General features: G+C 43.2%; 2 protein-coding genes across 3 annotated transcripts; both read left to right on the top strand.

Moving 5' to 3' along the window:
* Positions 1 to 73,508: 73,508 nt before the first annotated feature.
* On the top strand, positions 73,509 to 84,376 carry LOC121569636 (ectonucleoside triphosphate diphosphohydrolase 6-like). Of its 2 annotated transcripts, none has more exons than XM_041880775.1 (14): positions 73,509 to 73,685; positions 74,130 to 74,457; positions 75,314 to 75,390; positions 75,518 to 75,661; positions 76,588 to 76,663; positions 78,350 to 78,385; positions 78,894 to 78,982; positions 80,195 to 80,271; positions 82,257 to 82,321; positions 82,881 to 82,985; positions 83,138 to 83,278; positions 83,410 to 83,466; positions 83,692 to 83,804; positions 83,929 to 84,376. In XM_041880775.1, exons 1-14 carry the CDS (start codon positions 73,662 to 73,664, stop codon positions 84,010 to 84,012), a joined length of 1,416 nt encoding a protein of 471 aa, XP_041736709.1. In that variant the 5' UTR covers positions 73,509 to 73,661; the 3' UTR covers positions 84,013 to 84,376. The 2 variants fall into 2 exon arrangements, with proteins under 2 accessions (XP_041736709.1, XP_041736700.1); XM_041880766.1 differs by having other exon boundaries at positions 80,192 to 80,271.
* A 14,233-nt stretch (positions 84,377 to 98,609) lies between these two features.
* LOC121569647 (glycogen phosphorylase, brain form) lies at positions 98,610 to 138,230 on the top strand. Its single transcript, XM_041880787.1, has 20 exons — positions 98,610 to 99,014; positions 102,913 to 103,014; positions 118,169 to 118,247; positions 118,376 to 118,479; positions 118,573 to 118,704; positions 118,981 to 119,092; positions 123,670 to 123,752; positions 127,250 to 127,393; positions 127,578 to 127,670; positions 133,020 to 133,166; positions 133,504 to 133,667; positions 133,875 to 133,989; positions 134,233 to 134,334; positions 134,424 to 134,571; positions 135,012 to 135,070; positions 135,267 to 135,408; positions 135,748 to 135,955; positions 136,167 to 136,301; positions 136,499 to 136,565; positions 137,095 to 138,230. Exons 1-20 carry the CDS (start codon positions 98,772 to 98,774, stop codon positions 137,257 to 137,259), a joined length of 2,544 nt encoding a protein of 847 aa, XP_041736721.1. The 5' UTR covers positions 98,610 to 98,771; the 3' UTR covers positions 137,260 to 138,230.
* The last annotated feature ends 5,949 nt before the right edge of the window (positions 138,231 to 144,179 follow it).

Here is a 144,179-nt window from a genome sequence, read left to right as displayed (position 1 = left end):
TCTGGCAGACAGACAAATCTTCTCTGGGGTGGGGGCATGGATGGATGGGTGTGACCGCATGTTGCACACTTGACAAACGTGTCGTGTAAGCAGACCGACTGGGCTGAGTCCAGATGTTTGAGCCTTTCTATTAAGATTCATCAGGATTTGTAATCACCAAGAACATGAGACACTGCTGTCGTAACATAGCAATGGAGAGAGCTCCTTATTCCTTCATCAGCCAATGTAAGGGATCCCCTGCTGTTCTCTTCCTGATCTCGTTGTCTCTGCATCAGGACAGTCTCTTATGCGACTGCTTATTTTGCTCTCAAAGACATGTGGAGTCACGCTGTGAGACATCTCTTTGAACACCCCACCCTCCACAATCACATGGCTGAGACTCCCCTTCCAGCAATCTTTATCTCAGGAAACTCTGCCACTAAGGGTCTAAGCCGTTGGGGAGGGTGGTTCTAAGCTGACATATGGAATTGTTTTAAGAAGGTCATACCATGGATCACTTAGCTATTGGATTTAGAATTTTAGGACCCCTTTAGGTATTAAATTTTTTTTTTACAGACGTTTTCGTGAGAAGACCGATTTTCGGGATGTCTCCTGGTCTGACAAACAGCGCTGTAGCTCTGCCACTTTCCACCGCAGATGTGGAAGGGTGACATAGGCGGATGTGGTGGATTGAGACGCAGCCCATGCAAAAAAACAGATACCTCTAGCTTAAAGTTATGGATTTTGATGGGGATTTTCTATTTATTTTACTTAGATTGACACACCGGCGCGTCAATAGACTCTAGGGGTTATGGCGAAGCAGATGTCGTAGTTGTGCCAACCTCACTAAAAGCATACTCTATTGCACATAACACACATACAGTATGCATGCATGCAAGTGCACACATACATACACATACACACACATAATACACCACCCTGCTGCCAGCACAAAACAGCACATGAATGGAGTGCAAAATAATTTTGTACATCTGTTTGTTTGTTTTGCTTTTGTACAGTATAATCTTCTGTATAATCATAATGAAACAATGATGCAACTACAACGATTGCTAAGCTTGTGCAGATTTACAAAGGGTATACGAAGTGTCAACCTCGGTTTTGATTGTATGATTTAAAAATGTACTTACAGTGTTTAGGTTTAGCGCTCATCCAAAATCTACGAAAGTGTGTGTGTGTTTGTGTGTGTGTGTGTGTGTGTGTGTGTGTGTGTGTGTGTGTGTGTGTGTGTGTGTGTGTGTGTGTGGGTGGGTGTGTGCGTGGCATGGGGTAAGGTCGCATAAGCCGCTGCTCACTTGAGAAACCTATGTCGTATTTAATTTTCAACATGGATTATAATTATATCAAGAAGAGGATTCATTGATTTTGGGGGATGAATAATGTTCAGATTAAGGTTTTTAGATTCTTAGCTCTTCAGAGCTTTTATTCTGATCCAGATTTCTGTCGGTTTAGTACTTTGTTATCTTTCTTTCATATCTGACATTTTTTTGAGTTTTTTCGGTTTTTGGTTTTGTAATTAATTGCTTGTGTTCTGTAAGCACAGCAACATTAATTCCATTGGATGACTTCATGATAGATTTAAAAGGGGCCTGTGCGTGCATCTGTTAAAATCAGCTCCTGTCCGTAATCATCACCAATAAGGGGAGGCCATCCTCAAAAGGTCACAGCATGTGTGATGGAGGCATTAGGCCACATTTCATTATTTATCTTGTCTTCTTGCTCTCACGTTAATGTATATATAATATATAAATGTATGTATTTTTCTCTATTGTAAACAAGCTTTTATACAACCTTCAATGGTTGCTTTTTATTCTCCATTGTTTAGTTTTTTACAAAAACATAACAGACATCCCGTCAATCACTTTATCAGAGAATATTTAGGCTCTATAGTTAATACAAATATATATATGAAATGTTATTTTAGCAACAGTTTCATTTCCCATCTCTGAATAACAAACTCTGATCTACAATAAACGCTATATCTTCTTATTGATTCTGAGAAAGAAAGCCAAGGACGACAACAACAACAAAAACAACAGTACAATAAAAGCATATAAAGTGCCTTCAGAATGGATTCACACCCCTTTCTTTTTTCCACATTTTGTTGTGTTCCAGTCTGACTAAATTGAGATTTTGTGTAATTGATCTACGCACAATACCCTATAATGTCAAAGTGGAATTTCCGAAAAAAATAAAATATGAACAGCTGAAATGTTTTGAGTCAATAAGTATTCAACCCTTTCTTATGGCAAGCCTAAATAAGTTCAGAAGTAAAAATGTTCTTAACAAATCACATAATAAGTTGCATGGACTCCTTCTGTGTTCGATAGTTGTGTTTAACATGATTTTTTAATGACTACCATATATCTTAACCCCACAAGTACAATTATCTGTAAGGTCCTTCAATCGAGTAGTGAATTTCAAGACCAGGGAGGTTTTTCAATGCCTCCCAAAGAAGGGCACCGATTGGTAGATGTGTAAAAAAAAAAGCAGACACTGAATATCCCTTTGAGCATGGTGAAGTTATTGATTAGGCTTTGGATGGTGTATCAATACACCCAGTAACTACAAAGATACAGCCATCCTTCCTAACTCAGTTGCCGGAGAGGAAGGAAACTGATCAGGCATTTCACCATGAGGCCAATTACAGAGTTTCATGGTTGTGATATGAGAAAACTGAGGATGGATCAACAACATTGTAGTTATTCCATAATACAAACCTAAATGACAGAGTGAAAATAAGGAAGCTTGTACAGAATAAAAATATTCCAAAATATGCATCCTGTTTGCAACAAGGCACTTAAGTAATACTGCAAAAAATGTGGTAAAGAAATTAACTTTTTGTCCTGAATACAAAGTGTTATGTTTGGGGCAAATCCAACACAACACATCACTGAGTACCACTCTTCATATTTTCAAGCAGCTGCATCATGTTATGCGTATGCGTGTCATCGGTAAGGGAGTTTTTTTTGTTGATAAAAAGAAACAGAATACAGCACAGGTACAATCCTAGAGGAAAACCTGGTTCAGTCTGTTTTCCAACAGACACTGGGAGATGAATTCACCTTTCAGCAGGACAATAACCTAAAACCCAAGGCCAAATCTACACTGGAGTTGCTTACCAAAACGACATTGAATGTTCCTGAGTGGCCTAGTTACAGTTTGTACTTAAATTGGCTTGAAAATCTATGGCAAGACTTGAAAATGGCTTTCTAGCAATGATCAACAAACAACTTGACAGAGCTTGAAGAATTTTAAAAAGAATAATGGGCAAATATTGTACAATCCAGGTGTGCAAAGCTCTTAGAGACTCACCCAAAAAGACTCAAAGCTGTAATCGCTGCCAAAGGTGATTCTAACATGTATTGTCTCAGGGGTGAGAATACTTATCTAATCAAGATATATTTGTGTTTTATTTGGTAATAAATTTTTAATAAATATTAAAAATGTTCTTCCACTTTGACATTACATAGTATTTTGTGTAGATCGTTGACCAAAAATGAAATTAAATCCATTTTAATCCCACTTTGTAACACAACAAAATGCAGAAAAAGTCAAGGGGTGGGAATACTTTCTGAAGGCACTGTAGAAATAGACAAATGACAACAAAAACAACAGCAGTACAACTAAAGTATATAGTCTGTGCTGAGCACTGCAAATCGTTACTTAGGAAGGGGTGTTACAGAAAAGCGCAGGGAAGCTGCTTGCTGCTGTCTCCCCTGAGAATGGAGACAGTGTCCTTTACGTGCCCACCTGGGAACAAGAGACTGAGACGGATTGAGAACATAGCTTACACATCACAGAACATCAATAGAGGAAAAGGTAATCTGTTCAGTGCATCTATAACAAATAGGTGAATTTAGTTTGAAGGCAAATTTGTATCAGAGTATAAGCAAGTGTGATTGGAAGTGTCATACCCTTGGTAGAGCTGTATTTTGCATGATGTTAATCAAATTTGTGCAGTATATTTTGTGCAGTTTATATTTAGACTTACTCCCGTCATTTCATTGCGTGGTGTGGTTCAAATAGTTAGAAATAGTGGCTAAGGTGGAAGAAGGCACAAAAAGATCTACATTATGACAAATTACATAAGATTTCCTCCAACCTTGCTACACCCATACTGTACAGTGGGTGCATGGTTAAGAGAATGATTGAAAAACATAAATCCAAAATGTTCATTGAAAACATGAAAAGCACCAATGGATTTGAAGAAAGAACAACAAAGCAGTACAACAATGTTTACAGCATCACATTAACATAAAACCATAACAATTTAATAAACTAATTACACAATTAACATACAGTTATTTCATCACATTAATTCTACTTTGCTACCCTATATGACCGTATATGACTGAAATAATTGAATCCAAAGGGCATCGTAAGCAATAGCAGCAATTGCAGCCCTATAATTCTCCTCCCAGACAGTGATAATGCCTGAGGTCACCAACACAAAGGATGCTGAACACCAGGCCTTCTTGGTTGTGTTGTTAATTGTTCTGCTGGTCCATTGTTTATCTGAGACTATGGCAGAGGATACAATAGTCTGGCCACGCTTCATCCACCCACAAATCAACCCTACGCAGTCTGACTTTGGCCCAGTAATTATAAAATAAATGCACATTTATGCAAATAGCCCAGGATAGATTAACCTAATTTGGTCATGTAAACAACTCCTCGAGTGGGATTAAAGTTTTGTCAATTAGACAATGGTTTATAATGACCCTTAGTAGTCTGGAAGTCTGGGTGCAGTTATCTAATGGGCATGCCCCCTCATTATATAGTCCATAATCTCACCCTTAAAGTGAGGCCAAGCCAGACATGACACACTCATACTATACAATCATGTCTGCTGGCATTAGCAGTAATGGCTAATGATTAAGGGTTACCACTGTACTGACACCATGTCATAGCCATTTCTTAAACACCAAGCAGCAACCGTCCAGCCACGCTTTTGGGGAGCCATGTTGGTGCACAAATCATAATTGGTACGCGTGCCAGTCTGACAAAAAAAGCAACAAAGCACACACATATGCTAATTTCCAATCTCTTCAATTAACCAACATTTTCCTCCAAAAGTGTCTGAATAACATTTATGTATGCAAAATACTAATTGGCATTTGAGGAAACAATACGGAAATGTATGACCACTTGTAGAATATTTTTTTTTCCAAACTGACTATGCTACTACAACTGTCTTCCATAACATTAGAATGAGGTCAAGTAAGAAAACTGTAAACGTCAGACAAGGATCACATTTTTGCACAACTAAAACTATATTGGCCTTTGAAACTGAACCACATTATATAATACTTTTCATATGCATTTCAAGAAAAGTGCAGAAAAGTAGCTTAACATTGATAACACAATTCAAAACCAGTACGTTTCTAGGATAAATCCAATAAAATGATTCTACCATGTTTGAATGGACATGAATTTTTTACTTTCTTGAGTGTATGGATCCAAAGGGGCAGTCCTTTGTTGCAAAAAACTGAAATCATAAAATCTTGATTGAATAGGGCCATAAAATTGTATTTGCAGTCCAGCTGGATCCAGCATTTCCTTGTACTTTTTTTTACATTGAACATTTTTCAAAAGTAATATCATAACACATCAATTTATTTGAAACCCACAGCAAGAAAGAGGTGTTGCTTTGCATTCCTTACAGTGTTGATCCTGCCTTTTTGTTCCATCTCTTGACAGACGTTCTTTGTATTTTTCTTTTTCTTTCCGTTTTCGTCCTGTTGTCTTTCTTTGTGGATAAACAATACATGACTGTTCAGGTCAAATGTGTGTCTGAAGCTTTTCCCGCCGTCAGCACAATTACAGTAAAAGAAAGTATCCTGTGTGAGTCATTATGTTCAGTTAGGTGTCTCTTCCTCTTGAAGCTTTTCCCACAGTCAGCACAGTTGAATAGTTTTATCTTCTGTATGAGTCAGTATATGCCTGTTCAGATACTCCTTGCTATTGAAGCCTTTCCCGCAATCCCCACAGATAAACGGTTTCTGTCCTGTGTGAGTATGTATATAATTGTTAAGGTACTCTCTGTGACTAAAGCTTTTCCCGCAGTCACCACAGATAAATGGTTTCTCTCCTGTGTGAGTCAGCATATGCCTGTTAAGGTTAACCTTGCGAGTAAAGCATTTTCCGCAGTCACCACAGCTAAATGGTTTCTCTCCTGTGTGACTTAGTATGTGCATCTTCAGGGCCTTCAGGGCCGCCTATAGATTGAAGCTTTCCCCCAGTCCCCACAGCTAAATGGTTCTCTCCTGTGTGAGTCAGTATATGCACAATTAGTTTCCCCTTGCAATTGAAGCTTTTTCCGCTGTCACCACAGCTAAATGGTTTCGTTCCTGTGTTGGCCTGTATATGCCTGTTCAAGGTCTTCTTGCTATTGAATCTTTTTCCACAGTCACCACATTTAAGTGGTTTTATCCTCTGAGTGAATCCTCGAGTGCGTCTTCAGCCGGACAGTCTGAGTGAAGCATTTGCCAAAGTCAAACGTGGTGCTGGGTTTAGTGCTGGGTTTCCTCAATGGTGTGTTGGGATCCAATGGTGGTCCCACTGGGTCACTGCTTACGGCTGAGCTGTGACGGGAGGCATTGCTTTGATTATCTGGATGGTCAAAGGATATGTTGAGACCCTTTAGTTGGGTCACAGTGCCAAAAGATTTGAGAATGACATGGTTTAGAGTCACTCTAAAACACTCTCTGTTCTCCACAGTCTGGGTTTGGGGAAGAGTAAAGGACTGAAGCGGGTCCTCCTGAACACATTAACTTTCACCCCGGGAAAGAGTGAATATGGAGCCTTTGGTGTCAAAGAGCCCTTGAAGCTGCTCTTCCTCCTGACTGGTCATGAGTTCCTCCTGTTCCTCCTTAATTTGTGTGTGCTCTTGGTCCTCCTGCACCAGACTCGGGCTCCAGTCCTTATCACAGTGCTGCTGCTCAGAGGTAACCTCCTCAGACACAGCGAGAGAGAACTGGAGGGAGTCTATTCTACATCATTGTATCTCTGGTGGGATCCGCAGCATCTTCATAGCCGGTTATTCTCCTCATTGGATCGGGCAATCTCCTCATGGTACTCCATGGCAGCCGCCATCAAATGCTCATTAAAAAGAAAAGACTGGAGTTTAGCCATTTTGAGTGGATCTTTGAGTTGGGTAGTCAGTTGAATGGTGAAGAGAACCAATGGTGGACTACGGGGTCGCTGCTTACGGCTGAGCTGTGACTGGAGTCATTATTTTGATTATCTGAAGAGTCACAGGAAATGTCGAGACCTTTTAGTAATCAAGATATCAGCCGCCATTAAAAGGTATTTAAAAAACACACTCAAACACCGGAGTTTAGCCATTTTGAGTGGACCCTTGAGTTGGGTACTCAGTTCAATGGATCTTTAGTCCACACAATGAATGTTCAAAATCAAAACAGCATGTCTCCAATTCTAATTCTGTGTTGTCCTCTTCTTTTTTATGTTTTTTAGCGATTGGCAAGCTTAGAAATGGACAATAGCGACGCCCACTAGATGGGGTTCTGGGCTGGAATAGATAAGAAACAAAATGTGCACTCCTTGGAAAGTGGGTACTGTGATGCCACGAGAGGCTACCGCTTCCAGCGGGGTTGCCCAAGTAGTGCAAGGAGTCCAGGTTCAACCAAAACAAGGATTTTTATTAAAGGTCTTCGGCAACTAACGAAATTATAACACAATTCTCTTCTTCTCCGAGCCCACCTTCCAGACCGTGTCTCTCCCCTTCCAAAACAACTCCAGCTTATCAGCCCCTGATTGGTTTCAGCTGCGTGGGAAGATTGGCCACAGAGGGTTGGAGTTCCCGACCATACCAGCAGATGGAGCCATAGCTGTCTGGGTTTGCAGCCATCTCAGGGGGATGTAACGTCCCTCCAGGACACAGCCTCTCGTGACATCACACATCCCCCTCCTCGGGACCGACGTCCTCGTCGGGGTAAAGGCAGTGAAGAAGGCATCACGCCGGGAGAGGGCGTCCGCATTTCCGTGGTGCTTGCCAGCCCTGTGGACAACCGAAAAGTTAAACGGTTGCAAGCTCAAAAACCATCTGGTTACTCTACTGTTTGATTCCTTGTTCTTGGCCATCCACTGCAGAGGGGCGTGATCAGATACCACCATGAAACGTCGGCCCAGGAGATAGAACCGAAGGGACTCCAGGGCCCAGACTACAGCCAGACATTCCTTCTCCACCGTTGAATAGTTCTTCTCTCTTGGAAGTAACTTCCTGCTTAGGTAGAGAATGGGATGTTCTTCCCCGTCATGTGCCTGGGTGAGGACAGCACCCAGACCCACCTCCGAAGCATCCGCTTGGACCATGAATTCCTTCTTGAAGTCTGGTGCCACCAGGATCGGACTGGAGCAGAGTGCTCGCTTCAGGTTGCGGAAAGCCGCCTCCGCCGCAGGGTTCCACTTCACCATTCGTGAGTGGCGTTTGGTCGTCAGCTCCGTCAATGGTGCCGCTATGGTAGCAAAATCTGCAATAAAGCGTCTATAGTAGCCAGCGAGGCCCAAAAATGACCTTACTTGCTTCTTGTTGATGGGCTGCGGCCAGTCCTGTATGGCCCGCAGTTTGGCTTCCTGTGGTTTGACCAACCCCCGCCCAATGGTGTACCCCAGGTAGTTTGTCTCACTGAAGGCCACCTTGCACTTCTTCGGGTTTGCCGTGAGCCCTGCTTCCCTGAGCGAATCCAGCACCGCTTGTACCCGGGGTAGGTGGCTGGCCCAATCCTGACTTTGTATAACCCCATCATCCAAATAAGCCGCTGCGTACCTCTTGTGGGGCGCAAGGACTCGATCCATCAGGCGTTGGAACGTGGCAGGTGCCCCGTGGAGACCAAACGGAAGTCGGGTATACTGGTAGAGCCCCTCCGGGGTGGCAAAGGCTGTCTTCTCCTTAGACGCCGGGGTCAAGGGCACCTGCCAGTAGCCTTTTGTGAGATCAAGAGTGGTTATGAAACGAGCATGCCCCAAGGAGTCTATTAAATCATCGACACGAGGCATTGGGTATGCATCAAATTCAGACACTTCATTCAACTTTCGATAGTCATTACAAAATCGTACTGAACCGTCTGGCTTGGGAACTAGTACTATGGGACTTGCCCAGGCACTGTGGGACTCTTCGATTACTCCCAACTCCCGCATCTTCCTTACCTCCTTCTGTATAACCACTTTACGAGCCTCTGGCACGCGGTACGGGCGCTGGTTTACCGTTCGGCCAGGCATGGTGCGGATCTCATGTTGGACCACCTCTGTGTGACCGGGAAGGGAGGAGAAGACATCCTGGTTCTGCTCCACGAGTTCCAGGGCCATCTGTCGTTGATGTGGGGACAGATTTGGACCCAGCTGAACCTCTTCTCGCGCCGGTTCCTGGGTCTCTGTGGGGGTAGAGAGCTAAACAGCGCCTCTCTGGCGTGCCACTTCTTTAAAAGGTTAACATGATAAATCTGCTCAGTTTTCCTCTTATCTGGTTGCCTCACCTTGTAGTTTACTTCTCCCATGCGTTCAATGACCTCATATGGTCCTTGCCAGGTTGCCAGGAATTTGCACTCAACGGTTGGCACCAGGACCAGCACTCTGTCCCCCGGCTTAAACTCCCTGGGCTGAGCAGATCTGTTGTAGGAGGCTTGCTGTTGCCGCTGACTGGCCTCCATGTGTTCCCGCATCATGGGATAGATGGCCTTCATTCTCTCCCTCATAGCCCCTACATGGTCGATCAGTGTCCGCTGTTGGCATGGCTGCTCCTCCCAGGCCTCCTTGGCGATGTCGAGCAGTCCTCTGGGTCTGTAGGAAAGCAAGAGCTCAAAGGGTGAAAAACCAGTAGAAGACTGAGGTACCTCTCTCACCGCAAACAATATGTATGGTAACAGCTGATCCCAGTTGCGCCCATCTTCCCCTACCGCTTTCCGCAGCATGGATTTTAGTGTTTTGTTAAAACGTTCGACTAGGCCATCTGTCTGGGGGTGGTAGACCGAGGTTCTCAGCTGTTTGATTTTCAGTAAAGCACAGAGTTCTTTCATCACCCTGGACATGAATGGAGTCCCTTGGTCCGTCAATATCTCTTTTGGGATTCCCAGACTAGTTGAGAGACGGAACAGCTCCTTGGCGATTTGTCTGGATGTAGCCTTCCTCAGCGGAATGGCCTCCGGGTACCGGGACGCATAGTCCAGAATGACCAGAATGTATTGATGTCCCCTGGCACTTTTCGGTAAGGGCCCGACTATGTCTAATCCAATCCTCTCAAAAGGAGTTTCGATAATGGGCAAGGGAATGAGCGGGTTTCTATATGTGGGCTTTGGCGCAACCTGCTGACACTCAGGGCAACTACGGCAGTAGTTCTCTATCTCTTTGTGTACTCCTGGCCAAAAGAAACGTTGCATGATTCTTTCCTTAGTCTTCTCTACCCCCAAGTGGGCCCCTAGCGGGTGTGTGTGGGCTAGGTTGAGTACTGTGGCCCGATAGGGCTGTGGCACGAGGAGCTGTTCATGCACTTCCTCATTTTTCTTGACTATCTGATATACTAACCCCCGGTTTACTGCGAAATGGGGGTAAGTAGGGGTTGTCTTATCACCTAACACTACACCTTCTAATACCTGCACATTTCTTAAGGCATTTGCAAGAGTAGGATCTTGTAATTGAGCCGTACCATACTGGCCTGTGAGAGGGGGAAGCTCTTGGGTGCCTGGGACGTCTTCTTCACTGGAGAACGGAGCACTTTCCTGGGCTGCGTTCTCTTCTCCCGTATCCGGACCAGTCTCGGTGTCGGTCTGGGCACCTGCCATCCCTATCAGAGCCCGGGCGGGAGTGAGTAACTCGGAGGATTGCACCGGAGCCTTCCCAGGATGAGTCTTGCCTCTCCGTTTCCGAGGTACTCGGGTTATCCTCTCCTGAGACTCTCTCCAGAGTGGGTAAAAGGCTGGGCAGTCTCGTCCAATTAGGACAGGGACGGGGAGGGAATCAACCACCCCCGCCGTCGTGTGTATGGTTCCCCGTGTGCTGGTCATTGTAAGTTCAGTAATGGGGTATTCTCTGGTGTCCCCATGGACACAGGAAACTGGGAGGACTTTCCCCGGGGTCAGACACGTTGGGCCCACCAAATCCTTACGCACCAGGGTGGCCCGGCTACCAGAATCCAGTAAGGCCTCCACATCATGGTGATTCACAGTTACCGGGCAGGTGGGGGGTCGATCTGGGCCGCCATCTACGACTCCCAAGAGCGAGGCAAAACGATGTGGGGGTGCTGAGCTGGAGGACTCCGCAGTGGGCATAGGTTCATCGGCTGGTTTCCCACACTGCCAGGAGATATGTCCCATCTCCCCACACCGGTAACACTGTCGAGGTTCCCCATCCTGGTGTACTCTTCTTGGACCCGCCTGGTTTCTGCCTCCCCTGGAGCCGGGATAAGTCCTGACGCGGCGGGGTTCGAGACCTTGGGGTCCTTTGGACGGGTTTTCCCCATTTGTGGTGGGGCCGCACTCCTGGGGTTTTTCCGGGAAGCATTCAGCATCTCCGCGGTGGCCTGGTACTTTTCCACAGCTTCCACGGTCAGATCAGCCGTGGTCAAGGCCTGTTGACTGATGAACCGTTTTGCCTCATAAGGCAGGGCGCGTAGGTAACGATCCACCACAACGGCCTCCACCACCGCCGCTGCTGTATTCCTCTGCGGATCCAGCCATTTCCTTGCGATTCGGACAAGTTCATGCATCTGCGCCCGAGGAGGTTGGTCTGGTTGGAAGGTCCAACTGTGAAAGCGCTGGGCCATACCAAACCTTGTGAGTCCATATCTGCTGAGGATCTCAGACTTCAGGGCATCATAGTCAGTAACCTGGTCAGGGCCCAGGTCCCGGACAGCATTCAGCGCTTCCCCGGTTAGGAAGGGGGCTAACAGACCAACCCACTGTTGCTTGGGCCAGGCTTCCCTAGTGGCCGTGGCCTCAAATGCATGCAGGTATGCCTCAATGTCATCGGTAGCTCCCATCTTAGATATAAAGTCACTTGCCTTTATTGGGCGGGTATTTTGGACCACCCTCTGTCTCTGCAACTGCAATTCCTCTGCCTTCAGAAGGTTGGCTTTCTTTTGCTCCTCCAAGAGAGCCACGTTTGCTTGCATCTGGGCTTGCTGGCCAGCAACAAGGGCTTTCAATATGTCCTCCATTTCAGTCGGCGGGGAGCCTACGGCCAACTTGGAAAACTGGGTGATCAAACCTTCGGTATCCTCCTCCGACATGCACTATTAACGCTTGAGCCTGCCCGTATTCTCCACCATCTGTGATGCCACGAGAGGCTACCGCTTCCAGCGGGGTTGCCCAAGTAGTGCAAGGAGTCCAGGTTCAACCAAAACAAGGATTTTTATTAAAGGTCTTCGGCAACTAACGAAATTATAACACAATTCTCTTCTTCTCCGAGCCCACCTTCCAGACCGTGTCTCTCCCCTTCCAAAACAACTCCAGCTTATCAGCCCCTGATTGGTTTCAGCTGCGTGGGAAGATTGGCCACAGAGGGTTGGAGTTCCCGACCATACCAGCAGATGGAGCCATAGCTGTCTGGGTTTGCAGCCATCTCAGGGGGATGTAACGTCCCTCCAGGACACAGCCTCTCGTGACATCACAGTACGCAGAGCCGTCAGCAACTGCAGCCCCTCATGATGAGTTCAGATCTTTTGTGTCTCCCACCCCCATCAAAGTTGCCCATCCCTGCTCTAAAAGGACACTTAAAGAACTGTCGCTTTCAACTATTTATTTTTTAGGACATTTCTATTGGATTTTTATTTTGTTATTCATTTCTATGAACTTTATGAAATGAATCCCCCCTACCTTTTTCCTATACAGTAGCCCTACATGTTCCTTAAAACAGTATTTATGTAGAGAGGTGGCCTCTCCAACGTTCTATCACAGAGAAGGGGCTAGGCATGGGGACATGGTAGAGAACCCCGGTTTCTTCCGAGCGCCGAAACCACTCGTCCACCGCAGGGGCTTCGATCTGGCTCTGATGCCAAGGTGCCAGGACCGGCTGATACCCTAGCTCACACTGAAAAGGCGCAAGGTTAGTGGAGGAGTGGCAGAGTGAGTTTTGAGCTATCTCTGCCCAGGGGATATATCCCGACCACTCCCCCTGCCGGTCCTGGCAATAGGACCTCAGAAACCTACCCACATCCTGGTTCACTCTCTCCACCTGCCCATTACTCTCGGGGTGAAAACCTGAGGTAAGGCTAATCGAGACCCCCAGACGTTCCATAAACGCCCTCCAGACTCTAGAGGTGAACTGGGGACCCCGATCAGACACTATATCCTCAGGTACCCCGTAGTGCCGGAAGACGTGTGTAAACAGGGCGTCAGCAGTTTGTAGGGCTGTAGGGAGACCTGGCATAGGAATGAGACGGCAGGCCTTCGAAAACCGATCCACAACGACCAAGATCGTCGTGTTCCCCTGGGAAGGGGGAAGGTCCGTGACAAAATCCATCGATAGGTGAGACCACGGCCGTTGTGGAACGGGTAGGGGTTGTAACTTCCCTCTGGGCAGGTGTCTAGGCGCCTTACACTGGGCGCACACCGGGCAGGAGGAAACATAAACCCTCACGTCCTTAGCTAAAGTGGGCCACCAGTACTTCCCACTAAGGCAGTGCACTGTCCGACCAATACCAGGATGACCAGAGGAGGGTGACATGTGAGCCCAATATATCAATCGATCACGAACCTCGAGCGGCACGTACTTCCGACCCTCTGGACACTGTGGGGGAGTAGGATCGGTGCATACGCCCGCTCGATGTCCGCATCAACCTCCCACACCACCGGTGCCACCAGACAAGACTCCGGAAGTATGGGAGTGGGCTCAATGGACCTCTCCTCTGTGTCATATAGTCGGGACAGGGCGTCTGCCTTAGCGTTCTGTGACCCTGGTCTATAGGTGAGCTTAAATACAAATCGGGTAAAAAACATAGCCCACCTTGCCTGGCGAGGGTTCAGCCTCCTTGCTGCCCGGATGTACTCCAGGTTACGATGGTCAGTCAGAATGAGAAAATGGTGTTTAGCCCCCTCAAGTCAATGCCTCCACACCTTCAGGGCTTGAACCACAGCTAACAGCTCCCTGTCCCCCACGTCATAATTGCGCTCCGCCGGACTGAGCTTCTTAGAATAGAAAGCACAGGGGCGGAGTTTTGCTGGCGTACCCGAGCGCTGAGACAGTACAGCACCGATCCCAGCCTCGGATGCATCCACTTCCACTTGGAACGCCAAAGAGGGATCTGGATGTGCCAGCCGAGGTAAACAGGTCCTTCAGATGTCTAAAAGCCCTGTCCGCCTCAGCCGACCACTGCAGACGCACCGGACCCCCCTTTAGCAGGGAGGTAATGGGAGCTGCTACCTGTTCAAAGCCCCGGATAAACCTCCGGTAGTAATTGGCAAAACCCAAGAACCGCTGCACTTCCTTCACCGTGGTGGGAGTCTGCCAATTACGCACGGCTGAAACAAGGTCAATCTCCATCTCCACCCCTGACGCGGACAACCAATGTCCCGGGAAGGAGATGGACTCCTGGAAGAACAGACATTTCTCCGCCTTCGCATACAGGTCATGCTCCAACAGTCTACCAAGCACCCGACGCACCAGGGACACATGCTCGGCTCGTGTAGCGTAGTATATTAGAATGTCATCAATATACACCACTACACCCTGTCCATGCAAGTCCCGGAAAATCTCGTCCACGAACGATTGGAAGACTGAAGGAGCATTCATTAAACCGTATGGCATGACGAGGTACTCATAGTGACCCAAGGTGGTACTGAATGCTGTCTTCCACTCATCTCCCTCCCTAATGCGCACCAGGTTGTACGCGCTCCTGAGATCCAATTTTGTAAAGAATCACGCCCCCTGTAATGACTCCGTACTAGCAATCAGAGGGAGAGGATAGCTGTATTTGATTGTGATCTGATTGAGACCACGGTAATCAATACACAGGCGTAAACCCCCATCCTTCTTCTTCTTCAAAAAAGAAACTCGATGACGCAGGGGAAGTGGACGGCCGTATGTATCCCTGTCTCAGAGATTCGGTGACATATGTCTCCATAGCCGCCGTCTCCTCCTGAGACAGAGGATACACATGACTACGAGGAAGCACAGCGCCTACTTGGAGGTCTATCGCACAATCCCCCTGTCGATGAGGTGGTAATTGAGTCGCCTTCTTTTTACAGAAGGCGAGTGCCAAATCGGCATACTCAGGTGGAATGTGCATGGTGGGAACTTGGTTCGGGCTTTCCACCGTCGTTGCCCCTACGGAAACACCTACACACCGCCCGAAACACTGATCAGACCATCCCTTGAGAGCCCTATGTTGCCATGAAATATTGGGGTCATGAGATGTTAACCAGGGAAGCCCCAACACCATGGGAAACGCAGGAGAATCAATCAAATACAAACAAATTATCTCCTCATGGCCCTCCTGCGTTTTCATCCTGAGAGGCGCTGTGACTTCCCTAATCAATCCTGACCCCAAAGGGCGGCTATCTAGGGCATGGATGGGGAAGGGCACATCAACGGGTACAATAGGAATACCTAACTTATAGGTGAATTGGCGATCGATAGAATTCCCAGCTGCGCCTGAATCTACTAGCGCCTTATGCTGGGAGTGAGGAGAAACCTTGGGAAACACAACTTTAATACACATATGCGCAACAGAGAGCTCTGGGTGAGTTGGGTGCCTACTCACCTGGAATGACTCATCAGTGCGCTGCCTACTGCCTCGATTCCTAGGAGACCCTCCCCAGCACCGACCAGCAGTGTGTCCTCTGCGGCCACAGTTGTTGCAGGGGACGGCCTCTCTCCTGGTCTCTCTCCTGGTCTCCCTAGCACCAGCACCTCCGAGCTCCATAGGGGTGGACGAGCAGCCTCAGCTGAATCCGTGACACAAACAAATTTAAATATTAGTCAAAGATAACACAAGTAAACACAAAATGCAGTTTTGAAATGAAGGTTGTTATTATTAAGGGAAAACAAAATCCAAACCCACATGGCCCTGTGTGAAAAAGTGATTGCCCCCTACAACTTAATAACTGGTTGGGCCACCCTTAGCAGCAACAACTGCAATCAAGTGTTTACGATAACTTGCAATGAGTCTTTTACGGCGCTGTGGAGGAATTTTGGTCCACTCATCTTTGCAGAATTGTTGTAATTCAGCCACATTGGCGGGTTTTCAAGCATGAACTGCCTTTTTAAGGTCATGCCACAGCATCTCAATAGGATTCAGGTCAGGACTTTGACTAGGCCACTCCAAAGTCTTCATTTTGTTTTTCTTCAGCCATTCAGAGGTGGACTTGCTGGTGTGTTTTTGATCATTGTCCTGCTGCAGAACCCAAGTTCGCTTCAGCTTGAGGTCACGAACAGATGCCCGGACATTCTCCTTCAGGATTTTTTGGATTTCTCTGCATAATGTCTAGCTTTTGAGGATCTTTTGGTCTACTTCACTTTGTCAGGCAGGTCCTATTTAAGTGATTCCTTGATTGAGAACAGGTGTGGCAGTAATCAGGCCTGGGTGTGGCTAGAGGAATTGAACTCAGGTGTGATAAACCACAGTTGAGTTGTGTTATAACAGGGGGGGGCAAACACTTTTTCACACAGGGCCATGTAGATTTGGATTTTGTTTTCCCTTAATAATAACAACCTTCATTTCAAAACTGCATTTTGTGTTTACTTGTGTTATCTTTGACTAATATTTAAATTTGTTTGATGATCTGAAACGTTTAAGTGTAACAAACATGCAAACAAATAACAAATCAGGAAGGGGGCAAACACTTTTTCACACCACTGTATATACCTAAAGGGGTCCTAAAATTCAAAATCAAATAGCTAAATAATCCATGGTATGATCATCTTAAAACAAATCAATATGTTAGCTTAGTGCCCCCCTAAGCTCAAAGGGTGAGAGTCCAGCTTTAACTGGGTGAAGACTGGGTGAAAGTGATAGGGAGGAACCTTAAGAGTATTACAAATAAAATTTAAACAAAATCTGCCCTTGATTCAAACAATAACTGTGATATAAAAAGTCGGCGGATTATGTTAGATTTTTTTGCTATTGCCCCTTTTCTGTCTGGTAGAAAATATCACATATGGTTCAGTATCAGGCATATGGTCCATGTTGCGAGTGAAGAAGAATAGAAAGTGCAATTTTTCTGATGGATTACTGAGTTATTAGTATCTAATACTCCATTCTCTGACAATGACACAAATCTGGGTTTTGTTCCACATCTATCAGGTTGCATGCAAAGACTAAGCCATGTTTCTTTATGCTTAGCATCATGATAAAAATATTTTATACCTCTCTTTTTTCAAAAACGGAGCAAACTGATGCTGTGAGGTTGGGGGATTTATTTTCACAACAGATTGCACCAGTCATTGAATTTTTTGATAATACCTGTATCTACAGCAGTATTTACACAAGATTATTAAATAGTATGTGGGGGGAGGGGGAGCTGTGTATTGGGATTAAACTGTGAACGCACAGGAATATCGAGGAATAAAGCAATTCCTTGGTGCGATTAGGGGAGCCTGGCACACTCCTCGACGTGACGCCAGGCCCGTGGCACTGAGGCTCTTGCAGCAGATGTCTTGTGTTATCATTTGATGATTAAAAACATTGACCCAACTCAGCCACTCCTCTTCCTCCTCCTCCTCCTCCTCCTCCTCAGTAAATGAAGACCCGTGCTCCTGTCTTCAATCTGCCACTTTGGATATGTCCATGTGGGGCAGTGGGCAGGCAGTAGCCCCCTATCTCCCCAAGGCCAGACAGCCAGACTACCAGGGACCTGGGTTAGTCTCCAGGAAACCGTGAAGCAATGTAACCTCCAAGGGAGTTCTGAAAAGTGTAAATGATTGAGGTTTAGGTGAGGGTTATGATGATGCTCATCTACTGTGAGACTCCGGATAGAGAGCAGGCGGAGGCAGAGATGCAATTATGAATGTCTTTATATATTCAGATTAGGAAGATGGTACATGGCATGGAATTAACAGTTGTAGCCGGTCTTGAATAGTGACTTGGTTGGCTTTGATTAGGATGGACTAGCCGGTAGGTCTTTAGAGTATGTTTGTATGGTTTCTATTTCAATGATGCATATCGGTTTCTTGTTGTGAGAATTGTTTGGCGTGCTCAATTGCTCAACTCTGTCTGGGTGAAGGATCCGGATTGAAAGGAAGCACATATAAATACCTGCATGGCCATATATAGTTATATAGAGGGCACACCTGCCACGAGTGCCCTCCGTCCTCAAGTCCTCAAGTTGGGTAGAGGGCACACCTGCCACGAATGCCCTACCCCACATCCACATCACCGATCAGGGAATTCTGTACAAGTGAGCTTGAATTTGTTTTTCTCTTTTGCAATAATGACTATTGAAATCTCTCAAAAACAACAACATTAAGCGCAAAATATACATTAGGCTTGAATATAGCTCATTTTCACCTTTAAAGACACTGAAGATGATCCTTGGTGGGTACTATCGGGAGTTTATGAGCCATTCATCATTCCCTGGCTGTTACTACCTCAATACAGACCAGAGGGAGGGGGGGATAAGGGAAGCAGGGGAAGAGGGGGGTTACTGGGTGATGTGTGTAAAGTGTCCAGAGCAGTAATGCCTCCCATTAACGTTTGTCTCTGTCTTACAGGCCCGCTTCGTCCTTCCCCACCAACTGTGTGGCAGGATTAGAGCAAATGAGGCTAAGAACAGATTGGAAAAGAGGGGGAAAGGAAAATAAGAAGAAAATCGGTTTAAAATACAAACATTAATTCACAATTAATGACAATGAATTTAACCTCCAAGTGGGCGTTCAGGTCAGTATTTCCTAAAAGTCTGTGTAATCTAAAATACAACTATGAGCTGTTTCATAGATGCTTGGTGGCCAATGAGAGCACATGGGATTTTTTTTGTATTTCTCTTTTTTTAAAACATTTTCAAATAAACTGTTCCAAAATGAATGCTGCAAAGAAAAGAGTCTGCAAAGGACATTGTTAATTACATGTATTAATTATATTGTTTGCACTGTTACATGAAGGCCAAAAGCTTCACTGTCAATGCAGTTGCCATTCTCATTTCATTTCCTCCAGAATACATTTGAGTTTACACTATCATCATGTTGGTTTTACACATCTCTCTTTTGTACTCCCAGTAGAAATAGAAATAACGTATTACCCTTCTTATTGCAAAGTTTTTTTCCATAGACACATTACACTGTCTGTGGCTAAACTGGACTTTCTAACACAGATGTCAGAGTGCATGGCCATCTTCTACCATCCATGCATAGAGTAGCATTGGCCTGTGTTCTAGAGCCTATGTGGCTGTGCAGTGGGGCGTGCAGTCCTCAAACAGGGAGAACAGAAGTAGCACAGTTGGTTCTACGACCCTCTCCCTCCCCGAGGTGAACCAGTTGTTCCCCAGCTAATGTAATGCATATGCTCCTTGACATCCTCCCGGTGCCCCACCAGATGCCTGGTCAGAATTGGTTGTATCCATGATATGATAATTTATTTCATTCCGTAGTGACTCAAAATGTGTTTTAGTCATGACTATGTTATCAAGGAAGGAGCTACAATAGTGAAAAGAAAAGACCACACTCAAACACCACTTTTTTTTTTTTACACCATTTTACACTGGGAAAGGTAAATGGGTCCCCATTCTTTAATACTCTAATTGTTCAAGTCCATGTATTTCCCCACAGTTTATAGTAAAGTCAGCATGTCGCATACACAAAAGTCACAACCTATACATTAGTATGTCACAGAAATGGCTACCTCAAAAATCATTATGTTTTTCCTAAATACAGTGTATCACCTCTGAGCTCTGAGCTACAATGACTGACAATAACACACATTACAAATTAAGCAAATTGAATGCCTCCAGTGGAATTACTGTAAATTGCAAAAACAATCATCCTCTGTGAGATCAGACAACAAAAGCCAGGACCCACACCACAGGTTGCATCAGGAGGCATCTTATTTATTTGGCCATCACTTAATATTTGCTGCTTATCTCATTGTAGGCCCAAAATCCAAGTTAACTCGGATTATCCTTCATGAAAAAGGCATTAAGGGAGGATAACCTCTGCTTCGAATGAGTTAATCTACTGGCACGTTAATGAGTCTTGTACTGGATTGGAATTGCTTAAATTAAAAGCAAATATCAACAGTCATTTGGCTCAAGGAGGTTGAGTGCCTGGCCTCAATACATCATCCTGTAGACAGTAATGCATTAAGTGATTTGATTCCCTGGGTCGTTGCGGTAATCATGTAATTTAAGTGAAAAACAATTAAATTAACATGTAATGAAACAACTCAAATTTAAAGGGGCTAGGCTTCAAGTTGAGTCAAGGCACTTGCTTATTGGGGAAGTGTCCCATACTGATCGACACTTGGGGTGACAATTGATCTGTAATTTGACCCTTGACCTTAAGGCAACACAAATCATTTAGCACGTTTCCTGGGGAAAGTTATGTTTTACAGTTTAATCAGCTTTTCTGATTTAAACTGATTTAAACAGATTTACCAGTGAAATGTATTTTCTGTTATTGTCCTGATATTAAAGGTCACAATGCTTTTACTGGTTTTATACAAATTGTTATCTAAGTTGTTGCAATTATTTGCGTAGGATATATGCTATGTGCAAAAAAAAAAATTGGGGCTAAATCTACTGCATGATTAAACTGGGGGAGTTTTGATTGCTGCTTTATCACTGCCGCTTATTTTACCAATTGTATTTGCTGAATTTCATATAAGCCCAAAGGATTTTGGTCTACAGAGTCTCAGCGCCCCATACATTTGTTTGAATTTTTTACATTTACATTTTTAGTCATTTAGCAGACGCTCTTATCCAGAGCGACTTACAGTTAGTGAATACATATATTAAAAAAAAATAATAATAATTATACTGGCCCCCCGTGGGAATCGAACCCACAACCCTGGCGTTGCAAACGCCATGCTCTATCAACTGAGCTACATCCCTGCCGGCCATTCCCTCCCCTACCCTGGACGACGCTGGGCCAATTGTGCGCCGCCCATGAGTCTCCCAGTTGCGGCCGGCTGCGACAGAGCCTGGATTCGAACCAGGATCTCTAGTGGCACAGTTAGCACTGCGATGCAGTGCCTTAGACCACTGCGCCACTCAGGAGATGCATTCAATGACTAAATGCTAACAACGTCACTGCTTATATACCATCTATGGGATATTATTGTAATGGTTTAATGGTGCTCAATGCATCAACAAAATACTCTGGTAAAGCAACCAGAATATACATTTATCTGAGAGTTCACCAAAAGTTTGATGATATTATACCAACTTAATCTGCCTGGGTCACAGTATGAGTGGTATCTTATAGTACTCTATAACATAACTTTTTAAAGAGCTTATTCATTAGCAAATCCCAGCTTTGAAACAAGCATTAAAGGAGGGCTGAACTTCCTGATTTGGCCTCGTTTTCGGCATGGTCATTAAGAAATGCAGTGGCCATGACGGAAGCCAAATGAGAGTTGTATTGGGGGGTTGTTTAATGTAGGTGTCTCTTGTGTGTGTTTTCGCATGTGGCAAGCGTTTGTACATTCACTCTGCCAAAACAGTACACAGTTACAGTCACTCACCCTTCTAGATAACTTGAAGGCCATGGCTGTGGATCCAACTTTTTGGGGATCTTTAGTCCGCCGGTTTAAAGATCCCGAAGCTTCTGCACATGTGTGGATCACATTCTGTGCATGTGTATATTCTCTACTTTACGCATATGAGAACAGGCTACTTTGGCGAAAGGTGCTCGTTTAATAAACTTAGATCAAAGCTGAATCAATGTCTGCAAGATCACATAATGATAGTATTCTACATACAATCACAATTTGAAATGTTCCCGAGCCCTGCCCCCAGACACGCCTCCAACTGTAACTAGGCCACTCAGGAACATTCAATTAATCTTGGTAAGCAACTACAGCAGCAATTGCAATTTAGAATTTTCTTCAGAAGAAGAGCAGCTGTCACCGCCTAAAATCTTTCTCGTGGATAAGGGCATTTTATTTGATTATACATTCATAACATTAAAATGTGTTTTTAACCTGGTGGGTGACAGAGGAAGAAGATAATTTATTCAACTGCAAGGTTTTCATTGAGCTTGCTAACACAGCTAGCTACCTAGCTCCTTCTTTATTGTGCCACCAACGTGCAGTGTGACTGACCAAGGTAATAAATAATTGTTTTGAACATTGAAATTGAGTGGAGTTCAGTAGAATTAATGTCATGTCTGTATTAGATATAATTTAATTGCCAAAGTTATTGTTAAATGTTCTTGGCTAGACAAGCAATGTGTTGCTTGCTAGCTAGCTAACTTAGCTAGCTTTAGTGAGGGTTTGGTGTCTGATAGAACTGGCTAGCTAGCTAGTTAGTTAGCTAGATTATTTATAGCAAAGAATAATCACATTTTCCCCCCTGCAGTGGATCCTTCTGGTCTGGAGCCTCAGCTGCCAATGGACAGACCCTAGCCAATGTAAGAAGTATTTTGTATAATTTAGCTAGCCTGTTCCCAATGAAATATGTTCATGAACATTAACCCTTAATTTATTCTTCATATTGTGTGGAATTGTTTCACTGACTCTCTGTCTCTGCATTATCAACAGGGTAAATTACATTTACATTTTTTTTTTACATTTTAGTCATTTAGCAGACGCTCTTATCCAGAGCGACTTACAGGAGCAATTAGGGTTAAGTGCCTTGCTCAAGGGCACATTTACGTCATTTAGCAGACGCTCTTATCCAGAGCGACTCACAAATTGGTGCATTCACCCTATGCACCAATTTGGTGCATTCACCCTATGCACCAAATGTCAACGAGTCTGAAAATGGAGGTGAAGGAATCTACACTGTAAGTATCAATTTGATGTTCAAAGACATCATTTACAGATGTTAAGTGCACAAAGGTAATTTGTACATTATATTTTGTGTTTCAGATGCGACTTTCCAGTGACTCCCATGCCACAATTCAACAATGGACCAAGTTATTTGAGCAAAAAATAAAGATTATTCAAAGCAGTTCTCAGTCATGAGTCATTCATTCAAACTTTTCAAAGTATATCACAATGCTCTTGTGATTTAGTGCTGAACTTTGTAGTTTATGCATATAATTTTAATGTGGAAGCCTGTACAGAATAAAAATATTCCAAAAGATGCATCCTGTTTGCAATAAGGCACTAAAGTAAAACTGCAAAAAAAATGTGGCAAAGAAATTAACTTTATGTCCTGAATACAAAGCGTTATGTTTGGGGGAAATCCAACACAACACCTCACTGAGTACCACTCTTCTTATTTTCAAGCATGGTGGTGGCTGCATCATGTTATGGGTATGCTTGTCATCGGCAAGGACTAGGGCGATTTTTAGGATAAAAATAAATGGAATAGAGCTAAGCACAGGCAAAATCCTAGAGGAAAACCTGGTTCAGTCTGCTGAGACAAATTCACCTTTCAGCAGGACAATAACCTAAAACAGAAGGCCAAATATACACTGGAGTTGCTTACCAAGATTAATTGAATGTTCCTGAGTGGCCTAGTTACAGTTTTGACTTAAATCGGCTTGAAAATCCATGGCAAGACTTGAAAATGGCTGTATAGCAATGATCAACAACCAACTTGACAGAGCTTGAAGAATTTTTAAAAGAATAATGTGCAAATACTGTACAATCCAGGTGTGCAAAGCTCTTAGAGACTTACCCAGAAAGACACACAGCTGTAATAGCTGCCAAAGGTCATTCTACCATGTATTGACTCAGGGGTGTGAATACTTATGTAAATGAGATATTTCTGTATTTAATTTTCAATAAATTAGCAAAAATGTCTAAGAACATGTTTTCACTTTGTCATTATGGGGTATTCAAATCAAATCAAGCTTTATTTATACAGCACATTTCAGACATAGAATGCAACGCAATGTGCTTCACAGAAAGAAAAAAATAAAGAAAATAAAAGCATATATTTACTACACAACAAACATAAGATAAAAAACTAAAGAATTACAAAAACTCAACGACTAAAAAGAACCCTAAGAAAAAGCAAAGCTAAAAACAAATGTGTTTTAGGATCTCTTTTAAATATGTCCACAGTTTTGGCCCCCCTCAGGTTCTCTGGCAGGCAATTCCAGAGGCTGAGGGCATAATAACTAAAGGCTGCCTCACCATGCCTCTTAGTCCTAGGCTATGGGATAGTTAAAAGGCCAGTGCCAGAGGACCTGAGGGACCTACTGGGTACATAACTTAAAAGCATGTCTGACATGAATTGGGGTGCACAATCGTGGATTGATTTAAAAACCAATAAAATAATCATAAAACTCCTTAAACCAGTGTAATGTGTGCTCTCCACCTGGTCTTGATCAGTACCCGTGCTGCAGCATTCTGTATGTTTTGCAGTTGACCAATGGCTTTCTTGGGTAGACCAGACAAGAGACCATTACAGTAGTCAAGCCTGCTTGTAAGAAAAGCATGGATGAGTCTCTCTGTATCAGCCTGAGAGAGAAACGGCCGTACCTTGGCAATGTTCATCAGGTGGTAAACAGCTATTTTGGTCACAGTCCTAATGTGTGATTCAAAATTTAGTTCAGAATCTAAAATAACACCTAGGTTTTTTACCTGGTGTTTTATCTTTATTGCCCGTGAATTAAAATGTGCGGCCAGATTCTCTCTCTGTGATTTAGCTCCAACAATAAGTACATCGGTCTTGTCTTGATTTAGCTGGAGGAAGTTGTGAGCATTCCAAGTAAATAAATCACTAATACAGTCCTCTGGTGACACTGAAATTTAAAGTTGTGTATCATCTGCGTAGCAGTGGAAATCATTGCAGGGCTTTCTGAAGGGGTATGATACAGTTGAAGTTGGAGGTTTACATACACCTTAGAGAAATACATTTAAACTCAGTTTTTCACAATTCCTGATATTTAATCCTAGTAAAAATTCCCTGTCTACCACTTCACACATGTCTTGTTAACAAACTATAGTTTGGGCAAGTCGGTTAGGACATCTACTTTGTGCATTACACATTTTTACATTTTACATTTTAGTCATTTAGCAGATGCTCTTATTCAGAGCGACTTACAGTTAGTGCATACATTTTTCATGACACAAGTAATTTTTCCAAAAATAGTTTACAAACAGATTATTTCACTTAGAATTCACTGTATCACAATTCCAGTGGGTCAGAGGTTTACATACACTAAGTTGATGTGCCTTTAAACAGCTTGGAAAATTCCAGAAAATGACGTCATGGCTTTAGAAGCGTCTGATAGGCTAATTGACATAATTTGAGTCAATTGGAGGTGTACCTGTGGAAGTATTTCAAGGCCCACCTTCAAACTCAATGCCTCTTTGCTTGACATCATGGGAAAATCAAAAGAAATCAGCCAAGATCTCATTGTAGACCTCCACAAGTCTGGTTCATCCTTTGGAGCAATTTCCAAATGCCTGAAGGTACCATGTTCATCTGTACAAACAATAGTACGCAAGTATAAACACCATGGGACCACGCAGCGATCATACCGCTCAGGAAGGAGAAGCGTTCTGTCTCCTAGAGATGAACGTACTTTGGTGTGAAAAGTGCAAATCAATTCCAGAACAACAGCAAAGGACCTTGTGAAGATGCTGGAGGAAACAGGTACAAAAGTATCTATATCCACAGTAAAACGAGTCCTATAATGACATAACCTGAAAGGCCGCTCAGCAAGGAAGAAGCCACTGCTCCAAAACCGCCATAAAAAAGCCAGACTACGCTTTGCAACTGCACATGAGGACAAAGATTGTACTTTTTGGAGAAATGTCCTCTGGTCTGATGAAACAAAAATAGAACTGTTTGGCCATAATGACCATCGTTATGTTTGGAAGAAAAAGGGGGTTGCTTGCAAGCTGAAGAACACCATCCTAAATGTGAAGCACAGGGGTGGCAGCATCATGCTGTGGGGGTGCTTTGCTGCAGGAGGGACTGGTGCACTTTACAAAATAGATGGCATCATGAGGAAGGAAAATTATGTGGATATATTGAAGCAACATCTCAAGACATTAGTCAGGAAGTTAAAGCTTGGTCACAAATGGATCTTCCAAATGGACAATGACCCCAAGCATACTTCCAAAGTTGTGGCAAAATGACTTAAGGACAACAAAGTCAAGGTATTGGAGTGGCCATCACAAAGCCCTGACCTCAATCCTATAAAAAATGTGTGGGCAGAACTGAAAAAGCGTGTGCGAGCAAGGAGGCCTACAAACCTGACTCAGTTACACCAGCTCTGTCAGGAGGAATGGGCCAAAATTCACCCAACTTATTGTGGGAAGCTTGTGGAAGGCTACCGAAATGTTTGACCCAAGTGAAACAATTTAAAGGCAATGCTACCAAATACTAATTGAGTGCATGTAAACTTCTGACCCACTGGGAATGTGATGAAAGAAATAAAAGCTGAAATAAATCATTCTCTCTACTATTATTCTGACATTTCACATTCTTAAAATAAAGTGGTGATCCTAACTGACCTAAGACAGGGAATATTTACTAGAATTAAATGTCAGGAATTGTGAAAAACTGTTTAAATGTATTTGGCTAAGGTGTATGTAAACTTCCGACTTGAATTGTATAAACTGAACAGTACCAGACCCAAAATCAAACATTGTGGAACGCCACATGTGATATGTATTATTTCTGAGTTATGTTCACCAAGGGTGACAAAAAACTCTTGACCGGTTAAATAGGTCCTAAACCAATTTAGAACTGGACCGGAAAGGCCAACCCACCTCTCCAGTCTGTCCAGAAGGACATCATGGTCAACAGTGTCGAATGCAGCACTTAAATCCAAGAGTATAGAGAGCTGTTTGGCATCTGTGTTTGCTCTAAGATAATTTACCACTTTAACTAAGGCTGTCTCTGTGCTGTGGTGGACACGAAAACCAGATTGGAATTTTTCAAAAATACAGTTGGCACTTAAAAAATCATTTAGCTGTTTGAAAACCAATTTCTCCAGAAATTTGCTTAAGAATGGAATGTCTGTTTCAACCAGGGAAAATAAATCCATAGTGCCTTTGCGTGGTAGGCTAGGGCACAAATAATCAAACTTCTCATCAGGTCTTGCTTGACTGATACCCAGCTTAATGTTGGTTATCTTATCTCTGAAATATGCCGCAAACTCATCACATTTTGATGTGTAGGAAAGTTCACATAAGTTTGAGTGGGTAGGATTTATTAGTCCATTAATGGTCGAGAAGAGCACTCTCGAATTATTCTGATTAATAGTGATCAAGTTAGAAAAGTGAGCCCGTCTGGCATTTCTAATTGCCTTGTTATATATGCAAACTTTGACTTTCTCCACTTCCACTTTGCCTTTGTGGAAATTATCAATTCTCTTTAATTGATAATTTTTCCTCCGTCATCCAAGGGGCTCTCCGTTTGGATGTGGCCGTTTTCAACTTTACTGGAGCTATGGCATCAGTGGTTGCCCTTAATGTGCTATTAAAGTTATCAACTAAATCATCACAAGAGGAAGGCAGAATAGGTGGTGGAGTATTATTCATACACTTAATAAACTCAATAAAATGTGTAGCAACTTCAGAGGTAAGATAGCGTTTCTTAATAATGTGTGTAGATGGGTGAGAAAAAAATATTTTAATCAATTTTGAATTCAGGCTGTAACACAACAAAATGTGGAATAAGTATGGTAGAAAAATTACAAGATTATGTTTAATACTGTTTATGCATTGAATGGTTGTTTTATGCAATAGAATAGGGTTCTTAGAACTCTCTCATCTGTGTCTGTGTGAACTGAGAGTATAATAATAGTATACCAACTTGCGCACCCTTACGTAGACGTACGCCAGGGGTGGTAAAAAATAAATACACGTTTTCTGAGTTGGTCCCGTTTATGGATCATTTGATAAAGATAAGGTTTAAGCATTATATGACTGTTTACAAAGTCTGGGCAATAGTCTCAGAAAATAGTTGGCGTATGTCCACTTTAGAAAAATATGAGGAATTGATTTACCCTAACTGATGTAACTATAAAACGCTTTTGGGATTTCATTAAAACAAAAACTGCCCATAAAGCCTGAAATTAGTTTTTTTTCCGCAGTAATAGAGGAGTTGCAATAATGATCGAATAAACCTTTTTTCCCATTCAGTTACAGCGAATTAAGGTGGAATCTCTACGCAATTTATAACATAGTACAAAGCCAAATTAGGGTTTCCATAAAAATTATTATCATTGTGGAGCTAATGTGATGTAGTAAAGGAATTTCATTATGTCGCAAGGGAAAAGATAATCTGGTTTTATTAAACTTGCCAGATCTGTTTCCAAATCAATGAATGTCGATTTAACTCGTTGACTGATAATGTATTTCCCTTTGCGCATGTGAAATCTATGCAGAGGAACACTTTGACAAACTGGTAATTGTGTCGTTATTTTTTGCAAGATGTAAGACTACAAACCATTATAATTGGGATATTTGCGGGATTTACTTGTCATTTCAATAGGCATAGGGTCTATGTTACTGACTAAAATCTGGGTTTCTGATTGTAATTCAACTATTGGTATGTTTTGCTTAGATACAGTGCCTTGCCAAAGTATTCATCCCCCTTGGCGTTTTTCCTATTTTGCATTACAATCTGTAATTTAAATGGATTTTTATTTGGATTTCATGTAATGGACATACAGAAAATAGTCCAAATTGGTGAAGTGAAATGAAAAAAATAACTTATTTCAGAAAATTCTAAAAAATAAATAACGGAAAAGTGGTGCGTGCATATGTATTCACCCCCTTTGCTATGAAGCCCCTAAATAAGATCTGGTGCAACCAATTACCTTCAGAAGTCACATCATTAATTAAATAAACTCCATCTTTTGTGCAATCTAAGTGTCACATGATCTGTCACATGATCTCAGAATATATACACCTGTTCTGAAAGGCCCCAGAGTCTGTAACACCACTAAGCAAGGGGCACCACCAAGCAAGCGGCACCATGAAGACCAAGGACCTCTTCAAACAGGTCAGGGAAAAAGTTGTGGAGAAGTACAGAAACTTTTAACATCCCACGGAGCACCATTAAATCCATTATAAAAAAATGGAAAGAATATGGCACCACAACAAACCTGCCAAGAGAGGGCCACCCACCAAAACTCACGGACCAGGCAAGGAGGACATTAATCAGAGAGGCAACAGAGACCAAAGATAACCCTGAAGGAGCTGCGAAGCTCCACAGCAGAGATTGGAGTATCTGTCCATAGGACCACTTTAAGCCAAACACTCCACAGAGCTGGGCTTTACGGAAGAGTGGCCAGAAAAAGCCATTGCTTAAAGAAAAAAATAAGCAAACACGTTTGGTGTCCGCCAAAAGGCATGTGGGAGACTCCCCAAATATATGGAAGAAGGTACTCTGGTCAGATGAGACTAAAATTGAGCTTTTTGGCTATCAAGGAAAACACTATGTCTGGCGCAAACCCAACACCTCTCATCACCCTGAGAACACCATCCCCACAGTGAAGCATGGTGGTGGCAGCATCATGCTGTGGGGATGTTTTTCATCGGCAGGGACTGGGAAACTGGTCAGAATTCAAGGAATGATGAATGGCGCTAAATACAGGGAAATTCTTGAGGGAAACCTGTTTCAGTCTTCCAGAGATTTGAGACTGGGACGGAGGTTCACCTTCCAGCAGGACAATAACCCTAAGCATACTGCTAAAGCAACAATTGAGTGGTTTAAGGGGAAACATTTAAATGTCTTGGAATGGCGTAGTCAAAGCCCAGACCTCAGTCCAATTGAGAATCTGTGGTATGACTTAAAGATTGCTGTACACCAGCGGAACCCATCCAACTTGAAGGAGCTGGAGCAGTTTTTCCTTGAAGAATGGGCAAAAATCCCAGTGGCTAGATGTGCCAAGCTTATAGAGACTAACCCCAAGAGACTTGCAGCTGTAATTGCTGCAAAAGGTGGCTCTACAAAGTATTGACTTTGGAGGGGTGAATAGTAATGCACGCTCAAGTTTTCTGTTTTTTTTGTCTTATTTATTGTTTGTTTCACATGATAAAATATGTTTCATCTTCAAAGTGGTAGGCATGTTGTGTAAATCAAATTATACAAGCCCCCCAAAAATCAATTTTAATTCCAGGTTGTAAGGCAACAAAATAGGAAAAATGCCAAGGGGGGTGAATACTTTCACAAGCCACTGTAGATATAGCAGCCAGTGTTTGTTTTAAGATGTAAATTGAACGATTTAGCAGCTTGCTTAGTTCAAATTTAAAGACTCATTTATTCAACATAAATAGCGGGACGATTTCAAGGTAATACATTTTGTGTCGAGGTAATAATCTTTTGTGTTGCCTAATGGAAACTACTGAGTATGGTGTCCTAATTTCATTCACTAAATTTAATATGAATACTATGGATATGAATTGAATATATTGTAGTATCTGAACAGTTTATAATTTTGGCTGACGTTTGCAAATGGTGTGTTAGAGGAATTTTACTCTGCTTTGCTGAAACATCTGGAAAGCATTACTATAGGGGCCCCCTGAAACAGAGGAGACTTGGATATGTGGAAGCCAGGGATTGGTCTATTCAAAACACCCATCTTATGTTACATAGGATATATGTCAGGTTTTCAACAAAGGACGGGGAGAATAATCATTTTTAGATTGGGTTAGTTGTTCTCCGGATTTCTGCAGAAATCTGTAAATTGACGCTGGAACCTTTGATATAATAAACCTTTATAATCAAGTACAGTGTCCGCGGATTTCTTGTCTACACAGCATATCAGCATCGTTATCTCGGCACCACATTAATTGGCGACGAGGATTTTTGGGACGTGTTGCGTCTGTTCAGCGTTTCATCATGGGCCGCGAGCTGACTCCCGCTACAGAGGCCGGCAGATAAGGTGAGCTTTCTCACAACTTTGGGTGCTGGTCAGTTCGTGTGGCTGTGTGTGTGCGTTGGGGGATGTACCGTTAAAGAACTTGTGTGTGCGCCTTGCTGTTATTTGCTGTGGGATGACAATCCGTTCTAAATGTCTAAATTTGTTTGCGTTGAAAACAACGCAAACGGGGGGAGTGTCTATAGGAATTGATAACACTGGGCACAGGGATATTTGGCTTGAATACATTTAAAGGAGTGTCCAGGAATAGAATGAAGGAATAAGACAAGGAAATAAGGAAAAAAGTATACTGTTAGGACGTCGCTGATCTACGGAAGCCCTCAAACGAGGCGATCATTAAGATGGGCCGCAAATCCTAGGAAAGTCACTAGGTTGACTTTCGGGTCAGTTCTGGGAACTGTGAGATTGTACAATATATATTCAATTGCATATTACCTCTCGGAATATAGTTGACGAAGTATATGTCCGATGTAGCCTCTCATTGAATATCTGCAACTCAAGGTAGCAGAAATTTAGGAAGGAATATAAAGGAAAAAAGGAGCGACGTAAGCATGCTTTAGACTATTGTATGAACTGATGCATTCTTGTTTGATTATGTGTGTGTGTGTGAGACAAAGAGAGCCTATGCGTGTGTGTACATGGGGAGGTCTCTGCTGTGTTCCAGCTGTGTGTCGACTCATGCTATGATAAGATTTATGTTAGAGATATGTACATATATATGTTTTGGTTGAGAACAGGGGTTTTAGTTTTTGTAAGGAAATATGTTAATTACGGTTAAAACCTTATGAGTCTCCATTTGAGAGAACGTTTCCAGAATTGTTAAAAACTATGAGCCCCCCAGGAGGACGTTACGGTTAAAACCTTATGAGTCTCCATTTGAGAGAACGTTTCCAGAATTGTTAAAAACTATGAGCCCCCCGGGAGGACGTTACGGTTAAAACCTTATGAGTCTCCATTTGTGAGAACGTTTTTAAACATTGTAAAAAAAAAAACTATGAGCCCCCTGGGAGGACGTTATGATTGTATAGAGATGATTTGTAATGGATAAGAAATAACTATACATTTGCAGATTAGAATAAGTGAAGATAAGAAACTTCTGAGTAGGATTTGTGTTCTATGTTTTGTGTTGGTTTGTGCGTTTTGTTCAGTGTTACTGTTTATCTGTGTTGGAAAAAACGGAGGGACAGCTGGTCTGTCTGCTGTTTGACTTAGAGAAAAGTTGCTTGCGGGCGCTCCTCTCACCATGAAATCGCACTGGTGAATGGATGCCATTCCCCTGCCTGCACTGAGCTGCTGTGACACGCAGACTTAGAGCTGAAAAAAGAAAGGGGGGGACTTTGAATAAACACGGATAAAGTATTATGTTTGTTAAGTGGCTGTTGCTTAATTATGAAACTATTTGATTGAGATCCATTGAATTTATAAATAATAGTTATGTTGACGGATTAAAAAAAAAAAATAATAATAATAATAATGTTATTGCGCTATTTATAATATTCCTGAGTTAAGCTGTTTGCTTATTTCTTAGCGCGAATGTGAACATAGGTATGTCTAAAAGGGTATTGTATGGTTGAAATAACCCAGTGAGTGCATAAAAGACTACATTCTTGTCTGTTTCTTTTGTTCTTCTGTGATGTGAGAAACGAGAAGGAGGAGACAGAGAGAGAGGAGGTGCTGACCAGTGCATCACGCGAAAGCGTGTGCTGCCCCGGATCCAGTCCAATTAAGGCCAGTACTGTTCTATCCACAAACTTACTTTCCCTTACAGGTTATAATAGATACATTGTGTATGCATATAATATTTCATGTTGTGACCATTTAGCAGGGACTTGGCAACAGACTGATCAATTGATGTAATTGAGAATTGCACATTAGGGGTTTTTTTTGTGCATGAGTTGTTTTGATTAGAGTTGTGCTGGAAATCCAGCACTGAGATTATTCTGTAAAATTAAGGTGATTGGGTACTTATTAAGCAATTGGTTTGTGGGTGCTGTAGTGTTGCTGGATTGCAGGTCTTTCTTTTTTGATTGCTCTGAAGTTGACTAGTTTCCTTTACTTTTCCTGATCGGATGTGGTAAGATTGCCACTAATCAATAACTTGGTAGAATAAAATTACTTTTTTAATATATATAATAATAAATTATAATAATTAATAATAAAAAAATATATGTATATTAATTAAGAAGTTAATAATAACAATAAAAATATAAAAATATAAAAAAATAGGAGGGAATGATAAGCTACATAGCTTAAAGTATTTTTGGGTTTACAAATTAATTGGTTTAAAATAAAAATAATAATAAAATAATTCACAATAAAGGAATATAAAAGAGTTGTTACAATGGGGAAAAAGGACATTAAAACTATGAAAGTAATTACTCCTGTTGATGTAGTACAAAATAGTAATCCTCTAGTTAATGGTATTGCAAGGTTATCTGGAAAATGGAATAAACGTTGGCCTGACATTGAACAACCATGGCCAGTGGAAGGGACTCTTAACCCAGACATCATCAAGATAATGCAAGTGCTTGTGTCAACGTATAAGGCAGATCAAAAGAATGGGGAAAAAGGGGAACAACGTAAAGAAAAGAGACAAAGAGAGCTGGGGGTTCTTAAGTTGTTTGAAAATGAGGGACAAAAACTGATAAAAGATACAAAAGATAAAAGAGACAGAGGTATAGAGAAAATGGCAAAAGAGGCGAAGGTAACAGAAAAACTAACCACCTTACGAGGAAAAAGTAGAGTTTAAGGACGTCTATCCTCAGCTTCCAATGATCATTCAGGAGGGTGATTATTGCATCAGAGATGAAGATGAACGAATAATAGAGAGAGGACAAGCAGAAACGACCATAAAGATGAATCCAAACTCCAAAAGTAAGAAGAAAACGACATGTCTGGAAACTAAGGGTAGAGTGAGGTTCAGGAGGATGGAATTTGAAGATGATAATGATGATGATCAGAGTGATTCAGAATAGATCATGGGTGGATATGACCCTGTGATCAGACAGAGGTTGGCCAGAGCGGAAAGAAGGGGTGATGGAAGTTGGAAGGAGAAGGATACAAGAGATCCGAGCTCTGATGAAAGTCAAGATGAAGACAGCGATGAAGATTTGGAGATTAAAGGTGCTTCATGTTCAAGAGGATTTTATCCTACAATGACTAGCACAGAAGAAATAGAAAGAGATATAGATCGATGCATATCATGCTTGGATAAGGCAAATAATTTAGAAGAAGTAAGAAGATTGGAAGAACAACTCAAGAAGCTGAAGATACAGGAAAAACTGCTGAAAAAAGAATCTCAAAAATTGGAGAGGAAATACATATTGAGGCCAAGAAAAGGGAACACAAGTAAGAAGATGATGCCAGTGATAATTCGAGGACAGAACCTGGAGTATAAGCCTTTACAGAATACCGATATGTCAGATATACTTGAGAAGCTGCCTACTCTTCAAGATGGAGCATATCCTTGGATTTCAAAGTTGGAAGAAATTACGGTGGGAACACAGTCTGCCATAGGAGACATTAAGAGACTTTTGGCTAATCTCCTTGGGATTCCAGGTATGGAAGACATTTTTCAGAGAGCTGGACTTCATCGATATGTGGGGACTGCGGTGAATGATCCTGAATTGTTAGCTGCAAGTAGAAATCGGCTGTGGAGAGCACTGAAAGATACGTTTCCAACAAATGTGCATCCTGACAACATTCTGATTGACCCACAAGGACAACAAGTAAATCCGAGAACCTATGTGTCAAGAGTTCATCAAGTGTGGATAAATATTACTGGAAATGATCCAGATGTGAGTCAAATAGAGCAGTCAATTTTGCGAGCTAAACTGCAGATGGGACTGCCCTCACCAGTAAGGAGCAAACTGGCAGAGGTGGTTGGACTTGGAAACATGACAAAAGGTGTCTATACAGATCATATAGCCCATCAAGTGGATCTGTACTGGAAAAAGGAACACAACCAGAAAGAACAGGACCAAGAAACTCTCAGAAAACTCAATCAAATACAACTGGTGGAGAATAAGAAGGAGAAGAAACAGGCTTTGGTTATGCAGAATCAGTGTTCACCAAATCAACAATCACTGCCACAGCTTCAACCGAACCAGGTCCAACCGCAATTGTACCAGCCACCACTAGTGGGACCAGTTGTTTCATATCCACAGCCAGTTTCTGGACAGACACAGAATTGGAGAGGAAGAGGACGAGAAGGCTTAGGAAGAGGAAGAGGAGGAAGATTCAAGCCATACTTCCAGCAATCTTCAGAAGTGTGTTATAATTGTGGACAGGTTGGTCACTTTGCCCGTGAGTGTAATGGGCCAGGAGGAAACACCAGAGGGAATTTCAGAGGAAGATACAGGGGCCAGTCAAGATCATCTGGAGGACCGGTGAACCCTTATAGGGGCCCGGAGCAAGGATTCTAGAGGTGCCCAGAAGATCCGAAAGGGGGGTGTCAGCTGGTAGCGTCAGGACCGGAAAAGGATCCAACAATTGAGGTGAAAGTAAACAACTGACCATTGGAGGTGATGGCGGATAGCGGAGCTGCTTTCACCTGTGTTCATCCTAAAGATGCTACACATCTCCCTATGTCCAATCAACTAATTAGGACAATCGGATTTGAGGGAGTGAAACAACTGATTCCTCTTACGGAACCAATTGAGCTCTGTTATAAAAATCAGAAAATTACAATACCCATACTGGTATCAGAACATACACCTATTGCATTGTTGGGAAGAGATGCATTGTGTAGATTGAACTGTACAATAAAACGTACGCCAGACGGCTGTCTGGTAGAAGTGCCAAAAGAAAAGGTTTACCAATTGTTGATGACGACAGAGATGGATTCTTCTTCAGTATTTTGGATTGGAAATCTCAGTGCATATTTTTTGAAGCAGGCTAAGATATGGGAGAAATTCATTGTGGCAAACATGTCAGGTGCGAGGCTTCCAGAATATCCATTTCATTGTACGCTCAAGTATTTCAAGAATGCTGCCCAATTGAACTCAGAGGAATGGTTGAGTCATCAACCAAAGAAAGTTCAACTCAGCTCATGTTGCATAATTTTAGGACCACAAGGAGCAGCTATGAAGATAAACACAGACGATTATCTGGATAAAGAATTTGAGATTGAGAAGAGTGTGCCACATGTGACCTTGTTGGTTTCTGAAGGCTATGAGCAGAAGCAAATAGGAGAAATGATGACAGAAGCAGAGAAAGCTGTTTTTGTACCGATGAAAGAGAATTTGGCGATTTGGAGGAGTGAAGATCAGCGATTTCTCAGAATCATGATTTCGGCTCAAGGACAAGGACAGCCACAAGTTGTACGGATGACACATGAATCTATTTGCAGTGCGAAGATGGATTCAGACCCTATGAAAGAGGAGATGTTGCAACAAGTTCCAGAATGGTTGTGGTCTCAACACAGTACCGATATTGGACTTGTGAAATCAGCCCAACCGGTGAAAGTTGAACTTCGACCAGGAGCCAGACCTCCTTGGAAGAATCAGTATCCATTGAAAGATGAAGCAATCCAAGGGATCGAACCACAAATTGAAGGACTTTCGAAAGCAGGTGTGTTGAGGACAACAAAAAATCTTTAGAGTAACACACCTTTGTTGCCTTTGAAGAAACCCGATGAGACTTATCGTATGGTTCATGATTTGAGAGCAGTGAATGAAGTGGTAACTGATTTTCCAGCAGAAGTGCCAGACCCGCATACCTTGTTAGCCCAAATTCCTCCTGATGCGACACATTTCACAGTGTTAGACTTATGTGGTGCATTTTTAGTGTTCCACTTAGTGTAGAAAGTCAGGGTTTATTTGGCTTCACATATAAGGGGCAGTTCTATGAGTACAGTAGGTTGCCACAGTGGTACAAGCATAGCCCGCACATTTTCAATAAAGTACTGAAGGATGATTTGGCAGGGATAGATCAGATATTGCAAAGCACTGTCATTCAGTACGTGGATGATATAATAATCTGCTCACAGAATGAGGAAACGTGTCATAAAGACTCAATTAAATTGCTACAGGTATTGGCAGAAAAGGGGCATAAGGTTTCACAGAAAAAGTTGCAATATTGCCAGGAGAAGGTTGTTTATTTGGGTCAGAAAATAACGCATGGACACAGAAGCATTTCGGACAGTCAATTGGAAGCTATTCGTAAGGCTCCGAAGCCTAGAACTGTCAGAGAGATTATGACATTTCTTGGTATTGCTGGTTATTCTTCAGCTTGGGTTGAGAGCTATGCTAGTTTGACGGGACCTTTGAGATCTATGGTTAAAGATACTGGGAGTGGTCAACTCCATAGCAATCTTTCCTGGACACAGGAAGGCCTTGTGGCATTTGAAACGATCAAACAGAGGTTACAGGAGGCACCTGCACTCACACTACCAGACTATTCTAAGACTTTTTTGCTATATGTGTCTACTTCTACTGGAAGTAAATATGCATATGCAGTTCTTTGTCAGCCGACAGGTACAGGGACGAATCCTCAGCCTATTTCCTACTACTCTACTGCCTAGTCAGAAGTAGAACTAGGGCTACCACTGTGCTACAGAGCAATGGTGGGAGTATATTCAATGTATGACAAAGCATCATCTGTTACGATGGGTTACCCAGTAACAATTCTTACCCATCATAGTCTCAGAAATCTTCTGAACTATGGGAAATATACATTGACTATGCCTAGGCTCAGAGACTATCATAGGCTCTTAGAGCAGGAAGATGTCACCCTAGTGAGGTGTGATACAGTGAATCCAGCCGAGAATTTGCCAACTTCAGAGGATGGTGAGCCACATGATTGTGTTCAAGAAGCAGAGAAATACTCGAGGCTTAGATCAGATTTGCAAGCCTTTCCATTACGTGAGGCAGACCTGGAGTATTGGACTAATGGTTCTTGTTATCGTGTGGGAGATAAATTGTGTGCTGGCTATGCAGTAGTTAAAGCCCAAGGAACTGGATTTGTTGTTGTAAAGGCTGAAGTATTACCACAGCCTGCGTCTGCACAACTTGCTGAACTTGTGGGGCTAACAGAAGCGTGCTTGTTAGCAGAAGGAAAGCGAGTGACGATATACACTGATTCTGCATATGCACATAGTGTATGTCATTTGTTTGGAGCAGTGTGGAAAGGTAGAGGGTTTAAGAAAACGGATGGTTCTCCAATACAACATCATGCGCAAATAATGAAATTGTTGCATGCTATGATGAAGCCTAAAGAGATATCGATAGCTAAGTGTGAAGCTCATAAAACCGATGTGTCAAAAGTCACACAGGAGCGGACAAATTGGGCAAGGTTTTTCTGGTCACTCATGGAGTGGACTTGGAAGACAAAATTACGCTTAATGATGTGATTTTGATGCAGGAAGCTGCTTCTACGATTGACAAACAGTTATGGCTAGACTGAGGTGCCGTCAAAGATGCTACTGGTCTTTGGAGAAACCATGAGGGGTTGATAGTAGCGCCTCTAGACCTATTAGGTCTGATGATTCAGGAAGCACATGGGTTAGCTCATGTTGCAAGGGGGGAGGTTAGGAGAAAGATCACAAAGGAGTATGGTTTTTGGGCACCATATTTGCTTGAACAGGTTGACTATGTCATAGGCAGGTGCACAATCTGTCTGATAAATAATGTTCCCAGGGGTGTGACTGTTCTTCCTGGTCACATTCCTACACCGAGAGGTCCTATGCGTGAGTTGGTTATCGACTTTGTTGATATGATAAAACCAGTTGAAGGGAAAAGATACATGCTGGTGGTTGTAGATAGATTTTCACGATGGCCGGAGGCCTGTCCAACCAAGCGGAAAGACGCTCAATCGGTTGCCAAGTTCTTGTGTAAAGAAGTCATAAGCAGGTGGGGACTTCCCGATCGAATATCCTCAGATAATGGGAGGGAATTTGTGGATAAATCAGTGAAATTTATGTTTCAAAAATTGGGAATTGGAGCAGTTTATCACCCACAATGTCAAGTGATTTGTGAAAAAATGAACGGTGTTTTGAAAAATCGCATTGTAAAAATGTGGCAGCATACGGGTCTAAACTGGATAGCGACGCTTCCTTTAGCATTAATGGTGTGTCGCTCAAGTGAGTTGCGTGATCTACGTATGACACCCCATGAACTGGTCACAGGAAGAAGGATGCCTACGCCTTGTTTGCGAACAATCGGAAAGGGTCCAAGTTTGGCTCTTTTGGAAGATGAAATGAGAGCGTACGTTACATATATGGCCAATTTTCATAAAAAGTTGTCCACATATGTTTCTGACAGGCAAAGAAAAGAAGAGGTGCAGGAAAAGCTTGATGAGCAAAAAAGGAGTACAGTGCAACCTGGGGACAAGGTGTTCGTGAAGGTATTTAGAAGGAAGTGGTATAACGAACGTCGTGAGGGACCATTTGAAGTTGTTCGTAGTACTGGAACGGCTGTCCCGGTTAAAGGGTCTCCAACGTGGTATCATTTGTCACATTGTGTTAAAGCGCCTAGAGAATAGGTGCCACGCGCAGAGAGACAGGATGTTGAAGGCTCAAGAGAGCAGGATGAAGATAGGGAAGAACAGGCAGAAGGAGAGATGCATGACAATATCCAGAGTCAAAACCCAGAAGGAGAGATTGTCCATGCTGTGGACAACGTTGATGATGATGTGTACACTTCTGATGATGCCAGAGACGACTCTGCAATGGATGGACAGGAAAGGAGATTTGGGGACATTGATTTTCAATGCGTCCCAGAAACAACAGGGCATATTTCAGTGGAATGTGAAACCTCAGAGATCACCAAGGGCAACTCTGTTACAGGAGAAGCTGGTGATTCGGTTAGACAAAGTAGCCCCAGACCAGTTAGGAAAAAAGTCAGACCAAAACGTTACGAAAACTAGGGTTGAAGTAACTCTAGGAAAGTCAGCTCAGCTCCCATGTCAGTGTACGAGAGAGAACAGTGGTGAAGGGAAATTTAGAGTTCAGTGGGAAGATAGCTATGGCAGGAATTTAGATCTGTTAGGAGCAGTTGCATTGAGAAAGTATGTGTTGCTGAATGATAAAAGAAGACTGAAGATTGAGGGTGATTGCAGTCTCTATGTGTACAATTCCCAACAGGAGGACCAAGGTGATTATAAATGTATTTTTTATAATCCACAGTTTGAAAGTGAGGGATTAGAGTCGGGACTGAGAGTTCATGTAGTGACACTAGTGGTGATAGATGGAAATACAAGTAAAGAGCTCAAAGCTGTAGGGATAATAGATGAATCAACAACAATGACATCAACACTTCAGCCTAATACAACAACAATGAGAAGCAATTCAACTATTTTAACGTTGACAGTTATTAAAGCTATAAATGTATCACATTTGATTACAATGGCGCCTCAGAAAATCGCTCCAACACCAATTTTAGAAAAAAATACTGTCATTAGGGTTAGGATGGGTGGTACAGCTCATCTTCCTTGTAGATGTGAGAGACGGAGTGGGGGTGGTGACATTCCTCCCACGTGGAGAGATAATTATGGAGAAGAAGTGTTGTTATCAGGACCAGAAGTAGAAGCTGTGCCCCCTAGTCAAAGGAAGTATATTTTGTACAACGATATGAAGTGGAAGAGGGTTATGAGTGATTGCTCACTTCTTTTGCGTAATGTTACATGGGAAGATCAGGGAGAATATACTTGTACTTATTTAGAGCCAGCGTTCAAATTTGTTCCGGTTAAGAATTACTGGTTAGAAGGCTATGTAACTCGTAAGGTGACGCTTATGATGGAAGATTTAAAGTCTGTTGAAGTTTCCACAGTCACCAAAGGAGTTCAGGAGCAGTATATTACAGTAGTAACTCCAAGAGTAAATAATTCACAGAGGATATCTGCCACTTTGCCCCTGGAAATAATTAAGAGTGTTAATACATCAACTAAAGCCACTATCTTAACAGTAACTCTGAAAGAGATTAATGTTACGACGGCGATAACACATTTTGAAATGTGACACAGACACCAACAACAACTTTTCTGCAATTAAAGGATGTAGTAAATGTGACTCAGAAATCTATGATACAGATGGAGATTGGTGTAAATGGTAGTAAGGATAGTGTTGAAATAGGAGAGCAGATGGTAGCAGAGAATGATGAAGATTCATCTGAAATAGTGCAGAATTCTATCCCGGAGGTACAGGATGAGTTCTTTAATTTTGATGGAACACCAGAAGATATATCTGATCAATACCGCTCGTTAGGGAAGAGAGAAACTAAATGGAAGGCATATGGATTTGATTCTTCTGTTTTGCAAATTAAAGATGGATGGGCAGGTAGGAATCTATGGTTCCAGCAGTTAACTCCTTCTGTAAGATCAGTGAGGAATCTTGAGGGTCCATGTCTGTTGAGAATTCCAGCACCAGGCACATGGGGTTCAATCTTAGAGACGGTGGCTCAACCTCTATCAACTGCGTGTCAATCTTATGCTTTATCATGGCTGTTGTATCAGCAACAATCATTAACAGATATAATGATGTCATTGTCGAAGCATTTGTTGAGGCCTAGGTTTAATTGTTCTTGGTTAAATCAATTACCCTATGTGAATTTGTTAGATCGGAAGGAAAATCAGTTAACGGCGATTCCTGAAGCACTGGAGGTAAAACCTGTGAGGGCTAAAAGCTGTTTTTGTTCAAATAAAACATATGATGGACCAGGTATGTTTATGGGAGTATCAGATTGTGATGATTATATGATGACTTTGGGTATGCATGACCGTAAGGTTAGTGATGAGATATATAAAGTAACTTTTTCTGTTCCATTTAGTAAGAAGAGCAGGACTTTGATGGTAAAATATCAGCTTTTGCCTGGCAATGTGACTATAGAGAATTTTCGAGATATTTGGTGGGTTTGTGGTGATAAAGCCTATATATTCTTACCCTATGGATGGACAGGATGTTGTTACATGTCGACGTTGAAGCTTCCATATGAGGTTTATACCATTCAAAAGGGGGAAGCACCGGACACAGCTCAATCTGATTCTAGGTCTGGAAATAGGGTGAAAAGGGAAATGCCGCAATTTCATAATCTGGAATCCTACCATTGGAGGATAAGTCTAGGAGAGACTAGACTTTTTCCATGGTATGGTGTAACATTTTTGGCAGATCATATTGATAATATTACCTATACGTTGCAGGGTTTTGCAAACGAAACGATACGAGGGTTTAACCTTCTGTCAAATACTCAGAGAGAAGTCACCGACTGACGCTATTGAAACATGACATGGCTCTTGACTATATTTTAGCCAAACAAGGTGGCTTATGTGTGGCTATGAACTTGACGGGGGACGATTGTTATACTTTGATCCCAGATAGTTCCGATAATATCACTAGTGTTATAGATGCATTGAAGAGTATAAGGGATGCGTTTGGTCAATCTGAAGGAGCTGGATGGTCAGCGAAGGCTTGGTTGCAAGATCAGTTAGGCCCAGTGGGAGCAGTGATAGTTCAGATTTTAGTAGCAGCTCTTGTAGCGCTGTGTGTGATGTTTTGCTTTTGTACTTTGTTATTGACTTTTACAAAGGCTATGATATTGAGATGGGTTGGAGTTGTGATGCCTGGAGACAACACTCAGATACCGTTGTTAACTGTTACTGATCTAGATGGAGATAAACAAGTGGGACTGGATGGAGTATTGATGGATAGATATCCATTTTGAATATCCGATCATTTTTCACGTCTTTACATATTATTGTGATATTTAGTATTTTCTTATGAATCAAAGGGGGGAAATGGAATGTGATTCATTTTATATATCATTTTTATATTATTTTTGATATTGATGTTTTAATTTGCATGTGTTGTTTTGCAAAAGATACTGGTTGGTGTTTTATTTTCTTCCAGAAGTATATGGGGATGTGTAGAGTGGGATTCAAATACTCAAACATGGACAATATGAATGGACTGGAGGAAGTGGAACAAGGAAGGTGTGGAAATGTTCAAATTCCATCATCGACGTTACATTGAAAGTCGACTCTGCTGAGGAGATGCAGCGTAGTGGACTACATTCCTGTGTCTGCAATGATATATAGACATATTTGCATGAGGTACATAATTTGTGTCATATTCTTTCTGTATTAATTGTTTGAAGAATGATGTTTTCTGTTGTTGGGTACATGTGGGGACCTCAGATGTTTTTGTTTTTTTCGTGGATGCTTAGGGATATTGGGTCTAGGCAGGGACAGAGAGAATCCACAGGAGGGTCCGATGGGTCGACCAGCCTGAATGTGGACATTTTTGATTGTATTTTGTTTTCTGAGGTTTTCATGTGTATTCAATTGCATCATAGCTTAAAATGCATTGATAAAGATTTATAAATTGATCTGGAGTACTTAGGTGGTCGCCTGGGGCAGAGGGGCCGTGAGAGAATTTTCCTGTCTTGATTGATTGATGGATATTTGGAATGAAAGCTGCCTGACAGGTTTTTCGCTCTTACACTCCATAACAATTTGTTTACACTCCACAAAAATGTGTCTACATTAAAATGTGTTTACTCTCCATAAATGTTGTTTTATTGCTAAAGTTACTCAAGAAGAAAAAAAATTATTTGTTATAATCCTATTCTTTTTGTTTTCGAGACTTAATTAGGGAAATATGTAGTATCTGAACAGTTTATAATTTTGGCTGACGTTTGCAAATGGTGTGTTAGAGGAATTTTACTCTGCTTTGCTGAAACATCTGGAAAGCATTACTATAGGGGCCCCCTGAAACAGAGGAGACTTGTATATGTGGAAGCCAGGGATTGGTCTATTCAAAACACCCATCTTATGTTACATAGGATATATATCAGGTTTTCAACAAAGGACCGGGAGAATAATCATTTTTAGATTGGGTTAGTTGTTCTCCGGATTTCTGCAGAAATCTGTAAATTGATGCTGGAACCTTTGATATACAGTGGGGGAAAAAAGTATTTAGTCAGCCACCAATTGTGCAAGTTCTCCCACTTAAAAAGATGAGAGAGGCCTGTAATGTTCATCATAGGTACACGTCAACTATGACAGACAAAATGAGAAAAAAAAATCCAGAAATTCACATTGTAGAATTTTGTATGAATTTATTTGCAAATTATGGTGGAAAATAAGTATTTGGTCAATAACAAAAGTTTCTCAATACTTTGTTATATACCCTTTATTGGCAATGACACAGGTCAAACGTTTTCTGTAAGTCTTCACAAGGTTTTCACACACTGTTGCTGGTATTTTGGCCCATTCCTCCATGCAGATCTCCTCTAGAGCAGTGATGTTTTGGGGCTGTCGCTGGGCAACACAGACTTTCAACTCCCTCCGAAGATGTTCTATGGGGTTGAGATCTGGAGACTGGCTAGGCCACTCCAGGACCTTGAAATGCTTCTTACGAAGCCACTCCTTCGTTGCCCGGGCGGTGTGTTTGGGATCATTGTCATGCTGAAAGACCCAGCCACGTTTCATCTTCAATGCCCTTGCTGATGGAAGGAGGTTTTCACTCAAAAACTCACGATACATGGCCCCATTCATTCTTTCCTTTACACGGATCAGTCGTCCTGGTCCCTTTGCAGAAAAACAGCCCCAAAGCATGATGTTTCCACCCCCATGCTTCACAGTAGGTATGGTGTTCTTTGGATGCAACTCAGCATTCTTTGTCCTCCAAACACGACGAGTTGAGTTTTTACCAAAAAGTTCTATTTTGGTTTCATCTGACCATATGACATTCTCCCAATCCTCTTCTGGATCATCCAAATGCACTCTAACACACTTCAGATGGGCCTGGACATGTACTGGCTTAAGCAGGGGGACACATCTGGCACTGCAGGATTTGAGTCCCTGGCGGCGTAGTGTGTTACTGATGGTAGGCTTTGTTACTTTGGTCCCAGCTCTCTGCAGGTCATTCACTAGGTCCCCCCGTGTGGTTCTGGGATTTTTGCTCACCGTTCTTGTGATCATTTTGACCCCACGGGGTGAGATCTTGCGTGGAGCCCCAGATCGAGGGAGATTATCAGTGGTCTTGTATGTCTTCCATTTCCTAATAATTGCTCCCACAGTTGATTTCTTCAAACCAAGCTGCTTACCTATTGCAGATTCAGTCTTCCCAGCCTGGTGCAGGTCTACAATTTTGTTTCTGGTGTCCTTTGACAGCTCTTTGGTCTTGGCCATAGTGGAGTTTGGAGTGTGACTGTTTGAGGTTGTAGACAGGTGTCTTTTATACTGATAACAAGTTCAAACAGGTGCCATTAATACAGGTAACGAGTGGAGGACAGAGGAGCCTCTTAAAGAAGAAGTTACAGGTCTGTGAGAGCCAGAAATCTTGCTTGTTTGTAGGTGACCAAATAATTATTTTCTACCATAATTTGCAAATAAATTCATAAAAAATCCTACAATGTGATTTTCTGGATTTTTTTTTTCTCCTCAATTTGTCTGTCATAGTTGACGTGTACCTATGATGAAAATTACAGGCCTCTCTCATCTTTTTAAGTGGGAGAACTTGCACAATTGGTGGCTGACTAAATACTTTTTTTCCCCACTGTATATGAAGGAGTGTATTGTTGTGTTGTTTGTTCTGCTTTGTTTCGATAAAAATCTCACCAGATTGGGTCTGCTGGATGATCGAGATTACTCCCTAAGAATTAACGGACCAACTTCCTGATCCTGTGACTCTGCGGTGAGGTTGACAGTGTGATAGGGGAGTATAAGCCAATTTGAAAACATTGTTTCAACAGTGTGCGGATATGCTCTTTGACATTTGTCTTAGACATTTGATAATTCGGCCGAGAATGGTGTTAACCTCAAACCCCCTCTAAACGGTTGAAGAAAATGGCATTCAATATTGCCCTGTCCTGCACCACTTCTACCGAGAGACCTGAGTCCAAGCCAGCAACCTGTACACAGCATCCAATCGAAGCTATCAACTGCTTTTTCTCTCATGCCTTTTCTCTCAGGGCTGCGACAGGAGTCCACGTAGAGTGAACATGGAGAGAGATCCGTTCCAAAACTTCTCTCATGTTGCTGGTATACGGGTTGGCAAATGGACAAGACATAATGGGTGGTAAAGTTAGTGGGCGGACCAGGTGAGACATTGAAATTGGGACATTATCATGGGCCATCCACTTTGAACTATAAAGCTATCTGAAGAAGAAAATGAAGAGATGCCAGAAGATTGAGTGCCGGGGAAGGAGGGGGTTAGTCAACTGTGCCCGTAATTGATTTAGGCTTGTCTAAAATTGTTTATTTTGGGGTATCAGGTTGATTGTGGAGGTCTATATACTGCTAAACTTATAGTAATTTAGATTAAGAATGCCATAAGATACTGACCTTTAATTATAAATCGTGATCATAAAGTTAATACTAGGATTAGGGAAAATTATACTGTATGGTAATATAAATGTACATTCTGCCAGTGTCGATGTGTGCTAAATTGAGTGTTTTAACTTTGAGCATAGGACCAATGTGAATCACTGAAGCATTCTCATTCTACATTTGGGTTGGATAATTAATTGGGTTTTGATCATGATTTGGAAACTGAATTATTTTAAAAACTGGCTAATTGATTTGAGTAAGTTTATAGTATGTTAATAATTATATGAGTGAAGCAATTCATGTATGAATACTTTGTGAAGGCACAGTGCATTCGGAAAGTATTCAGACCCCTTAACTTTTTCCACATTTTGTTACGTTACATCCTTATTCTAAATCCATTTAATATATATTTTAAATTAAATCCCCTCATCAATCTACACACAATAACCCATAATGACAAAGCAAAAATAAGTTTTTAGTCATTTTTGCAAATGTATTAAAAATAAAAAACTTTAATATGACATTTACATACGGTACCAGTCAAAAGTTTGGACATACCTACTCATTCAAGGGTTTTTCTTTCTTTTGACTATTTTCTACATTGTAGAATAATAGTGAAGACATCAAAACTACGAAATAACACATATGGAATCATGTAGTAACCAAAAATGTGTTAGACAAATCAAAATATATTTTATATTTGAGATTCTTCAAAGTAGCCACCCTTTGCCTTGATGACAGCTTTGCACACTCTTGGCATTCTCTCAACCAGCTTCACCTGGAATGCTTTTCAAACAGTCTTGAAGGAGTTCCCACATATGCTGAGCACTTGTTGGTTTTCGCTTTGTCATTATGGGGTATTGTGTGTAGATTGATGAGGAAAAAATACAATGTAATCCATTTTAGAATAAGGCTGTAATGTAACAAAATGTGGAAAAAGTGAAGGGGTCTGAATACGAATGCACTTTATTTAGAAATATATGAAAATGGCTGATTTTGTAATGTCCATATATTTTTGTACATATAAGGCTTAAACATATATTTAGATATCTATAATTTACATATACGTAAATTAATTTACATACATGTTGTGAAAATATATGTCAATATATAATTTTTCCCGTATGGGGTTGTCTCTACATATACAGTTCATGAATAACATTACAGTTTGTGATCAATGGTACAGTAAAATACCCTGATACAATCTGCCAAATCATAAATGAATTGATCAAATCATGGAAATAACCTTTTATTTTGAGAGGGCAAGCTATGGTAATTGCAATTACATTCAAAGACCATTCTCTGTGGAGTTTCCTGAGAACCAGATGGTTGGTCATATAAAATGTCTCCAAGCAAAACAAACAGATTGGGACAAAAATCATGATCTCAACATTCATTTAAATAGGAATACCACAGATCATGTTTGCCATTAAAATTCAATATTTTCATAGCTTAGATGTCAACCTTATATCGAATCAGTGCTATATACCTCTGGTCCATAAAATGGGTTGAGATGGCTATCCAGGGAAGGGATTATGCTGGAACCTCAAACCTCAAGTGACAGGAAGCCTACAACAAGAATCAGTAGAATCCATTTTAACATTAATTCTCTACAGTGGTTGAAGTTGGCAATATGGACACGATCTACAGTATGTAACTCACAGTTTTACAATTGAGTGTGTGATGCATCTTTTGATGTGCCAAAACATGTAACCCTCAGATTGCATGACACATTCCACTGCTGCTCCACATACCAGTCATGATGCGCCCCCCCCCCCCCTCTCCTTATATAATACATACAAATACGTAAAAATAAGCCAGGTTAGGCTAACTTAATTTTCCCTAAGTGAAAGTCTCTCAGTGAATTCTAAACCTCTCCTCCCCACCTGCTCCCCCAACAGGACATTGGCTAAGGGATTATCCATAGTTGTGATTCTTCCCTTTTTTCATTTATTAAACAATGTCTGCAGATTAGCCTGACGATTCAGAAGACATCAAATAAAGAAAATTGCATTAAATTATCACATTAATATTATTATAGTTCCCCTGCCTGCACTCCTTTAAATCATTATATAATGAATCAAAGCGGTTTTACCCACTTATCCCTTTTATTTCCCATTTATAAAGGACCTGAGCTAGTAAATATTGGATTGGAACTGCATAATGCAATCGTCTATAAGTGAAATACTGGAGTGGAGACAGGACTATATTAGCAATAGCCTCTAAAATGGGCAACTAAGGTCCTGTGCCTACATGGGTTGAAAAATAGTGGAGGTGTTTGGTTACTTTTGTATACCGTTTTAAGGTTTGCTGACATAGGTGATGCTTTAGAGCGCTGAAAGTAACCTGAAGTGTTCACCTGCACCTTCGGCTCAGTTGGCAAAGGATGGGCATATGAAATTGAGGGACAGCCAATCGTTATGATTATGCAGTCAGTTTCCATGTATGATGGCTAATTTGGTAGAGCATGGCGCTTGCAACGCCAGGGCTGTGGGTTTTACTCCCACAGGGGACCAGTACGAAGAAAAAAAAGACAACAACATTTTTTAAATAAAATGTATGCTCCCTACTCTAAGTCGCTCTGGATAAGAGTGTCTGCTAAGCTCTTTTGGATATTTTCTGTATTTTATCTGATTTTACAGTTTGGATTATAGTATCACACTTCAAACAATCCCCCATTATTTATATTGGTGAATACAATCAAAAATCAAAAGGGGGGTGTATATGTGAGGAAGAGGAGAGGATTCAGTCAACAACCATGTGACTTGTAGTTACTTGCTATATAGTATCTAGGCCACGTGATACTATAAGGAGGATTATTAGGAAATAATTTTAGGGATTTATAGGGATATAATTCAGTGTAAGTACAGTATATTAGAATAATAAGTAATAGACGATTCCACTTTCATCATTTAAATCAGGGATTAGGAGATTGGCAGCATGGACATCTGGCCTGAGCTACCTTTCATTTTTTTCCAAGTAAATATGTGTATCTTATGTATTTCTTTGCGCAAAGCATTGGCTTTTTATAAAATCCTTAGGTCATATACCACTGACCCATAATATGGACACTATGACTATCTAAGAATGATGTATTGTTATCTTTCATCCTCTTCAGTAATTGAGATCATAATATTCAGAAAAGCTGTTTTATTCACAAATCTAAAACCCAAGACTGAAAGTCTGTAATCCAGCCTTTCTTGAAGCATACTGTACCAAACTCTGCAAAAAGAAATAGCCTACTGATTAATCTCATTGGATTATTTACATTGCCTTCAACATGATTGACCTGTAGAAATGAAATTAAAATGTGTGTTCAATGGGATTTTCTAGGAAAATCCTGTTATGTTAGTTGAAAAACCACTATGATAATAAGGAATGACTAATTCTCCAAAACTCGATTAAATGTCATTTCATCCGATGGTGCTCTGTCCCCATGAAATACAGCAGGTCATGGCTTTTGCTGAGGTTATGTATATTTAGATTTCAAATCAAATCAAATCAAATCAAATTGTATTGGCCACATGCGCCGAATACAACAGGTGCAGACGTTACAGTGAAATGCTTACTTACAGCCCTTAACCAACAGTGCATTTATTTTTAACATGAAAGTAAAAATAAAACAACAACAAAAAAAGTGTTGAGAAAAAAAGAGCAGAAGTAAAATAAAATAACAGTAGGGAGGCTATATATACAGGGGTGTACCGGTGCAGAGTCAATGTGCGGGGGCACCGGCTAGTTGAGGTAGTTGAAGTAATATGTACATGTGGGTAGAGTTAAAGTGACTATGCATAAATAATTAACAGAGTAGCAGCAGCGTAAAAGGATGGGGTGGGGGGGCAGTGCAAATAGTCCGGGTAGCCATGATTAGCTGTTCAGGAGTCAAGATTTACCAATAAGAGCTGGATTAGACTACTTTTTTGTACTAAGGGGTTTTCTTATTGTTCAGGGTGTAGGCTACTGCTCGCATTGCTTCAAAATCCTTAAGAGTCTATTGACGCACCCGTGCGTCAATCTAAGTAACAAAAACATATCCCCATCAAAATGTGTCTGATCGTCCAAACGGTTTGGCCTAAAAACTAACGACGGTATTCTCCATTTTGCTCTACAACCCCCACAAGTGTCACGGAACTCGTCTTAAGGTAACCCATACAAATTAATGGAAATATGGAGGTAGTTTTGTGCTAAGGGCTTAAATATGTCTAAAAAAATAAAAATATTTCCTAAATGTTCTTATATGTCCTAGACATAGGACAGACACTTCAAATCCTTATTCCTTATAATGGATTTTTTGACTGTCTTTTTTTTGTGCAATTTATGAATATGTTATACCATGGCATTGTTGAATACACATTTCTGATTGGCTTGAACGGCATTCTAGAGCGTGCATTATTTCCCTTCATAAACTGGGTGGTTTGAGCCCTGAATGCTGATTGGCTGACAGCTGTGGTATATCAGACCGTATACCAAGGGTATGACTGTCACGTTCGTTGAGTACAGGATTGGACCAAGGTGCAGCATGGTATGGGTACATGTTAGTAATATTGAATAAACACCGAACAAAACAACAAAAGCAACGTAACATGAAGTTCTAAAGGCTAACATCAAACAAGCCAAACACAGAGAAACAAGATTCCACAAAACAGGTAGGCAACATGGCTACCTAAGTATGATCCCCAATCAGAAACAACGATCGACAGCTGCCTCTGATTTGGAATCACACCCGGCCAACATAGAAATAGAACAACATAGAATGGACACCCTGACCAAACCAACTAGAAAAACAGGGCTTTCAAGGTCAGGGCGTGACAGTACCCCCCCCCCCCCAAAGGTGTGGACTCCGGCCGCAAAACCTAACTTAACAGGGGAGGGTCCGGGTGGGCATCTAGCCTCGGTGGCGGCTCCGGCTCCAGGCATGACGTCCTCTCCCTTACTGCCTCCCCGTTGCACCCCTGGTCCGGTCTGGACCACGGCGCGATGCTTCCCCTCTCAGTCCTCCCACGATGCTCCAAGACCTGTCTGGACCCTGGTGTGGGAGGCCACGACCCTGGAGAGGGGCTGACGTCTGGGCTTGGACCGGCAATCCCCCGCGATGCACCAAGCCCTGTCTGGACCCTGGTGTGGGAGGCCCCGACCTTGGAGAGGGGTTGACCTCTGGTTCTGGAGTGGAGCCGCTGATCGGAGCTGAACTGGACCCCGGTGGAGCGGACTGCTCTGGCACTGGAGTGGAGCAGCTGACCGGAGCTGGACTAGGCACCGGTGGAGCGGACTGCTCTGGCACTGGAGTGGAACAGCTGACCGGAGCTGGACTTGACACCGGTGGAGCGGACTGCTCTGGCACTGGAGTGGAGCAGCTGACCGGAGCTGGACTTGACACCGGTGGAGCGGACTGCTCTGGCACTGGAGTGGAGCAGCTGACCGGAGCTGGACTTGACACCGGTGGAGCGGACTGCTCTGGCACTGGAGTGGAGCAGCTGACCGGAGCTGGACTAGGCACCGGTGGAGCTGACTGCTCTGGCCTGGCACCAGCCGTACCGGGCCGGGGATACGCACCACTGGTCTGGTGCGAGGAACAGGCATGGGCCGCACCGGGCTGGGGACACGCACCACTGGTCTTGTGCGAGGAACAGGCATGGGCCGCACCAGGCTGGGAACACGCACCACTGGTCTGGTGCGAGGAGCAGGCACGGGCCGTACTGGACTGGAGACACGCACCACTGGTCTGGTGCGAGGAGCAGGCACGGGCCGTGCCGGACTGGAGACACGCACCACTGGTTTGGTGCGAGGAGCAGGAACGGGCCATACAGGACTGGATACACGCACCACCGGTTTGGTGTGGGAAGCAGGCACGGGGCGTACCGGGCTGGCGACACGCACCACTGGTTTAGTGCGAGGAGCTGGCACGGGCCGTACCGGGCTGGTGACACGCACCACTGGTTTGGTGCGAGGAGCAGGCACGGGCCGTGCCGGACTGGATACACGCACCACTGGTTTGGTGCAGGAAGCAGGTACGGGCGGTACAGGACTGGATACACGCACCACTGGTTTGGTGCGGGAAGCAGGTACGGGCCGTACAGGACTGGATACACGCACCACTGGTTTGGTGCGGGAAGCAGGTACGGGGCGTACCGGGCTGGCGACACGCACCACTGGTTTAGTGCGAGGAGCTGGCACGGGCCGTACCGGGCTGGTGACACGCACCACTGGTTTGGTGCGAGGAGCAGGCACGGGCCGTGCCGGACTGGATACACGCACCACTGGTTTGGTGCAGGGAGCAGGTACGGGCCGTACAGGACTGGATACACGCACCACTGGTTTGGTGCGGGAAGCAGGTACGGGCCGTACAGGACTGGATACACGCACCACTGGTTTGGTGCGAGGAACAGGTACGGGCCGTACCGGGCTGGGGAGGCACACTGGTGACACAGTGCATAGATCCGGCGCAGGATATACTGGACCGTGGAGGCGCACTGGAGGTCTGGAGCGTAAAGCTGGCACAACCCGTCCTGGCTGGATCCCCACTTTCGCACGGCACATGCGGGGCGCTGGCACAGGACGCACTGGGCTGTGAAGGCGCACTGACGACACAGTGCGTAACTCCGCATAACCTGGTTCCACAATGAACACACGCTCCTTACAGCGAGTGCGGGTAGCTGGCTCTGCTAACCTCTGCTCTAACGACTGAGCTCTCTGCTGCTGGAGGGTTAATTCCTCTCTCAGCTTCTCTTGTTGCCTGGCCAGCTCCTCTCTCCGTGCAACCATTGACTCCTTCTCCCTAAGGGCCTCCTGCAGCGCCTCATCTTGAAGGGAGCTCTCCTGCTCTATCTTCGCGATCAGCCCCCGTAAGGTGGTTGCCTCTTCTATCAGAGTGCTAATCTGCAGGTCTCTCCGAGCCTCCTGCTGCTTAGCCAACCACCCTGTGTGCCCCCCCACACAAAATGTTATTGGGGTTGCCTCTCAGGCTTCCTTAGCAGTCAGCACCGTTGGCGTTGCCGTTGATCCTCTCCTACCTGGGCTTCTACCTTCGCCCAGGGTCCTTTACCAGCAAATATCTCCTCCCAAGACCACATCTTCCCCACCTGTGTCCAGGGTGTTTGCTCCTCCTGGGCACGCTGCTTGGTCCGTTGGTGGTAGGATCTTCTGTCACGTTCGTTGAGTACAGGATTGGACCAAGGTGCAGTGTGGTATGCGTACATGTTCATTTATTGAATAAACACCGAACAAAACAACAAAAGCAACGTAACGTGAAGTTCTAAAAGCTAACATCAAACAAGCCAAACACACAGAAACAAGATTCCACAAAACAGGTAGGCAACATGGCTACCTAAGTATGATCCCCAATCAGAGACAACGATCGACAGCTGCCTCTGATTGGGAACCACACCCAGCCAACATAGAAATAGAACAACATAGAATGGACACCCTTTTTTTATTTTTTTATTTCACCTTTATTTAACCAGGTAAACCAGTTGAGAACAAGTTCTCATTTACAACTGCGACCTGGCCAAGATAAAGCAAAGCAGTGCGATAAAAACAACAACACAGAGTTACATATGGGGTAAAACAAAACAAAGTCAAAAATACAACAGAAATACATATATATACAGTGTGTGCAAATGTAGCAAGTTATGGAGGTAAGGCAATAAATAGGCTATAGTGCAAAATAATTACAATTAGTATTAACACTGGAATGATAGATGTGCAAGAGATGATGTGCAAATAGAGATACTGGGGTACAAATGAGCAAAATAAATAACAATATAGGGATGAGGTAGTTGGGCGGGCTAATTTCAGATGGGCTGTGTACAGGTGCAGTGATCGGTAAGGTGCTCTGACAACTGATGCTTAAAGTTAGTGAGGGAGATAAGTGTCTCCAGCTTCAGAGATTTTTGCAATTTGTTCCAGTCATTGGCAGCAGAGAACTGGAAGGAATGGCGGCCAAAGGAGGTGTTGGCTTTGGGGATGACCAGTGAGATATAACTGCTGGAGCGCAGACTACGGGTGGGTGTTGCTATGGTGACCAATGAGCTAAGATAAGGCGGGGATTTGCCTAGCAGTGATTTATAGATGGCCTGGAGCCAGTGGGTTTGGCGACGAATATGTAGTGAGGACCAGCCAACAAGAGCGTACAGGTCACAGTGGTGGGTAGTATATGGGGTTTTGGAGACAAAACGGATGGCACTGTGATAGACTACATCCAATTTGCTGAGTAGAGTGTTGGAGGCTATTTTGTAAATGACATCGCCGAAGTCAAGGATCGGTAGGATAGTCAGTTTTACGAGGGCATGTTTGGCAGCATGAGTGAAGGAGGCTTTGTTGCGAAATAGGAAACCGATTCTAGATTTAACTTTGGATTGGAGATTCTTAATGTGAGTCTGGAAGGAGAGTTTACAGTCTAACCAGACACCTAGATATTTGTAGTTGTCCACATACTCTAGGTCAGACCCGTCGAGAGTAGTGATTCTAGTCGGGTGGGCGGGTGCAAGCAGCGTTCGGTTGAAGAGCATGCATTTAGTTTTACTAGTGTTTAAGAGCAGTTTGAGGCTACTGAAGGAGTGTTGTATGGCATTGAAGCTCGTTTGGAGGTTTGTTAACACAGTGTCCAATGAAGGGCCAGATGTATACAAAATGGTGTCGTCTGCGTAGAGGTGGATCTGAGAGTCACCAGCAGCAAGAGCGACGTCATTGATATATACAGAGAAAAGAGTCGGCCCAAGAATTGAACCCTGTGGCACCCCCATAGAGACTGCCATAGGTCCAGACAACAGGCCCTCCGATTTGACACATTGAACTCTATCTGAGAAGTAGTTGGTGAACCAGGCGAGGCAGTCATTTGAGAAACCAAGGCTATTTAGTCTGCCAATAAGAATGCAGTGGTTGACAGAGTCGAAAGCCTTGGCCAGGTCAATGAAAACGGCTGCACAGTACTGTCTATTATCAATCGCGGTTATAATATCGTTTAGGACCTTGAGCGTGGCTGAAGTGCACCCATGACCAGCTCGGAAACCGGATTGCATAGTGGAGAAGGTACGGTGGGATTCGAAATGGTCGGTGATCTGTTTGTTGACTTGGCTTTCAAAAACGTTTGAATGGCAGGGCAGGATGGATATGGGTCTGTAACAGTTTGGATCTAGAGTGTCACCCCCTTTGAAGAGGGGGATGACCGCGGCAGCTTTCCAATCTCTGAGGATCTCAGACGTTACGAAAGAGAGATTGAACAGGCTAGTAATAGGGGTTGCGACAATTTCGGCGGCTAGTTTTAGAAAGAAAGGGTCCAGATTGTCTAGCCCAGATGATTTGTAGGGGTCCAGATTTTACAGCTCTTTCAGAACATCAGCTGTCTGGATTTGTGTGAAGGAGAAGCGGGGGGGGCATGGGCAAGTTGCAGCGGAGGGTGCAGAGCTGGTGGCCGGGGTAGTGGTAGCCAGGTGGAAAGCATGGCCAGCCGTAGCAAAATGCTTGTTGAAATTCTCGATTATTGTAGATTTATCGGGTGGTGATAGTGTTTCCTAGCCTCAGTGCAGTGGGCAGCTGGGAGGAAGTGCTCTTATTTTCCATGGACTTTACAGTGTCCCAAAACTTTTTGGAGTTAGTGCTACAGGATGCAAATTTCTGTTTGAAAAAGTTAGCCTTTGCTTTCCTAACTGCTTGTGTATATTGGTTCCTAACTTCCCTGAAAAGTTGCATATCGCGGGGGCTATTTGATGCTAATGCAGTACGCCACAGGATGTTTTTGTGCTGGTCAAGGGCAGTCAAGTCTGAGGAGAACCAGGGGCTATATCTGTTCTTAGTTCTGTATTTTTTGAATGGGGCATGTTTATTTAAGATTGAGAGGAAATTACTTTTAAAGAACAACCAGGCATCCTCTACTGACGGAATGAGATCTATATCCATCCAGGATACCTGGGCCAGGTCAATTAGGAAGGCCTGCTCGCTGAAGTGTTTTTGGGAGCGTTTGACAGTGATGAGGGGTGGTCGTTTGACCGCGGACCCGTTACGGACGCAGGCAATAAGGCAGTGATCGCTGAGATCCTGGTTGAAGACAGCGGAGGTGTATTTAGAGGGTAAGTTAGTCAGGATGATATCTATGAGGGTACCCATGTTTACGGATTTAGGGTTGTACCTGGTAGGTTCGTTGATAATTTGTGTGAGATTGAGGGCATCTAGTTTAGATTGTAGGATGGCCGGGGTGTTAAGCATATCCCAATTTAGGTCACCAAGCAGTACGAACTCTGAGGATAGATGGGGGGCAATCAATTCACATATGGAGTCCAGGGCACAGCTGGTGGCTGAGGGGGTCTGTAGCAAGCGGCAACAGTGAGAGATTTATTTCTGGAAAGGTGGATTTTTAGAAGTAGAAGCTCAAACTGTTTGGGCACAGACCTGGATAGTATGATAGAGCTCTGCAGGCTATCTCTACAGTAGATTGCAACTCCACCCCCTTTGGCAGTTCTATCTAGACGGAAAATGTTATAGTTGGGGATGGAAATTTCAGAATTTTTGGTGGCCTTCCTAAGCCAGGATTCAGACACTGCTAGAACATCAGGGTTGGCGGAGTGTGCTAACGCAGTGAATAACTCAAACTTAGGAAGGAGGCTTCTGATATTTACGTGCAGAAAACCAAGACTTTTATGGTTACAGAAGTCAACAAATGATAGCTCCTGGGGAGTAGGAGTGATACTGGGGGCTGCAGGGCCTGGGTTAGCCTCTACATCACCAGAGGAACAGAGGAGGACTAGAATAAGGATACGACTAAAGGCTTTAAGAACTGGTCTTCTAGTGCGTTGGGTACATAGAATAAAGGGGGCAGTTCTCCGGGCGTTGTAGAAAAGATTCAGGGCATTATGTACAGAAAAGGATATGGAAGGATATGAGTACAGTTCAGGTAACCCTAAGCGTTGGGTAACAATGAAAGAGATAGCGTCACTGGAGGCACCGATTGAGCTGGTCTCTGCGCGTATGGGGGGTGGAACAAAGGAACTATTTGAGGCAGTTTGAGAGGGACTAGGGGTTCTACAGTGAAATTGTATAATAAGAACTAACCCAAACAGCAATAGGCAACGCATAATTGACATGGGAGAGAGGCATAAAGCAGTCACAGGTGTTATTAGAGAGAGCTAAGACAACAACTGGAAATAGCGATAACGTTTGGGCTAAGGCTAAACAGAATAAACAGGACAGGGTACCGTGTAAAGGAACAGTCCAGCAGGCATCAGCTGTGCAGCTGAGTGATCATAAGGTCCAGTGAACAGCAATATGTGAGTCCGAGAGCAGTTCAAATTGGTGCTTCAGCACAGCTAGCAGGGAGCACAGTTGTAGTTTGCGTGTGCTAGCGGGCCGGGGCTGGCAGATGGATCTTCGTGGTCGTCGCAACGGGAAGCCTGTTGAAACCACATCAGACTATTTCGTCTGCAAACCAGTCGTGTTGGATCGGGCGGGGCTCAGTGTCAACACTAGGAGGTCCCGTCCCGGTTGACAGAGAGGTAGATAGCCGGGAGATGGGCCTGAGGCTAGCTCAAGGCTAACTGGTGCTTGCTATAGGGCAATGGTAATTAGCCAACAACAGGTTGCAGCTAGCTAGCTGGTTGCGATGATCCGGCGCTAGGGTCCAGTGATTCCGGCAGAAAGTCCAATAAGCTCTGGGTCGATAGCACGCTGTGCAGACTGGCCGACAAATTGTCCAGGCTAGAGCTAGAGCTGGCTGGTGGATAGTGTAGGCCACGGACAGTGGTGAAGACGCTAACGGTGACTAATAGCAAGTAGCCATTCAGTTGCAGCTACACTAGCTACACTAGTTTCAGCTTAAGGTTCTTGATGAAAGTTATAAAGAAATAATAGAATCCTTTCCACGTTGGGTGAGGCGGGTTGCAGGAAAGTATATTTAGTTAAAGAATGAAAAGTAACAATTGAGAAATATATACAAAAATAGACAAATAACAAGAAACGGGATATTTACACAAGGACAATGAATAAAAGCGACCGCACTGCTACGCCATCTTGGAAACAACCCTGACCAAACCAACTAGAAAAACAGGGCTTTCAAGGTCAGGGCGTGACAATGACAGATCATTTATTTTTACTGCTCTAATTACGTTGGTAACCAGTTTATAATAGCAATAAGGCCTGAGGCTAAGGGCTGTTCTTAGACATGATGCAACAAAAATAATCACATGTTCTATGTTTGAGCTGCTTTTGAAAGCAAAAGTCGACTTGAAAACATTATTGGCACTGCTGAATTCGATTTTCATAATAGCAAGCTAGGACTAATGGTTTGGTTAGCTAAACTAGCAAGTCTGTTTACCAAGGCAACTACTGTAGCTGTCTAGTAAACTTGCTAGCTACTTCTCAGTGGATGTTGAACACATTTCTACCTGCAAATGAACACATTTCTAGTGGAAAATGTGTTAAATTATAGCCATGGTATATAAGGGTTATAATCAACTCGGGGCTCTATGCGTTCTCTGGAAAATAACGCAACTCTGTGGAAGGTAAGTTCCACTCCGCTAGCACACACCTTCCATGTCGTTCATTATTTTTCATAGAACACATAGCCCTCGTTGGTAATCCCTTACTCATTCAATGCGTTTTAGAGGATCTGTGTGCATGGAAAACAACACATTAGAGAAACAGAAATGGTCAAATATATGATATTGAGTCATCATAGTTTTAACAGTAAACCCACAAAGCTGTGTCAACCTGCTGTTTTTATGTACTGTGGCTCAAGAGTCTGATAGAAGAGATTATGATGCTAGTTATGAAAAGAGGGACATTTTCATAAAGACCTAACCCATTTCTATCCACAATGGAGGGAAGCATAGTCTGTGGATTAAGATATTTATTTATTTCACAATATTTCTCTCAATCATCCTCTGTGTTGAGTTGATTTGTCGATTACTGTGTTTGGAATTTGATAGGAAAGTGCTTAATGAAATTCTTAGAATTCAACCCTCTACGGTGAACCATCCTTAAAATATAGGAATATACACATCTACTACTACTACTACTACTACTATTAGTAGTTTACTGTTTAGAACCTTGAGAAAACACTACCAATATTATGTAGTTATATTCTTACTGCTACTGGTGTTCACAATAGCTTATAAGCAATTTAGTAGTAGTAATAGTAGAAGTAGTAGTACTAGGCTGTCACCGTACTGATGTGGATGCGGTGGTGAAGTCAGGCGCAGGACACAGCGGATAAGTCAAAACGACTTTACTGAAGTAATTGAACAATATACAAAAATAAATGGCCTCGAAACAACGGAGGCGAACTGATACGTGAAATGCGTAAAACACTCATAAACAAAAGTACCGAACCTCACAACAAAACGACAGGCGGACAATAACACACAACTACAAAGCATAACACAGGGAAACTTATAGGTGACATAATCAGGACAGAATACGAAACAGGTGCACTAAACTAGACATGACCAAACAAACATCGAAAACATCAAACGGTGGCAGCTAGTACTCCGGGGACGACGAACGCCGAAGCCTGCCCGAACAAGGAGGAGGAGCAGCCTCGGCGGTATTCGTGACATAGGCCCGGTGTAGCTCAGTTGGTAGAGCATGGCGCTTGCAACGCCAGGGTTGTGGGTTCGATTCCCAAGGGGGGCCAGTATGAAAAAATAAATAATGTCTGCACTCACTAACTGTAAGTCGCTCTGGATAAGAGTGTCTGCTAAATGACTAAAATGTAAAAAATGTAGCAGTGGTTACCACTTACCATATGGTTAAAAGTGACCAGATAGAACTAAGGGGGCAAAGACATTCCTTGAGAATTCATGATCATAGGCATGATGTGGGCAGAAGCAGGTCAGAGGGGCTCTTTCCTCCCCACGTAGACATTTCTACCTCGCTTAACAACTTAGTTGGATTAGTCATCTTTCCATTGAAAGTGCCTCTTAATGATCTGAAGTAATTGTTCTAAATGTCATTTGTATGTAAATCTCTGTGCCGATTAGGATCCACTCAACGTGCTTTTGTTGTTATTATCATTATTATTAAAATGTTTGCTCATTGAAGAGAAAGATTACAGAACCATCAAGCATGTTGTCTGACCCATTAACTGATAAAAAGCTGTTAGGGGCTTAAATATTAAATCACATGTATGGACCACCGAGTGATTAAACTGTACTATTTCTCTACCTCATGAAGTGTGTAAAGGCTTTAGACCAGGGGTGTCAAACGTCCGGCCCGCGGGCCGGATCAGGCCCGCAAACGGGTTTAATCCGGCCCGCGAGATGATTTTGTAAAGTATAAAAATGAGCTGCAATTTTTCAATAAAAGAAACTACTGTTCCAATTGTGTCCACTGGATGGCGCAATAGCAATTGTGTTAAGCAAGCAAACTGTTTATACCGGGGCAGAGCAAATAGCAAGTGCAGCCAGTCCGGATAAGCTACTTTGTTTTGCCCGCGATATTTATTACGGCTTCTACGTTTAACATTATGTGCTTTGGCACCCTCATTGCCCCAATATGTCTCTGTCAAAAAAGAGAAAAGTGGACGCAGAGTGCAGAGTGTTCCAAGAAAAATGGTCATCCTTCTATTTATTCACGGAATTGAATGGGAAAGCTGTATGTTTGGTGTGTTCACAGCATGTTGCAGTGCTGAAAGAATATAACCTTCGTCGCCACTACGTGAGTCTTCATGCCGACAAATATGACAACTTTCAAGGACAGCGGAGAAGAGAGAAGGTGAATGAACTGTTGGTGGGTCTGAAGAAACAGCAGTCTGTGTTTACTCACAGCCGAGACATCAGTGACGCTGCAGTGAAAGCTAGCGACCTCATTGCTAATGAAATCGCAGTGGCTTCAAAACCATTTAGTGAGGGTGAATTTGTAAAAACATGCATGATGAAGGCAGCAGAGATTGTGTGCCCTGAAAAGCACCAGGCTTTTGCAAATATCAGCCTGACAAGAAACACAGTTGCAGACAGGATTTCCGATCTTTCAGTGGATTTGGACAGCAAGTTGAAGCAAAAAGTAAAGTAATTTATTGCGTTTTCGGTTGCAATTGATGAAAGCACAGACATTACAGATGTTGCACAACTGGCCATTTTCATCCGCGGAGTTGATGACACATTGACCGTCACCGAGGAGTTCGTGGAGTTGGTGCCGATGACAGATACAACGACAGCAGCTGATATTTTCACTGCACTCGTCGGCGCGCTGGACAGGGTCGGAGTGGACTGGTCCCGCGCTGTCAGCCTGGCTACAGATGGTGCGCCCTCAATTATCGGGAAAAAAGCAGGCGTTGTGACAAAGTTCAGAGAGAAAGTGCAATCTGCAAATGGAGGACGTGATTTTTGGACTTTTCACTGTATTTTGCACCAGGAGGCTTTGTGTTGCAAGTCATTAAAGATGGATAACGTCATGAAGGTGGTCATCCAAACTGTTAATTTCATCCGATCCAGAAGCCTGAATCACCGTCAGTTTGACAGCCTTCTCAGAGAGAAAGACCACATCTATGGCCTGCCATACCACACTGAGGTAAGATGGTTAAGCCGAGGTGCTGTGCTGAGGCGTTTCTTTGATTTACGAGAAGAAATTGAACAGTTCATGGAAGAAAAGGGCAAACCAGTGTTAGAATTTAATTCTGCAGAATGGATGCAGGACCTTGCATTTATGGTGGATGTTACAGAGCACCTGAATAACTTGAACAAACAGCTGCAAGGGCGCAACAAAGTTGCCACGCAGTATTATGACAGTATTATGACAGCATAATGACAGCATACTCCTGAGTGGCGCAGTGGTCTAAGGCACTGCATCGCAGTGCTAACTGTGCCACTAGAGATCCTGGTTCGAATCCAGGCTCTGTCGCAGCCGGCCGCGACCTGGTGACTCATGGGCGGCGCACAATTGGTCCAGCGTCGTCCAGGGTAGGGGAGGGAATGGCCGGCAGGGATGTAGCTCAGTTGGTAGAGCATGGCGTTTGCAACGCCAGGGTTGTGGGTTTGATTCCCACGGGGGGCCAGTATAAATTTTTTTTATATATGTATTCACTAACTGTAAGTCGCTCTGGATAAGAGCGTCTGCTAAATGACTAAAATGTAAATGTAAAATACGTTCTTTCAAGTTGAAGCTGTCATTGTGGGAGACGCAACTCGCCGGTGGTGATGCAGCTCACTTCCCCTGTCTGAAAAATGTGTGCGCGACCCAACATGTGGCAGACATGAAGCGGTTCAAAGATAAAATAACGGGACTGTTAAGGGAGTTTGAGCAACGCTTTCAGATTTTTGGTGAACTGGAGAAAGACTTCAAAGTTTTTTGTTCGCCATTCACCGTGAATCCCTCTGATCTGCCCGTCAGCATCCAACTTGAAATAATAGACTTGCAGTGTGACTCGGATTTGAAGGGCAAATTTGCCGCAGCTGGCTTGGACACATTTTATCAGAATCTCTTGCCAGGTTACCCCAACTTGACAGCCCTCGCTACAAAACGGTTGTGCATGTTTGGAACCACATATCTTTGTGAGCAAGTTCTCTGTAATGAGCATAAATAAAACAAAGCTGCGCTCAAGGCTCACGCACAAGCACTTGAATCACATCCTGAAGTTGGCTGCCACTCAGGATGTGACGCCTGATATTGATGCACTGGTGAAAGCTAAAAGATGCCAGGTATCAGGAGTCAAATAAACTATGCAACCCCACTTAAAGTGCTGCATGAGACACCCTGATATAGTTCTGTGATCTGTGATATACTTCTGTGAATCACTGAGGCATTGTGTGTTTGTGTGTTGTTTGTCCTCAGAATTTCAAATAACTTGAGGTGTTTTATGATTAATAGTGATGTTGTGCTTTTGGACACACTGTCCTCAGGCTCCAGCTTTATGTTTATATGTTTTTATGTTGATGTGCTATTGTTTTTAATTTGTATATTTAACCTATTCTTGACTCTGTGGTTCTTGCACTTGTTTGGGGAACAGGATTTCATTATTTGTATCTACATTTCTGCCTGAGAAATGACACCCTGATATAGTTCTGTGATCTGTGAAACAGGTATGTGAATCACTGAGGCATTGTTTGTTTGTGTGTTTTTTCTTTAGAATTTTCAAATAAACTTGAGGTGTTTTATGATTAATAGTGATGTTGTGCTTGTACTATTTTGGACACACTGTCCTCAGGCTCCAGCTTTATGTTTTATGTTGATAGTATTAAAACAAATAAAACAATCTGAAGTTGTTGTTTTTAAGTTATATATACCATGATTTTACCGGTCCGGCCCACTTGGGAATAGATTTTCCTCCATGTGGCCCCTGAGCTAAAATGAGTTTGACACCCCTGCTTTAGACTGCAGAAAGCTCAGAAAAAACGTCCTATAGGAGAGAGAGAGAGATAGAGAGAGAGAGAGAGAGAGTGAGCAAGAGAGAGAGAGAGAGAGAGAGAGAGAGAGAGAGAGAGAGAGAGAGAGAAAAAATCTGCCCCCCCAAATGAGTATCATTTGGGATAAATCCTGACTTTTTATTTTATGCTCCAATTATATATCCTTTGAATAGCTATGACAAATTGAGCCTGAAGCAGCCTGTAAACTGCCACTTAACAAATAATTAATTGTGTTAAACAATGCGGCCTAGGTACAAACCCACACACACACACTACTGAGCATATGGTATTTTCACGGTGTCCTCTACATCTGCAGAGACTTTGAATAAGGCTCTAATTGAATATCTACAAAACCATCACCAACCTCCCTTCAAATTCCCAAAGCCCCTCAATGACAGTCATTTATTTACACTGAACAAAAATATAAACGCTACATGTAAAGTGTTGGTCCCATGTTTCATGAGCTGAAATAAAAGATCCTAGAAATGTTCCATACTCACAAAAACCTTATTTCTCTCAAATGATGTGCACAAATTTGTTTACATCCCTGTTAGTGAGAATGTAAGCCTTTGTCAAGATAATCCATCCACCTGACAGGTGTGGCATATCAAGAAGCTGATTAAACGGCACGAACATTACACAGGTGCACCTTGTGCTGGGGACAATAAAAGGCCACTCTAAAATATGCAGTTTTGTCACACAACACAATGCAACCGCAGGCCATGTGTAACCATGCCAGCCCTGGACCTCCACATCCGGCTTCTTCACCTGCAGGATCGTCTGGGACCAGCCACCCAGACAGCTGATGAAACTGAGGAATATTTATGTCTGTAACGAAGCCCTTTTGTGGAGAAAAACTCATTCGGATTGGCTGGGCCTGGCTCCCCAGCGCCCCTACCCAGTCATGTGAAATCCATAGATTAGGGCCTAATGAATTCATGTAAATTGATTGATTTCCTTTTATGAACTGTAACTCAGCAAAATCTTAGAAATTGTTTCATGTTGCGTTTATATTTGTGTTCATTATACTTATATACAGCGCCTCCGGAAAGTACTCAGACCCCTTGACTTTTTCCACATTTTGTTACGTTACAGCCTTATTCTAAAATTGATTAAATAAATAAAAATCCTCAGCAATCTACACACAATACCCCATAATGACAAAGTGAAAGCAGGTTTTTATACATTTTTGCAAATTTATTAAAGATAAAAAACAGAAATACCTTATTTACAGAAGTCTTCAGACCCTTTGCTATGAGACTCGAAATGTAGCTCTGGTGCATCCTGTTTTCATTGATCATACTTGAGATGTTTCTACAACTTGATTGTAGTTCACCTGTGGTAAATTAAATTGACATGATTTGGAAAGGCACACACCTGTCTATATAAGGTCCCACAGCTGACAGTGCATGTCAGAGCATAAACCAAGCCATGCGGTTGAAAGAATTGTCCTTGGAGCTCAGAGACAGGATTGTGTCAAGGCACAGATCTGGGGAAGGGTACCAAAAAATGTCTGCAGCATTGAAGGTCCCCAAGAACACAGTGGCCTCCATCATTCTTAAATGGAAGAAGTTTGGAACCACCAAGAGTCTTCCAAGAGCTGGCCGCCCGGCCAAATTGAGCAATCGGGGGAGCAGGGCCTTGGTCAGGGAGGTGACCAAAAACCCGATGGTCACTCTGACAGAGCTCTGGAGTTCCTCTGTGGAGATGGGAGAAGGACAACCATCTCTGCAGCACTCCACCAATCAGGCCTTTATGGTAGAGTGGCCAGACAGAAGCCACTCAGTAAAATACATGACAGCCCGCTTGGAGTTTGCCAAAAGGTACTTAAAGACTCTAAGACCATGAAAAACAAGATTCTCTGGTCTGATGAAACCAAGATTGAACTCTTTGGCCTGAATGCCAAGCGTCACGTCTGGAGGAAACCTGGCACTATCCCTACGGTGAAGCATGGTGGTAGCAGCATCATGCTGTGGGGATGTTTTTCAGCGGCAGGGACTGGGAGACTAGTCAGGATCAAGGCAAAGATGAACAGAGCAAAGTACAGAGAGATCCTTGATGAAAACCTGCTCCAGAGCGCTCAGGACCTCAGACTGGGGCAAAGGTTCACCTTCCAACAGGACAACGATCTTAAGCACACAGCCAAGACAACGCAGGAGTGGCTTCGGGACAAGTCTCTGAATGTCCTTGAGTGGCCCAGCCAGAGCCAGGACTTGAACCTGATCGAACATCTTTGGAGAGATCTGAAAATAGCTGTGCAGCAATGCTCCCCATCCACCATGACAGAGCTTGAGAGGAACTGCAGAGAAGAATGGGAGAAACTCCCCAAATACAGGTGTGCCAAGCTTGTAGCGTCATACGCAAGAATACTTATAGGTTGTATGTATATAGGTTGTAATCGCTGCCAAAGGTGCTTCAACAAAGTACTGAGTAAAGGGTCTGAATACTTATGTAAATGTAATACTTCCGTTTTTTTACTTTTAATAAATTAGCAAAAATGTCCACTAAAACAGTTTTAGCTTTGTTATTATTGGGTATTGTGTGTAGATTGATGAGGGGAAAAAACAATGTAATCCATTTTAGAATAAGGCTGTAACGTAACAAAATGTGGAAAATTCAAGGGGTCTGAATACTTTCCGAATGCACTCTATGCATGAGTGTGTGTGTGTGTGTGTGTGATTGCACACCTTTGAGAGTGAGGCGCGTGGTTGTGTAGGCGGGTACGTTCAGAGTGTTACATGTGTGCATAAGAAAGCACACCAAAAGATTGGCCCATATATCAAGTCTAATGATTGATAATTGAGGTAATGAATAGAGTAGCAAGGGGGGCCTATTGCCACAGACTGTTAACTTTAACAAAACTATTGATTGTTGGAGAGGGAGGTGAAGTGCTTTTGACACGAGCTGGCCAGAGACAGACCAGCTGGTGCCATATTGTCAACAAGGACAATGAGAATGTAATCGGCCTCAGTATCTCTCTTTGAAAAAAGGGTCTGAAAAGTTGTGTAAGTTGAGTTAAGATCCCTTATTACATTTTTATTTTCAATTTACAACCTGTTGAAACAATGAAAATAGAAAGGTTCAGAACTTTTGTAAAACATCACAGTACAGTTGAAAGATATATGGCAAATAGAAATCCAATATGGATGGTGTTAAGAGATAGATGGTGGGTATGGAATGGAGTTTAAGGATGGGACTAATAACAACTAACAACAACTAATAACAACAAGATAACTAATAATGTAAGCATACTGTGTCCATAATAAGTATATACTGTAGGTTATAGGTTGAGAGCTTTTGTGAAAGAGCACAGTTAGAAATATATGGTATATAGAAGCAAACCGGATGGACATCATGAAAATGATCGGAGAGGGTGAGGGTAGAGGAAGTTCAGGAGTAAAACCAAACAAAATAGAATTAATGTAAAATTGACTGTGTCCATAGAATGTATATAGTATGTATAAGCTGGAAGTAGAGGCCTAAGCATTGTTGTTCACTAGTTTACTATATATTTTTAAAAAGGAAATGTATATGTACAGTGGGGAGAACAAGTATTTGATACACTGCCGATTTTGCAGGTTTTCCTACTTACAGAGCATGTAGAGTTCTGTAATTTTTATCATAGGTACACTTCAACTGTGAGAGACGGAATCTAAAACAAAAATCCAGAAAATCGCATTGTATGATTTTTAAGTAATTAATTTGCATTTTATTGCATGACATAAGTATTTGATCACCTACCAACCAGTAAGAATTCCGGCTCTCACAGACTTGTTAGTTTTTCTTTAAGAAGCCCTCCTGTTCTCCACTCATTACCTGTATTATCTGCACCTGTTTGAACTCGTTACCTGTATAAAAGACACCTGTCCACACACTCAATCAAACAGACTCCAACCTCTCCACAATGGCCAAGACCAGAGAGCTGTTTAAGGACATCAGGGAGAAAATTGTAGACCTGCACAAGGCTGGGATGGGCTACAGGACAATAGGCAAGCAGCTTGGTGAGAAGGCAACAACTGTTGGCGCAATTATTAGAAAATGGAAGAAGTTCAAGATGACGGTCAATCACCCTCGGTCTGGGGCTCCATGCAAAATCTCACCTTGTGGGGCATCAATCATCATGAGGAAGGTGAGGGAGCAGCGCACGCAAGGTCCCCCTGCTCAAGCCAGCGCATGTCCAGGCCCGTCTGAAGTTTGCCAATGACCATCTGGATGATCCAGAGGAGGAATGGGAGAAGGTCATGTGGTCTGATGAGACAAAAATAGAGCTTTTTGGTCTAAACTCCACTCGCCGTGTTTGGAGGAAGAAGAAGGATGAGTACAACCCCAAGAACACCATCCCAACTGTGAAGCATGGAGATGGAAACATCATTCTTTGGGGATGCTTTTCTGCAAAGGGGACAGGATGACTGCACCGTATTGAGGGGAGGATGGATGGGGCCATGTATCGCGAGATCTTGGCCAACAACCTCCTTCCCTCAGTAAGAGCATTGAAGATGGGTCATGGCTGGGTCTTCCAGCATGACAACGACCCGAAACACACAGCCAGGGCAACAAAGGAGTGGCTCCGTAAGAAGCATCTCAAGGTCCTGGAGTGGCATAGCCAGTCTCCAGACCTGAACCCAATAGAAAATCTTTGGAGGGAGCTGAAAGTCCGTATTGCCCAGCGACAGCCCCGAAACCTGAAGGATCTGGAGAAGGTCTGTATGGAGGAGTGGGCCAAAATCCCTGCTGCAGTGTGTGCAAACCTGGTCAAGACCTACAGGAAACATATGATCTCTGTAATTGCAAACAAAGGTTTCTGTACCAAATATTAAGTTCTGCTTTTCTGATGTATCAAATACTTATGTCATGCAATAAAATGCAATTGAATTACTTAAAAATCATACAATATGATTTTCTGGATTTTTGTTTTAGATTCCGTCTCTCACAGTTGAAGTGTACCTATGATAAAAATTATAGACCTCTACATGCATATACATATACACATGCATACATATACAGTGGGGGAAAAAAGTATTTAGTCAGCCACCAATTGTGCAAGTTCTCCCACTTAAAAAGATGAGAGAGTCCTGTAATTTTCATCATAGGTACACGTCAACTATGACAGACAAAATGAGAAAAAAAATATCCAGAAAATCACATTGTAGGATTTTTTATGAATTTATTTGCAAATTATGGTGGAAAATAAGTATTTGGTCAATAACAAAGGTTTCTCAATACTTTGTTATATACGCTTTGTTGGCAATGACACAGATCAAACGTTTTCTGTAAGTCTTCACAAGGTTTTCACACACTGTTGCTGGTATTTTGGCCCATTCCTCCATGCAGATCTCCTCTAGAGCAGTGATGTTTTGGGGCTGTCACTGGGCAACACGGACTTTCAACTCCCTCCAAAGATTTTCTATGGTGTTGAGATCTGGAGACTGGCTAGGCCACTCCAGGACCTTGAAATGCTTCTTACGAAGCCACTCCTTCGTTGCCCGGGCGGTGTGTTTGGGATCATTGTCATGCTGAAAGACCCAGGCACGTTTCATCTTCAATGCCCTTGCTGATGGAAGGAGGTTTTCACTCAAAATCTCACGATACATGGCCCCATTCATTCTTTCCTTTACACGGATCAGTCGTCCTGGTCCCTTTGCAGAAAAACTGCCCCAAAGCATGATGTTTCCACCCTCATGCTTCACAGTAGGTATGGTGTTCTTTGGATGCAACTCAGCATTCTTTATCCTCCAAACACGACGAGTTGAGTTTTTACCAAAAAGTTCTATTTTGGTTTCATCTGACCATATGACATTCTCCCAATCCTCTTCTGGATCATCCAAATGCACTCTAGCAAACTTCAGACGGGCCTGGACATGTACTGGCTTAAGCAGGGGGACACGTCTTTCACTGCAGGATTTGAGTCCCTGGCGGCGTAGTGTGTTACTGATGGTAGGCTTTGTTACTTTGGTCACAGCTCTCTGCAGGTCATTCACTAGGTCCCCCCGTGTGGTTCTGGAATTTTTGCTCACCGTTCTTGTGATCATTTTGACCCCACAGGGTGAGATCTTGCGTGGAGCCCCAGATCGAGGGAGATTATCAGTGGTCTTGTATGTCTTCCATTTCCTAATAATTGCTCCCACAGTTGATTTCTTCAAACCAAGCTGCTTACCTATTGCAGATTCAGTCTTCCCAGCCTGGTGCAGGTCTACAATTTTGTTTCTGGTGTCCTTTGACAGCTCTTTGGTCTTGGCCATAGTGGAGTTTGGAGTGTGACTGTTTGAGGTTGTAGACAGGTGTCTTTTATACTGATAACAAGTTCAAACAGGTGCCATTAATACAGGTAACGAGTGGAGGACAGAGGAGCCTCTTAAAGAAGAAGTTACAGGTCTGTGAGAGCCAGAAATCTTGCTTGTTTGTAGGTGACCAAATACTTATTTTCCACCATAATTTGCAAATAAATTCATTAAAAATCCTACAATGTGATTGTCTGGATTTTTTTTCTCAATTTGTCTGTCATAGTTGACGTGTACCTATGATGAAAATTACAGGCCTCTCTCATCTTTTTAAGTGGGAGAACTTGCACAATTGGTGGCTGACTAATACAAGTATTTGATACACTGCCGATTTTGCAGGTTTTCCTACTTACAAAGCATGTAGAGGTCTGTAATTTCTATCATAGGTACACTTCAACTGTGAGAGACAGAATCTAAAACAAAAATCCAGAAAATCACATTGTATGATTTTTAAGTAAACAATTAGCATTTTATTGCATGACATATATACATACAGTGAGGGAAAAAAGTATTTGATCCCCTGCTGATTTTGTACGTTTCCCCACTGACATAGAAATGATCAGTCTATAATTTTAATGGTAGGTTTATTTGAACAGTGAAAGACAGAATAACAAACAAAAAATCCAGAAAAACGCATGTCAAAAATTTTATAATTTGATTTGCATTTTAATGAGGGAAATAAGTATTTGACCCCCTCTCAATCAGAAAGATTTCTGGCTCCCAGGTGTCTTTTATACAGGTAACGAGCTGAGATTAGGAGCACACTCTTAAAGGGAGTGCTCCTAATCTCAGCTTGTTACCTGTATAAAAGACACCTATCCACAGAAGCAATCAATCAATCAGATTCCAAACTCTCCACCATGGCCAAGACCAAAGAGCTCTCCAAGGATGCCAGGGACAAGATTGTAGACCTACACAAGGCTGTAATGGGCTACAAGACCATCGCCAAGCAGCTTGGTGAGAAGGTGACAACAGTTGGCGCGATTATTCGCAAATGGAAGAAACACAAAATAACTGTAAATCTCAAGGTTCGGTGCGTGTGGAGTTGCAATGATTATGAGAACGGTGAGGAATCAGCCCAGAACTACACGGGAGGATCTTGTCAATGATCTCAAGGCAGCTGGGACCATAGTCACCAAGAAAACAATTGGTAACACACTACGCCGTGATGGACTGAAATCCTGCAGCGCCTGCAAGGTCCCCCTGCTCAAGAAAGCACATATACAGGGCCGTCTGAAGTTTGCCAATGAACATCTGAATGATTCAGAGGAGAACTGGGTGAATGTGTTATTGTCAGATGAGACCAAAATCGAGCTCTTTGGCATCAACTCAACTCGCAGTGTTTGGAGGAGGAGGAATGCTGCCTATGACCCCAAGAACACCATCCCCACCGTCAAACATGGAGGTGGAAACATTATGCTTTGGGGGTGTTTTTGTGCTAAGGGGACAGGACAACTTCACTGCATCAAAGGGACGATGGACGGGGCCATATACTGTCAAATCTTGGGTGAGAACTTCCTTCCCTCAGCCAGGGCATTGAAAATGGATCGTGGATGGGTATTCCATCATGACAATGACCCAAAACACACGGCCAAGGCAACAAAGGAGTGGCTCAAGAAGAAGCACATTAAGGTCCTGGAGTGGCCTAGCCAGTCTCCAGACCTTAATCCCCATAGAATGGATGTATATATTATATTATTATATTATTATAATCCCATAGAAAATCTGTGGAGGGAGCTGAAGGTTCGAGTTGCCAAACGTCAGCCTCCAAACCTTAATGACTTGGAGAAGATCTGCAAAGAGGAGTGGAACAAAATCCCTCCTGAGATGTGTGCAAACCTGGTGGCCAACTACAAGAAACGTCTGACCTCTGTGATTGCCAACAAGGGTTTTGCCACCAAGTACTAAGTCATGTTTTGCAGAGGGGTCAAATACTTATTTCCCTCATTAAAATGCAAATCAATTTATAACATTTTTGACATGTGTTTTTCTGGATTTTGTTTGTTCTTATTCTGTCTCTCACTGTTCAAATAAATCTACCATTAAAATTATAGACTGATCATGTCTTTGTCAGTGTGCAAACGTACAAAATCAGCAGGGGATCAAATACTTTTTTCCCTCACTGTATATATATATATTTGCGAGAAGAAGAAAAAACATATGGGGGATTGGAATTGATCCAGACAATTACATTGATGGAAGTTACAATCTATCTGCAATATTAAAGCTGATCTACCCCCTAAAGAATAAATACATTTAAAGATCCCTTATTACAGATTTTCATGAAACCTGGACTCAGGGGTAGACATAACATAGTAAGCGAAAATCCGGGATACACAAATTAGTGTGATATGTTATGTTTGGTATGGTATGTCTAATTTGTGGATGTCCATCATCCATTTCGTATGATATGTTACAAATTACAATTCGCATTATATTACAAATTACAATTTGTATGATAGTCCCGTGTAGCTCAGTTGGTAGAGCAGAGCATGGCGTTTGCAACGCCAGGGTTGTGGGTTCAATTCCCACGGGGGGCCAGTATGAAAGAAAATGTATGCACTCACTAACTGTAAGTCGCTCTGGATAAGACCGTCTGCTAAATGACGTAAATGTAAATATATTACGAATTAGAATTTGCATGATGTTATGAATTGCAATTTGTACAATATGTTACAAATTTCAATTTTTTTGTGGCTAAAGTTAGTTAGGTTAGGGGTTAGGATTAGGGGTTAAGGTTAGGATTAAGGTTAAAGTTAGGGTTAGGAGTTAGGTTAAAGGGTTAAGGTTAGGGATAGGAGAAGGGTTAGCTAACATGCTAATTAGTTGCAAAGTAGCTAAAAAGTAGTAAGTAGTTGCTAAGTTGCTAATTAGCTAAAATGCTAAATGATGAACTTTGGAATATGCGTAACAGTGAATGTGAAAATATTGGAAAGGTTTTTGACAAATAGAAAACTACATTTTACATTTAAGTAATTGAAAGAGAGTATGTGAATCTGCTAAAATCAACTAACTTGAAATCAAACAGTCGATTACACAAACAAATCATAAACTCTCTTCTGAACTAAAAGATTATTTGAATTTTACAGGTAGAATGATAGAGGTCACATCAGACATGTAACTGTACATCCTGCTAGTACAGTTATAGCGCCCCTATACTTTGATATAAGAAATGCCACCTTTTCAACAAACAGAAAAATGTGGCTTCACAAATTGAAGTTGTGATGCAATGTTGTGCAACATACAAAAACCGTCATATGATTGACTTTTCTGTTTATTGTTTCTCATACTATTTCTCATAATGTTTAACTGATTCTAATAATAGATAAGAGTTGTTGTTTTTGTTTTCTCACAGCCAAATTATTTGCTTTCCATAATAAGTTAGCCTACTTCTGAAATTGTGTGGCTTCACTTGGCAGGTAGTTCAACAAAATCTGGACTAAATAATTGTCCGAACCATGGTCACAATGTATTTGGGTAGTGCTAACATTCGGTAGTGGAAATAATCCCTTGCCACTTTTAATTTACCAGATAATGTATAAACCACTTGTGAGCCTTTCTAGAGGCTAGTTGGTATTTTGCCGGGTTCATTTACTAGTCGGAACTAGGAAACTCGAAAATATCGGACTTGCTAACTGGTTGTAGTTATACACGTGGCGCCTTCAACCAGTCAGCAAGTCAGACATTTCCGACAAGTTTATGAACGCGGCATTTTCTTCCTACGTCATCAGTAAAACACACGCTGACGTAATCAAACAGATATTTGGGTTGGTTTGAGGTTCGAGCACCAAGCTAATTAATTATTTGACATGAGTTTTCAAACAATCGTCCCAGATATGAACACCGAAAATGCAAATGATCAGAATAAGTAGCTAGCTATTAATGCTACATGCACAGGATTTGCTCTCGTAACGTAAGTTGTCTTCAATATAAACAAGCCAGGGACAAAGCCAGTTCGCTATCTAGCTATACTAGCTAGTACATTTTGTTTGTTCACTTTGACTGTTGTCTTTTACTGTACTAGAATACAGTGACAGCTAGCCTGCCAGTATTTACACTATTCTACATAAGATTTCATGCTAGTAATTCAAAAGGGAAAAACCCACCCCATGTCTTGTCTTAAAGAAAATTCACAGGTCAGGAGAACGTTACAGTACCTAGTAGTGTACGTTAGTTAGTTAGCTAATTGCTTTAGTGATTATGTAGCTTGTACTAAAACAGTTGTTTCTAGCTAGTGGTGTTGGTATTGAAAAGTTTGAAATTATGTATACAGGTAGCTAACTAAACCTCCGTGATGTCACCTTTCTAACAGCCCTCTATCAGATGGCTAACTGCTGTATGTCTGTTTCATTTTTAGGACGAACAGCCTTTAGTTCTGTATGGAACTGCAGAATGTGCCTTACACACACCAGTCACCATGAGGTTACCAAAGTTGGCCAGTGTTTTTGTCTTCTTGGGCTGCCTGGCAGCTTACCTGATGCTTGTTAAGCGCCACTATGATGGTGTAAGGCCAGCCATCTCCAAAATACCACCTCACTTCCACCCCAGATTGGGCTTGTCGAGCAGTCCCAACAGACCAACCTCCTCAGAAGTGGTCAGCAGACGTTTCCAGTATGGCGTTATGTTTGATGCTGGGAGCACAGGGACAAGGATCCATGTCTTCAAGTTTCAACTGGAGGACAACGGTACAGTACATGTGTGCATTGTTGAAAACAAATATATTACACTGAGAGAGGTAGAAAAGACAGTATGAATGTAGAAATGTTACCTCCATACCTCTGAACTCAAAAGTAATATGTTATCTCTATTCCATCCATTTATGGACTTGTTTTGGTGAATAATATAAGCTGCATCTGCAAATGTAGTTGACCAAAATGGATCAATTAAATGTAGCGCTCTGCATTGCTTTTAGCATTTGTAAGCCATGTGCGGCAGCAAAAAGTATTAATTACAGATTTGAATCCATGTGAGACATGTAAGGCTTTCAGGCTTAATTTGTATTATGTGCTTTGATGTTGGCAGAACAAAATGCACATTAATTCATTACTCCATTTAAGGCCTCATATTAGGCTTACGCTGCCCCATACCAGGAATCCCCCAAAAAAAGTTTATGTAAAGCTTCGCCAAATGGCTTAGTTATCGCATTATTTCAACATTAAGCTAAATCATTTAAGTGCTGTTTTGGCTTTATTGTTAAACCAATGATTGTTATATTCGAATGGCTACCAAGCACCTGCTATTTATGTTGAAATAGCCCTCATCGTTTTGCACAAACAAGCAACATGTCAGTAGAGGTTATACGCATCACAGAAGCAATGTAGAAATTCTGACAAGATAGAACAAGTCAATTGTTATGGCAGTGTTATGTAGGCTACTTTATAATATCACACCGCTTGCCATGGATTTTCTGCCTTGGTGGTAACTATTAGCATTACTCAAATCTACATTAGCACCCTAAAATTCTATTTAAATTGTGAATTAAATGTCAACTGTATTTCACTGCAATGGGCTTCATGCAACTTGTTCTGTCTTTTTCCACAGAGGCTCCTAAATTGGCACATGAAACATTCAGAGCAATAAAACCAGGTCTATCTGCATATGCTGATGACCCAGAAAAGGTTACCAACTTCATATATCTATTTGAAAAGAACAGTCAACATACTAAATGTAGGCCATCTCTTGTTATTGCACTGACATTATCTTTAGAAATCTAATCTCTTGGTTCCTCTGTCGGTTGTTTCTTAGTGTAAAGAAGGGATCCTGGAGCTGTTGGCAGTGGCCCAAGGCAGCATTCCCTCATCTGTATGGAGCAGCACTCCTCTGGTCCTCAAAGCCACTGCAGGCCTCCGTCTTCTGCCTGGGGAGAAGGCCACACACCTACTGGACAGGGTGAGCCTTTCACCACTGTCCAATGTCTGTGGACTCACTGCATAGATAGATTACCATACCACAAACACTGCACAGTTCCCACTCTCACCTTGTGGAGTTAGCATTTCTGTTGGCTGTTTTGTTACATTTCACCCTGATTTCTGATTTTACACTGGGAAAAAAACAAGATTTGTGCTGGGAAAAGCATGTAGGTTGGCAGTGGTCAAAGAATGAGTTGCCCACTTACAAATTAGCTAAGCTCTGTAATTGCATAACGTGTCTAAATTTACCCCATACTGTTGGTGCTCCTCCCGGTGCAGTAATACCATCAGCTGAAAGCAATTCCAGGCTGTATCACAACCGGCCGTGATTGTGAGTCCCATAGGGTGGCGCACAATTGGCCCAGCGTCATCCGGGTTTGGCCGGTGTAGGCCGTCATTGTAAATAAGAATTTGTTCTTAACTGACTTGCCTAGTTAAATAAAGGTAAAATAAAAAAAATTAATGGCATGAATTAATTGCATAAGTGACCTCTTATGCGCTTGTTTGATGACCTGTCAGTGTTCCGGATCCTCCACTCCTTTCACACATCCTCCTCTTTTTTTTCTCTCCATTTAATAGCCTATAACAGGTTCATCTAAGGACTACACACCCTAAACCTGTTTAGTTTGTAGTTTAACTATTAAGTGGCTGAGTGTTCCCTCACCCAACCCCTTTTTACAACAATGAGAGGTGTGAATTGAATACAAGTGTGTCATCCTTGTCCTAAATATGCATTAATGTGCTATCTAGAAACAACTCCTGAATAGTAATATTTATGTATTGCAAAGTTGATTTCATGCAGATAGGACCTTATAGAAAGAATCGTGTCATGTACATGAAGTATGTATGTGGAAAACAGCTTCCAAACATGGTTGAGGAAGAACTGACCTTAAGCTTTCTATATAGGTGAGGGAGGTGTTTGGGGAGTCTCCTTTCCTGTCCAGAGGGGACAGTGTGTCCATAATGGATGGCACTGATGAAGGTATGTCTGGCCCTCACCCACCTGTAGTTTCACAAACCACTTATACTGTGGGACTCACATTTTCATATACAAGAATTTCCCTCATGCACAATACAAATATTTTTTTGTATAGATGCAAGATTCCCACTTAATCCAATTAGAATTCAATGTTTTTACACTGCACCCATTTGGGTCTTTGGGGTCTTAGTGAAGCAATTTTTCCATGCCCTTGCCAATTTATGGACACCTGTATGACTTTTTTATGTAGATTATTTTTTTATCGCTTGATAGTTCTTCTAATTCATAACAATTTCTAGATGTTCTTTCCTCTTGCATGATGAATTGGCATTATTAGAGGAAATACAGTATTTTAAGGTAACAGAAGTTATCACAGGACTGGATCTTTGGGATCACTGATTAGGATTTTTCCACAGAGTGTTGCATTGACTCAGAGAGCAAGAGAGGTCACTCAGTTTGACCTGACCCTGATTTACCCAATGCATACAGAGGCATTTAGCAGATTATGGAAAAGCAAGTTAAACGTGTCAATCTACGCTTTAACCTCCATGACTAATAACAGCAAAACTTTTGACTGGAGTGCAGAATTAATACAATTGGTAGATAATGGAGTTGGGGCTGGACTGGAGTCCTCTGTGTCCAGTGGGGCGGCCTAGATGGTAGAGGCCCTCTCTGGTCCATTACTAGCTTGTTTGATCAACATCAAGCTGTTTGGTGACAGGCTATGTCTCTGTGGCTATTAGGTTCTGGTCCTTTGGCCAGGCATTAACCATTCAATTCTCTGCCATTACCTTGGACATTGATGCTTTAATATGATTGTTATATTGAAATAAGACACACATTGGTGTTTTATGTTGAAAGGCATGTTTGATATAGGCACAAAAGCAATACATAAAATATTTTAATCCAATCCTTTTAAAGTAGTTCATACAAGCAATTATGGGCATGTAGGATAATGTTCAGTTTAATCTCTGCAAACCGAATATCTGCCATTCATTTCTGAGGCTGAAAAAGTTTTCTTCTTCCCCAAGTCTATCAGCCTTGTTACAGTGGAGGTGACCTGACCCTTGGAAAATGCCTTTTTATGATTATTGAATTAACTTTGAAGTTCGCGTTTTTGTGCCTAATGGACAAATTCCTCTAGCGTCATTGCTTAGCTGTAATGCTAAACTCCCGCTCGATCCATAACCGGATTTCACTGCCTTATTATCAGTTCGATTTTTGCCGCTCTTTCCCCGCACGCTTATCCTAGTGGAGAGTACACATTCTCTCTCTGAATCGAACAGACTTATAAAAAATATAAGTGGTATTTGAGGGAGGCCTGAGGGATAAAGTGGACAAAGTGTATGGTAGCTAAGTGACAGTATTTGGTCATAATGACTACTAGTGCAGCACTCTTTTTTTCTCTCCTATAGCTCCTATGATATAGTTCTGAGTCAATAAACTAGGAAAGTGTCATTACAGGGTTGTTAAAGGCACTAATGCACGCAATGGAGTCACACTGAGTGCAAACATTATGCTATATAAATACATTATGGCATTAAACAATCTCCTCATTTGACCTAAATAGTTGACCCCTAAGTACTGTTTAAATGATTTCAGTACAAACTATGTAAACACTTTATACATGTATTATGAAGGTTTGATTAAGAGGGATGAGGTAATCACCATCTCTTTTTCTCCTCACAGGGATCTCTGCTTGGATCACTGTCAACTTCCTCATAGGTGAGATGCTTTCACATTTTGTTTACTGTCAGTTGCTAATGACATAGATGGCATTGGTAAGGATCGATATAGAGACTAAAGGTGTACTAGATGGAAGAGAAAATATTCCAGTGGGAATGTGACCATCTATACTAGGGATGTGCATCTTTCCCTTTCAAGATGATTTGATACGTATCTAGATACATGGGCTACGAAACGATACTGGAACGATATGTTTTAGTTTGGAACGATTCAGTGAACTAAAGACCAAGGCATCCTGTACTGACCCTACCACCCTCACCCTCAGGGGCCCTGGCCCCAAGCTCAATGTTCAGAACAGGCTTAATTCTGGTACATAAACAGAACACCAGCAAAAGAGATTAATCTGGACAAGAAATGTTGATGACCTGTTATTGGATTAGCCTAGCGCTGCATCCCCAGTTCCTCCTTGGTGACAACACTGGCACTGCCCCCCACCCGACCTGCTCTTTCTCCCCTTCTCTCTCTCCTCCTCTCGCTCTCTCTGCAGGGGGTCTCCACGGCACTGACACACCCACTGTGGGGATGCTGGATTTGGGAGGGGGGTCCACCCAGATCACCTTCTCCCCCCAGGATGAGGTACAATAAGGCGTCTCTGTTTGATAGCGGATGCGCATGCCCGTACACACACACACACACACACACACACACACAGTAGATAATAAAGCCAGATCTCTTCTCTAAAGTAACACAAACTACCGGGATGTCCTCTCATCTTAGGGCTTAATCAGCAAATGCCACGCTAATCCGAAAGGGCTGTTAAATAAACGTTGTTGGACATTAGGTTGGATGGGAGGAGAGGGGGATTTCTTGTTCCTTAACTAGGTCAGGCCTTGTACACGAGGGATTGAGGACCAATTTACCATGTCATTACACTGCTTTTCAAAGAGTTTAAACTCTCCCGGCAAGCCGTTCACGCCGTAGGGGTGAAATTAGTTTGCAGATTGGGGCAGGTTTTTTTCTCTTCTTATTGAGTAGATCCTTTTTGTCTGTTTGATGTCAAACAGCACAGTGTGATGTCTGTTGTATAAGCTCTAACTGGTCACCCAGGAATTGGGGTTCATATAAGAAAACATGTACCGTTCTGATGTTTAAATCTCAAATCAAATCAAATCAAATTTTATTGGCCACATGCGCCGAATACAACAGGTGCAGACATTACAGTGAAATGCTTACTTACAGCCCTTAACCAACAGTGCATTTCTTTTTAACAAAAAAAGTAAAAATAAAACAACAACAAAAAAAGTGTTGAAAAAAAGAGCAGAAGTAAAATAAAATAACAGTAGGGAGGCTATATATACAGGGGGGTACCGGTGCAGAGTCAATGTGCGGGGGCACTGGCTAGTTGAGGTAGTTGAAGTAATATGTACATGTGGGTAGAGTTAAAGTGACTATGCATAAATAATTAACAGAGTAGCAGCAGCGTAAAAGGATGGGGTGGGGGGCAGTGCAAATAGTCCGGTAGCCATGATTAGCTGTTCAGGAGTCTTATGGCTTGGGGGTAGAAGCTGTTGAGAAGTCTTTTGGACCTAGACTTGGCACTCCGGTACCGCTTGCCGTGCGGTAGCAGAGAGAACAGTCTATGACTAGGGTGGCTGGAGTCTTTGACAATTTTGAGGGCCTTCCTCTGACACCGCCTGGTATAGAGGTCCTGGATGGCAGGAAGCTTGGCCCCAGTGAAGTACTGTGATGTACTGGGCCGTACGCACTACCCTCTAGTAATAATGTTTTGTTTGCAAATGTATAAAGCCACACAATTATGTTTTGCATCTTTGTTTTTCTCTCCAGAAGACCATCCAGACCTCACCCATCAACTACATTACATCATTTCAGATGTTCAACAGCACCCACACACTCTACTCACACAGGTACTCTCATGCACTATGTTTAGACGGATAATTGTGCTCTTTGGAAAGTCCTCCACCCTCTTTATGTTAAACCTACGGTGTGGTGCATCCAACTGCAAACTGGTCACTCCAGCTGCAAACTGGTCACTCCAGCTGCAAACGGGTCACTCCAGCTGCAAACGGGTCACTCCAGCTGCTAACGGGTCACTCCAGCTGCTAACGGGTCACTCCAGCTGCTAACGGGTCACTCCAGCTGCTAACGGGTCTATTTCGTCCTCTACCATGATTTAATTGTGGGGAACTTATTGCTATATTATTGCAACTGTCAATATGTATTTTTATTGAAATTATTCCTACCATTTTATTTGTTGTTTGCATGGAGCTTTAAGATGAAAGCTGTAGCACAAATGTATATGGCAGTATATATATGCGCTCAAGTACACGCTTCCATTTTTGGCTTAATAATATCTTATATACTAAGGCTAAGTGCTAAAACAGCTTTGGTGGGACATTTACAGTGGGTATCGTTAGTATTAACCCCCCTTGGATTTCTTCACATTTTGTGTGTTTGGGATCATGGCTAGACAGCAAATAAAGTTTTGCCATAGATTTTCAAGCAGATTTAAGTCAAAACTGTAACTTGGCCACTCAGGAACATTCATTGTCTTCTTGGTAAGTAACTCCAATGTAGATTTGGCGTTCTGTTGTATGTTATTGTCCTGCTGAAAGGTGAATTCCTCTCCCAGTGTCTGGTATAAAGCAGACTGAAGCAGGTTTTCCTGTAGGATTTTTCCTGTGCTTAGCTCCATCACGTTTCTTTTTATCCCGAAAAAACGATTTGCCGATGTCAAGCATACCCATATCATGATGCAGCCACCACCATGCTTGAAAAGGAAGCAGTTACTCAGTGACGTGTTGTGTTGGATTTGCCCCAAACATAAGGCTTTGCATTTAGGCCAGAAAGTGTATTCCTTTGCAGTGTTTTTTTGCAGTATTACTTTAGTGCCTTGTTGCATACAGGATCCATGTTTTGGAATATTTGTATTCTTCTTTCTACTCTCATTTAAGTCATTATTGTGGAGTCACTACTGTGATCTTGATCCATCCTCAGTTTTCTCCCATCACAGCCATTGAACTCCGTAGTTGTTTTAAAATCACCAATGGCCTCATGGTGACATCCCTGAGCAGTGTCCTTCCTGTCCTGCAGCTCAGTTCAGAAGGACGACTGTGTCTTTGATATCTGGGTGGATTATTACAACATCCACCGAATAATTATTAACTTGACCATGCTTAAAGAGATATTCAATGTCTGATTTGTTATTGTTACCCATCTACCAATCACTGCCCTTCTTTATGAGACTTTTGAAAAGCTCCCTGGTCTTTGTAGTTGAATCTGTACTTGAAATTCAATACTTGACTGAGGGACCTTACGGATGTTGTATGTATGGGGGACAGAGGAAAGGGTAGTCATAAAAAAAAATGTAAACTCCTATTATTTCACAGTGAGCCCATGTAACTTATGTGATATATATATTTTTAAGCCACATTTTACTCCTGAACTAATTTTGGCTTGCCTAAACAAACGGGATGAATACTTATGCAACGACTATATTTTAGTTATTAATTTGTAGAATTTTATTTTCACTTTGACATTATAGAGTATTATGTGTAGATCAATGACAAAACAATCACAATTAAATCTATTTCAATCCCACTTTGTAATGCAACAAAATATGAAGAAATCCAATGCGGGTGAATACTTATGATACCTTCTGTAGTTTAGTATTTGGCACTGTGGGGGGCCCTACCTGCTTTCCTGAAATGCAGCTCTCTGTGCTGTTGTTCAGAGAGGTGCAATGAAACAGGTTTATTCTTTCTGTCCTCAGGTTAGTGTATGCAAACATTTTTTTGGCATGTTGCACAAACTGTATGACTATACACACTCTCAGACACATACCTCTTATTTCTGTGTGTCACAGACTGATTCTGCTTTCTTTCTTGCACAGCTACCTTGGTCTAGGCTTGATGTCGGCAAGACTAGCTGTCTTGGGAGGAATCGAGGGACAGCCTTGTATGTGGTTTTTCAATTTGCTTTCATCGTTGCCTTTTAAAGACCCTCCCCGTCCTGATAAATAAGCCATTATCTAATCTTTTAATAACATGGGCCAAGATTAATTCCTTGCATGCCAGCTGTTGCTGTGATTTAGTTGATGCCGGGCTTTAAGAACTACCATCAGTCGAATGCCCCGGATGCAGTTCTCCATGGGGATTTGCATTTTATACACTTGAATTTTAATCCGATTTCTTTACATTTGTTTGTTGTATAATCTATTTATTCTCAATGTTCTCTCAATGCATTTTTGGTTATAGGGTTGCTTTAGTGTGCCACCAGATGTCGGCCAATAGCCATAAAACCTGTTGGAGCACAGCAATTTCAGATGCTGTGTCCCCTTACAGCATTATACTTAGAGTGGAAATTGTAGTCCGAACATTAGTTTGTTGTTTATTTTCGTAAAATGTAGCATTCTCCAGCCATAGCTTTCCTATATATCCCGCCTGTGTACCAAAACATAAGCTATGTTGGTCAGGTCAAAATTAAATGTGCATTCTCTCTGTTCTATTTTCAACAGTAGAGGATATCAGCACAGAGCTAGTAAGCCCCTGCTTGGCCCCGGAATACTCTGGCCAATGGGAGCATGCAGAAGTTCTGTATACTGTGAAGGGCCAAAAGGCAGGTATGGTAAAAAGGGATTAATAACTAATTTAACATGAATATTACTACTGCTAAGTACCAATTGTTACGTCAGTTAATGAACAATGAATTGCCTGTCAGACCGTGCCTGATCTGACCATTTTTTGTGTATAAACAGTTTTGTTTCTGTTTCAGGAGAGCCCATTTATGAGTCATGCCTTAGGAAAGTGGAGAAGATGCTGTATAGGAAGGTGAAGAAGGCAGGGGAAGCCAAAGATATGGAATTCTATGCCTTTTCATACTACTATGACAGAGCTGTGGATCTGGGAGCTATTGGTAGGAACCCTACCTGCCTTTTGCCACTTCAGTTGGTGTAAATGAATATGCTGCTCAGTTATCGATAATGATATCTTCATTTAGTAACTGAATGTAGTTCTATTCTAATTCTAATCACCCCTCTCACTCAGATGAGAAAACAGGAGGGACTATAAAAGTCAGCGATTACATTGATGCTGCCAAGAGAGGTAAGACAGCGCTCTCATGCTGCAGTTTTGTGTACTGCATGTGGTTCACTGCTACTGAACTGAATTTGAATAGAAACATGACTTATCCCTATTCATCAACGTTCTACTCATCGCATTCACACGTTTAATAAATAAGTAATCCAAGTTCTATTGGAATTGAGTGAATACTTGCAAGAAATCCGCATATTGGATGCTGATTTATAAGCATGTCTTGCTTTCTCCCAGTGTGCAACGGAATGGCGGTTACTCCAGGAGAGAATCCTTTCCTTTGTCTGGATCTAACCTACATCTCTGGGATGCTGCAAGAGCTTGGTTTTCCCAAAGATAAAGTATTTAAGGTAAGAACCAAATGCAAATAAGCCATTTATCATTCATTCGAAATCAACTGTGAGAGTGTTGCATTGAGGCTGTGCATTTCCATGGGTCTGCATCGGACGGCCAATGATTTGTGTGTGTTTTCAGCTGGCAAGGAAGATTGATGAAGTGGAGACTAGCTGGGCTCTGGGGGCTACTTTCCACTACATCGAGTCCATCCGCAGTCAGTGAGCTGCCAGTCTCTCCTTTCACTCACCACTGCTATGACGTGCCAGTGATTCTGTGCTGCTTTGGGAAAATGTCCCCAGTGATTGTACTTGTTCTTCAAAGTTTTATCAAAATGTGAGTTTATATTACCAGTCGCCTTTGGATGTTTTACTTTTATCTTTTGGCAGGTGTGATTGTTTTGTACTTATAAAGGAATGTTACACATGGTACTGGTGTAGTTTGAAGGAGCATGACCGATTACATATTTGGTATTTTTAAATGTCAAATTGCTAAAATGTTATTGTCTGTACAATTGTATACAGTTCAGAATCAAGAACTGGTGTATTGAAGGCATATGTATTTTGAATGATAAAACAAATTGAAACAATTTACAGATTTAACACCTTTATTAGCATATTCTGCTCAGACAAACCATCAAGCCGTAGCTTACACCACTGATATATATTTTTACTATAAAACATATTAGAATTTGTATATCTTCAACATGACATTGGGGAGCAGCATATCCCCAGTCTCATAGGAATGCGTCACACCACTCGCTCAGGCAATGGGAGCAGGATGCAGCATTAATGGTGTGGGCACAGCTGGTGTCCTTCAGCCACTCAGTGAACAGCTCCCCGTCCTTCCGCAGCAGCAGGAACTGTCCCAGTACCACAAAGGCCTAAAAATAGGAGATGCAGCAGTTATCCTAAATGAGGAAATATTACTTTGTTGCAGTGGTCCTCCTCTGAGTGCAGGTCAGCGATGTGGGGCTACTGTCCATGGTGGAAAATCAAAACAATCCTGGTCCTGGGCACCCACAGTGGTGTACTTTTTTTGTTCTTGCCCAGCACTAACACCTGATTAGTGAATCAGGGGCTTGATTAGTTGAATCAGGCGTGTTGGTGCTACAGAGATAGAACAAACATGTGCATGTAGAACCAGGATTGAAAATCCATCAACGAAAACACTTGACCTTTTAAAATGGGGCCTAAAAGTCCCCATTTGCCAAGGCCAACTCCTTGACAACTTGGGAGAACTGCCCATTTCTGACACCCCAAAATGTAATTGAACTCATTTGTCAAATGTAGCCATCTAGTCTAGAATGTATGCTAGTAAAAAGGAATGAATTTACTGACTTTGTCAAAACCTTGCTCCTCCATTTTCTTTCCGAAGACTTCTCCAATTCCTGACAGTGCAGTCACTGGTTTATCACCAATGGGTTCAGCAATGAAGTCCCCTGAGAAGTGGTCAACATTTCTGCAAGAGACAGCTGTGCAATGATAGCCTAGTTGTTTGACTACTAGTCTGTCTACCCTCACTCATCCTAATAACATTAGATATAGGTGTGTCTGTGAGCCATAGGCCTACATCTTGCATTTAATATTCCAGTAGGTCTAAACATGTTGAAATAGCTAGCACTATTGCATGTAACGTCCTTACCTATGAGTGAACACACTGGCCTTTACTAATTGTTACCACGTGCTTATGATTTTTGACAGGCACGGGGCCTTTAAATAAGGGAAAGTAGATTTTTCCATTGCAGAATGGTTAGTGCCATCTGATGATCCTTGGGACATCCCTAGCCTAACCATATGCTGCGTTCAAAACAACTGGGAACTCGGAAATCTCTGACTTCGACTTAGGGGAAACAACAATCTCCGACTAGAAAAAATATTTTTGAATGGCCGTCCAACTCGGAATTCAAAGTCGGAAACTCAGGCATCTTTCTAGAGCTCTGCTTTACGACCTGACAATCACTGACTTCATGATTTGACCTTGTTTTCTTCCGAGTTCCCGGTTGTCTTAAGCACCAATAACCCTTACCTAACCCTAACCTTAAACCTGACCTAAACCGTTTTATATTTCAACTTCAATAAGGCGTCAGAGTTGGAACGTCCCGCAGCGAACCTATATATTCCTTCGGGGGAAATACTCAAGACCAACGCCTCACGCCATGGCCGTTCGTTAGCCAATGGGCGCTCAGCAACGCTTCCACCATGGTGGCGGAGGAGAACCAGTCTGCCTGTCACGTCAAAGTGCTACCGTCGGCGTCGCAGGATTTAGAAGAAATGCAGTCACCTGCGATTGACTGACAGATGGCGAGCTAAATACCATGCTATATGCAGTGGCGGCTCCTGAAAAAATTCTCAGGGGGGGCAATTTTTCTGATGATTTAGGTGACCTACACACATTTTAAAAAAGATATGTCCAGCAACAACATGAGGACAGGGGCAGCATATAAGTCAATACCAGAAGCATTTATTGACTGATCTCAAAAGTGTTGGCTTACAAAAGCAAAATAAGTTATCACAGTAAAAATAATCAAGGGTGTTCTTTCACATTCCTCAACACTGCATAAACAATATGCATTTCCATAAAACACCTCATCTAATTGTGCCACAAAGTTGACAAGTCCAAGAAAAATACCAGGGTTGGTGGAGCCCTCAGTTTCATCTTTGCCTCGCAAAGCTAACTCAAACACTCCGCAAAACTTCACACACTGGATTAGCCGGCTGAGGATGTGGCGGTTCTTGCTAACCTCATCGTTGTGGCGGCGGACAGCTAGCCTGTATCCCTCATCCAGTTGAGTGGCAATGTTCACTCTCCCCAAAGCAGACAATCTCAAACAGCTATCCATGTGGGTCTTTGACAGCTCATGTTTCTTAATCTTTTCTGAAAGATGGTGCATGTCCGTTACACCAGTCGCTGTCCAAGCGGTGCTGTCTGCCGTGCCGCCTTCAGGGTGAAAGAGTAAGCAGGGGTAGCAGAAGACTGCATTAGCTACATTGCAGCCTGCTAGCCAGGTTTTTCGTTCGTACCAATTTTTGGAAAATCCTCGGGTGTAGGACTTTCCCCCTTTAGTAGAAACCTGTTGAATTATTAAATTTGGTCTGGGAGGTCCTAATTGTTTCGTTGCCAATTTATCTTGATTTGTTTGCCGACAAAAAGGAACTTCTTTCAAAGAGACAATCGAGTTGCACTGAACGCTAGCCATCTTGACAGTAGTACGTGAATTGATTGACACTGCTACCCGCTCTTTTCTTAGTTACGTTCATGGTTATGTTACGTATGACGAAAGCGCGTAAGTGCAAGCCCTCCCGGAACCCATAGAGATTGTATTGAAAGCTCTGATATTTGAAAAAAAAAGATTTTACATGAGAGTCTATGAGAGACTTCTGGGGCGATTTTCAACCTGACTGAAATCGCCCCAAAAGGGGCGGGGCCATTTGAAGCACGACTTTAGCCTGATTGGACATTTAGTGGCAGATCAGACGTCTAGATTAGAACACTGATAACTACTGTTGCCGTGATATAATTGATTTTTTTTCCCGTTTGGCAGTGCGTCGCCCATATCGCCCTAATGAACACACCGCCCCTGGCTATATGTAAACTGAGCAAGCTAGCTAACGAATTAGATAGGATTATGAGTAGAATTACAGGTTTTTATATACAAAAACTACTCATGCCGATGATGGACTAGAGCTCTGTCTCTCTCTCAATCTCCCTACTTTCCGTCTGTATATTGTATCCTGCTACCATGTCCCCCAAGGAAAGGGGTTAATAATGATGTACATATGTATAAAGCTTGAGTTGTCTCTGTTATTACTACAAACTTCCTCGAATGGGATTTAAACCATAAATACATTATCCGACTGCCAATCAGCTGCCCCCTGTGTCTTCCCCTCAGAAGTGCACTTGCTGTGAGACTTGTGCGAGAAGAAACTTATTGGAGAGCGGTAGGGGAAGTCTCAGTGACAGATGAAAATAGTTCGAAAATATAATGTATTACCCGCCATTACAATGGACTTTATATAATGGAAAATACATAAATACATTACAATAGCTTTTGATTGATAGACAAGTCTGAGAGCACTTGCTTTGAGATACCTTACATAACTTAATCAGGGGTCTAAGGTGCTCATCCTAATAGTTATATATTTCTTAATTCCATTATTTTACTTTTAGTTTTGTGTGAATTGTTAGATACTACTGCACTGTTGGAGCTAGGAACACAAGCATTTCGCTACACCCGCAATTAGGGCTGTGGCGGTCACTAAATTTCGTCAGCCGGTGATTGTCAAGCAAATAGCTGTCGTTCTCATGGTAATTGACCGTTAATTAACATAAACACATTTAGCATCTCCTGGCTTCCACACATAGCCTACAAGCCACTGATACTGACCTTTGGAACATCTACATTTTAAAAAGTCTAATAAATCCATGTAATATAGCCTACATGTCACAATAAATATATTACTTATTTTAGACAGGTCTAAAGAAGCATGATATGAAGTGTGTAGTCCCCTGTAGCTCAGTTGGTAGAGCATGGCGCTTGCAACGCCAGGGTTGTGGGTTCGTTTCCCACTGGGGGCCAGTATGAAAATGTATGCACTCACTAACTATAAGTCGCTCTCCAGAGCGTCTGCTAAATGACTAAAATGTAAATGTAAGAAAATGTAGTCTATTTCAGAAGAACAGAATAGCATATTCTGAGTTGTCCTGATCTGGCTATGGCTGTGGGCTACACGAGTTCAGACAAGATTTGCTTAGAATTCCGTGGCATTATTTTATAGTATGAAGAACACAAATGAACAAAGCTGAATAAAATAGAAAGAATATTCTGTGTTGAGCGGTTAACAAAGAAATAGGTATTCCTATATGCATAATTTAGAGTTATTAATGTAACTTTAGTTGTTCTACAAACGTTGGGCTATATGTTTAGATTTGTAATACATTGTAAGGCTGCATGATGCGACTCTAATGATGATTTTTAAAAAGTTGCTTGAAAGGCATGAGCTCTGCTTTGTTTTTTGCGCAGGCTGTACACACTTCGTCAGTCTCTATTCACAATTTGAGAAGCACTTGATAATGCCTCTAATTTCCCAGCGGCATCCCCTTTGTGTGGTCATAATGCACCCTAAAAAAATCCATGCCTTTTGCAGCCTTTCTCCCTAAATGCTGCCCGCTCCAAAGCACCTCTCACTCACACGGCTCTCCATCACGTGATCAGGTCTTTCTCACAGGCTACAAGTGAAGACCGACACATCAGGGACGCAACTGCACGCGTCCTTCTCCAATTCCAAGGTGCATATTGAAGATATTGGAAGAACTGTCCACATTTACTTTTCATCAGCCAACAAGATGAGTAGGCCTAACGAACAGCAAAAGCACTAGCCTATGTCAATCTACTATCCCCCATAATACAAAAGTTGACCTATTTTGTGCAATAAATAAATATTCCTAACATAGTCTGGGACAGTTGTGGGATACGATAGATCCCAAATTAATACAACCACTAGCATTAAAAAAAAACATTTTTACGCAAAGAGGCTGACACAGTTCAGAACGTTTAGCTATTAGGCAATTTCTTCACATTATAAGCGCAGCAATGCGCACACGGCAGTAGGTGTTAAGCGCGAATGTTCCATTAGCGGGAAAACACCATTATCAAAAGTGATGCAAATACGATTATGCATGTAATGCTTTTATTATAAAGGTGCATTTTTATGGTGAAAATTATCTTCCCCAAACTTGAAACTCACACGCTGCTTATGTATGCCAGTTAGGCTCTACACCCCTTGTAAAGCAGATTCATGTGCTTAATTTTAAGAAGTTATTTGGCCACTTCAGTTGTGATACAAACCTTATTAAAACATATAGGCCTATGGGCTAGGCTATATGTTGCGACTATGATTAGAAAAAGTCGCAAAAAAAGGCATTGTTCTTATGCTGGGCATCATCCACAAGTGATAATATATACTTCACAAGTGATAGGCTAATATTGTCACCCATCAGACTATTCTTGATTTAATCTTGTCTTTACATATACTAAATAATATGTGTGAAATGTGTTTTGATTTAGAATGGATCATTATCATGCACCTGTATCGAAACAGGGTCAGCGGGAAAAAATACATGTCATCTATGCACTTAAATAGCGAATGGAGGATGCTTTTCCCCGTGGTTTATTTTCATGCCAGCCAGGTAGGCTATACTCCTGTTGTAAATATAAGCAATGTGCTTAATATTAGGAACGTTAAAAAATAAATATAGTAGGCCTAGCCTATAGAAAGCTGATCCTCCTCTTTTCAGTAGAGGCCATCACTCTGTTTTCTCGTGCAATTGCATAGCCTATTGAAATGTTGCGCAACATGAGCTCATGGGCTCTCATGAAGTGTTCGATTAGATTTTCGAATACATTTGATGTCAGAGTGATTAGAGGGGCAATAGAGTGCTGATTACCAGGCAGTTAGCTAGTTTGGTAGGCTACTAATGACCATCAGCAGCATCAGAGCTGGGAGTAGCCTAATTACTGTGAGTAAACGGTCATGTGGATTTTGACTGCCTTCATGACTCGTGACCGCCGGTGTGGCGGAAATACGGTCACCGCAACAGCCCTACCCGCAATAACGTCTGCTAAATATATGCATGTGACAATAAAATTTGATTTGATTTGAGGTCATTCACCTCAGAGAGTGCTCTATATTGGCCAACTTACAGAGGACTTAGCGATTTGGGGGCAATGCTATTGAGGGGCCCTACTAACACCAAATTGGACATTGAATCAGTGAATAGGGGTCCCCTGGGGCCGTTTAATTTGAAACATCTAGGTATAGATTAGGCTCAAGGCAAACTGTTAACTTTGTGTCCTGTCATACAGTTGAAGTCGGAAGTTTACATACACCTTAGCCAAATACATTTAAACTCAGTTTTTCACAATTCCTGACATTTAATCCTAGTAAAAATTCCCTGTCTTAGGCCAGTTAGGATCACCACTTTATTTTAAGAATGTGAAATGTCAGAATAATAGTAGAGATAATTATTTATTTAAGCTTTTATTTATTTTATCACATTCCCAGTGGGTCAGAAGTTTACATACACTCAATTAGTATTTGGTAGCATTGCCTTTAAATTGTTTAACTTGGGTCAAACGTTTCAGGTAGCCTTCCACAAGCTTCCCACAATAAGTTGGGTGAATTTTGGCCCATTCCTCCTGACAGAGCTGGTGTAACTGAGTCAGGTTTGTAGGCCTCCTTGCTCGCACACGCTTTTTCAGTTCTGCCCACAAATGTTCTATAGGATTGAGGCCAGGGCTTTGTGATGGCCACTCTAATACATTGACTTTGTTCTCCTTAAGCCATTTTGCCACAACTTTAAAAGTATGCTTGGGGTCATTGTCCATTTGGAAGACCCATTTGCGACCAAGCTTTAACTTCCTGACTGATGTCTTGAGATGTTGCTTTAATATATCCACATAATTTTCCTTCCTCATGATGCCATCTATTTTTTGAAGTGCACCAGTCCCTCCTGCAGCAAAGCACCCCCACAGCATGATGCTGCCACCCCCGTGCTTCATGGTTGGGATGGTGTTTTTTGGCTTGCAAGCAACCCCCTTTTTCCTCCAAACATAATGATGGTCATTATGGCCAAACAGTTATATTTTTGTTTCATCAGACCAGAGGACATTTCTCCAAAAAGTACGATCTTTGTCCCCATGTGCAGTTGCAAACCGTAGTCTGGCTTTTTTTATGACGGTTTTGGAGCAGTGGCTTCTTCCTTGCTGAGCGGCCTTTCAGGTTATGTCGATATAGGACTTGTTTTACTGTGGATATAGATACTTTTGTACCTGTTTCCTCCAGCATCTTCACTAGGTCCTTTGCTGTTGTTCTGGGATTGATTTGCACTTTTCACACCAAAGTACGTTCATCTCTAGGAGACAGAACGCGTCTCCTTCCTGAGCGGTATGATGGCTGCATGGTCCCATGGTGTTTATACTTGCGTACTATTGTTTGTACAGATGAACGTGGTACCTTCAGGCGTTTGGAAATTGCTCCCAAGGATGAACCAGACTTGTTGAGGTCTACACATTTTTTCCTGAGGTCTTGGCTGATTTCTTTTGATTTTCCCATGAAGTCAAGCAAAGAGGCACTAAGTTTGAAGGTAGGCCTTGAAATACATCCACAGGTACACCTCCAATTGACTCAAATGATGTCAATTAGCCTATCAGAAGCTTCTAAAGCCATGACATCATTTTCTGGAATTTTCCAAGCTGTTTAAAGGCACAGTCAACTTAGTGTATGTAAACGTATGACCCAACGGAATTGTGATACAGTGAATTATAAGTGAAATAATCTGTCTGTAAACAATTGTTGGAAAAATTACTTGTCATGCACAAAGTAGATGTCCTAACTGACTTGCGAAAACTATAGTTTGTTAACAAGAAATATGTGGAGTGGTTGAAAAATGATTTTTAATGACTCCAACCTAAGAGTATGTAAACTTCCGACTTCAACTGTATATAGACTACATTGTTTCAAGATGGCAAGCAAGCAGCCCACAAGAGAAGCTACAGAACTGTTGGAGGATGATTCTGATAAGGGCGTTTGACTACACTAAGCTCAATTACATACACAATGGACATATTTTGTCAAAGTCATCCACACACTATGAATAAATGAATGTAACCTTCTGTCATTTTTTCCCTTTTAGCGGTCTGTGAGGTGCCGTCGATCCTCAACTTCAACCTGGGCAAACTTCCCACCAAAAAGACTGAAGTTACAAGGAAAGAGCTGGAAAGGAGAATCGAGGGCCCCGAAAAGTTGTCTTTAAATGTTGTCCAGCATACACTGAACAAAAATATAAATGCAACATCTAAAGTGTTGGTCCCATGTTTCATAAGCTGAAATAAAAGATCCCTGAAATTTTCCCTACACACAAAAACCTTATTTCTCTCAAATGTTGTGCACAAATTTGTTTACATCCCTGTTAGTCAGAATTTCTATTTTGCCAAGATAATCCATCCACCTGACAGGTGTGGCATATCAAGAAGCTGATTAAACAGCATGATCATTACACAGGTGCACCTTGTGCTGGGGACAATAAAAGGCCACTAAAATGTGCAGTTTTGTCACAAAACAATGCCACAGATGTCTCAAGTTTTGAGGGAGCTTGCAATTGGCATGCTGACTGCAGGAATGTCCACCAGAGTGGTTGCCAGATAATTGAATGTTCATTTCTTTACCATAAGCCGCCTCCCACGTCGTTTTAGAGAATTTGGCAGTACGTCCAACTGGCCTCAAAACCGCAGACCACGTGTAACCACGCCAGCCCAGGACGTCCACATCCGACTTTCTTCATCTGCGGGATCGTTTAAGACCAGCCACCCGGACAGCTGATGAAACTGAGGAATATTTCTGTCTGTAATAAAGCCCTTTTGTGGGGAAAAACTCATTCTGATTGGCTGGGCCTGGCTCCACAGTGGGTGGGCCTATGCCCTCCCAGGGCCACCCATGGCTGCACCCCTGCCCAGTCATGTGAAATCCATAGATTAAGGCCTAATGAATTAATTTCAATTGACTGATTTCTTTCTATGAACTGTAACTCAGAAAATCGTTGAAATTATAACATGTTAAGTTTATATTTTTGTTCAGTATACATGTAGGGTTGCATTTAGCTTGCTATCCAGTGTTGCCAGGTGATCTAAAATTTCCAGTCCAATAAACACTCTAAACCTGCCCAAAAGGCCTGAAAACTAGGCCAATTTTTTTTCTCACAGCAAGAGAGGAGTTGCCATATGTATACAATAAACCCTTTTTCCCAATCTAATGCGTTCTAACAACTGATCGGCAATTACGATAGAGCTTTGGTAACTTCCAATTTAATTGACTAAACATGTCCATTAATAATTTAATAACATAAGGCTACAACAACAATAAACTTAAGTTATAGGCTATTTATTAAATTGGTTTGCCAGCTCCAGGTAGGCTACACAAGTTGCACAAATGTATTTGCAATGACTCCAATGCTATCATAATTTCAACATATTTATTGTATCAAATGGTAGCCTACAATGGCATATAAATTAATAGGCTACTTGGTGGCAAATGAAACATTCTCCACATTTAATGTCAGTTTCATTGAAGACTTTTCCCCATGAAAAGAACCATGGGAGGGAGTTCCATACCTTCCGTTTCAAATGTCCACTCAGGCAGCCCCCGAGACCCAAGAACTGAGCATGCATAAAACACTTCGCTTGATACAGTTTCTTTAAGCAAAGTCAACATTAGAATGCAGTTTAAACCATCTCGAGCGAATGTATGTAATGCGCTCTAGTGCGCCCAACGTCGTTTTCCAGTGCTTCGTTTCCATTATTTCTTGATGTGCATCAGTTTTAGCGTATGAATATGTTTTACGAAAAAGGGGTTGGAAATAGGCGTCTCCATAATGACAATCTAATTCTAAATAGCCTACCTACAACTGGTAAAAAGTTGTCACGACGTGTGCGTGCTGCTCCCGCTCCTCTCGCTCATAGCTGTAGTGCATACAAACACACCCCTCTGGCCCTCCCCACCTGTAAGTGAGGACTTTGTGGACTGTATATTCTTTAGGTTAGGTTTTACTTGATTTGTTCGCTCCCATGTCCTGGTAAAGGCACAGATGAAAGACCGGTAAGATTCCAGTTGAGGTGGTTTAAAAACGCTGAAGATGCACAGGCACGGAACAGCACCGCACAGTGTTAGTACGGATGGGCTAAGGCACTTAGTTGTCTGGCAACTTGCTTCAACCAAAGTGTGTGTGTGTGTGTGTGTGCAAGTAAAGAGATAAATAAAAGATACAATAGTGAATGACAGAATACAATCTCCAATTCTCTTATAAACAATATGCATGGCTATAATATGACTATGATGACTTAATGCTATACAGGACCATACAGCGCAATACAACGTGACTGTGACGGCACTAATTGAGAATAATTCAGTGTTGCCAACTCCTCAGTAAGGAAAGTAGCTATTGGCCGTCATAAAAGTCGCTAAATGACGTCATCACCTAATTTCCATAATTGGCCATGTGCATGTAACTCTGATGGAAGCAGTAGGAGACAGGGATAATGTTGTGGGAGAGACAAAAAGTGAGTAAAAAACACCCTAAATATGTTTAGAACTACAAATGTACTTTCTTCTGTCGATTCTTGTTTTTTTTTATGTCACAATTCCAACCCTCCTTTATCCGGGCTTGGGACCAGCAAAAGTGACCCAAAAGAGACACTCTGGCGGAGTTACTTAGTTTTTAATGTTTCATTTTTTTTATTTTAGTTTCGTTTTTTTGTTTCGTTTTCTTAAGTTTGGTTTGGTTTTTAACCTTATGGTCCACTTAGGAGCCTATAACAAGTCACAGTAAAACATGAACATTTTTAACCATAACATTTTAACAATTTTTTTGTATACAATCTACATTAACAATCTAAATGGACCAAAAAGAGACAATAGAAAAAACTGTCAATGGCAATGTGAGAAAAGGATGGTAACTAGTCTGGCCCTAATTCAGGTTAATTGTTTGTTTTTTCCAGGCCCCCCTCCACACACACACAGGCTGTGCTGGCTCACAGAAAGAGTGGGTCATCGTCATTTTGGTCAAGGCTCTCTATGGCAGGTTCAGCAACTGAGGGAGCTGACTTAAATTAGTAAGCAGCTGATGTGCCAAAAAGCTGCAAAACATTATCAGGCAGCTGGTGCTCATAGCAAGCCTCACCAGACAGCTTCAGTCCATATCGAATGTACAGGATGGAGTTAAGGGTCTGCAAGGACATCCGATTTCTAAGTTTGCTTTTTACCACACTCATCTGGCTGAATACTCTCTCGACTTCAGCATTCGAGTGTGGCAAGGACAACACAGACACAGCAGCCATGGCAAGTTCTTGAAACGGGTTACTATCAGCTGCATCCCTGAACTTCCAAATCTCACTCCAGAAGCCCAGTGTGTTTTTTGTCTCATTCCATTTACTAAGATGGATGGCACGCCATTGCTGGACAATCTTGTCTATCTCTGCAGGGGAGTAGCAAAGGAGCTTGGCTATTTTTTCTATTTCTCCAGGGTTGTTATTGTGCTTTAGAGTTTCCTCCACATTGAAAACTGACATGTACTGCAATGCTTTGATGTTGTCCGGCAGTCTCACCCTCAACTCATTAGTGAGGGAGATGGTGAAGGCTATACACCGCCTTCGGACATTGCTTTCATCCTCAGGTGCAAGGTGGAGCTCAGCTGCCTTTGACTCAAAAAGGTAACCAAGGTACGGTTTGGGACTGATGTATCCATCTATTGGCCCTTTGAGTACATCAACATTTGCCAGTGGATTCAGCACCCTGCTGCTCACAGACTTGATCAGGCTAACCAAGCTGTCAAGTAGCTTAAGAGGGTCTACTTGCTCTCCCTCAAAAGCCTTGATGGCCAACTGTACCTCACCCAGCACTGACTTCAAACAAGTCAGATACAATATGTTTTGAGGATCACTGTACATGGAGTATACAGCCTCAGCCATGTAGCAGTGTTCACTGGACTTAGTGACTGAGAAATGCAGCCTAAGCTCCTCCCACTGGTCAAAATGCGTGAAACCGCGGGTTCAATGGAGAGCCAACGTGTTGCACACACCTTGGTTATCTGTAAAGGTTTCTCCCCACAGTTGATGGTCTCATATATGGCCTTGTAGGCCTCCCTGCACGTTGGAGACACTGAAAACCAGTTATAAGTCTCTCGTACCAAGTACTCCACACTACGGGGGATGGTGTCATTGGAAGCATGACTTACAGCAAGCTGCAGAGAGTGGCACACACAGCGAATAAGAACCAGATCTTTGAGGCCATACTCCTCCTTCAGCACTTTATGGACCCCATTGTTAATCCCCGTCATATCAGAGGCATTGTCAGTCCCTATCCCCAGGAGTTTCTCTTTTTTAAGACAACACTTCTCGAGGAAAGCCACAACAGCACGAGCTATAGATTTGGCATCTCCTCCCTCCAACTCAACAAGCCCCAGAAATGTTGATACAATTGTCTGCTTGGTGTCACTAAAGTACCTTATCACAACCCCCAGGTACTTAGAAACACTTACATCCGTGGACTCATCGAGGAGGAGGCTGAAACGCTGGTCACCCACAACTGCGACCAACTTTTTCAGAAAGTATGGTGCTAGAAGACCATTAATAATTTCTGTGCACTTTGTCCTGTGCATTTTGAAGTGGGTAGCAGCAGTGGAGTCTGAGAAAGCAGCTCTACATGCTTCTCCAATGTGATCACATGCCAGCATGGAACGGTGTTCAGCGATAGCTAATGCCATGGTGGCCTCAGCCTTTTTTGCAGAGTAAACTTTTTAAACATAAATGGCAGCTTGTTTTGGGTGGAACTGTTATAAGGCTTTGCCTTTTGAGTATGTTTTAGAGTTGTCATGTGTTTTTTTACATCACTACGTTTGGCGTAGAAATCAGCCTTACAATACAGGTAGTATGCCCATGTATCATATCCAATAAACGGCTTCAACCAGCCTTTGAATTCAGGGTTTGATTCCCACTCCTGGGGTAGGGCCCACGGCAGCACCCGCTGCTCATTGAGAAGAGTAAGAACGATACGTGCTTTCACGTCAAAGTCTCCAATAACACCAGAAAAAGTCGCTAGATTTGTCGCTAGTCGATTTTTTGAAAATGTGTCACTAGAGGGGTATGAATACTTGCTAAATATAGCGACAAAGTCGCTAAGTTGGCAACACTGATTGAGATCAAAGGGGTGCCGCCGCGCACGTGTGCTACAAAGCATAGAACCATCATCTTTAGTACAGAACTACAACTGCACAATGAACTTGAATACCTCTAAACAGTGAAATGTAATACCCATATAATGATGTACCATACACGTGGGCATATAAACAATAGCTAGCTTGCCGTAGAAACTGCTAATTAGCATAACCTAAAATATGACATTATCATCGCAGAGTGCATTTTCAGACATAAACACCTGAAAGATATGAAATATGTACTAACATATCAACAAGGACGCTCACTGGCCTTGGCTAACACAATGAAAGCTAACTGGTGGGAAAACACAAGGATGGCTGGAACTTTCCCTCACTTGACTTCTCTCGAGCTGATCATCTTCTCTGAGCTGGAGATCGCCCAGCATGCTCTGCTCCACTTCACCGGTGGGCGGCGCTACAGCTCTGATATGATTAACTAACATTACTGATATGATTAAGTACAAATCCTTCACAGCCTTTTGTACAGCACCACTAACTCACTCAGCAACAGCCTGCCTCACTGCCTGACAGTCAGCAGCAGGTCACAGTGAAATATATATTTTTAAAGAGAAATGCCATAGCGGCTGCAGTGCAACTTAAAAATAGCCCAAAAACCCACAACCCGCGACCAATACATTTTCACCCGCGACATCGTTTTCGTAGTAGCCCAATTTGGTTCAGGAAAACCGCGAACATGGCAACACTGTTGCGATCTGGCAGTCAATTGTACTAGCTGGTTGGACGCGGCACTGCTGCAGGCAGACTGCTTCTCCTATCGCGGCGGTGAAAGCCGAACGGCCAATGGCGTGTGGCGTGGGTCTTGCTGGTTGGGAGCTTCCGCGAAACAATGCTGAATATCTCGCTTCGCTGCGGTACGTCCCAAGGATTCCGTTGAGACTTTTCCATTGCAGAATATTGGGAGGTTGCCATCTGCACGCAATAATGTGCAACTGCAGCCCGCAATTCGGGGCGTTCCTGCATGTGGCGTTCCTGCCTCCCCCCCTCCCATTGGTTCCTCACTCCCCTCCCATCTCTTTATACTGTCAGAATAACCTCGTCCAGTCAGAATTAAGGGGGTCTCTCGAGGATGTCTGTTGTCGTCCCTTGTCTTCTTGGAACGAACTCTCTGCCACCTCCAAGGTCTGTCAGGGGTGGATTTTCTTACTCACTTCTAATCAATTCAAACCTTGCACAAGTCCGGATAGCGTTTATTAGAAGCTATGAGCACCCCACTGAGTGACCATGAAAAGAGAAAACAGATCAGCGTGCGTGGCATTGCAGGACTGGGCGATGTAGCAGAAATCAAGAAAAGCTTCAACAGGCATCTTCACTTCACTCTTGTCAAAGATCGCAATGTAGCCACCCCTCGGGATTACTACTTTGCCCTGGCTCACACAGTCAGGGACCACCTCGTTGGGAGATGGATCCGCACTCAACAATATTATTATGAAAAAGATCCAAAGGTAAAGGGGGAAAACATCTCCTTGAAATTATACAGGAATTGGTACGGGGTTTCATTTTTAATTTGTTGCACATGCAATAAATTGCATGGTCCCAATTTGAAATTGCAGTGATTATTTGTAGGCAAGTTTCTATTTTATTATCCCCAGATAGCCTGTCTGTGGAAAAGGGGTCCGTGTATCACGGACTAAGAGGCTACACAATTTACTGCAATGACAGTTGTTTCCATAGACTGTATGACAAATGTTTCCGCTTCCTATTGGTAATTTAACACACCAGTGACTCTCTACTTTCAGGCATTAGGCTACCAATAGCGTACCTACTCCAATATGCTGTACAGTATCCTATATCTTTAAGACAAGACTACAGAGGAAGTGTTTTTATCAGGATCTAAGTTTTCAGCTGGTAATAGTGAAAGAGCCATGGGCCAGTCAGCATTTTGTTTGTATCTTCATTTTTTAGTTAAATTGTTTATGACTATTTTAAAAAACTTTGCCAGAGGTTGTCCATGTTTCTCATGGCCATACCCTTTTTACACATGTCCCAGTATGAACATGCCAGGTATTGCATAAGGGCAATTCCATTATAAAGGAAATATGCTGAGACTCAGATGTTTCACTTTAAAATGTATACCAAACAAAAACCATTTATTTCAAAGTTTAACAAACCATACAACTCTATGCACAAGGACTACTTTTAACAATTTCCACAGAAAATTTAACAAAAACACATTTACAGGAAGAACTGTGCAGCTACAATGTTTGGTATAGGGTGGCAGATAGCTTAGCGGTTAAGAGTGTTGGACTAGTAACTGACAGGTCGCTGGTTCTAATCCCCGAGCCAACTAGGTAAAACATCTGTTGATGTGCCCTTGAGCAAGGACTTAACCCTAATTGTGCCTGTAAGTCACTCTGGATAAGTGTCTGCTAGCAGGCAGGTAACAGAATAAAACTGAGGGAGATTTTACCCTAATTCTGTTACCAAACCTTTCCAGTAAATGTTTTTATTTATTTACTGTGTCAACTGTTCATTGTGCTTAGAGTTTTTTGGTTTGTTAAACTTTTAAATCGGTGGTTTTTGTTTGACATACATTTTAAGGTGAAAAATCAGTAACATAACAAGCATCACAGAGTAGTGGGCCAGAAAATGTATACACTTCTCTACATTCACTTCTCAACAGGCTAAACATTGTCTGAATCCACAGTCTTCCTTTTTACTTGGAAAGGGAATTATCTGAATTTAGAGTGCACTGCATTGCTTGCTCAATCAGTAAAGAGCAGCTGCAGTTGTTACTGGGGACAAAGCATTGGGCTCCAGCCAAACCTAGAGATCCCAGCAGCTCAGTCATACTGTAATGTCCTCTCTACCAAAGGATTCTACTGCATGAAGGAAGTAATGCAAGACCTTCATTTAAGGGTGATAGCTCTGTATGAATAACAGAAAAACCTGTTGCCGTTTAACCTTGTATTGTTAAGAGCTAAATTCCAGCATATACAGTTGAAGTCGGAAGTTTACATACACTTAGGTTGGAGTCATTAAAACTTGTTTTTCAACCACTCCACACATTTATTTTTAACAGACTATAGTTTTGGCAAGTCGGTTAGGACATCTACTTTGTGCATGACACAAGTCATTTTTCCAACAGTTGTTTACAGACAGATTATTTCACTTATAATTCACTGTATCACAATTCCAGTGGGTCAGAAGTTTACATACACTAAGTTGACTGTGCCTTAAAAAGCTTGGAAAATTCCAGAAAATGATGTCATGGCTTTAGACACTTCTGATAGGCTAATTGACATAATTTGAGTCAATTGGAGGTGTACCTGTGGATGTATTTCAAGGCCTACCTTCAAACTCAGTGCCTCTTTGCTTGACATCATGGGAAAATCAAAAGAAATCAGGAAAAAAATTGTAGACCTCCACAAGTCTGGTTCATCGTTGGGAGCAATTTCCAAACGCCTGAAGGTACCACATTCATCTGTACAAACAATAGTACGCAAGTATAAACACCATGGGACCACGCAGCCATCATACCGCTCAGGAAGGAGACACGTTCTGTCTCCTAGAGATGAACGTACTTTGGTGCGAAAAGTGCAAATCAATCCCAGAACAACAACAAATGACCTTGTGAAGATGCTGGAGGAAACAGGTACAAAAGTATCTATATCCACAGTAAAACGAGTCCTATTTCGACATAACCTGAAAGGCCGCTCAGCAAGGAAGAAGCCACTGCTCCAAAACCGCCATAAAAAAGCCAGACTACGGTTTGCAACTGCACATGGGGACAAAGATCGTACTTTTTGGAGAAATGTCCTCTGGTCTGATGAAACAAAAATAGAACTGTTTGGCCATAATGACTATCGTTATGTTTGGAGGAAAAAGGGGGTTGCTTGCAAGCAGAAGAACACCATCCCAACCGTGAAGCACGGGGGTGGCAGCATCATGCTGTGGGGGTGCTTTGCTGCAAGAGGGACTGGTGCACTTCACAAAATAGATGGCATCATGAGGAAGGAAAATTATGTGGATATATTGAAGCAACATCTCAAGACATCAGTCAGGAAGTTAAAGCTTGGTCGCAAATGAGTCTTCCAAATGGACAATGACCCCAAGCATACTTCCAAAGTTGTGGCAAAATGGCTTAAGGACAGCAAAGTCAAGGTATTGGAGTGGACATCACAAAGCCCTGACCTCAATCCTATAGAACATTTGTGGGCAGAACTGAAAAGGCGTGTGCGAGCAATGAGGCCTACAAACCTGACTCAGTTACACCAGCTCTGTCAGGAGGAATGGGCCAAAATTCACCCAACCTATTGTGGGAAGCTTGTGGAAGGCTACCCAAAACATTTGACCCAAGTTAAACAATTTAAAGGCAATGCTACCAAATACTAATTGAGTGTATGTAAATTTCTCTGACCCACTGGGAATGTGATGAAAGAAATAAAAGATGAAATAAATAATTCTCTCTGCTATTATTCTGACATTTCACATTCTTAAAATAAAGTGGTGATCCTAACTGACCTAAGACAGGGAATATATACTAGGATTAAATGTCAGGAATTGTGAAAAACTGAGTTTAAATGTATTTGGCTAAGGTGTATGTAAACTTCCGACTTCAACTGTATACTCATTCCATCCATTGTGTGAAACTAAACAGTCCTTAATCAGAGTTATGCTGCGTTCAAAACAAATGGGAACTCGGAAATCTCATACTTCCGACATCAGTGCTTTCAAGACAATTGGGAACTCAGGGAGGAAAAATAGTTTTGAACAGTGATCCTACTCGGAATTCCAAGTCGGAAACTCTATCTTTGTAGAGCTCCAACTTTCCGACCTGAAGATCACTGACGTCATGATTTGACCAAGTTTTTTTTTTCTCCAGAGTTCCCAGTTGTCGTGAAAGCACCATTAACACATTTTTTTCCTCCATCTTCCTCCTGATCTGGCAACATCAAGCTGGCACTTGCATTGGCACAACTTTGCGTTGGTTCTGATTCTGAACAGTGCTAATGAGCTGCTGGTATTACTTCCTCTCTGGGAATTCCATGGGTGGTGGTGGAGGACTGAGGGGGAATAGTCGGAGCGGTAAATATTGTGAGCTGCATTAGGCTACAAGTGACAGAGTGCTGAGCAGAGGTTCTGCAGTTCTGTGTGCTGGTGATTTATAATGTCATGCTCACCCAACTTTGGCCAAGTCTTTAGCACAGATTCTTCAGCTTCCGATGATCTCAAGTTGAGTAGCACCACTGAATGATAGGTCACAAATCAGTATTGCCACGTTTTGCCACAGTGTTTCAGAGTCATTGCGCCTACCGTATATTTGTGCTAATCTGTATCTTTGGCTGTCTACATGCATACAGTATGTCTGAAATGCTAAAAACCCATCCATGTCATCTTCAGAGGATCCACTATCTATCATTGGAGTTTTACATGGGCCGGACCCTTCAGAACACCATGATCAACCTGGGCCTGCAGAATGCCTGTGATGAAGCCATCTACCAGGTAAAACCATACATCTGCACTACCTGTGTCTTAACATTTTATTTTTATTTTATTTTATTTAACCTTTATTTAACCAGGTAAGCCAGTTGAGAACAAGTTCTCATATACAACTGCGACCTGGCCAAGATAAAGCAAAGCAGTGCAATAAAAACAACAACACAGAGTTACATATGGGGTAAACAAAACATAAAGTCAAAAATACAACAGAAAATATATATACAGTGTGTGCGAATGTAGTAAATTATGGTGGTAAGGCAATAAATAGGCCATAGTGCAAAATAGTTACAATTTAGTATTAACACTGGAATGATAGATGTGCAAAATATGATGTGCAAATAGAGATACTGGGGTGCAAATTAGCAAAATAAGTAACAATATGGGGATGAGGTAGTTGGATGGGCTAATTTCAGAATGGCTGTGTGCAGGTGCAGTGCACTTTTTCACCTGTACTTCCAGCCATACAATCAGGATGAAAATTGGGGCTCAATGTCAAAAATGCTGAAGTGTATGCAGCGGTGAAGTCAGGCGCAGGACACAGAAGATCAGTAACGACTGCTTTACTTTCCAAAAAATATGCACAAAACAAAACCTCCAAAACACAAGAGGAGGATAATACGCGGAGTGCATAATAAACAGGATGATCAATGCCAACCATACACACAGGACACGCGGACAATAACACATAAAGGCAAACATAAAACAAGGGAACTTATATGTAACTGTGACGTCACGAGAGGCTACACAGCTTTCAGCGGGATTGCTCAAGTAGTGCAAGGAGACCAGGTTCAATCAAAACAAGGATTTTATTGAAGGTCTTGGGAAACTAACGAAAGTATAACACAATTCTGTTCTCTTGTGGCTCTTTAAGGGTTAACAGTTCAGGGATGTCTCTTCCACATCCAACATCATAACTCTCACTCGCTCAAATAACTTTTCCCCAGTCTTACTGTATTCCACGTTGCAGCTAGTGGCCAACCCAGCAAAACGTCCTTCCAAATGTCCCACACGTATTTCCACCGGTGCATATATCCAAAGGTGAGTATTTCCCCAAAGGTAAGTATCTCCAAATCCTTATATTCCTCATGGAAGTGGACGTGCAGCACTCTTGTCCTCCAGAGAGCCCAGCTTGGAGACTGTGTCTCTTCCCTTCCCAAACCTTCAGCTCATCAGCTCCTCATTTGTTTCAGCTGCGTGGGAAGATTGGCCATAGAGGGGTGGAGTTCCCGACCATACCAGCAGATGGAGCCATAGCTGTCTGGGTTTGCAGCCACCTCAGGGGATGTACGTCCCTCCAGGACACAGCCTCTCGTGACATCACATCCCCCTCCTCGGGACCGACGTCCTCGTCGGGTAAAGGCAGCGAAGAAGGCATCACGCCGGGAGAGGGCGTCCGCATTGCCGTGGTGCTTGCCAGACTGCTCTCTCTTCAACTCCTCCAACTCTAGGACCAGGGACTCAGCCTCCTGTTGTCTCTCCTTGAGTTTCTTACTGAACGCATCAGCCTTGGTTTTAGCAGAGTTTGGCTTCTGTTGAGCAGCTTTCAGTTCCTTCTCTCTCTCTGCCTCCGCATTCTTCATCTTGTTCTCCAACACCTTGTACTTCTCCTCTGCCTTCTTCTGGACCTCCTTACTACTGCGCAGGGTCTCCTCACACTCCTCGATGGTCCTGCGCAGCCTCTCCAGCTCCTCCTGTTGCTTAGGGAAGGAGCTCTGTTGGAGTTTAACCTGGAGGATATCTAACTCTTCTGTCTTCATGTCTAACTGTTGCTTTAACAAACGATACCTCTCAGCGGTCCCCTTCAGACCAGACAGTTCTTTGTCCAGATTCTGTAGCTCCGTCTCTGTGTCGGTCTGGGCACCTGCCATCCCTATCAGAGCCCGGGCGGGAGTGAGTAACTCGGAGGATTGCACCGGAGCCTTCCCAGGATGAGTCTTGCCTCTCCGTTTCCGAGGTACTCGGGTTATCCTCTCCTGAGACTCTCTCCAGAGTGGGTAAAAGGCTGGGCAGTCTCGTCCAATTAGGACAGGGACGGGGAGGGGAATCAACCACCCCGCCGTCGTGTGTATGGTTCCCCGTGTGCTGGTCATTGTAAGTTCAGTAATGGGGTATTCTCTGGTGTCCCCATGGACACAGGAAACTGGGAGGACTTTCCCGGGGGTCAGACACGTTGGGCCCACCAAATCCTTACGCACCAGGGTGGCCCGGCTACCAGAATCCAGTAAGGCCTCCACATCATGGTGATTCACAGTTACCGGGCAGGTGGGGGTCGATCTGGGCCGCCATCTACGACTCCCAAGAGCGAGGCAAAACGGTGTGTGGGTGCTGAGCTGGAGGACTCCGCAGTGGGCATAGGTTCATCGGCTGGTTTCCCACACTGCCAGGAGATATGTCCCATCTCCCCACACCGGTAACACTGTCGAGTTTCCCCCTCCTGGTGTACTCTTCTTGGACCCGCCTGGTTTCTGGCTCCCCCTGGAGCCGGGATAAGTCCTGACGTGGCTGGGTTCGAGACCTTGGGGTCCTTTGGACGGGTTCTTCCCATTTGTGGTGGGGCCGCACTCCTGGGGTCTTTTCGGGGAAGCATTCAGCATCTCCGCTGTGGCCTGGTACTTTTCCACAGCTTCCACGGTCAGATCAGCCGTGGTCAAGGCCTGTTGACTGATGAACCGTTTTGCCTCATAAGGCAGGGCGCGTAGGTAACGATCCACCACAACGGCCTCCACCACCGCCGCTGCTGTATTCCTCTGCGGATCCAGCCATTTCCTTGCGATTCGGACAAGTTCATGCATCTGCGCCCGAGGAGGTTGGTCTGGTTGGAAGGTCCAGCTGTGAAAGCGCTGGGCCATACCAAACTTTGTGAGTCCATCTCTGCTGAGGATCTCAGACTTCCGGGGCATCATAGTCAGTAACCTGGTCAGGGCCCAGGTCCCGGACAGCATTCAGCGCTTCCCCGGTTAGAAAGGGGGGCTAACAGACCAACCCACTGTTGCTTGGGCCAGGCTTCCCTAGTGGCCGTGGCCTCAAATGCATGCAGGTATGCCTCAATGTCATCGGTAGCTCCCATCTTAGATATAAAGTCACTTGCCTTTATTGGGCGGGTATTTTGGACCACCCTCTGTCTCTGCAACTGCAATTCCTCTGCCTTCAGAAGGTTGGCTTTCTTTTGCTCCTCCAAGAGAGCCACGTTTGCTTGCATCTGGGCTTGCTGGCCAGCAACAAGGGCTTTCAATATGTCCTCCATTTCAGTCGGCGGGGAGCCTACGGCCAACTTGGAAAACTGGGTGATCAAACCTTCGGTATCCTCCTCTGACATGCACTATTAACGCTTGGGCGTGCCCGTATTCTCCACCATCTGTGACGTCACGAGAGGCTACACAGCTTTCAGCGGGATTGCTCAAGTAGTGCAAGGAGACCAGGTTCAATCAAAACAAGGATTTTATTGAAGGTCTTGGGGAAACTAACGAAAGTATAACACAATTCTGTTCTCTTGTGGCTCTTTAAGGGTTAACAGTTCAGGGATGTCTCTTCCACATCCAACATCATAACTCTCACTCGCTCAAATAACTTTTCCCCAGTCTTACTGTATTCCACGTTGCAGCTAGTGGCCAACCCAGCAAAACGTCCTTCCAAATGTCCCACACGTATTTCCACCGGTGCATATATCCAAAGGTGAGTATTTCCCCAAAGGTAAGTATCTCCAAATCCTTATATTCCTCATGGAAGTGGACGTGCAGCACTCTTGTCCTCCAGAGAGCCCAGCTTGGAGACTGTGTCTCTTCCCTTCCCAAACCTTCAGCTCATCAGCTCCTCATTTGTTTCAGCTGCGTGGGAAGATTGGCCATAGAGGGGTGGAGTTCCCGACCATACCAGCAGATGGAGCCATAGCTGTCTGGGTTTGCAGCCACCTCAGGGGGATGTAACGTCCCTCCAGGACACAGCCTCTCGTGACATCACAGTAACATAATCAATACAGAATACGAAACAGGTGTACCAACTAGACATTACAAAACAAACATCGAAAACATCGAGCGGTAGTAGCTAGTACTCCGGGGACGACGAACGCCGAAGCCTGCCCGAGCAAGGAGGAGGAGCCGCGCGCCGACCCCGGCCTCGGCAACGGCCAGGAGGACGCGGAGCAGGGCGCGTGGGATGACTCCGGTGGAACTCCGTCAGGAGGGAGGGATCTAAAATGTCCCTCCTAGGCACCCAGCACCGTTCCTCCGGACCGTACCCCTCCCACTCCACGAGATACTGCAGACCCCCCATCCGACGTCTCGAATCCACGATGGACCGGACTGAGTACGCCGGAGCCCCCTCGATGTCCAGTGGGGGCGGAGGAGTCTCCCGTATCTCATTGTCCTGGAGTGGACCAGCTACCACCGGCCTGAGGAGAGACACATGGAACGAGGGGTTAATGTGATAATCATTAGGCAGTTGTAACCTGTAACATACCTCGTTCAATCTCCTCAGGACTTTAAATGGCCCCACAAACCGCCGACCCAGCTTCCGGCAGGGCAGGCGAAGGGGGCAGGTTTCGAGTCGAGCCAGACTCGATCTCCAGGTGCGTACACTGGACCCTCACTGCGGTGGAGATCGGCGCTCGCCTTCTGCCTACGGATAGCCCGCTGCAGATGTACATGCGCAGCGTTCCATGTCTCCTCCGAGCGCCGAAACCACTCATCCACCGCAGGAGCCTCGATCTGGCTCTGATGCCATGGTGCCAGAACCGGCTGATACCCCAACACACACTGGAAAGGGGTCAGATTCGTAGAGGAATGGCGAAGGGAGTTCTGGGCAATCTCTGCCCAGGGGATATACCCCGACCACTCCTCCTGCCGGTCCTGGCAATCTCAGAAACCTACCCACATCCTGGATCACTCTCTCCACCTGCCCACCTGCCCATTACTCTCAGGGATAACCGAGACCCAGAAGCGTTCCATGAACGCCCTCCAGACTATAGAGGTGAATTGGGGACCCCGATCAGACACTATATACTCGGGTACCCCGTAGTGCCGGAAGACGTGGGTAAACAAAGCCTCAGCAGTCTGTAGGGCAGTAGGGAGACCCGGCATTGGGATGAGACGACAGGCCTTAGAGAACCGATCCACAACGACCAGAATAGTGTTATTCCCCTGGGAGGGGGGAAGGTCCGTGACAAAGTCTACCGATAGGTGAGACCACGGCCGTTGTGGAACGGGTAGGGGTTGTAACTTCCCCCTGGGCAGGTGTCTAGGCGCCTTACACTGAGCGCACACCGAGCAGGAGGAGACATAAACCCTCACGTCTTTAGCCAATGTTGGCCACCAGTACTTTTCACTAAGGCAGTGCACTGTCCGGCCAATACCAGGATGTCCAGAGGAGGGTGACATATGAGCCCAATAAATGAGACGATCACGAATCTCGAGCGGAACGTACGTCCGCCCCACTGGACACTCTGGAGGAGTAGGGTCGGTGCAGACGCCCGCTCGATTTCCGCATCGACCTCCCACACCACCGGTGCCACCAGACAAGACTCCGGCAGTATGGGAGTGGGCTCAATGGACCTCTCCTCTGTGTCATATCGCCGGGACAGGGCGTCTGCCTTAACGTTCTGGGACCCTGGGATGTAAGTGAGCTTAAAAACAAACCGGGCCAGAAACATGGCCCACCTAGCCTGACGAGGGTTCAGTCTCCTAGCTGCCCGGATGTACTCCAGGTTCCGATGGTCAGTCAGAATGAGAAAATGGTGTTGAGCCCCCTCAAGCCAATGCCTCCACACCTTTAGGGTTTGAACCACGGTTAGCAGCTCCCTGTCCCCCACGTCATAATTACGTTCCACCGGGCTGAGCTTCTTAGAGTAAAAAGCGCAGGGCCGGAGTTTAGGAGGCGTGCCTGAGCGTTGAGACATTACAGCCCCAATACCGGCCTCTGACGCGTCCACCTCCACCTGGAACGCTAAAGCGGGGTCCGGATGCGCCAGCACCGGAGCCGAGGTGAACAGGTCCTTCAGTTGTCCAAACGCCCTGTCCGCCTCAGCCAACCACTGCAAACGCACCGGGCCCCCCTTCAGCAGGGAGGTGGTGGGAGCTGCTACCTGTCCAAAACCCCGGATAAACCTCCGGTAGTAATTGGCAAAACCCAAAAACCGCTGCACCTCCTTAACCGTGGTTGGAGTCTGCCAATTACGCACGGCTGAAACGCGGTCAATCTCCATCTCCATCCCTGACGCGGACAACCGATGGCCAAGGAAGGAGATGGACTCCTGGAAAAACAGACATTTCTCTGCCTTGACATACAAGTCATGCTCCAACAGCCTACCCAACACTCGACGCACCAGGGCTACATGCTCGGCTCGTGTAGAAGAGTACACTAGAATGTCGTCAATATACACCACTACACCCTGCACATGCAAATCCCGGAAGATCTCGTCCACAAAGGATTGGAAGACTGAAGGAGCATTCATTAACCCGTATGGCATGACGAGATACTCATAGTGACCCGAGGTGGTACTAAATGCTGTCTTCCATTCATCTCCCTCCCTAATGCGCACCAAGTTGTAGGCGCTCCTGAGATCCAGTTTTGTGAAGAAACGCGCTCCGTGTAATGATTCCGTCATACTCGCAATCAGAGGGAGAGGATAACTGTATCTGATTGAGACTACGGTAATCAATACACGGGCGCAACCCTCCATCCTTCTTCTTCACAAAAAAGAAACTCGAGGACGCAGGAGAAGTGGAGGGCCGTATGTATCCCTGTCTCAGAGACTCGGCTATGTATGTCTCCATAGCCGCCGTCTCCTCTTGAGACAGAGGATACACATGACTACGCGGAAGTGCAGCACCTGCCTGGAGGTCTATCGCACAATCCCCCTGTCTATGAGGTGGCAATCGCGTCGCCCTCGTCTTGCTGAACACGAGTGCCAAATCATCATACTCAGGAGGAATGTGCAGTGCGGGCACTTGGTTCGGATTTTCCACCGTGGTCGCCCCTACGGAAACACCTAGACACCGCCCGACACACTGGTCAGACCACTCCTTGAGAGCCCTCTGTTGCCACGAAATGGTGGGGTCATGGGAGATTAACCAAGGAAGTCCCAGCACCACGGGATACACAAGAGAGTCGATCAGATACAACTGAATGATCTCCTCATGACCCCCCTGCGTCTTCATCTTTAGTGGCTCTGTGACCTCCCTAATCAACCCAGATCCCAACGGACGGCTATCTAGGGCATGAATAGGAAAGGGCACATCTACTGGTAGGAGGGGAATCCCTAACTTAACACAAAAATTACGATCAATAAAATTCCCAGCTGCGCCTGAATCGATTAGCGCCTTATGCTGGGAATGAGATGCAACCTGGGGAAATACTACTGGTATACACAGGTGAACAACAGAGAGCTCTGGGTGAGTTGGGCGCCTACTCACCTGGAATGACTCCCCAGTGCGTGACCTGTTGCCTCGATCCCCTGGAGGCCCTCCCCAGCACCGAACCGCAGTGTGTCCTCTACGGCCACAGTTGGTGCAGAGGACGGCCTCCCTCCGGGATCTCTCTCCTCCTCTCTTAGCGCCAGCACCCCGAGCTCCATAGGGCTCGGCTCGGAGGTGCTGGGGGATGGAATGGACGGCCCCAACTCCGGACGTCCGCGGGTAGCCAGCAGGGTATCCAGACGGATCGACATGTCCACCAACTGATCGAAGTTTAGATTGGTGTCCCTGCAGGCCAACTCTCGTCGAACGTCCTCTCGCAGGCTGCACCGATAGTGGTCGATGAGGGCCCTCTCATTCCACCCCGCATCCGCCGCTAGAGTCCGGAAGTCCAGGGCGAACTCTTGTGCGCTCCTCTTCCCCTGTCGGAGGTGGAACAGACGCTCCCCCGCCGCTTTACCCTCTGGGGGATGATTGAAAACAGCCCTGAAGCGGCGGGAGAACTCCGCGTAGCTGATAGTGGCGGCATCTATTCCCCTCCATTCGGCATTGGCCCACTCCAACGCCTTGCCGGATAGACAGGAGATGAGGACGGAAACGCTCTCGTATCCCGAGGGCGCCGGGTGTATGGTTGCCAGGTAGAGTTGCACTTGAAGTAGGAACCCCTGACACCCGGCTGCGGTGCCATCATATGCCCTCGGGAGCGAGAGCCAAATCCCACTGGACTCCGGAGATGGTACGATGGGGCTGGCCGATGGTGGTGGTAATGTAGGAGGAGGTGTGGGCAAGCCTCCTCTTTCCCATCGGCGCAGGGTGTCCATCACGTCTTGCATGGCGGAGCCGAGTCTATGGATCATGGCGTCCTGGCTGCTGACCCGATCCTCCAGTGACTCGGTCACCGCCGCTGCTCCTGCTGACTCCATGGGGGTGTGTTATTCTGTCAAAAATGCTGAAGTGTATGCAGCGGTGAAGTCAGGCGCAGGACACAGAAGATCAGTAACGACTGCTTTACTTTCCAAAAAATACGCACAAAACAAAACCTCCAAAACACAAGAGGAGGATAATACGCGGAGTGCGTAATAAACAGGATGATCAATGCCAACCATACATACAGGACACGCGGACAATAACACACAAAGGCAAACATAAAACAAGAGAACTTATATGTAACATAATCAATACAGAATACGAAACAGGTGTACCAACTAGACATTACGAAACAAACATCGAAAACATCGAGCGGTAGTAGCTAGTACTCCAGGGACGACGAACACCGAAGCCTGCCCGAGCAAGGAGGAGGAGCAGCCTCGGCGGCATCCGTGACACTCAAACTCCCCACGTATCCAGAATCAGACCTGACTTTATGTCTGCTTGGTTTTTGTGGTGGGCTTATGTCTCTCCCAGGTACAATGCTTTCATCACCAATACCTCCTGTACTGAAGCTCACTGTGTTCTGGCAGGGAGTGGTGCCATATTACCATTCATCCAATACATGTTTTATAAGGCCTCCCTTTGTGTTAGCTTACAATGGGGGATTTAATGCCAGTAGCTGTAAACCTATTTCCTTTGATGAAGGTACCCGTCCTAGCGATGTGTCTTGGAGAGACACTCCAAGATGGCGGAGTAGTGCAGTTGTGTTTTTATCGTATGTCTGTAAATGTCTGTAAATAGCCTGTAAATACCCTATTTTTCGTACATATTTCCCTATCAGACTTTTCATCCTTCTACAAGATATACTTTCCTGCAACCCACCTCACTCAATGTGGAACGGATTCTATTATTGACTTACCTTTATCTAGAATCTAGAATCTCCAGTTGAAACTAGCTAGCCAGCTAACTAGCTACTTGCTATTAGCCACAGCTAGCGGTGTTTCACCCAGAACATTGGATTTTTTTCTGCGGGATTAATTTTAATCACTGGACATTGATCACCGGATATTCGGCCAGTCTGCACAGCGCGTTATCGACCCAGAACATATCAGTTTTTCCGCCGGAATCACTGAATCACTGGACCTTTAACTCCGGATTCGTCGCTACCAGCTAGCTACAACAAAACGGACGCTGTGGTCTGGCTAATCATCCTGAGCTAGGCCCATCTCCCGGCTATCTACCTCTCTGTCAACCGGACAGGACCACCTAGTGTTGACACGGAGCCCCGCCGATCCTACACGACTGGTCTGCCGACGAAATCGTCTGATGTGGTTACGACGTTAACCACGAAGATTCCATCCATCTGCTAGCCCTGGCCCGCTAGCACACGCTAGCCGTGGCCTCTTAGTCACTAGTACTTCACCACCGGACCTTATGATAACTCAGCTATACAGCTGATATCTGCTGGACTGTTCCTTTTTACGGTACTACATCCTGTTTATGTTTAGCCTCAGCCCAAACATGGTTAGTTTATTGTTGTTTCGGTTATTTCTAATTGTACTATATCACTGTAGACCCCCCAGCCTAGCTAAACCTGCCTTAGATAGCTCCTTTGCCCCTCCCCCAATACACGCGGAGACCGACTCAATTGATGCCTCCAGCGATGCTATCTCTTTAATTGTTACCCAACGCTTAGGTTTACCTCCACTTTACTCATATCCTTCCATATCCTTGTCTGTACATAATGCCCTGAATCTTTTCAATAACACCCGGAAATCTGCCCCCTTTATTCTATGTACCCAACGCACTAGAAGACCAGTTCTTAAAGCCTTTAGCATGTATCCTTATTCTAGTCCTCCTCTGTTCCTCTGGTGATGTAGAGGCTAACCCAGGCCCTGCAGCCCTCAGTATCACTCCTACTCCCCAGGCGCTATCATTTGATGACTTCTGTAATCGCAAAAGTCTTGGTTTCTTGCACATAAATATCAGAAGTCTACTTCCTAAGTTTGAGTTATTCACTGCGTTAGCACACTCTGCCAACCCTGATGTTCTAGCAGTGTCTGAATCCTGGCTCAGGAAGGCCACCAAAAATTCTGAAATTTCCATCCCCAACTATAACATTTTCCGTCTAGATAGAACTGCCAAAGGGGGTGGAGTTGCAATCTACTGTAGAGATAGCCTGCAGAGCTCTATCATACTGTCCAGGTCTGTGCCCAAACAGTTTGAGCTTCTACTTCTAAAAATCCACCTTTCCAGAAATAAGTCTCTCACTGTTGCCGCTTGCTACAGACCCCCCTCAGCCCCCAGCTGTGCCCTGGACACCATATGTGAATTGATTGCCCCCCATTTATCCTCAGAGTTTGTACTGCTTGGTGACCTAAATTGGGATATGCTTAATACCCCAGCCATCCTACAATCCAAGCTAGATGCCCTCAACCTCACGCAAATTATCAACGAACCTACCAGGTACAACCCTAAATCCGTAAACATGGGTACCCTCATAGATATCATCCTGACTAACATACCCTCTAAATACACCTCAGCTGTCTTCAACCAGGATCTCAGCGATCACTGCCTTATTGCCTGCGTCCGTAACGGGTCCCGCGGTCAAAGCGACCACCCCTCATCACTGTCAAACGCTCCCTAAAACACTTTAGCGAGGAGGCCTTCCTAATTGACCTGGCCCAGGTATCCTGGATGGATATAGATCTCATTCCGTCAGTAGAGGATGCCTGGTTGTTCCTTAAAAGTAATTTCCTCTCAATCTTAAATAAACATGCCCCATTCAAAAAATACAGAACTAAGAACCGATATAGCCCCTGGTTCTCCTCAGACTTGACTGCCCTTGACCAGCACAAAAACATCCTGTGGCGTACAGCATTAGCATCAAATAGCCCCCGCGATATGCAACTTTTCAGGGAAGTTAGGAACCAATATACACAAGCAGTCAGGAAAGCAAAGGCTTACTTTTTCAAACAGAAATTTGCATCCTGTAGCACTAACTCCAAAAAGTTTTGGGACACTGTAAAGTCCATGGAGAATAAGAGCACTTCCTCCCAGCTGCCCACTGCACTGAGGCTAGGAAACACTATCACCACCGATAAATCTACAATAATCGAGAATTTCAACAAGCATTTTGCTACAGCTGGCCATGCTTTCCATCTGGCTACCACTAACCCGGCCACCAACTCTGCACCCTCTGCTGCAACTTGCCCATGCCCCCCGCTTCTCCTTCACACAAATTCAGACAGCTGATGTTTTGAAAGCGCTGCAAAATCTGGACCCCTACAAATCAGCTGGGCTAGACAATCTGGACCCTTTCTTTCTAAAACTAGCCGCCGAAATTGTCGCTACCCCTATTACTAGTCTGTTCAACCTCTTTTTCATAACGTCTGAGATCCCCAGAGATTGGAAAGCTGCCGCGGTCATCCCCCTCTTCAAAGGGGGTGACACTCTAGATCCAAACTGCTACAGACCTATATCCATCCTGCCCTGCCTTTCGAAAGTATTCGAAAGCCAAGTTAACAAACAGATCATCGACCATTTCGAATACCACCGTACCTTCTCCGCTATGCAATCCGGTTTCCGAGCTGGTCACGGGTGCACTTCAGCCACGCTCAAGGTCCTAAACGATATTATAACCGCGATTGATAATAGACAGTACTGTGCAGCCGTCTTCATCGACCTGGCCAAGGCTTTCGACTCTGTCAACCACCGCATTCTTATTGGCAGACTAAATAGCCTTGGTTTCTCAAATGACTGCCTCGCCTGGTTCACCAACTACTTCTCAGATAGAGTTCAGTGTGTCAAATCGGAGGGCCTGTTGTCTGGACCTATGGCAGTCTCTATGGGGGTGCCACAGGGTTCAATTCTTGGGCCGACACTTTTCTCCGTGTATATCAATGATGTCGCTCTTGCTGCTGGTGACTCTCAGATCCACCTCTACGCAGACGACACCATTTTGTATACATCTGGCCCTTCATTGGACACTGTGTTAACAAACCTCCAAACGAGCTTCAATGCCATACAACAATCCTTCAGTAGCCTCCAACTGCTCTTAAACATTAGTAAAACTAAATGCATGCTTTTCAATCGAACGCTGCTGGCACCCGCCCACCCGACTAGAATCACCACTCTCGACGGGTCTGACCTAGAGTATGTGGACAACTACAAATACCTAGGTGTCTGGTTAGACTGTAAACTCAACTTCCAGACTCACATAAAGAATCTCCAATCCAAAGTTAAATCTAGAATCGGCTTCCTATTTCGCAATAAAGCCTCCTTCACTCATGCTGCCAAACATGCCCTCGTAAAACTGACTATCCTACCGATCCTTGACTTCGGCGATGTAATTTACAAAATAGCCTCCAACACTCTACTCAGCAAATTGGATGTAGTCTATCACAGTGCAATCCGTTTTGTCTCCAAAGGCCCATACACTACCCACCACTGTGACCTGTACGCTCTTGTTGGCTGGTCCTCACTACATGTTCGTCGTCAAACCCACTGGCTCCAGGCCATCTATAAATCACTGCTAGGCAAATCCCCGCCTTATCTTAGCTCATTGGTCACCATAGCAGCACCCACCCGTAGTCTGCGCTCCAGCAGGTATATCTCACTGGCCATTCCCAAAGCCAACACCTCCTTTGGCCGCCATTCCTTCCAGTTCTCTGCTGCCAATGACTGGAACGAATTGCAAAAATCTCTGAAGCTGGAGACTCTTATCTCCCTCAATAACTTTAAGCATCAGTTGTCAGAGCACCTTACCGATCACTGCACCTGTACACAGCCCATCTGAAATTAGCCCACCCAACTACCTCATCCCTATATTGTTATTTATTTTGCTCTTTTGCACCCCAGTATCTCTATTTGCACATAATCTCTTGCACATCTAGCATTCCAGTGTTAATACTATTGTAATTATTCTGCACTATAGCCTATTTATTGCCTTACCTCCATAACTTGCTACATTTGCACACACTGTATATATATTTTCTGTTGTATTTCTGACTTTATGTTTTTTACCCCATATGTAACTCTGTGTTGTTTTTATTGCACTACTTTGCTTTATCTTGGCCAGGTCGCAGTTGTAAATGAGAACCTGTTCTCAACTGGCTTACCTGGTTAAATAAAGGTGAAAAAAAAAAAAAAAAAAAGAGACTCTTTATCAGTACAGGGCGACTGTTTATAGGAGGCTAACATGCCTCTCATGGTCTCTCATTGTTATCTTTTCCACTAATATCCTTAGACAAACAACCCCTCAGTTCTGGACCTGCAGTATGATCTGTAGCCTAAAGCAACATGTATATAATGCATCTATGAAGCTTTGAACAAACCTGTTTCAAAATTGGACAGCACACTCTTTGTTTGCACTAAGTGAAGATAGAATCACAGCCTACAAGAGTGATGTCTGTTGGCCATGTTGCGTAGACGAGTAGGCCTAGATTGAGAGAGTCAACAGCAGCCAGTTCTCACTCAGCAACCATGACTAAGGGAAATGTATATTTATTTTGTTTCCCCATTGTTCTTCATGAGAACACAATCTACCAGGAACTTTATGTAGCAAGTGTATGATTAGAAAGATAAAACACACACGCACCTTCTCACGCTCCAACTAACTCACAAGTTGGCTTGGCTACATACTACTTCAATCAAATCCACATTTATTTGTCACATGCGCCGAATACAACATGTGTAGACCTTACCATGAAATGCTTACTTACAAGCCCTTAACCAACAACGCAGTTCAAGAAATAGAGTTCAGAAAATATTTACTAAATAAACTAAAGTGAAAAAATAAAAAGTAACACAATAAAATTACATAACAATAACGAGGCTATATACAGGGGGTACCGGTACCGAGTCAATGTGCGGGGATACAGGTTAGTTGCGATAGTTTGTACATGTAGGTTGGGGTAAAGTGACTATGCATAGATAATAAACAGAGAGTAGCGGGGGGGAGTCAATGTAAATAGTCCGGGTGGCCATTTGATTAATTGTTCAGCAGTCTTATAGCTTGGGGGTAGAAGCTGTTAAGGAGCCTTTTGGACCTAGACTTGGCGCTCCGGTACCACTTGCCGTGCGGTAGCAGAGAGAACAGTCTATGACTTGGGTGACTGGAGTGACATCGTCTAGTATATAGGTCCTGGATGGCAGGAAGCTTGGCCCCAGTGATGTATTGGGCTGCACGCACTACCCTCTGTAGTGCCTTATGGTCAGATGCCGAGCAGTTGCCATACCAGGCGGTGATGCAACCAGTCAGGATGCTCTCGATGGTGCAGCTGTATAACATTTTGAGGATCTGGGGACCCATGCCAAATCTTTTCAGTCTCCTGAAGGGGAAAAGGTGTTGTCGTGCCCTCTTCACAGCTGTCTTGGTGTGTTTGACCATGATAGTTTGTTGGTGATATGGACACCAAGGAACTTGAAACTCTCGACCCGCTCCACTACAGCCCCGTCGATGTGAATGGGGGTGTGTTCGGCCCTCCTTTTCCTGTAGTCCACGATCAGCTCCTTTGTCTTGCTCACGTTGAGGGAGAGGTTGTTGTCCTGGCACCACACTGCCAGGTCTTTGACCTCGTCCCTATAGGCTGTCTCATCGTTGTCGGTGATCAGGCCTACCACTGTTGTGTCGTCAGCAAACATAATGATGGTGTTGGAGTCGTGCTTGGCCACGCAGTCGTGGGTGAACAGGGAGTACATGAATTTGCTTAATCAAATTCAAACCTTAAAAATAGTAGGCCTATATGAAGGAGGATTCGCTTTGCTTTTAGCTTCTACAACACACACAAGGGTTACTCAAGTTCATGTCAAACTCTCTATTGGCACCTGATGCTTTACTGTATAGGTGATGTTTCTAACAATTTCTCTCTGTTGACCAGCTGGGCTTGGACATAGAGGAGCTGGAGGAGATAGAGGAGGATGCTGGGTTGGGGAACGGGGGACTGGGCCGCCTTGCAGGTAAGGCATCAAACACTCTTTGCCTTGTGACATTCTAACATTATCTGTGTAAGCTCAAACATCTCACCCAGTGCAGACAAATGAGCATACCATAAGAAATTGACGTTTCCCATATTCCTCCATTTCAGCTTGTTTCTTGGACTCCATGGCCTCTTTAGGCCTGGCAGCCTATGGCTATGGCATCCGGTATGAGTTTGGCATCTTTAACCAGAAGATCACGAATGGCTGGCAGGTAATGCAGCATGACATTATTTTCTGGTCACATTTAGAGGTTGTTATAATGCATCCATACTTTGATTTGAATACCGCTATTTTTCCTTCTCAGGTGGAGGAGGCTGATGATTGGCTGCGGTATGGGAACCCGTGGGAGAAGGCTCGTCCAGAGTACATGCTCCCTGTGCACTTCTATGGCCGAGTGGAACACACAGGGAAGGGAGTAAAGTGGATGGACACCCAGGTGAGTACGCATGCACACACACACACACACAAACAGACACTCACACTCACACACGCACGCACGCACGCACGCACGCACGCACACACACACACACACACACACACACACACACACACACACACACACACACACACACACACACACACACACACACACACACACACACACACACACACACACACACACACACACACACAAACCCTTGAGTCAATGTTGTTTTCTCTTCTTTCTGTTTCCCATCTTCTTTCTCCTAATACTTTTAGTTTTGTTCCCTAGGTTGTCCTAGCCATGCCTTATGATACTCCTGTGCCTGGATTCAAGAACAACACAGTTAACACCATGAGGCTGTGGTCTGCTAAAGCACCCAATGACTTCAACCTGCAGGAATGTACGTCTCCATGGCCATTTTGATCATAGATCTGTTTACTGTGGGCTATTGGCTGTTGACTGTATAGCCTGTTTTACAGTTTTTTCCAACTGCTTACACACGTTTTCAAAACGATGTCGCCTTTTTTCAAAACTCTACACACAATTCCCAAAACTGCACACACAAAATGCAAAATGCCTCACATCTCCTTCAAAATGTAACACTTCATTCAAAATGCCATAAACACATGTCAGAATGAAGCATTTGCATCAAATGGCAAACACTACTTTCATAATAGTAAATTTTTGGATATACCATGTAAACACTGTTGTTCTAAATCTAAAGCTCTTTGGTCTTTCATAGGCTCATATATACATTTCAATACAATGTTCTACAGTGAAAGTAATCTGCTGAGAGGGGTAACAAGTACACTGTAAACACCAATGCAATGTAGAAACAGAAAATATTTATTAGGCCAAACATTACTGTTGTATACAGTAGCATACAACAAAACCCTAAACATATGTAAACCAAAAGTATATTCTTTAGAATACAGTAAAGAACACAATTGTGTGTGGGGGGTCCCGGGGGTGCAGTCCAGGAAATGGTAGGGGGGGGGGGGGGGCAGTCACCAGTGCTAAGCTACGCTTCATCTCTTCTCCGGGCTGAGTCTGGCCACAATACTTCGTCCACATCACAAGATACGTTTTCTCTTGCCAAACATCGAGGGAAGTATCTCCTAGCATGGCGTATCCAACCTTGGACAGAGGCAACCTCTATGTCCCCACATGCGTCCTCCATTGCCTGGAGAAGCGGCACGCGGGCATAGGGTTGGCAATCATACACTTTCCAGCGCCAGGCTGAGAAGAATTCCTCTATGGGATTTAGAAAAGGTGAATATGGGGGTAGGTACAAAACTACAAATTGTGGATGGGTGGCAAACCAGTTTTGGACCAGAACAGCCAGGTGAAAACTAACATTGTCCCATATAACCACAAATCTAGCAGGCTCCTGATATGGATCAGGGACAAGCATTGTGTAAATCGCATCCAGAAAAGTGAGGATATGGCCGGTGTTGTACGGACCCAGTGTGGCATTGTGATGGAGGACCCCGTTTTGAGTGATGGCAGCACACATAGTTATATTACCCCCACGCTGTCCAGGGACATTGGTAATTGCCCTCTGTCCTATTACATTTATTCCGCGGCGCCTGGTTTTGGTGAGGTTGAAGCCAACCTCATCCACATAAATAAATGTACATGGGCATCCATCTCCAATACTCTCTGTAACAGACAAAAGGATATACAGATGAGTAAATATGGTATGTCTGAAGTACTGGAAGTAGTGTTGCATACATACCTCTACAAAGTCATGTCGGAGATTCTTGACTCTGTCAGAGTTTCTCTCAAATGGCACCTTGTAAAGTTGTTTCATCGTCACTTGGTGCCATTGGAGGATGCGTTGTATGGTCGACAGGCTTACATCATTGATGTTGTTAAATATGGTGTCATTATTCAAGATATGCTCTCTTATCGCTCAAATCCTAATTGCATTGTTGGCCAAAACCATATTTATAATTGCAGTCTCTTGTACATCTGTAAACAAGAGTCCTCGTCCTCCATGATGTCTTTGCCTTTCCACTCTGTACAGAATTCAAACACAGTATATGTTCAGCATAGGAACTGTAAACAATGTACACAAAAATGTAGTACAGCATGATAACCAACCTCATTCATTCAATGCAGTGCAGTAAATGGATGGCTTAGAGTTACAAATGTTTATGCAATACTATGCAGTCATACGTATGTTACAGTACATTACTGTAATGCTAAAATAGTAATTAGATAGTTGCATACTTGTTCTCATTTCTGAAGGTTCGAATTATGGACGCCACTGTAAATCGACTCAAGTTGGGCTGGACTCTCAAACCGTGGTTGATCACATGATCAACAAGTGTTGCCCTAATCTCATCAGAGATGGCTCTCCTTCCTTCTCTTCTTTGCCCTCGCCCTCTTCCTCTTCTTCCTCTTCCTCTTCCTCTACCTCCTACTCCTCCTCTTCCAACTATTCGTCTTTGAATTTGTCCTCGTTGTTGTCCCCTGCCTCTCCCTCCTACTCCTCTTGCTCTCTGTCCATTGTTGGCATCCATTGTTCAAAACAGTCCTATACTACAGTAAAGCAGTGATTGGTTAGTGATCAGTTAAGCAATTAGTGTTTGAACATGTGAGGAGAGTGTGTTTGACCTGGTGAATAAGTGTAGCATTTTGATTGGTTGTGTTTGGAAAAGGAAAGCAAGTCACTTCCTGTTAGATTTTTGTGTTTTAGGTAGAGAATTGTGTGTAAAAAAAAAAAAAAAGTGTTTTATGCAATTGACAACTGAGTCAAAGGCTGAGAAATAGCTTATGGTTTTGGAGATTTTGTGTGTAGTTTTGCACTTTGAGTGAGAGGTTTCAAAAATCGTGTGACATGAAAAGATTTTGTGTGTAAGCAGTTGGAAAAAACTGTAACAGTCAGTAGGGAGTGGTAACACTACTCAAGAGTATTTTGTAAGCTGTAATTTGGCAGTAGCAAGTTGACTGAAAAGGCAAGAGGAGACTTGACTTCCAGGATCCGGTCATGGTAAAAGTTTTAATACAGCCCTTACGAAAAAAGATTGCAGTATAACTGCAGTTAGAATGCAATATTTTACATTTATTTTTCAGTCATTTAGCAGACGCTCTTATCCAGAGCGACTTACAGTTAGTGAGTGCATACATTTTCATACTGGTCCCCCGTGAGAATCGAACCCACAACCCTGGCATTGCAAGCGCCATGCTCTACCAGCTGAGCTACACGGGACTATATAACTGCAGTATGCTGCAAATACTGCATCCAAAATAACACAGTTTGTTTTACTGCAGTAATTCTGCTGTATAACTGCAGTTCAACTGCAGTACACTGCAGTTATCTGCAATTACTGCATCCAAAATACCACAGTCGACTGCAGTAACTGCACTTTTACTGCAGTTAAAAAACTGCAATCTTTATTTGTAAGGGAGAGCTTTGAGGTACAAGTGGTCATGTAAAAATGCAAAACGCCTGATGATAAAAAGGCAAGTGGCTAAAAAAGCCAAGGCCAATAGCATGGCGGTAGAGAATGGCTAAAAGGCATGGCACAAAAGGCACATTCTCAAGATTCTGAATCACAAACACTACCGTTCAAAGGTTTGGGGTCACTTAGAAAGGTCCTTGTTTTCTAAAGAAAAGCACTTTTTTTGTCCATTAAAATAACATCAAATTGATCAGAAATACAGTGTAGACATTGTTCATGTTGTAAATGGCTATTGTAGCTGGAAACGGCTGATCATTTTAAAAGGCTAATTGATCATTAGAAAACACTTTTGCAATTATGTTAGCACAGCTGAAAACTGTTGTGCTGATTAAAGAAGCAATAAAACTGGCCTTCTTGAGACTAGTTGAGTATCAGGAGCATCAGCAATTGTGGGTTCGATTACAGGCTCAAAATGGCCAGAAACAAATAACTTTCTTCTGAAACTCGTCAGCCTATTCTTGTTCTGAGAAATGAAGGCTATTCCATGCGAGAAATTGCCAAGAAACTGAAGATCTCGTACAACGCTGTGTACTACTCCATTCACAGAACAGCGCAAACTGGCTCTAACCAGAATAGAAAGAGGACTGGGAGGCCCCGGTGCACAGCTGAACAAGAGGACAAATACATTAGAGTGTCTAGTTTGAGAAACAGGCGCCTCACAGGTCCTCAACTGGCAGCTTCATTAAATAGTACCCACAAAAAAACACCAGTCTCAACGTCAACAGTGAAGAGGCGACTCTGGGATGCTGACCTTCTAGGCAGAGTTGCAAAGAAAAAGCCATATCTCAGACTGCCCATCTTAATCTTTTATTTTTATTGGCCAGTCTGAGATATGGCTTTTTCTTTGCAACTCTGCCTAGAAGGTGGATGTTAGGGTGCTTTCTATGCTGACGCTGTCCACAAACTCTCTACTGTTGTGCAGAAAGTCCTCAATGAAGTTGGCCATGCTCAGAGTAAATAAATTCAACACTGGATCCCATTTCAAATGCTGTGACATTACGTCACACTATGATGGGGTGCCATACTCCTGGTGAGGTGAGTGTGGTCTTCCAAGCTTTTTTAGATTTGGTTGAGTTAATGTTTACCGTGCAAGCAAGTGTAGCCTTGGGCTCATGTAAGCAATAAGTGGTTACAGCAAGGGATAAATATACAGGTCCTCCTTTCTTTTTTATTTCTTTTTGATGACAAATATACAGGTTTACTGTTTGTAGAGGGGCCATTTTACACCTCTCTAGTGACCACTTAGATGTCCGTTTGAATTAAGCATTAGATTGAACTTTTCTTTCCAACCACTACTCAATTGCAATAGGGTTAGTTAAAAAACATTTTTCAAAGTGCTGTTTACATCCAGGATGCTGTTTATACGGTGTGCCTATACTGCTCAGCCACATAAGGACCCACAACAAGCAAGCAACCTAAAGCCTGTGAAGAAGAGATCATCCCCTATCTGGAGTGATTGCTGATGTGATACTGTATAATCAAAATGTTCCCTTTCTCTCTTGTACAGTCAATGTTGGCGACTACATTGAAGCTGTGTTGGACCGCAATCTGGCTGAGAACATCTCACGAGTCCTCTATCCCAACGACAATGTGAGTATCTATGTAACCCTTTTTGAGTAGAGATGTCATTCTGCAAGTGCTCAAAGTGAAAGTGACAAGCGATAGTGTGAGAGAGAAAGATATTAACACGGCCACATGGGGGTGGTGCATTCTCTACAGCCATGACCTAATAAGGTCATCAGGGATGTGTTGTGGTGGTGGTGTGCCTCAGTGCATCGTTCAGCACAATCTCCTCAGTGCTGCAGACTCAGATATGTAACATGAAGCAGATCAGCTGTTCAAGTTGGGATTAGGAAACAGCAAGGTTGCTCAACATGCACTGAAAATGGTATTACTCAAGATAATAATCATAATTTATTAAACTTTTATGGAGCTTTTCATTACAGACAGAATCTCAAACCGCTAGTTAAGCAAAATAAACAAGTAGGCCTAATTTAAAATGAAATCGAGGATACAGCGGTAGCTAGATCAGCTAGTTAAATTAAAGTCTGAGTGCTTCTTGAAGCCTCCAGCAGATGGACAGCCGTGGTCATGAGAGGATCGGGAAGCTCATAGCTAGATGGTCAGCGGAGGTGGTGGTCAGAGGTGGTGATCTGGTCACCATGTCCAAGGGCAGGCAGGCAGGCAGCTCGATGTCATCAGGGCGTCTCTGCCGTCTGTCTGCAGCTTCTTTGTAATGGGACACTGTGATTAATTTAGTGATCCCCACAGAGTACAGCCCACTCCTTACTTCAGAAGTATCATCCTCAGCAGTGGTGGAATAAGTACCCAATTGTCATACTTTAGTCAAAGTAAAGATACCTTAATAGAAAATGACTCAAGTAAAAGTGAAAGTCACCCAGTAAAATACTACTTGAGTAAAAGTATAGAAGTATTTGGTTTTAAATATACTTAAGTATCAAAAGTAAAAGTATAAATAATCTCAAATTGCTTATTTTAAGCAAACCAGATGGCACAATTTAATTTTACGGATAGCCAGGGGCACACTCCAAAACTCACACATAATTTACAAACGAAGCATTTGTGTTTAGTGAGTCTGCCAAATCAGAGTCAGTAGGGATGACCAGGGATGTTCTCTTGATAAGTGTGTGAATTTGACAATTTACCTGTCCTGCTAAGCATTCAAAATGGAACAAGTACTTTTGGGTGTCAGGGAAAATGTATGGAGTAAAAAGTACTTTATTTTCTTTAGGAATGTAGTGAAATAAAAGTTGTCATAAATATTAAAGTAAAGTAGAGATACCCCCCAAAATATATAAGTAGTACTTTAAGTTATTTTCTACTTTAAAGTCTTTTTACTTAAGTACTTTACACCACTGATCCTGAGCAATGAAAAAGCTGGTCCACTGCCAACTATGCATGCATAGCCTCCTCTTGGTCACCATTGGTGAAAAACAACCCAACGTCAGTAGGTGCAATTCAAATGAAAACACACCTATTAGCTAGCTTGTTGACAACACTGATTTTCATCAAGTTACGGGCAGGAATCCAATTATTGATATCAAGACTTAATCTGCACTCATTTCACTATTGAAAAAGGTTTTAAAAAATGTACATACATTAAAAAATATATATATGTACAGAATTTTTTGATATATTTTGTATTTTACCCCCAATTTTTGATCTTGTCTCATTGCTGAAACTCCCCAACGGGCTTAGGAGAGGCGAAGGTGGAGTCATGTGTCCTCTGAAACATGACCCGCCTAACCTCACTCCTTAACACCCACCAGCCAGCCGCACCAATGTGTCGGAGGAAACACTGTTCAACTGGTGACTGGGCTCAGCCTGCAGGCACCTGGCCCGCCACAAGGAGTCGCTAGAGTGCAATGAGCCAAGTAAAGCCCTACCGGCCAAATCCTCCCCTAACCCAGACGACGCTGGGCCAAATGTGCACCGTCCTATGGGACTCCCGGCCACGGCCAGTTGTGGCACAGCCCGGGAATGAACCCGGGTCTGTAGTAACGCCTCTAACACTGCGATGCAGTGCCTTAGACCGCTGCGCCACTCGGGAGGCCATATGTACAGAATTTACACAAGCTCTCTGACTAGGCTGCCACTAGGTGCCATGGCAACTACATAACTGAAGATTTTTTAAATACAAATTAATTACAAATTCAAAGCTGAAATGTCTTGAGTCAATAAGTATTCAACCCCTTTGTTATGGCAAGCCTAAATAAGTTCAGGAGTACAAATGTGCTTAACAATTCACTCTGTGTGCAATAATCGTTTTTACCATGTTTTTTTTTATGACTACCTCATCTCTGTACCACACACAATTATCTGTAAGACCCCTTAGTTGAGCGGTGAATTTCAAACACAGATTCAACCATAAAGACCAGGGACGTTTTCCAATGCCTCGCAAAGAAGGGCACCTATTGGTAGATGGGTAAAACAAAGAAAAGCAGACATTTAATATCCCTTTCAGCATGGTGAAGATATTAATTACACTTTGGATGGTGTATCAATACACCCAGTCACTACAAAGATACAGGCGTCCTTCTTAACTCAGTTGCCGGAGAGGAAGGAAACCGCTCAGGGATTTCACCATGAGGCCAATGGTGACTTTGAAACAATTACAGAGTTTAATGGCTGTGATAGGAAATAACTGACGATGGATCAACAACATTATAGTTACTCCACAATACTAAACTCATTGACAGAGTGAAAAGAAGGAAGCCTGTACAGTATAAACATATTCCAAAACATGCATCCTGTTTGCAACAAGGCACTAAAGGAAAACTGCAAAGAAATTTGCAAATAAATTAACTTTGTCTCCTGAATACAAAGCGTTATATGTTTGGGGCAAATCCAACACAACACATCACTGAGTACCACTATTCATATTTTCAACCATGGTGTTGGCTGCATTATGTTATGGGTATGCTTGTCATCGGCAAGGACTAGGGATTTTTTTATAATAATAATAAATGGAATAGAGCTAAGCACAGGCAAAATCCAAGAGGAAAACCTGGTCCAGTCTGCTTTCCAACAGACACTGGGAGACAAGTTCACCTTTCAGCAGGACAATAACCTAAAACACAAGGCCCAATATACACTGGAGTTACTTACTAAGACAACAATGAATGTTCCTGAGTGGCCTAGTTACAGTTTTGACTTAATATCGGCTTGAAAATCTATGGCAAGATTTTCACTTTGTCATTATGGGTTATTGTGTGTAGATGGGTGAGATATTTATATTTTATTTAATCCATTTTGAATTCAGGCTGTAACACAACAAAATGTGGAATAAGTCAAGTGGTATGAAAACTTTCTGAAGGCACTGTATGTCCTTATGCAGAGGTATGTCCTTATGCCTGCCCAGTTTATCCCCGGATAAATAAAAGCAGCATTTGGTGAAAGTGGGATGCACCCGTGCCTCTCATACTCCTGCTGAATATGACATGGTAGTGTGAGAAATTGTTAGACGCTAAACTGATGCTAGGGACATACCACATGAGGTCAACTTGCCCTTGAGTGATTGCTTTGAGAATAGCCTCTGTCTAAAGCGTGTGTGTGTGTGTGTTCAGTTCTTCGAGGGCAAGGAGTTGCGTCTGAAGCAGGAGTATTTTGTGGTGGCCGCCACACTGCAGGACATCATCCGCCGTTTCAAGTCCTCCAAGTTTGGCTGCAGAGACCCCGTCAGAACCTCCTTCGAGACCTTCCCAGAGAAGGTACTGTATTTTACTATATCCAATGTGAGCAGTCAATGGGTTTTTCAAAGACCCAACACTATAGCTGTTCCTTAAATTTTCTCATAGAGAAAAACCTTTAATATTACACATTTTATAATTAGTGCAACCATTAAACCATGGCCATGACTGACACACTCTCTCTCCTCTCTCCACCCACTGGTAGGTGGCTATCCAGCTGAATGACACCCACCCTGCCTTGGCCATCCCTGAGCTGATGAGGATCCTAGTGGATGTGGAAAAGTTGGATTGGGACAAGGTAACATATTCTCCCAGGCTGGGCCCTCACTATGACAATAACACACTGTACTTTGTAAATAATAGGACTGCTTGGGTGTGGGACTGGGTCCCATGTGAACTCTGGTTGAACTGGAAACCAGAGCTGTTATTGGGCTGCATTGTTTGAGGAGGGTGGCTCTCCTCTGCCAAGTCGTCGTGAAGTGGTAACTGATCCAGCATCTTGAGCTTGGGTGGAGCCTGGGTATTGGGCAAATAAAATCAAAGTGTATTGGTTGTGTACACAGATTTGCAGATGTTATCGCAGGTACATAAAAATGCTTATGTTTTTAGCACCAGCAGTGCAGTAATATCTTGCAATACAATAACAATACACACATAATCCATCCCCAGAAATTACTAAAAGAAATTAAGAAATATCAGAGCGAGCAATGGTAGAGTCCGGAACTAGATGGTTGTACCTAATAAACTCTCCACGGAGTGTGTATAATATATATATATATATATATATATATATATATATATATATATATATATATGTGTGTGTGTGTGTGTGTATATATATATATATATATATGTGTATATGTATACGGTGCATTCAGAAATTATTCTCTCTTTTTTGCAATACATGATTCCATATATGTTACTTCATAGTTTTGATGTCTTCACTATTATTCTACAATGTAGAAAATAGTAAAAATAAATAAAAACCCTTTAATGAGTAGGTGTGTCCAAACTTTTGACTGGTACTGTATGTAAACATTATTAAAGTGACAAGCGTTCAATGACATAGGGAAGCAGTCTCTAAGGTTCAGGGCAGGGTACTTGGCGGAGGCCGGCTAGGGATGACTGTTTAATAGTCAGATGGCCTGGAGATCGAAGCTGTTTTTCAGTCTTTCGGTCCCAGCTTTAATGCACCTGTACTGTCTCCGCCTTCTAGATGGTATACGGGGTGAACAGGCCATGGCTCGCGTGTCTGATCTTCTTGGCCTTCCTGTGACACTGGGTGCTGTAGATGTCCTGGAGGGCAGGCATTGTGTCCTTGGTGATGCGTTGGGCTGACAGCACCACCCTCTCTGGTTGCGGCAGTGCAGTTGCCGTATCAGGCTGACAGAATCCTCTCGAATATGCATCTGTAGAAGTTGGTGAGGGTCTTACTGGCCATGCCGAATTTCTTCAGCCACCTGAGGTTGAAGAGGTGGAGTTGCGCCTTCTTCACCACGCTGTTGTGTGGAGGGACCATTTCAGGTCCACAGTGATGTGCACGCTGAGAAACTTGAAACTTTTGACCCTCTCCACTGCGGCCCCGTCAATGTGGATGGGGGCATGCTCTCTCTGCTGTCTCCTGTAGTCCACGATCAACGTTGAGGGAGAGGTTATCTTCCTGGCACCACTCCGCCAGGGCTCTCACCTCCTCCCTGTAGGCCAGTGGTCACCAACCAGCTGATCATGATCGACTGGTCGATCTTCAAGGCATTCATAGTCGATCACCAAACATTTCTGTAGGAAAACCAACGAATAAAGGCTTGCACTCCTTTTTTTATATTGTTCGTGTTGCGCTGTTGGCAGTAGGTGCACTTGATTCAGAAGCCCTTTGCATCGGGTAAGCAAAGTGTTCCTATTTTGAACATTTCATTTGTCTGAAAAGATCAACTCCGCCTGCCCGGCAGACCGGGAGATCTGTGGCTAAATCAAGTTGCCTACTGTGCTGGCCAATCGGATAGCTCAAATCGCAGTTCCTACAGCTTCCACGTTTGATAGTAGCCTATGTGAGATTTCATAACTTTTAAGACCATGACCAGAGAGAGACTGTCAATGAATACAGCAAGAGGTGGTGTGCAGATCAATTTGCGGTGCGTCTCGAGTTTCGCCATCAGGTGGAAGACTGTGTCCCCTGTCTCTGGTCAGTCTCACCGGAGGAAAGGAAGGAGAGAGCAGGGACCGAGAGAGGCGGCCCTCTGCTGCTTTCTCCCTCCCTCCACTGAGAATAATGCTGTGTTCAAAACAATTGGGAACTCGGAACTCGGAAATCTCTGACTTCAGTGCGTTCAAGACAACTGGCAACCCGGGGAAAAAACGAGATCCGACTGGGAAGAATCGTTTCGAATGGTCATCCAACTCGGAATTCCAAGTCGAGCTCTGACTTTCCAACCTGAAGATCACTGACATCATGATTTTTTCCCCCTAGTTCCCAGTTGTCTTGAAGGCACCATGACCATCAGATGCAGGTACCATAAGTCCAGTTAAAATAAAAAAAGCTAATTATTTGCAAATTATTTCAATTTATGGTCAGCTGTGCCTCGCAAATGCTACACCATTCTGATCTATTTTGTTATAAAAGCTAATGTTTTGAAATATAATATGGCCTGAGAAGAACAATATTGTCTGCCAGGCATATAGCCAATATGCTGTGATAATGTAGGCTATTAGGCCTACTGCACAAACCTCATTCCTACAGAACTGTTTTTATTAGGTTAATGTAAACATTTTTAAGTCATGCAAAAAAAAATAATCTGAGCGGTAGATCTCAGCTTGCTTTTTTTACAGCGAAAGTGATCTTGACTCAGAAAAGGTTGGTGACCACTGCTGTAGGCTTTGTTGGTAATCAGGCCTAGCACTGTTGTGTCATCAACAAACTTGATGATTGAGTTGGAGACGTGCGTAGCCACACAGTCATGGGTGAACAGGGAGTACAGGAGGGGGATGAGCACGAACCCCTGTGGGGCCCCAGTGTTGAGGATCAGTGTGGCGGAGGTGTTGTTGCCTACCTTAACCACCTAGGGTCGGCCTGTCAGGAAGTCTAGGACCCAGTTGCACAGGGAAGGGTTCAGACCCAGGGCCCTGAGCTTAGTGATGAGCTTGAAGGGCACCATGGTGTTGAAGGCTGAGCTGTAGTCGATGAACAGCATTCTCACATAGGTATTCAGTGTGATGGCGATTGCGTCGTCCGTGGATCTGTTGGGGCGGTAGGCAAATTGTAGTGGGTCTAGGGTAGGGTGATATGATCCTTAACTAGCCTCTCAAAGCACTTCATGATGACCGAAGTGAGTGCTACATGGCGATCGTCATTTAGTTTAGTTACCTTCACTTTCTTGGGTACAGGAACAATGGTGGACATCTTGAAGCAAGTGAGGATAACAGACTAGGATAGGGAGAGATTGAATATGTCCGTGATACACTCCAGCCAGCTGGTCTGCATGCTCTGAGGATGCGGCTTGGGATGCTGTCTGGGCTGGCAGCCTTACATTTACATTTTAGTCATTAAGCAGGCGCTCTTATCCAGAGCGACTTACAGGAGCAATTATGGTCAAGTGCCTTGCTCAAGGGCACATCAACAGATTTTTCACGTAGTTGGCTCGGGGATTTCGAATCAACGACCTTTCGATTACTGGCCCAACGCTACCTGCTGCCTTGCGAGAGGTTAACACACTTGAATGTCTTACGTCAACCATGGAGATCGGGAGTCCTCGTGAGGACTGTGTACAGTTGGAACAACATCCTCTATGCACTTCCTGATGAACCCAGTCACAGTCAGTGTATACGTCGATACTATTCCCAGAGGCGACCCGGAACATTTTCCAGTCCGCGTGATCAGTCTTGAAGCATAGATTCCGATTGGTCAGACCAATGTTGAACAGTCTGTACCACGGGTGCTTCCTGTTCAAATTTCTCCCTATAGCCGGGGAGGAGCAGGATGGAGGCGTGATCTGATTTGCTTTATTAAAGTCCCCAGCTACAATAAGTGCGGCCTCAGGATATGCGGTTTCCAGTTTGCACAAAGTCTAGTGTAGTTTCTTGAGAGCCGCTGCGGTGTCAGCTTGGGGGAGAATATACACAGCAGTGACAATAACCAAAGAAAATTATCTCGGGAGGTAATGCGGTCGGCATTTGATGGTGAGGTATTCCAGATCGGGAGAACAAAAGGACTTGAGTTCCTGTTCGTTGCCACAATCACACCAGGAGTTGTTGATCATGACTTGAGCTCTGCTACCCAACCCGAGCCCGACGGCCCACAACATTATACATTGGGTTAGGGCCGGGTAGCGTCTGTTTTTTTCAGCAATAACTAGGGTACGGGCAGGGCTTGGGTATCACTCAATTGATCACTAGCATTTTGAAGCTGAGCCATTTGGCAGAAGTGCTTAAACCTCATCAAATATAAAACAGGAAAGATTATTTAACAGAAAATAATGTTACTTGAGTTTTGTCTGAGTTTAGAGTGACGAAAAGTAGCTAACAGCTACCTTCTCTCTGTCTCATCATTGAGCATATCGTCCCAAGTGGAGCCATTGCTATGGATACTCAGAGACCCAGAGCTGCCATGAGCAGAGTGCATGCAGAGCGAGTGACAGAAAAAGAGGAGCAGCTAATAGATTTACTAATGGAGGAAGTTATTTTGATTTCGGGTTTCAGGCAGGGCCTTAAATTTGTCAGAAGCAATCGGGCCTGGGTAGGGTAGGGCATGAACGTCGCGTGCATGGGTAGGGCTCTGGCTTAAAATGAATGCCCGTGCAGGGCTCTAATCATGAGACATACCCCTCCACCTTTGTTTTTTCCGGAGAGTTCTTTCATCCTGTCAGCGCAATGAATGGAGAACCCCACTGGCTGTATGGATGGAGACAATATATCCGGAGAGAGACATGATTCTGTAAAATCGAGTAAGTTACAGTCCCTTATGTCTCTCTGAAAGGAGATCCTCGTCCTGAGCTCGTCTACTTTATCGTCCAGGGACTGAACGATAGCGCGTAATATACTCGGAAGCGGTGGATAGTTTTCCCGCCACCTGAGCCTGACTAGAACCCCACCTCTCATCCCTCTCTTCCGGCATCAACGTTGTTGTAGCATTCAGGATGAATGGGGCTGCCTCTGGAAGTCCAAACAAAGGATCCAGGTCAGGGAAGTCGAATTTCTGGTGAGTGACCACCGAACTAATGCCCAAAAGTTATTTTCGGCTATAGGAAATAATACTAGAAACGTTCTGAGACAATAAGGTAATAAATAGCACTGAAAAAAGCAAAATATGGCAAAGTTGTCTAGGAGCTAGAAAAAAGGTGACCGTGTCTGTCAGCGCAATCAATGCTTCCCTCCTCAAGGAAAAATTCCTTCTACTTGATGAAATAATACAGTTGGCTAGGAATCATATTGATTGATATACATTTACTATATTCTACAGTACATCCATTTCCCATTGAACCTGTACATGTACAGTATTACACTTGTTATTTATCCTATCAAATCAACACAATAAAATGGTTTATCTTAAATGTGATTATTAGCTGTGATTCTGATGCACTTCTATTGCATAAAGACTTTGATGACCGGTGATGCCTGTGCCTCACCTCTCCTCACTCCGTGTTCCCACATGTTCCAGGCGTGGGAGTTGACGTGTCAGACCTGTGCCTACACCAACCACACTGTCCTGCCTGAGGCCCTGGAGCGCTGGCCCGTCAACCTGTTCGAAAAACTACTGCCTCGCCACCTGCAGATCATCTATGAGATCAACCACCTCCACCTTCAAGTAAGCCCTCTGTGTTCACTCACAGTCTGTGGAAAAGGCGGCTGAATTCTGATGCTCTGAAATGAGACATATTATCATTCATCTCGACTTTGTACATGTTTTTGATACTGGGTGCTCAAACTAGCTTATCCAGTATGTATTGAGTGTTTGGATCTTTTTCTATGCTCTCAAGGATTTCCCCCACTTTTTGAGTGCTGTCTTGTTCCTTTCCACAGATCTGAGATCAGTGTCACTTTACCTTACTAGTAATATCCACTACACACTATGCAAGTTGGGACTGTATGAATGTCTACTTTGTGAATGTAGACTTATGAATTGATTATCTGTGCCCTCTCAGAGGATCGCTGCCATGTTTCCAGGGGACAATGACCGTCTGAGGAGGATGTCCCTAATTGAGGAGGGGGACTCCAAGAGGATCAACATGGCCCACCTCTGTGTGGTGGGCTCCCACGCTGTCAACGGGGTTGCTCGGATCCACTCTGAAATCATCAAGAATACTGTGTGAGTGTTGCACCTGAATATACCTTTGATTATTAAATATGTCAAACCAAAATAAGTGGTGATAGTGGCTGCTTTGCATAAAACAGTTTACAGACAAACCTGTAGAAAGTTTTGTTAGCTTTCCAGCTATGTTGACATTCCTGTTGCATTTAACAACAGCTACTGACTGTGCAACACTGAACTTGTTGTATGCCTCTCCGTCCTCAGTTTCAAGGACTTCTATGAGGTGGAGCCGGAGAAGTTCCAGAACAAGACCAATGGGATCACTCCTCGGCGCTGGCTGCTTCTGTGTAACCCAGGCCTGGCAAACATCATCGCTGAGGTAACAGTGTTTTTAGAGCGTTTCTCTGCTTATGGTGCTGCTGGGGAATAAATATCATTGTGGGTTAATACTCCTGCACACCCAATTAACTCATGTCTACCCTTTATTGTTTTGACCCTTTGGTCAGTATGTCCTTTTTCAAGATCACGAAATTCTCTGCACAATCGGTGTCAACATACTCTAATTCCATTACATGACTATTTATGCGGCTAAGACGTTTCATGCTTTTTGTTTACATTGTAGAAAATTGGAGACGATTTCTTGACGGACCTCTTCCAGCTGAGGAAACTACTGGACTTCATTGATGATGATTATTTTATTCGGGACATCGCCAATGTGAAACAGGTAGCTACTCATTCAGGTCAACATTCTTAAAATCGATATTTTTCAAAGTATATCTCTACCTTTAAACCCCTCACTGTGTGTTATTACAGGAGAACAAGCAGAAGTTTGCAGCCTACCTGGAGAAGGAGTACGAAGTGAATATCAACCCTGAGTCCATCTTTGACATCCAGGTGAAGAGAATCCATGAGTACAAGAGACAACTGCTCAACGTCCTCCACATCATCACCTTCTACAACCGTAAGAGCTCCTTCAGATCTGGAGTGATATTAGTGCTGACAGAAATCTCATACTTCAAACAACTGCACAGTGAAGAAGCACTTTCTGCAACCCTCGGGGCCCAGTGATTTAAATTCCTAATGATTTAAACTAATTTAAATATTGACATTTATTTCAGCCAACTTCTATTGAGTAATTCATTTCACAAAAATCTATTTCCATTAGAACAGAGTGGTGGTAATGAAAACCCTCTGCTGTTTGGATAGTAATCTCTCGTGATACACTTTCATTTGGTTCTGGGTTGTTTGGATAGAATAAGAATCAAGTTTTATTTTCCTACCAGAGGAAAATCTTGGCACAGCTCACATATTCAATACATAAAACATATAGGAAACACAGCAAGAAATATAAATCTATAAATTGTAATGAAGTAAAAGTAACTAAAAACAATTTCTCTACAGGTATTAAAAAGGACCCATCTAAGCACTTTGTTCCCAGGACTGTTATAATTGGAGGAAAGGTATGTAGCTAGACATCTGAGGTATGACACAATCAGTCTACATGGAAATGGTATTCTGATAATGAAGATGTTATAACTGATCTGTCGATTTGTTTGTATGTGATACTTTTTATTCGCTGAAAATTAGTAATTCAGACATCAGATATGTTAGATTTTTTATCAATATCCAACTGTTGGCACTGTCCTCTTTACCCAGGCTGCACCTGGCTACCACATGGCTAAGATGATAATCAAGCTGATCACATCGGTGGGCCAGGTGGTCAACAACGACCTGGTGGTGGGGGACAGGTTAAAGGTCATCTACCTGGAGAATTACAGGGTCTCCCTGGCAGAGAAAGGTGAGAAGGGGGTTTGTCCAAATAGTCACAGACCTCCTTTCCTCATGTTCTCTCCTTCAAGACCATCAATATAAAAGGACTGGATGGGTGTGAGCAATATGGTTCAACCCTATCAAGTCCTGTCAGGTATTATTGAAGAAAAGTAAGGATGCAGGGATTATTTGGACGCATCCAAATCCTGTTTGTATGGAGCTGTTGGTTAAGAGCTTGGACTGTGGAAAGTTGCTGCATAATATCAATTACATTATGTCAAAATGTTTTAATGATGTCTTTGTCTACATGTTACTGGGTAGGATATACCTTGTTTGTTTTTAAGCCTCTCCCTGCTGTATGTTCCAGTGATCCCTGCAGCTGATTTATCAGAGCAGATCTCCACAGCGGGCACAGAGGCCTCTGGCACTGGCAACATGAAGTTCATGCTGAACGGAGCACTCACCATCGGCACCATGGACGGAGCCAACGTAGAGATGGCTGAGGAGGCCGGAGAGGAGAACCTCTTCATCTTCGGCATGAGGGTGGAGGATGTGGAAGCCATGGACCAAACAGGGTGAGAAATTGCTGACAGGACTGGTGTGTTAGAATGAGTGGGACTTGTCATAGACTTAGAAATAAGAGACAGTGTTCCACGCAGAGAAATGGCAAACATGTGCACTCTTAAAACCAATGTGTAATTTTGTATTTTGGGTGAACTATTTATCCAGTAATGTTTAGCCATCATATGGATAATCTTGCAACCTTCAAACAATATATCTGTCCAGGTACAACGCCAGGGAGTACTACGAACGTTTACCAGAGCTGAAGCAGGTTATTGATCAGATCCAGACAGGCCACTTCAGTCCCAAGGATCCTGAGCTGTTCAAAGATGTGGTGAACATGCTGATGAACCACGACAGGTTAGCAGAATAGCAGCAGTGTCGTTAACGTATCAGTGTTATTAGCATTGTCAGCTCTTCAGAACGCGAGGATGAACTGACCCTCCTGCTTCTGTTAGTCTATAGGGTACTTGATCATGTTGTATTATTCATAAATGGATGTGATATCTCTAAATTTGAAAACCTAAGCACTAATTTGTCATTCTGCCTCACCTTAGGTTCAAAGTGTTTGCTGACTATGAGGCCTACATCACTTGCCAAAACAGAGTCAATGAGCTGTACAAGGTTGGTTATGTGGAATGGATTTCATACTATGAAAACATTTAAGAACAGTTCTCCAATACTTCTGTCTCTATTTGAGCTTGTGATGAAGTCTGGCCCTTTGACAGTGTTTATTATGTCCACCAGGGGGTGCTTTCTGATATTGTTCTGTCTACCTTCAAACCAACACAAACTGCAAAGCCATCTCTCTACCATTAGGAGGTCAGGGCAGTCAGCATGTCACGTCTACCTGTCAGCAGCCCAGTCCTGGAGTTGGGTTACCGTCTCATGTCTTTAGTTTGTCTCATTGAGAGCTGGCGCTCCTGTTGACATAGGCGCTCAATGGTTGATTGGGTTGTCACAAAGTGTGCAACAATTTCCAGCTTCTATTACCAGTTCCCTCTGTGGCTGTTGAATTACTGCATCTGTTATAATGGTGGACACCTACAATTGTATGTGTACTCTACGTTATCATACTAGACAAAACAAGATGAATGCAGTCGTTTGTGGCCTACATTTTGATTGTGAGCTTCCCGATTTGTTTTATTTTCAGGATCCTAAAGACTGGACAAGGACGGTGATCCGCAACATTGCTGGTTCCGGCAAGTTCTCCAGTGACCGAACTATCAGTGAGTACGCCCGCGAGATCTGGGGGGTGGAGCCCTCCGACGTTAAGATCCCACCCCCGAACGAGCCCCCTGTTGAGTCCCGCGAATGAGGAGCCTGTCTTCACACTCCAGTTAGGAGAGAAGTGTTACCTCTCCTCTGTTCTTACTGTACTGTAGGTCTGTCTGATCATCAGGCTTGACTCAGCCCACCCATTACAACATAGCAGAGATGGGGTTAGAGTCGAAAGCAGCTCACACGTACAAAGTCAAAACAGACAAAGGAAGCTTGTTTGAATCTTGCCTTTGCTTACTATTACTCCTGCTAGTCTTTACCTCCACCATGTGCACTTGTACTGTAGATGGCAATCCCAGTTGATCAGTAATGACCAGACCTTTTACACTTCTGAATATGTGCTGTCATTGCTGACTCAGAATAATCAACCAAAACAACTCACTTTCTACCCATTGTGAAGTGATTGTCTGCTACTGACCAAGCCTTGTATTATAGGGAACAACGCCTTTTTATCATCAGAGTTATAATATAAAATGTATAATGTAATATTTTCATGAATGTAATGTAAGTAAGTGCCTGGTCATCATCAATTGACTAGTTTTGGACCATAATATTCTCTCTCTCTCTCTCTCTCTTATGAATGCAGGAGCCCTGACTAAAGCTGTAAGATACTATGGGTATAAAGGAATGTTTTGTGCAATTTTACTGTATTTGGTTTACAAATGTGTAGTATACAGCTTGGGCAAAACAGTTCTGATGCTTGTTTGACAATGTCCATTATTAAGAAAACCATTAAAGAGAGATAATGGAGCAGCTGTCACCACAAACGGCCTTAGTGTGACTTCTGAATTTAGATAGCCATTGTATAAGCATAATCTATATTTCAGTAGCTTCACTTAAATGTCTTAGCTCTAAAGCTACTTAAAACAAAAAGCATATGCTGTGGTAATCTCTAACTTTTACTTTTAAAGCAGTTTTGTCTTTTCAGCTTTAAATAAGTACTATTTCACTTGAGTCACTTCAATCATGTTAATATTGTTATAAAAATAAAGGCTACTTCACTTGTCATTATAGTGTGGGGGAATGTCATTCTACATTAAACAAGTGCGTATAGGGAACCTCGGGTAAATAGTCAAACTGCACATACAAACACAGTCAAGGCCATAGCGGTGGCAGCCCATTGTTGTTGGTCTGCCATGTCTCTCCACCCCTCTCTCCTCTGCATCCTGGCCTGCTTCCCAAACTGGTCCAACAGGAGTGTTCTCACTCCCACACCCTCTGTCACCAAGCCCGCTTCTGGTTTGTGTGGACCATCACAACTACAGCATGACCACATTTTTGCCTTGAGTATGTTGAGTAAATGGTACTCAGCTCCCAATACCATCCCCAAAAACAAAGGATTTAAGTGTCAGTTCCTTCACGTATTGTCTCACACGGTCATTGCTCAGTCCAAGAATGGGAATTATTAGATGGGTAGAGAGGTTCCAAAACTAAACCACGTCATGTATTTATTTCAATTAAGTTTAAGTTTATTAATACTTAATAATGTTTGTATGTCTAGTCAGGTATGATCAACTTTTTTAAAAAGTTTCGCAATTGTAAACCATTAGTAAAAAAAAAACTAGATGTTTTCAAATGATAGGGAATTTTCTGATTTTGAACAATAGACATAAAAAAATAAATGTTGACCATGCAGGCTCCAACATAAGTTGTCAACAGTGGTCACACTCAACCTGGCTCTTGTTAGGTACAGTGCCTTGAAAAGTATTCATCCCCCTTTGCGTTTTTCCTATTTTATTGCATTACAACCTGCAATTTAAATAGATTTTTATTTGGATTTCATGTAATGGACATACACAATAAGCCCTGTGTAGCTCAGTTGGTAGAGCATGGCGTTTGCAACGCCAGGGTTGTGGGTTCGATTCCCATAGGGGGCCAGTATGAAAATGTATGCACTCACTAACTGTAAGTCGCTCTGGATAAGAGCGTCTGCTAAATGACTAAAATGTAAATGTTAAAATGTAAATCAAGTCCACCTGTGTGCAATCTAAGTGTCACATGATCTCAGTAAGCAAGGGGCACCACCAAGCAAGCAGCACCATGAAGAACAAGGAGCTCTCCAAACAGGTCAGGGACAAAGTTGTGGAGAAGTACAGATCAGGGTTGGGTTCTAAAAAAATATCAGAAACTTTGAACATCCCACGGAGCACCATTAAATCCATTATTAAAAGATGAAAAGAATATGGCACAACAACAAACCTGCGAAGAGAGGGCCACCCACCAAAACTCACGGACCAGGCAAGGAGGGCATTAATCAGAGGCAACAAAGATAACCCTGAAGGAGCTGGAAAGCTCCACTGCGGAGATTGGAGTATGTCCATAGGACCACTTTAAGCCGAACACTCCACAGAGCTGGGCTTTACCGAAGAGTGGCCAGAAAAAAGCCATTGCTTAAAGAAAAAGATAAGCAAACAAAAGGCATGTGGGAGACTCCCCAAACATATGGTAGAAGGTACTCTGGTCAGATGAGACTACAATTGAGCTTTTTGGCCATCAAGGAAAATGCTATGTCTGGCGCAAACCCAACACCTCTCATCACCCCGAGAACACCATCCCCACAGTGAAGCATGGTGGTGGCAGCATCATGCTGTGGGGATGTTTTTCATCGGCAGAGACTGGGAAAAAGAATTGAAGGAATGATGGATGGCGCTAAATACAGGGAAATTCTTGAGGGAAACCTGTTTCAGTCTTCCAGAGATTTGAGATTGGTGCGGAGGTTCACCTTCCAGCAGGACAATGACCCTAAGCATACTGCTAAAGCAACACTTGAGTCGTTTAAGGGGAAACATTTAAATGTCTTGGAATGGCGTAGTCAAAGCCCAGACCTCAGTCCAATTGAGAATCTGTGGTATGACTTAAAGAATGCCTGTACACCAGCGGAACCCATCCAACTTGAAGGAGCTGGAGCAGTTTTGCCTTGAAGAATGGGCAAAAATCCCAGTGGCTAGATGTGCCAAGCTTATAGAGACTTACCCCAAGAGACTTGCAGCTGTAATTGACCAAGCTTTAACTTCCTGACTGATGTCTTGAGATGTTGCTTCAATATATCCACATCATTTTCCTTCCTCATGATGCCATCTATTTTGTGAAGTGCACTAGTCCCTCCTGCAGCAAAGCACCCCCACAGCATGATGCTGCCACCCCCGTGCTTCACGGTTGGGATGGTGTTCTTTGGCTTGCTAGCAACACCCTTTTTTCTCCAAACATAACGTTGGTCATTATGGCCAAACAGTTATAATATATTTTTGTTTCATCAGACCAGAGGACATTTCTCCAAAAAGTACGATCTTTGTCCCCATGTGCAGTTGCAAACCGTAGTCGGCCTTTCAGGTTATGTCGATATAGGACTCGTTTTACTGTAGATACTTTTGTACCTGTTTCCTCCAGCATCTTCACAAGGTCCTTTGTTGTTGTTCTGGGATTGATTTGCACTTTTCGCCCCAAAGTACGTTCATCTCTTGTAGACAGAACGTGTCTCCTTCCCGAGCGGTATGACGGCTGCAAGGTCCCATGGTGTTTATACTTGCGTACTATTGTTTGTACAGATGAACGTGGTACCTTCAGGTGTTTGGAAATTGCTCCCAAGGATGAACCAGACTTGTGGAGGTCTACAATTTCTTTTCTGAGGTCTTGGCTGATTTCTTTTGATTTTCCCATGATGTCAAGCAAAGAGGCACTGAGTTTGAAGGTAGGCCTTGAAATACATCCACAGGTACACCTCCAATTGACTCAAATGATGTCAGAAGCTTCTAAAGCCATGACATCATTTTCTGGAATTTTCCAAGCTGTTTAAAGGCACAGTCAACTTAGTGTATGTAAACGTGTGACCCACTGGAATTGTGATACAATGAATTATAAGTGAAATAATACGTCTGTAAACAATTGTTGGAAAAATTACTTGTGTCATGCACAAAGTAGATGTCCTAACCGACTTGCCAAAACTATAGTTTGTTAACAAGAAATGTGTGGAGTAGTTGAAAAACGAGTTTGAATGATTCCAACCTAAGTATATGTAAACTTCCGACTTCAACTGTACATCTCCACTCTAATAGGGAAATGCCTAGTCTCGAGATATAACAATACTCATCCATTTGTACATGCATATTAATACATCTTGTATTATTTATAAATTGGAGGGGATATAGAAAGTCTACACCTCCCTTGGATGTCTTCACATTTTATTGTGCTATAAAGTGGGATTCAAATTGATTTGTCATTTTTGTCAACAATCTACAAAAAAAACTTGAATGTCAAAGTGTAATATATAAACTACAGTCAAAATTTGGACACACCTACAAGGGTTTGTCATTCAAGGGTTTTTCTTTATTTTTACATTGTAGAATAATAGTGAAGACATCAAAACTATGACTATTACACATATGGAATCATGTAATAACCAAAAAAGTGTTAAACAAATCAAAATATATGTTATATTTGAGATTCTTCAAATAGCCACCATTTGCCTTGATGACAGCCTTGCACACCACTCTTGGCATTCTCTCAACAAGCTTCATGAGGTACTCACCTGGAATGCATTTCAATTAAAAGGTGTGCCTTCTTAAAAGTTACTTTGTGGAATTGTTTTCCTTCTTAATGCGTTTGAGCCAATCAGTTGTGTTGTGACAAGGTAGGGGGGGTATACAGAAGATAGCCCTATTTGGTAAAATACCAAGTCCATATTATGGCAAGTACAGCTCAAATAAGCAAAGAGAAATGACAGTCCATCATTGCTTTAAGACATGAAGGTCCGTCAATACGGAAAAGTGCAGTCGCAAAAACCATCAAGCGCTATGATGAATCTGTCTCTGATGAGGACCGCCACAGGAATGGAAGACCCAGAGTTACCTCTGCTGCAGAGGATAAGTTCATTAGAGTTACCAGCCTCAGAAATTGCAGCCCAAATAAATGCTTAAAAGAGTCACAGACACATCTCAACATCATCTGTTCAGAGGGGACTGTGTGAATCAGGCCTTCATGGTTGAATTGTTGCAAAGAAACCACTACTAAAGGACACCAATAAGAAGAAGAGACCTGCTTGGGCCAAGAAACACGAGCAATGGACATTAGACCGGTGGAAATTTGTCCTTTGGTCTTTAGTAGAAATTTGAGATTTTTGGTTCCAACCGCAATGTCTTTGTGAGACGCGGTGTGGGTGCACGGATTATCTCCGCATGTGTAGTTCCCACCGTAAAGCATGGAGGAGGAGGTGTTATGCTGTGGGGGTGCTTTGCCAGTGACACTGTGATTTATTTAGAATTCAAGGCACACTTAACCAGCATGGCTACCACAGCATTCTGCAGCGATACGCCATCCCTTCTGGTTTGGGCTTAGTGGGACTATCATTTGTTTTTCAACAGGTCAATGTCCCAACACACCTCCAGGCTGTGTAAGGGTTATTTACCAAGAAGGAGAGTGATGGAGTGCTGCATCAGATGACGTGGCCTCCACAACCCCCCGACCTCAACCCAATTGAGATGGTTTGGGATGAGTCGGACGACAGAGTGAAGGAAAAGCAGCCAACAAGTGCTCAGCATATGTGGGAACTCCTTCAAGACTGTTGGAAAAGGATTCCAGGTGAAGCTGGTTAAGAGAATGCCAAGAGTGTGCCAAGCTGTCATCAAGGCAAAGGGTGGCTATTTGAAGCATCTCAAATATAAAATATATTTTGATTTGTTAAACACTTTTTTGGTTACTACATGATTCCATATGTGTTATTTCATAGTTTTGATGTCTTCACTATTATTCTACAATGTAGAAAATAGTAAAAATAAAGAAAAACCCTTGAATGAGTAGGTGTCCAAACTTTTGACTGGAACTATATATATAAATATATATTTAAAGATTATTAAAAAATAAACACTAATATACACTGAGTATACAAAACATTAAGTATACAAAACATGCTCTTTCCATGACATAGACTATCCAGGTGAAAGCTATTATCCCTTATTGATGTCACTTGTCAAATCCACTATAATCAGTGTAGATGAAGGGGAGGAGACAGGTTAAGGAAGGATTTGCGACAAGGATTGTGTACAGAGGGTGAATCGGCAAGACACAACATTTAAGTGGATTTGTAAGGGGTATGGTAGTATGTGCCAGGCGCACCGGCTTGTGTCAAAAACTGCAACGCTGCTGGGTTTTTCACGCTCAAGGTTCCTGTGTGTATCAAGAATGGCCCACCACCCAAAGGACATCTAGCCAACTCGACACAACTGTGGGAAGCATTAGAGTCAACATGGGCCAGCATCCCTGTGGAACACTTTCGACACCTTGTAGAGTACATGCCCCAACGAATTGCGGCTTTTCTGGGGGCAAAAGTGTGTGTGTGGGGGGGGTGTACCTCATTATTTGGAAGGTGTTCCTAATGTTTGGTATACTCAGTGTACTTTGATTAGATAAGTATTCACTCCCGAGTCAATATATGTTAGAAACAGCTTTGGCAGCGATTACAGCTGTGTCTTCTTGGATAAGTCTCATAAGAGCTTTGCACACCTGTATTGTGCAATATATATTTCTTTAAAAAATTCTTCAAGCTCTGTCAAGGTGTTGGGGATCATGGCTAAAGAGCGATTTTTAAGTCTTGCCATAGATTTTCAAGTCAAAACTGTAACTTGGTCACTTAGGAACATGCACTGTCTTCTTGGTAAGCAACTCCAGTTGTGTTGTAGGTTATTGTCCTGCTGAATGGTGAATTCCTGTCCCAGTGTCTGGTGGAAAGCAGACTGAAGCAGGTTTTCCTCTAGGATTTTGCCTGAGCTTAGCTCCATCCCATTTCTTTTCATCCTGAAAAACTCCCCAGTCTTTGCCGATGTCAAGCATACCCATACCATGATGCAGCCACCACCATGCTTGAAAATAAGAAGGCAGTTACTCAGTGATGTGTTGTGTTGGATTTGCTGCAAACGTAAGGCTTTGTGTTAAGGCCAAAAAGTGTATTCCTTTGCTTATTTTAGT

Source organism: Coregonus clupeaformis, chromosome 1 (assembly GCF_020615455.1).
Source record: "Coregonus clupeaformis isolate EN_2021a chromosome 1, ASM2061545v1, whole genome shotgun sequence".
Taxonomy (NCBI): Eukaryota; Metazoa; Chordata; class Actinopteri; order Salmoniformes; family Salmonidae; genus Coregonus; species Coregonus clupeaformis.
Note: the sequence above shows the minus strand (reverse complement) of the source record. Positions and strands in the feature narration are given on the sequence as shown.

Coding starts and splice junctions, on each gene's coding strand:
- LOC121569636 (XM_041880766.1), top strand. CDS start 73,662: ATGCACAGGATTTGCTCTCGTAAC. Junction 73,686..74,129: donor ACAGGATTTGCTCTCGTAAC/GTAAGTTGTCTT, acceptor TTTCATTTTTAG/GACGAACAGCCTTTAGTTCT. Junction 74,458..75,313: donor GTTTCAACTGGAGGACAACG/GTACAGTACATG, acceptor CTTTTTCCACAG/AGGCTCCTAAATTGGCACAT.
- LOC121569647 (XM_041880787.1), top strand. CDS start 98,772: ATGAGCACCCCACTGAGTGACCATGAAAAGAGAAAACAGATCAGCGTG. Junction 123,753..127,249: donor TCCTCTATCCCAACGACAAT/GTGAGTATCTAT, acceptor GTGTGTGTTCAG/TTCTTCGAGGGCAAGGAGTT. Junction 133,668..133,874: donor GAAATCATCAAGAATACTGT/GTGAGTGTTGCA, acceptor CTCCGTCCTCAG/TTTCAAGGACTTCTATGAGG.